Source organism: Rana temporaria, chromosome 9, assembly GCF_905171775.1.
Source record: "Rana temporaria chromosome 9, aRanTem1.1, whole genome shotgun sequence".
Lineage (NCBI taxonomy): Eukaryota > Metazoa > Chordata > Amphibia > Anura > Ranidae > Rana > Rana temporaria.
Window position 1 is genome coordinate 79,611,761 of NC_053497.1, and position 144,179 is coordinate 79,755,939.

At 44.1% G+C, this 144,179-nt stretch overlaps 1 protein-coding gene across 2 annotated transcripts; it reads left to right on the forward strand.

Annotated features, from left to right (window-relative positions):
* Positions 1–22,786: 22,786 nt before the first annotated feature.
* On the forward strand, positions 22,787–101,066 carry FMR1 (FMRP translational regulator 1). 2 transcript variants are annotated; one of them, XM_040323792.1, is made up of 16 exons: positions 22,788–23,065; positions 36,704–36,756; positions 40,715–40,808; positions 40,938–40,970; positions 52,127–52,198; positions 54,069–54,217; positions 66,083–66,176; positions 70,109–70,225; positions 71,904–72,074; positions 72,223–72,301; positions 75,163–75,272; positions 88,608–88,694; positions 88,861–89,056; positions 93,337–93,513; positions 95,045–95,127; positions 100,089–101,066. In XM_040323792.1, exons 1-16 carry the CDS (start codon positions 23,015–23,017, stop codon positions 100,248–100,250), a joined length of 1,728 nt encoding a protein of 575 aa, XP_040179726.1. In that variant the 5' UTR covers positions 22,788–23,014; the 3' UTR covers positions 100,251–101,066. The 2 variants fall into 2 exon arrangements, with proteins under 2 accessions (XP_040179728.1, XP_040179726.1); XM_040323794.1 differs by lacking the exon at positions 40,938–40,970 and having other exon boundaries at positions 22,787–23,065.
* The last annotated feature ends 43,113 nt before the right edge of the window (positions 101,067–144,179 follow it).

Consider the following 144,179-nt stretch of genomic DNA (forward strand, 5'->3'; position numbering starts at 1 on the left):
TGAAAAAGCACAAAGAAATGTGCAACGATTAAAACTATAGATCGCAGTGGTTGGCCAAAGAAACCTAATGCAGTAGGTGAAAGACACATCATGCTTACTTCCCTTAGACATCAGAAGTTTCCAGCAGTCCATCAGTACAGAATTTGCAGAAACCATTGGGACCCAGGTACACCCATCTACTGTCAGGAGAATTCTGGCCAGAAGTGGTCTTCATGGAAGAGTTGAAGCCAAAAAGGCATACCTCCAATGTGTAAACAAGGCTAAGCGACTTAAATATGCACAAAAACATAGGAACGGCAAAAAAATGGCAGCAAGTGCTCTGGACTGATGAGTTAAAATTGTATATATTTGGCTGTAGCAGGAAGCAGTTTGTTTGTGGAAGGGATGGACAGCGGACAACAGTGAAGCATGGTGTATGTTCCTTGCAAGTTTGGGGCTTTATTTCTGCAAACGGAGTTGGAAATTTGATCAGGATCAATGGTGTCCTCAATGTTGAGAAATACAGGTAGATACTTCTCCATCGTGCCATACCATCAGGGAGGAATGTGATTGGCCCCAACTTTATTCTGCGACAGGACAATGACCCCAAACATACAGCCAATTTCACTTAGATTTATTTTCAGCATAAAAAAAAAGAAAAACTTAGTCCTGGAAGTGATGGTTTGGCCCCCACAGAGCCCTGATCTCAACTTCATTGAGTCTGTCAGGGATTACATGAAGAGACAGAAGGATTTGGGGCAGCCTACATCCACAGAAGATCTGCGGTTAGTTCTACAAGATATTTGTAAAAACCTACCTGCCGAGTTCCTTCAAAAACTGTGTGCACAAGTGTTCCTAGAAGAATTGATGCTACTTTAAAGGCAATGGGTGTTCACACTAAATATTGATTAGATTTGGATTTCTCTTCTGTTCATGTACTTTCCATTTTGTTATAAGATACAAAAATAAACTATTATCTCTTGTATTTTGGAAAGCATTCTTAACTTACAGCACTTCCATTCCTTACACCTGCCTAAAACTTTTGCACAGAACTTTGTGTGTGTATGTATATATATATATATATATATATATATATATATATATATATATATATTGTACATACAAGCACACAAGACTCATTTTCATAGATTGCATTGAATTATACTGGCATACAGTGCCCTCTGCTGGCAAATGTTACAATTTTTGTTTGTTTTTTCATTATGGTTATATGTAAAGTATACTGTATACATAGGTAGGAAAATGTATGTGAACCCCTTGGGATTAACTGTTTTTCTGCAGTAATTTGCCATAAAATATGATCTGATCCTCATTTAAAAAAAATGTCTTTCTCAGTTTAGGCCAATATATATTCTTCTGCATATTTTTGGTAAAAAAAAAAAAAATGCAAAAAGCGTATATTAATTGGTTTGAGCAAAAGTTATAGGGCCAGATTCATGTAGCTCTGCGGCGGCGTAACGTATCGCATTTACGTTATGCCGCCGCAAGTTTTATGGGCAAGTGCTTGATTCACAAAGCACTTGCCTGTAAAGTTGCGGCGGCGTAGCGTAAATTCCCCGGCGCAAGCCCGCCTAATTCAAATGATCCCGGTAGGGGGCGTGGATCATTTAAATTAGGCACGTTCCCGCGCCGAACGTACTGCGCATGTGCCGTTCCTTAAATTTCCCGACGTGCATTGCGCTAAATGACGTCGCAAGGACGTCATTGGTTTCGACCTGAACGTAATTGACGTCCAGCCCTATTTATGGACAAGTTACGCAAACGACGTTAAATTTCAAAATGTCAACGCGGGAACGATGGCCATACTTAACATAGGATACGCCACCTAGGGGGCGTGTTTATCTTTACGCCGCGTATCTATTACGGAAACGGCGTAAATTTACTGTGACGGGCAATCGTACGTTCGTGAATCGGCGTAACGACTCATTTGCATATTCTACGCCGACCGCAATGGAAGCGCCACCTAGCGGCCAGCGTAAATATTGCATCCTAAGATACGACGGCGCAGGCCGTCGTATCTTAGGCATGTTTAAGTGTATCTCAGTTTGAGAATACATTTAAACATACGACGGGCTTAGATTCGGAGTTACGTCGGCGTATCTACTGATACGCCGGTGTAACTCTTTGTGAATCTGGCCCATAGCATCTACAAAATAGGGGATAAATTTATGCCATTTTTATTACAAATTCGTTTTTTACTAGTAATGGCGGACATCTGCGATATTTATCAGGACTGAGACATTGTGGCAGACAGATCGGACACTTTTGTCACTTTTTGTGGACCATTGACATTTATACAGCGATCAGAGCTAAAAATAGCCACTGATTACTGTATAAATGTCACTGGCAGGGAAGAGGTTAACACTAGGGTGTGATCAATGACAGATCTCCATTCTGTCCTTTTCAGGAGAAATTGTGGGTAGCCTCCTTTGCCAGCAATGATTTCAAGCAAGCACTTTCGGTAGCTCTAGATCAGACCTACACAAAACGTTCAGGAGAATTTTTTTACCATTCCTCTTTATTAAACTACTTCAGCTCAGACACATTTTTAGGATGTCTGGTGTGATCGACTCTCTTGAGGTCATTCCACAGCATCTTTATGTGATTAAGGTCTGGATTCTGACTGTACACTCCAAAAGGCGCATTTTCTTTTTCTGAAGCCAGTCTGTGGTGGATTTACTTTGATGCTTATGGTCATTGTCCTGCCTAATCAGACAATTTCTACTAAGCTTCAGCTGGCGGACAGACTCCCTGACATTATCCTTTAGGCTGGGTTCACACTACTACACTACTTTCATCCTACTTTGCTCTGCTACATTGGTCCTACATTTATCCTACATTGGTCCTACATCCATCCTACTTTCATGAACAGGATACTACTTTGGTCCGACTTCAATGATATTCAATGGGCCTGAAGTAGGATCAATGTAGGACCAAAAGTAGTACAGGGAGCATTTTCAAAGTCGGACCGACTTGTGTAGGACGCTACAAGACGCTCTTATAGGGAAACATTGAACACAGAGCAAAGTAGGATGAAAGTAGTGTAGTAGTGTGAACCCAGCCTTAGGATATTTTGGTAAACTTGGGAATTTGTTTTCCCCTCGATTATGGCAAGCAGGCCAGGCCCTGAGGCAGCAAAGCAAGTCCAATCCAAATCATGACATTCTCTCCACTATACCTTACCATTAGTTTGATGTTTTTATGTTGGTAAATTGTGACTTTTGACGCCATACATAGTGCTGAGTAGTCTTCTCGAGCAATCCCACTTCTGTTATATCAGTTCACAAAAAAATTCTCAATAGTATTTTGGTTTGCCAAAGTGTTCTTTGGCAAATTTTAGGCACGCAACAATGTTTTTTTTTTTAGAGCAGTGGCTTCCTCCATGGTATTTTGCCATGGACACCCTGGATGACGTACGTATGGTAGACACAGGGATGTTTGTCAGTTCCAGTGATGTTTTCAAGTCTTTAGCTTTTAATTATGGGTTTTGTTTTACCTGATTGAGGAGCCTGAGTTGTGCCTTAGGAGTCATCTTGGCTGGGCGCCCACTTCTAGGAAGAGTAGCCACTGTCAAATGATGGATGCCTTAACATTTTGAGATTGCTTTGTATCCCTTTTCCAGCCTTATGCAGATCAACTATTCTTGATCGTATGTCTTCAGAGAGCTCTTTTTTGTGAGGCATGGCTCACATCAGCTAATGCTTCTTATGAACACCATTCCTAAAACTTTTGAGTGTCTTTTATCAATCAAAGTAGCTTTCAACCACACCTCCAAATTCACTTCATTAATTGGGCCCCAGATGTTCAAACTAATGACTCCAGTTAGCCTTCTCAGTTAGGTAACAATTAAGGTCACCCAGTAACGATTAAGGTCACACAGTGCTAGACACAAATGTCAAAGTGTAAAACCAATGGCTAGGACACACACACACACACACTTGTCGGCCAGCCGCCATATTGGATATTGTAATGTATATATTAGCGCTACCCCCGGAGGAGCCGCTAAATGATTTGGGACCGGCCTACTAAGTTACCCTGGCAGTGTCTAAGGGTGTAACTGTGAGAATAGCAACAGTGAGTGCAGGTCCAGACATCCAATAAAAGAGTTTAATGCTTTATTGTCCAGGCCAAACACGGCCAACATCAACATACATTAGGAAGGTCAAGGTTGATGAAGGAAGAAATAGAACCATGCGGTATCAGGCCTAGATATAGAACTGAGCAATACACTGCTCTGCATTAAACCGAATGTATACACGTCGCCACTCTGCTCGGAGTGGGTAAAGTGCCCCCGGACAGACCCCTATAACAGGTCTGGGAGCCGAAGCGTCACTCTGAATAGTACTGGAATGAACAGGTCTCTCACACAGACCTGTCTCTAGGGCCCCCGCCACAGGCCAATTTCAATAGAGGACTTAAGTAAATAAGGACAGAGAATCCTCCCAGTAAACTTCTTTTGCAAATGGTCCCCGGATGACAGCAAGCATACCTGTCAGTGGTCCGGACACCCGATCCCAAACTAGGATCCTTTCAATAGGCCTCGGAACCCAATGGAGCACTGGGGTCCATTCTCTCATCAGGAAGAGGTTCGCTGCAAAGTTCAGCTCTGGCCAGGTGGGCCACGCCGGAGGGGTCCATGGATGCGTGTACCCTGAAGGTGGGTACCGCACCTGGAACGGGTACCCCGCGGAAGGTTTTTGACACATGAGCTCTCTCACAGATATACCCTCCACCAGCATGCCCCGCGAGGGAAAACATCCTCTAATTGGCTGCTGGGAGAAGATCTGTTCTGCCAGAACCCCTCTAGCGCCAGCTGCCGGCCAGGGGTGGCACTGCACTCCCTGACCACAGTCTGACCCAGTGGAACTTCCAGAATGACAGAGATCATCAAATTTAGACAAACATTGAATGGGAGCAAGGTAACTCTCCCGTTCCCCACTAAATTAAAGCGTAGTGCCCATGCTGAAAGCAAGGGGGCGCTACATATACTTATGCGTACACACTATGGGAAATTCTGACAAGAAAAGTCTGGTGTGGGCTTTTGGTCGGAAATTCCACCAAGAAAAATTTGAGAGCTGGTTCTCAAATTTTCCGACGGGAAAAGTTCTTGTCGGAAATTCCAATCGTCTGTATGTAATTCCGACTGAGAAAAATCCTACGCATGCTCGGAATCAAGTCGACGAATGCTCGGAAGAATTGAACTTAATTTTTCTTGGCTCGTCATAGTGTTGTACATCACTGCGTTCTTGATGGTCGGAATTTGGTGTGACCGTGGTGTATGCACGACAAGTTTGAGCCAAAATTCCATCTGGAAAAAAATCCACGGTTTTCTTGTCAGAATTTAGTAATAACAGTGCTGTTATTCATTGAACTTTCATGTGAGTGTTCTACTGTGCTTTTTTAATAAAGTGACCTAAAGGTTTTACACAGTTGGGTGTGTTTCTTTTTTTTATTCTTTGCCCACATGTTGCTTTTGAGCTACCAGTGAGAGGAGCTTTGGGAGCTGTTCTGGTATACATCTGACTCTGTTCTGTGGGTTCGCTTTGGGTTCAAAGCAGCTGGGTTTTTAAAGCACAGTACATCCCTTTGGGTTGAAGTTTTTATTGGAGGTACCTCACACTATTTCATGGATACATCTGAATCTGATATACAATAATACATGCATGACCACTCTAATAAAGGGTGTCTTTTTTTTTTCGATAAGGGGCTTTGCAATCACAGCAGTGTGGTGGGCAGCGAATGGTCAATTACATCTGGAGTGGATGCACCTTATGAGCACTTCACAGATGATCTATGGAGTATAATTTTAGCTATTGAATATACACTTTGACAATTGTGTCTAGCACCATGTGTACTTCTAAATTTAGAATAAGCAGTTTGATTGGCACAAGGTGAAGGAAGGGACACTTTGTGTGTTAAAGAAGATTACCTGGCGCTCTTTTAATATATTGTAACATAGCGTGCACCTTGGGATTATTAATGAATGGTGTACATGGCTTATTTTGGACATTAGCTTTATTTTGCTTGAAGGATAATAGATTTTCCAGCATGTTATAAATATTATTGTAAAATATTGTATTGTTGATTTATATTTTTAAATGCACCTTGCACATTATTATACAAAGGACTGACTGACACTATATTGTTTTTTTCTATAGATAGAATTGTGATTTCAGTCAGTGGGTTAGAAGTATTAGGATTTGCATAAGGAGTGCATATTATTAGAGATAGCACTGCACTTTTTCCAGACTTCATGTTAACATGAATTGGTTACCCCTTACAAACTTCAGGTGTGAAACTTTGTAGGCAATGGTACCAAGGGCGGATCCAGAGTCTAGTCTCGGGAGGGGCACTGCCAGAAAATAAGGTGTTGCTTACAGAAATCAATTAGGTGTCCGGTGTGTCCTCTGCAATGTTGCAGTACCGCTAAAAAATCAATGATCGCCGCCATTACTAGTAAAAAAATTTTAAATATAAATGCCATAAATCTATCCCATAGTTTGTAGACGATTGTCAGGGACTGCAGACATGGTACAAGAGATGGTCAGAGACTGCAGACATGGTACAAGAGATGGTCAGAGACTGCAGACATGGTACAAGAGATGGTCAGAGACTGCAGACGTGGTACAAGAGATGGTCAGAGACTGCAGACGTGGTACAAGAGATGGTCAGAGAATGCAGACATGATAAAGGAGATGGTCAGAGACTGCAGACGTGGTAGAAGGGATGGTCAGAGACTGCAGACATGGTACAAGAGATGGTCAGAGACTGCAGACATGGTACAAGAGATGGTCAGAGACTGCAGACATGGTACAAGAGATGGTCAGAGACTGCAGACATGGTACAATAGATGGTCAGAGACTGCAGACATGGTACAAGAGATGGTCAGAGACTGCAGACATGGTACAAGAGATGGTCAGAGACTGCAGACGTGGTACAAGAGATGGTCAGAGACTGCAGATGTGGTACAAGAGATGGTCAGAGACTGCAGACGTGGTACAAGAGATGGTCAGAGACTGCAGACGTGGTACAAGAGATGGTCAGAGAATGCAGACATGATAAAGGAGATGGTCAGAGACTGCAGACGTGGTAGAAGGGATGGTCAGAGACTGCAGACATGGTACAAGAGATGGTCAGAGACTGCAGACATGGTACAAGAGATGGTCAGAGACTGCAGACATGGTACAAGAGATGGTCAGAGACTGCAGACATGGTACAAGAGATGGTCAGAGACTGCAGACATGGTACAAGAGATGGTCAGAGACTGCAGACATGGTACAAGAGATGGTCAGAGACTGCAGACATGGTACAAGAGATGGTCAGAGACTGCAGATATGGTACACAAGATGGTCAGAGACTGCAGACATGGTACAAGAGATGGTCAGAGACTGCAGACATTGTACAAGAGATGGTCAGAGACTGCAGACATGGTACAAGGGATGGTCAGAGACTGCAGACATGGTACAAGAGATGGTCAGAGAATGCAGACATGGTACCAGAGATGGTCAGAGACTGCAGACATGGTACAAGGGATGGTCAGAGACTGCAGACGTGGTACAAGGGATGGTCAGAGACTGCAGACATGGTACAAGAGATGGTCAGAGACTGCAGACATGGTACAAGAGATGGTCAGAGACTGCATACATGGTACAAGGGATCGTCAGACACTGCAGACATGGTACAAGGGATGGTCAGAGACTGCAGATGTAGTACAAGGGATGGTCATGGTACAAGGGATGGTCAGAGACTGGAGACATGGTACAAGAGATGGTCAGAGACTGAAGACATGGTACAAGAGATGGTCAGAGACTGCAGACATGGTACAAGAGATGGTCAGAGACTGCAGACATGGTACAAGAGATGGTCAGAGACTACAGACATGGTACAAGAGATGGTCAGAGACTGCAGACATGGTACAAGGGATGGTCAGAGACTGCAGACGTGGTACAAGGGATGGTCAGAGACTGCGACATGGTACAAGAGATGGTCAGAGACTGCAGACATGGTACAAGAGATGGTCAGAGACTGCAGACATGGTACAGGGGATCGTCAGAGACTGCAGACATGGTACAAGGGATGGTCAGAGACTGCAGATGTGGTACAAGGGATGGTCATGGTACAAGGGATGGTCAGAGACTGGAGACATGGTACAAGAGATGGCCAGAGACTGAAGACATGGTACAAGAGATGGTCAGAGACTGTAGACATGGTACAAGAGATGGTCAGAGACTGCAGACATGGTACAAGAGATGGTCAGAGACTGCAGACATGGTACAAGGGATGGTCAGAGACTGCAGACATGGTACAAGGGATCTTCAGAGACTGCAGACATGGTACAAGGGATGGTCAGAGACTGCAGACGTGGTACAAGGAAAGGTCATGGTACAAGGGATGGTCAGAGACTGGAGACATGGTACAAGAGATGGTCAGAGACTGAAGACATGGTACAAGAGATCAATGCAGCCTCATCAGTGCCCATCATTGCAGCCTCACTGTACATATGAACACAGTCCCACTTTTGTATATAAATGCAGCCCCACTTTTGTATATAAATACAGTCCCACTTTTGTATATTAATTCAGTCCCACTTTTGTATATGAATGCAGCCCCACTTTTGTATATAAATGCAGTCCCACTTTTGTATATAAATTCAGTCCCACTTTTGTATATAAATTCAGTCCCACTTTTGTATATAAAAGCAGTCCCACTTTTGTATATAAAAGCAGTCCCACTTTTGTATATAAATGCAGTCCCACTTTTGTATATAAATTCAGTCCCACTTTTGTATATGAATGCAGCCCCACTTTTGTAAATGAATGCAGTCCCACTTTTGTATATAAATTCAGTCCCACTTTTTTATATAAATTCAGTCCCACTTTTGTAAATAAATTCAGTCCCACTTTTGTAAATAAATTCAGTCCCACTTTTGTATATAAATGCAGTCCCACTTTTGTATATAAATGCAGTCCCAATTTTGTATATATAAATGCAAACCCCACTGTATATATAAATGCAGTCCCACTTTTGTATATAAATGCAGCCCCACTTTTGTATATAAATGCAGCCCCACTTTTGTATATTAATGCAGCCCCATTTTTGTATATTAATGCAGCCCCACTTTGTATATGAATGCAGCCCCACTGTTGTATATTAATGCAGCCCCACTTGTGTATATTAATGCAGCCCCACTTGTGTATATTAATGCAGCCCCACTTTTATATATTAATGCAGCCCCACTCTGTCTATGAATGCAGTCCCACTTTGTCTATGAATGCAGTCCCACTTTGTCTATGAATGCAGTCCCACTTTTGTCTATGAATGCAGTCCCACTTTTGTCTATGAATGCAGTCTCACTTTTGTATATTAATGCAGCCCCACTTTGTATATGAATACAGCCCCACTTTGTATATGAATGCAGCCCCATTTTGTATATGAATGCAGCCCCACTTTGTATATTAATGCAGCCCCACTTTTGTATATGAATGAAGCCTCACTGTGCATGGCACTCACCATGGCATTGCCTCGATCACACACAGCAGGTATCTTCTCTCCCGACGTGTGTCATGGAACAAACAGGAGCTTTAGGTCTGTGTTTGGCAGGGCAGTGTGCTCTAGCAAGGTCCCCCCCTAGACGGGCTTGTGTGATAGACAAAACACTGATTCAATCAGTGTTCCATCTCCATCTACTATCACACAAGCAGGTCTAGCACAGGCAGCACAGCCGAACACAGACCTAGCTCTCACACACAGCGAGAAATGCCCGGTGTCATACACGCAGGAGAGAGGGGGAGCGCTGCAGTCAGCTACAGCTCAAAGCAGCCTCAAGACAGGCAGCCTACTGGGCTGCGCCAGATCGGCCCTGGTGATGACAGAGAGAGAGTGAGACTTTTTTTTTTTAAAGCCAATGTCACATGATTGTCTCGGGGATCCGCCGTTGAATGGTACAAACAAACTTTGAAAATGTGGTCGGGATGTATTCATTTGACAGGGCAAGCGTTACAAAAACCCTTAACCATCTTTGTGAATGGCTGCCCTGCCATAAAAACTGCTGCTCAAGTCTTCCTAAATCTTTCCTAAATGACCAGCCAATACATGAGAATGGGCCAGATACAACATTATCTTTGTGTGAGACTGAGGTACACCAGATGCTCCACAACTTGCTCCTGTTCTACCTTTACATAATATGGTAGGTAGGCCGTAACTGCGCGGTCCGAAAATCATTCCTGACAACTGGTTTGTTAAAGCGGGAGTTCACCCAATTCTTTTTTTTTTTCTCTTCTCCCCTTAGATTCCTGCTCGTTTTGTCTAGGGGAATCGGCTATTTTTTTTAAAATATGATCCGTACTTACCCGTTTTCGAGATGCATCGTCTCCGTCGCTTCCGGGTATGGGTCTTCGGGAGCGGGCGTTCCTTCTTGATTGACAGTCTTCCGAGAGGCTTCCGACGGTCGCATCCATCGCGTCACTCGTAGCCGAACGTCGGTGCGGCTCTATACTGCGCCTGCGCACCGACGTTAGGCTTCTTTCGGAAAATCGTGACGCGATGGATGCGACCGTCGGAAGCCTCTCGGAAGACTGTCAATCAAGAAGGAACGCCCAGTCCCGCAGCCCATACCCGGAAGCGGCGGAGAAGATGCATCTCGAAAACGGGTAAGTACGGATCATATTTTAAAACAAATTGCCGATTCCCCTAGACAAAACGAGCATGAAGCTAAGGGGAAAAGGTGTTGGCTATGGGTGAACCTCCGCTTTAAGTTTGACACTGATGCAGTTTCCCATAACTCCCCAACCATGATCGCTAATGTGAAAATGTCAGGTACCTTTGACCTAGCGTTGCGAACATCCTCCCCAAGTATAGGCAAAATAATAACATAATTTACTTTAGACACACTTTCTGCACTAGCTGCCTGTTTTTCCCCCACAGTTCCAAAAACAAACGAAAACATACCCCAAAATTAAACTGTGTAGAAGGTTTTTAACCATACCAATGAAATGATTTACAGTTCGACTAACTGTCTGCATGGAGAGCAATGTGGTGGGGTAGTCTTTAGTATTGCTAGGGCAGAGTATGCAAACAGTGACACTTGCCCCCTCAGGTCACATTCTGCAGGCTCATAACATATGAAGCAATTGTCTCAGAGTCCTTGGAGCCATCAGCACCTAATATTCCTTGTGTCTCTCAAAGAAGAGGCTTTTCATATCTGGCAGCCATGAATGCCTCACGTTTCATCCTTAGGAGTCTTTTTACCCCTTCAAAAAAGAGAATATTCCTACCTGAGATTGATGGTTTCCTCTTTTCTCTGGGAAAAGCACAAAAAAATGAGTGCTGGTTGATGATATCTTGTGATCTGTGAGGAGAGGGATGACTGTGCCAATATCCAGGAAGCCCATACGGTACCTATTTGGCATCCTGACAACTATTTTTATTTGAGGGAAAATTGGGCTGTGGCTTGCACCTGAGGACTAGGGCAAATTTGGACTTGCCATCCTTCTTCTCCCATCTGCTCTGACCCTAGCGTGTTCAAGTCAGTGCTCTGCCATTTCCAACCCATCTCTATCCATAAAGATATACTGTATATATATAAAAACGGAACGCTACATACATATACAATGTTTACCTAGCAATATAAACCCAGAGGGTGGGGGCTTTTGTGGAGGAGCTCCTCTCCCTCTTCACTCACACGTAGCATTAGAAAAATGTTGAAATGCTTTATTTTTGTATTAGCCAATGGACTCCAGACACCGACGAATTATTAGTAGGGTTGAGCGAACCCGAACTGTAAAGTTCGGGTTCGGTACGGACTTTGGGTTTTTCCCGAACCCGGACCCGAATAATTGGAAAAAGTTCGGGTCCGGGATCAGGGTTCGGGAAAAAAAATGCGCGAAGGTCCCCGCAAATTCAATAACCAGTCCCTTCAGGTCTGGTATGGATATTAAGACCCGTTATCCGAGCATGTTGACCTGGCCGGCCGCAGAAAAGAGGGGGGGACAGAGTGCGGCCCCCCCCTCTCCTGAACCGCACCAGGCCACATGCCCTCAACATGGGGAGAATGTCCCCATGTTGATGGGGACAAGGGTCTCATCCCCACAACCCTTGCCCGGTGGTTGTGGGGGTATGCGGGCGGGAGGCTTATCAGAATCTGGATGACCCCTTTAACAAAGGGGACCCCCAGATCCTGACCCCCTGTGTGAAATGGTAATGGGGTACACTACTGTACCCCTACAATTTCACAAAGGAAGTGTAAAGTCTTGTAAAAAAAAACACACACACACACCGTAGAATAAAGTCCTTTATTAATAAAAAAAAAAAAAGAAAAAAACTCCAGCGGTGATAATCCACTCGTTCCCGGCTTCCCCGCGCCCTCTGACGTACCCTCTGCTACGTCACTGGGGAAGCCCAGGAAGAGGGAAGCCGGGGCTTACCCAGTGACGTAGCAGAGGGTACGTCAGAGGATGCGGGGTCACGTGGCGGGTGGGCCTGCCTCCCCTATATAAGGCTGCATTCACACCTGAGCGTAGGGCGTTCGGTCGTTTTTTCGGGCGTTTTTTTTCGCGCGTATTCATGCTTATTTGCGCGTTTGCATACAGCGTCGTGCGACGTTTTTGTACTTCGGCGTTTCTTATTTTAGCCAATAGGAAAAATTATCATCTTTTCATCACTTGTTGCTATGTTGGTAGATTTTGTTTAATCTTCTGCCTGGGCGACAAGTTCTATTGATTAAAGCGACGAAACGCCCATAGCAAACGCCCGTTGTCGCGCGATACGCTCAATACGCGCGTTTCCCATTACTTTCTATGGGGAAAAAAAAACGCTCAAACGCCGGTGTCGCGCGATTCGCGCGACAAAAAAAGGTCCGGGACTTGTTTGAGCTTCGCGCGACAGGCGTTTGGGCGTTCAGGTGTGAACAGTCACCATAGGGAATAATGTTAATTCTCCCCTCTGGCGTTTGTGAGCAGTGCGCTTCAGGCGTAAAAACGCCTAGGTGTGAATGGGGCCTAAGTAATGTCACAGCTTCAGCGCGTCATTCTCTGGGCTGTGTCCAGCGATGAGAGGAGGTCGGCGATGCTGCGCTCCGGATGAATGGATCTTCTCATCGCTGGAGCGGAGATCACCCGTCGCTGGATCTTCTCATCGCTGGAGATCACCCGCAGCAGTCGCTGGATCAGGACAACGTTGAAGCAGGAAGCCGGGAACGAGTGGATTATCACCGCTGGAGTTTTTTTTCTTGTTATTAATAAAGGACTTTATTCTACGGTGTGTGTGTGTGTGTTTTTTTTTACAAGACTTTACACTTCCTTCGTGAAATGGTAGGGGTAGTGTACCCCATTACCATTTCACACAGGGGGGGGTCAGGATCTGGGGGTCCCTTTTATTAAAGGGGTCTTCCAGATTCTGATAAGCCTCCCGCCCGCATACCCCCACACAAGGCCGGTGCTACCACTAGGCAAACTAGGCAGCCGCCTAGGGTGTACTGCTCCCTAGGGTGCCCGGCCACTGATGTTTCTACTCTCTTCTCTCTGCAGCAAGCAACTAAGTCTCATCAGCAGCAGGCAGTCGCCAATCCATTCGCACATAGTGTTAGAGGTGCATGGGTGGGGAAGGACTGTGTCTGTTGCCCACTCCCAAATGAATAGAAGCAAGCAAACATTCATTAATGGACGCTAGTAAAGCTGCATTTGATGGGCGCTGGTGAGGCTTCGTTGATGGGTGCTGGTGAGGCTGCATTTGATGGGCACTTTATTAAAAAGGTGGGGTATACAGAACAGGGCAAAGGGAGTGGAGTCAATAGGGGGGGCGGCAAAATTTGGTTTCGCCTAGGGTGTAAAAAAAACTTGCACCGGCCCTGCCCCCACAACCACTGGGCAAGGGTTGTGGGGATGAGACCCTTGTCCCCATCAACATGGGGACATCCTCCCCATGTTGAGGGCATGTGGCCTGGTGCGGTTCAGGAGAGGGGGGGGCCGCACTCTGTCCCCCCCTCTTTTCTGCGGCCGGCCAGGTCAACGTGCTCGGATAACGGGTCTGGTTATGGATATTTAGGGGGAACCGCACAATTTTTTTTTTTTTAAATTGACGGCGGGGTTCCCCTTAATATCCATACCAGACCTAAAGGGTCTAGTTATTGAATTTGAGGGGACCTCTGCGCATTTTCTTTTTCTAAAAGTCCGTGTCCCATTGACTACAATGGGGTTCGGAGTTCGGGTTCGGGTTCCCGAAATGTTTTTTTAAAGTACGGGTTCGGACCCGAACCCGAACATCCAGGTGTCCGCTCAACTCTAATTATTAGCCACTGATCACAGAATTAATGAGAATAATCGTTCGTCATTGTGGCCACTCTTCTGTTAAAAGTGAGGTTCACGTCTTTTTGGTCCGGGGTGTCCATTGACCCTTACTGTCAGCATCATATTACCTCATGGCTCCTCCGCCATCTTAGGGGTGTATGGTGCATATAGCAGTAGTAAAGGAATGTCCACGACAGGTGTCTTTTGCTGTGCTCTTTATTACCCAGCCGGGTAAAAACAATAAAACTTGTAGTGAAGAAGGTAGAATTGAAAGGAGAAGAATAGCAAATTCAGGCGTAGCAATAGGGAAACAGTCCTGCTCCCACGTGTAACACTTCTTGCGCCACTCCTGCTTGATGTCACAAACTACGGTGAACAAGAGTGAACCACAACTGTGGTTAGGGAAAGATTTCAATGCACCTATCTATGCTATGTGAAATTTCAGTACTGGACCCCAGGCGTCACTCCAATCAGAGAAAATTAGTTAGGGGGTTCACTACATCATCTCTCTCACATATAGGAATGCGTTGAGCTACTAAGGGTGGAGGTATTACAACATGCGTCCAACCCCTAGCGTTGAAAGATTACAATAAGCGTGAATGAGGCACAACTACATTGAGGATTTCAATGCACTACTCTATGTATAGTGATTATCAGTACCGGACCCCAGGCGTCAGGGCCCGTGCTAGACTATTTTGCGCCCTAGGCGAGACAAGCTACTTGCGCCCCCCCCCAAAAAAAAATCAAAATGAATTCAATTTTAGCACCAGAACTGGTCCAGGTGGAGAATGGGTTCAGCCAGGTGAAGGGATAGAGCCAGGTGGACAGGAGGGGGGGTGCAGGTAGGTGGAGGGATAGAGCCAGGTGGAGAGGAGAGGTGCAGCCAGGTGGAGTGGAGAGGAGAGGTGCAGCCAGGTGGAGTGGAGAGGTGCAGTGGAGAGGAGAGGAGAGGTGCAGCCAGGTGGGGTGGAGTGGAGAGGTGCAGCCAGGTGGAGTGGAGAGGAGAGGTGCAGCCAGGTGGACAGCAGAGGGGAAGTGCGGCCAGGTGGACAGCAGAGGGGAAGTGCGGCCAGGTGGACAGCAGAGGAGGGGGTGCAGCCAGGTGGACAGCAGAGGAGGGGGTGCAGCCAGGTGGACAGCAGAGGAGGGGGTGCAGCCAGGTGGACAGCAGAGGAGGGGGTGCAGCCAGGTGGACAGCAGAGGAGGGGGTGCAGCCAGGTGGACAGCAGAGGGGAAGGGCAGCCAGGTGGACAGCAGAGGGGAAGGGCAGCCAGGTGGCCAGAAGAGGGGAAGGGCAACCAGGTGGACAGCAGAGGGGAAGGGCAGCCAGGTGGACAGCAGAGGGGAAGGGCAGCCAGGTGGACAGCAGAGGGGAAGGGCAGCCAGGTGGACAGCAGAGGAGGGGAAGTGCAGCCAGGTGGACAGAAGAGGGAAAGTGCAGCCAGGTGGACAGAAGAGGGAAAGTGCAGCCAGGTGGAGAGCAGAGGGGGGGGGTGCAGCGTGGTGGAGGGAGAATATAGCAAAGTGGACAGCTAGGTGGATGGATGCAGCCAAGTGGAGGGGGTCACACACCAGTGATAAGATCATCCCCAGCGCTTCCCCAACCACCTGACAAGTTCCTACCTTGGAGCACTTCTTTCCATCTCCCTCCACATGTCACAGGCTGGGTAAGCTGCAGGATCAGCTTTGCTTTGGGCTCCACACTCCTCCAGGACAAGTGGCTTCGGCCCAGCGTGTGGCCAGTCTAGGCCTGGGTGGATCCATTCTGGGTGTCTATGCCCTGCTCCTCCAATGGTTGCACATCACCCAGAGAGGGAGGCGGGGCGGGCAGAGAGCTGACACCCACGGCTGCTGCTGCCTGCTGGACATCAGCATGGTCACCTCTGGCTTAGTGCAGCGAAGGGGACGATCTGTCTGCTTCTTCTCCCTGCCTAGTCACTCTGCTTCCATTATCCATCCCCCTGCTTCCATTATCCATCCCCCCTGCTTCCATTATCCATCCCCCCTGCTTCCATTATCCATCCCCCCTGCTTCCATTATCCATCCCCCCTGCTTCCATTATCCATCCCCCCTGCTTCCATTATCCATCCCCCCTGCTTCCATTATCCATCCCCCTGCTTCCATTATCCATCCCCCCTGCTTCCATTATCCATCCCCCCTGCTTCCATTATCCATCCCCCCTGCTTCCATTATCCATCCCCCCTGCTTCCATTATCCATCCCCCCTGCTTCCATTATCCATCCCCCTGCTTTCATTATCCATCCCCCTGCTTCCATTATCCATCCCCCCTGCTTCCATTATCCATCCCCCTGCTTCCATTATCCATCCCCCCTGCATCCATTATCCACCCCCGTTTCCATTACCCCCCTGCTACCATTATCCATCCCCCCCCCCTGCTCCTTCTTCCATTATCCCCCACTGCTTCCATTAACCCCCCCCCCACTCCTTCTTCCATTATGCCCTCCTGCTTTCATTATCAACCCAGTCTCCATTAACCCCCCTTGCTCCTTCTTCCATCATCCATCCCCCCTGGGCCCTGCTCTGCTTCCACCATTCCTCCCCCCCACTCCTTCTTCCAATTCCATTATGCCCTCCTGCTTTATTAATTATCCACCCGACCCAGTCTCCATTAACCCCCCCTTGCTCCTTCTTCCATCATCCATCCCCCCTGGGCCCTGCTCTGCTTCCGCCATTCCTCTACACAGAGAGAGAGAGAGAGAGAGGGTATACAGAGAGAGGGGGTATACAGAGAGAGAGAGAGAGAGAGAGCGAGAGAGGGGGTATACAGAGAGAGAGAGAGGGGGGGTATACAGAGAGAGGGGGGTATACAGAGAGAGAGAGAGTATACAGAGAGAGAGAGTATACAGAGAGAGAGAGTATACAGAGAGAGAGGGAGGGTATACATAGAGAGAGAGAGAGAGGGGGTATACAGAGAGAGGGAGGGTATACAGAGAGAGAGAGAGAGAGAGAGGGGGGTATACAGAGAGAGAGGGAGGGTATACAGAGAGAGAGAGAGGGGGTATACAGAGAGAGAGGGGGTATACAGAGAGAGAGGGGGGTATACAGAGAGAGAGAGAGGGTATACAGAGAGAGAGGGGGTATACAGAGAGAGAGAGGGGGGTATACAGAGAGAGAGAGGGTATACAGAGAGAGAGAGAGAGAGAGGGGGTATACAGAGAGAGAGAGAGAGAGAGAGGGGTATACAGAGAGAGAGAGAGAGGGGGGGTATACAGAGAGAGAGAGAGGGGGGGTATACAGAGAGAGAGAGAGAGGGGGGTATACAGAGAGAGAGAGAGAGGGGGGGTATACAGAGAGAGAGAGAGAGGCGGTATACAGAGAGAGAGAGGGGGGGGTATACAGAGAGAAAGAGAGAGGGGGTTTACACAGAGAGAGAGAGAGAGAGAGAGAGAGAGGTATACAGAGAGAGAGAGGGGGGCATACAGAGAGAGAGAGAGAGAGAGAGGGTATACAGAGAGAGAGAGAGAGAGAGAGAGAGAGAGGGTATACAGAGAGAGAGAGAGGGGGGTATACAGAGAGAGAGAGAGGGGGGGCATACAGAGAGAGAGAGAGGGGGGGCATACAGAGAGAGAGAGAGAGAGAGGGGGGCATACAGAGAGAGAGAGAGAGAGAGGGGGGGCATACAGAGAGAGAGAGAGGGGGGGCATACAGAGAGAGAGAGAGGCATACAGAGAGAGAGAGAGGGGGGGCATACAGAGAGAGAGAGAGAGAGAGAGAGAGGGGGTTATACAGAGAGAGAGAGGGGGGGTTATACAGAGAGAGAGAGAGGGGGTTATACAGAGAGAGAGAGAGGGGGTATACAGAGAGAGAGGGGGGGTATACAGAGAGAGAGAGAGAGAGGGGGTATACAGAGAGAGAGAGAGGGTATACAGAGAGAGAGGGGGGGTATACAGAGAGAGAGGGGGGTATACAGAGAGAGAAAGGGTAGAGAGAGAGGGTATACAGAGAGAGAGAGGGTATACAGAGAGAGAGATTGAGGTATACAGAGAGGATATAATATAAAAGATGGAGGGAGAAACCTTCAGGGTGAAGACGTGTGCTCTGCTCTGTAGCCTCCTATTCACCACCCCCCCCCACCCATATACAGCTACAGACAGTCCTACTCCTTGGCAGAGATTCCAAAATTGAAGCAGAGAAAAGCCCGTGCACACACATGTTTAGCAGAGCAGCCGCATGGCTTGTGATCACTTCCTGTATTTCTCTGTACCATGTGACCAAACAGTCACATGGTCTGTGACATCACCAGGGTCCTTCTACTGGCCAGTAACTAGCCGCTACCCTTAGGTAAGGGAGTCGGGACTGGCTGCGCCCGGCCCGGGCCACATCCAGTGACAGCAGCTAACAGGCGCTGCGGCGCATTAGCACACCGGAGCGGGACACCGGACAAAAAAGTATTAAAAAAAAAAAGTAATTTTTCCGCCCCATCCCAGGCTGCGGACCTGCCCGCCCCAAGCGGCCGCTTGGTCCGCCTGGTGGTTGCGCCGGCCCTGCCAGGCGTCACTCTAATCAGAGAAAAAAAGAGTTTGGGGGTTCTCTACATCATATCACTCTTATAGGGGAATTCATTCAGCTACTAAGGGAGCGGGTATAACATACCTTCAACCCTTAGCCTAAAAAGATTAAGCGAACATGTTCAATATTTTAGGCCGCAAGCCCATATACTTTTAACAACAAATGTCAAGCACATAGCATATGAGAATACAGTATGCAATTAGCATATACCTGAGAGAGGCAACTACAGTTCAGATGGTTTCAGAGTGTATGTCCCTTTAAGATATTGCACAGCTGTCAGCTGGAAGCAAACTAAGTAATCCCAAACAGTACTGTAGTATAACGTAGAGGCAGAACCAAATACAGTACTTAGTAAATGCTATATGTGAACCGGTTAATTCTAAAGTAGTACTAGTATATGCAAAGTAATGGTACTTATCCGTTTGCAGAGGATGAGAGTACTTCAGTAAGCAAGGTAGTGTGGCAGCAATGGGTTTCTGTCATGGAGGAACTTCTGGTGCAAAATCTCTTAGGGTGTCCCCAGCAACAGCGATATGCTTGGCAGCGTAGATGCAGATAATGGGTGACACAGAGGTAGCATGGATCCGGGTTATGCTGCTGGTTAGTTGAGGGGATATTGCCAGTAGAATGTATGTAGCGTGGTCCGGCTACGGCTGACAATAATAGAACAGCGTGTACTCTGCACGCTGTTCTGTTTATAGCAGAGAGGCATGTGTGCCGAAGAGCGTTGATTAATCTCGGCACTTCCGCGTTCCACACTGGAACGCACGCGGTGCCGGGCGATGATGTCAGTGCACGGTCGCCGTATGCGTTCCAGCATGGAACGCAATAGGGCGACAAGCACCGTTCACACTTGAGTGGGAATAGCGTACCTGGACAGGCCTCTCTCACTGGCCTGGCAGCCAGAGTATCGCTCGAACTTTTAAGGAAAAGTCTCTGCCACAGACACTCCTGGAATGAACTGGAACCTTTTGGGAGAAGTCTCTGCCACAGACACTCCTGGAATGAACTGGAACCTTTTGGGAGAAGTCTCTGCCACAGACACTCCTGGAATGAACTGGAACCTTTTGGGAGAAGTCTCTGCCACAGACCCTCCTGGAATGGATTCAGTGAGAAACCTCTGCCACAGGCCCTCCTGATTGTGGTTACGGAGATGAACCTCCTTGGTTGAATTACGCCTGGATCTCCTTCAAGTTACTTTCAGGTACCGACTGACAGGTGACCAGCCTCCCAGTGTCCGGATACCTCGATCCCCGGTGGTTTGTCGAGACCCTATTGGATCGCCAGCCTCTCATTGGCTCTCCTCAGATGGACTCCCCACCGAACAGCTTTGTTCAGGATTGGAAACCCAGTCGACCACTGGGCTCCCTACCACAGCTCATTTGTTCCGGACCAACTTGGTCCCGGAACTCCGCGTGGTACGTGCGCCCCAACCCGATAGGCCATAACGCCTGGGGCGCAGGCACCCTAAAGGTGGATGCCGCACTTGAAGACCCAGAACTAATGGCGTCTGCCCCATAAATACCCTCCCCCAGCATGCACAGCAAGGCCCAACCATCCTGATTGGTTGCTGGGGAAGAGCACCTAAGTCTTGACTCTACTGCTGCCACCTACTGTTCCGGGGTTGGAATAACACCCCAGCAACAAAAGAATAAGCCCACAGCACAGCCAAGCTGAGACAGAGACCCAAATTTGAACACATTAACCAGATCAGAGTTTAACTAACACTCTGATCTCCCTGGTACTTTGAAGTACCGTATTTTCCGGCGTATAAGACGACTTTTTGGATGCAAAAAAATGCATCCAAAGTCGGGGGTCGTCTTATACGCCGGGTACGGTCTCCGTGCAGCTGCGATCGTCATAATTTCAAAGCTGCGCGCCGTCTTCTCAGCGCGTCCTCGCTGTCCTGTGATAGGCGGAACAGAAATCTTCCCAGCAGCGCCTCTGTTCTGTTTTCCGCCTATCACGGATGCCTTCTCATCCTTGGACGAGATGAGAAGGCATCCGTGATTGGCGGAACATAGAACAGAGGCGCTACTGGGAAAATTTGTGTTCTGCCAATCACAGGACACGCTGAGAAGACGGCGCGCGGCTTTGAAATCATGGACGCTCGCAGCAGACAGAGACTGTCACCGGCCTGCAAAACGTGAGTGATGGCACAGTGGGGGGGAAAGTGGGGGCATGTAATGTGATGGCACTGTGGGGGCATGCAATGTGATGGCACTGTGGGGGCATGCAATGTGATGGCACTGTGGGGGAAAGTAATGTGATGGCACTGTGGTGGCATTTAATGTGATGGCACTGTGGGGGCATGTAATGTGATGGCACTGTGGGGGCATGTAATGTGATGGCACTGTGGGGGCATGTAATGTGATGGCACTGTGGGGGCATGTAATGGCACAGTGGGGCTTGGAAAAAAGGGGGTAGTCTTATACAGTGAGTATATCCCAAAACCAAAATTTTGGGGTCGTCTTATACGCCGGAAAATACGGTAACCAGGCGCTACATATCTATATATATAAAACTCAACGTGTGTGTGTGTGTGTATGTATGTATGTTCCAGCATCACGTCCAAACGGCTAAAGATATTAACATGAAACTTGGCACACATGTTACTTATATGTCAGCAACAAACATAGGATAGGTGGTTTAACCCTTACCCACCCCCATTTGCCATGGTCGGGGTTTTTCTTTAAAGTCCCATTCAACTCTATGGGAAATACATGTTACTTCATAACTTCCAAACGGCTGTACATATTTCGATAACACTTGGTCACATGTTACTTATATGTCCACTTAAACTATAGGATAGTTAATTTATCCCTTAACTACCCCCATTTGTGAGGGTCTGGGTTTTTGTTTAAAGTCCCATTCAACTCTATGGGAAATACATTTTTGTGTCAGAAGTCTCCGATAGGTCCGCCGCAATATCGCAGTCCCAATAAAAATCGCAGATCGCCGCCATTACTAGTAAAAAAAAAAATAATAAAAAAAAAACATAATTCTGTTCCCCATTTTGTAGGCGCTATAACGTTTGCGCTTATTGCGATTTTTTTTTTTTTTTACAAAAATACGTCGAAAAATTGGGATATTTATTATAGCAACAAGTAAAAAATATATATATTTTTTTTTAAATTGTCGCTCTTTTTTTGTTTATAGCGCAAAAAATAAAAACCGCAGAGGTGATCAAATACCACCAAAATAAAGCTCTATTTGTGGGGAAAAAAGGACGTCAATTTTGTTTGGGAGCCACGTCGCACGACCGCGCAATTGTCAGTTAAAGCGACGCAGTGCCGGAAGCTGAAATTTCGCCCTGGGCACGAAGGGGGTTTATGTGCCCAGTAAGCAAGTGGTTAACTAATTCTATCTGAGGCCATACTCACATTTTGTTCTTTACCTTCTGTTAATAAAGATTATTTTCGTTTATTTCCTGTCATGTGGCCAGCAATGGTGTCAAATGTCTTATATGAACACTGAACCAGCACTTACAGCTGGTCATGGGGTGAAGATAAAAGGCACCAAAATGGAGATATTGCCCTCAGAGGTCCAAGTCACCTGAAGCCCAATGTGTTTCCCCAGACAAGTACCCCCGCCCCCTAGGCTGAGCTCTCTAATCACTTAGCAGGCTTCTCTGGTGTGAGCTCTGCTCCCTGAAGCCACATGGGTGACACCAGAGGGGCCCTCTCCTCCCAGCTCAGGCCCCATCCCTCGCGTTCCTCTCCCGCCGACAGACGCGCTCTTCAGCCACACCCCTGTCTGCTCCCTCACCTCCATGGCAACCCCAACCCCTCCCTGACGTCAGCACACAAGTCTTCGCCAACTACATAAGAAATGTATACCGGCGTAAAGAGCGATTGCTGATTGGCCATATTTCCGCCCAGTCCGCGCACTATTGGCTCTCGGCTTTGTCAGTCACCCGGGACGTCACGGTCGGAGCAAGGCAAGCATGTTAGGTTGCGCCTGCTGTATGTGTGAATGGGCGTGATCGAAGCCGCGGCCTCCGTCACGTGATCGCGGTTTAATGTTTACATTCGAGACGGGTGAGGGGGGAATCCTGTGCCAGGCAGGGGCCCGTTTCGCTTTCATTTCCCGGGAGGAGGTGGAGGAGGGGGCGGCCGGCGGGCCTCATGCTGCGCTCAAGCCGCTGACGAGGGAGACAGAGGCCTGCAGAGACCGCCTTAGCCGCTGCCATCGTGCCGAGCAACATGGAGGAGCTGGTGGTGGAAGTGCGGGGCTCCAATGGAGCCTTCTACAAGGTGAGGCCTCATGCGTCCACCTCGGCCCAACATAGAGCTGTAGGTAAGCCGCAGCATCGCTGGGGGTACTACAAGTGCCAGCATGAGTCTGTGTGGGAAGCCTTGATGGCATTTGTAGTTCCCCAGCGGCTGGAGAGTCCCAGGTCCACCTAGCCTAGACCTAGGGTGAATGAGAGTGAGGCCGGGCCTACATCTACACATAATGACTTGCAAACTTCCCCTCCCTCCATTCATACTTCATTCCTCCCCTGTCTGCACACGGCATCAGTACCACTGCCATCCTCTTCACCTGTCCTGACTGACAGGGACACCGACCTGGGTATCCTCCTCCTCCCCATCCTCATCTACCCCCATCTCTGATCCTCATCTACCCCCATCTCTGATCCTCCCCATCCTCATCTACCCCCATCTCTGATCCTCCCCATCCTCATCTACCCCCATCTCTGATCCTCCCCATCCTCATCTACCCCCATCTCTGATCCTCCCCATCATCATCATCTACCCCATCTCTGATCCTCCCCATCATCATCATCTACCCCATCTCTGATCCTCCCCATCCTCATCTACCCCCATCTCTGATCCTCCCCATCTACCCCATCTCTGATCCTCCCCATCCTCATCTACCCCATCTCTGATCATTCCCATCCTCATCTACCCCATCTCTGATCCTCGCCTACCCCATCTCTGATCCTCCTCATCTACCCCATCTCTGATCCTCATCTACCCCATCTCTGATCCTCCCCTTCCTCGCCTACCCCATCTCTGATCCTCCCCATCCTCATCTACCCCATCTCTGATCCTCCCCATCCTCATCTACCCCATCTCTGATCCTCCCCTTCCTCGCCTACCCCATCTCTGATCCTCCCCATCCTCATCTACCCCATCTCTGATCCTCCCCATCCTCATCTACCCCATCTCTGATCCTTCCCATCCTCATCTACCCCATCTCTGATCCTTCCCATCCTCATCTACCCCATCTCTGATCCTTCCCATCCTCATCTACCCCATCTCTGATCCTTCCCATCCTCATCTACCCCATCTCTGATCCTTCCCATCCTCATCTACCCCATCTCTGATCCTTCCCATCCTCATCTACCCAATCTCTGATCCTTCCCATCCTCATCTACCCCATCTCTGATCCTTCCCATCCTCATCTACCCCATCTCTGATCCTTCCCATCCTCATCTACCCCATCTCTGATCCTCCTCATCTACCCCATCTCTGATCCTCCTCATCTACCCCATCTCTGATCCTCCTCATCTACCCCATCTCTGATCCTCCTCATCTACCCCATCTCTGATCCTCCTCATCTACCCCATCTCTGATCCTCCTCATCTACCCCATCTCTGATCCTCCTCATCTACCCCATCTCTGATCCTCCTCATCTACCCCATCTCTGATCCTCCTCATCTACCCCATCTCTGATCCTCCTCATCTACCCCATCTCTGATCCTCCTCATCTACCCCATCTCTGATCCTCCTCATCTACCCCATCTCTGATCCTCCTCATCTACCCCATCTCTGATCCTCCCCTTCCTCGCCTACCCCATCTCTGATTCTCCCCATCCTCATCTACCCCATCTCTGATCCTCCCCATCTTCATCTACCCCTCCCCTTCCTCCTCTACCCCATCTCTGATCCTTCCCATCCTCATCTACCCCATCTCTGATCCTCCCCATCCTCATCTACCCCTTCCCATCCTCATCTACCCCATCTCTGATCCTCCCCTTCCTCGCCTACCCCATCTCTGATCCTCCTCTTCCTCGCCTACCCCATCTCTGATCCTCCCCTTCCTCGCCTACCCCATCTCTGATCCTCCCCTTCCTCGCCTACCCCATCTCTGATCCTCCCCTTCCTCGCCCTCCCCATCTCTGATCCTCCCCTTCCTCGCCTACCCCATCTCTGATCCTCCCCTTCCTCGCCTACCCCATCTCTGATCCTCCTCGCCTACCCCCATCTCTGATCCTCCTCATCTACCCCCATTTCTGATCCTCCTCATCTACCCCCATTTCTGATCCTCCTCATCTACCCCCATCTCTGGTCCTCCTTTTCCTCATCTCTGGTCCTCCTTTTCCTCATCTCTGGTCCTCCTTTTCCTCCTCTCTCTGGTCCTCCTTTTCCTCCTCTCTCTGGTCTTCCTTTTCCTCCTCTCTCTGGTCCTCCTTTTCCTCCTCTCTCTGGTCCTCCTTTTCCTCCTCTCTCTGGTCCTCCTTTTCCTCCTCTCTCTGGTCCTCATCTTTTCCATCCCCAATCCTCATTATCTCTGACCCTCATCCTTTCTATTCCCGATCCTCATCATCTCTGATACTCCTTCCCCTGTCTCTGATCCTCATCTCTGGTCCTCAGTGCCTCACCCTCCTCATCTCTGGTCCTCATTCCCGATCCTCATCCCCGTTTCCCATCCCCGTTTCCCATCCTCCTCATCTCACAGCATCATCATCGGTGCCATTTCTGACCCCATTCACCTCAGCAGTGCCATCTTCCATCTATCCTGGCAGGTAGATAAACTTGGATGTCATCTTAATCTCTTGTCCTTACCCTCCACATCCACCTTCCAGAGGTCTTGCCAGCCATTGATACAGACTTGGGCATCCTCTTTTCCTATTTGCAGCAGCAGGGTCATTATCCATCTGTTCCACCTGATGGGGCGTTCATCTCTAATCCCCTTTTAACAGTAGCAGTGCCAACATTTACCTGTTCTGCCAGGCAGAGAGACAGGCCTGGGCTTCATTCCAATCCTCCTATCAAAAGCAGCAGTGCAATCTTCACCTGTTCTGGTGAAGATTTTCTCCATCTTTAATCCCCTACCTTGTGGTCCTGCTGTGTCTAGTTTCACTACCTCAATCATCGCTTAAATATGAAACCCCCCTTTTCAGGATGGACACATAAATGATGTTGGGCAGGGCATGATTGTCTTGGGTTATGAAAACACAGAATACTCATTTCTGCATTACATTTGGAGAACCAACATGAGTATTAGAATATATCATTTACATTACATGTAAAGATACAAAGTAAATGTGGTGAAATGGGAAAAGATATGTTTGGGTGTATGATACACTTTTTATTTTATTTATGTACATTTTTAAAATGCATAAAAGGTAGGCATTCATAAGATAACAAATTGCATTTGGTAAAATGCCTTTTTAGAAAGAAATATTCAGGCTTTTACAGTAAAGTATGCAAGAGTAATAATGTGCAAGGTGTATGCTTCAATAGCAGGCAATCAGATTTCATCCCACTGTTTTATAATTAATTAAAGATTCATTCTTCTTAAGTGCTTTGTTTTTATTTTTGTGCTTTGCACACCTGGGACCCCGGTTTTAAAGTATATGTAAACCCAATTACAAAAAAAATCTTGCAACCTTCTAAATTTGTTTTTCATATTTTTAAATTCTCTGCTTTTATTTAAAGAATATCTGACAATCCTGCCAATAAGGTCAATGTTCAGTCATTTCCTTTAATGGTGGTGACAACACGTAGAGCCTGCCTTTTACCTCAATTGCTTTCCTGCATCTTCACCCAGTCGATCAAAGACTAAAAGCAGTTGCGCTGGCATCTATTTCAGAGACATGTTCCACCATTGGCTCCACCAGGAAGTTTGACATGAGCAGAGACCCGTAGCTAAAGCCCCCTGTAAATGGACAGGAGGTGGCTGAAATGAGGCTGGAGGAAATCGGCATCATTAAAGTGCAACCTGTCAAGTTTTTATGATCGATTTTATGAAAACTGTGGCCTAAAGCACGCTGTATGCTCTTGACAGTTTTTTTTCTTCTACAGGAAAAGCCGCATTTTACATAGGTGTTAGTTCACGTTCTGGCCTTAATACATTCTATTGGCCAGAAATCTGGTCATTAGAATGCATTACCGTGGGAACGTCCCTAGCGTCAATGTACATTTAAAGAGATTTTGAGCGTTTTTATACTCAAAGGCTCCTCTCCAAAACACGTCATGTATTTTTTCCTGCCGGTAAACTCCCCTACCCCTGAATATGCCTATAGTGTTCATGACCACATAGGCTAGCATGGAAAAGTAAAAAGCTCAAAAAAGCAGCTTCTTGGAGCTGCAGGGTGCATGAGGCCTAAAGTGGAGCTTTTTGGCTATAGCAAATAATTAGGGGGTTGTAAACCCTTATGTGTGTGTTTTTTAAATAACAAACATGTCATACTTTCCTCCTGTGCAGTTCGTTTTGCACAGAGTGGCCCTGATTCTCCTCCTGGGGTCCCTCAGCGGCGCTGGTGGCTCCTCCCTGCATCGAGTGTCTTAGTTGGAGAAGTGCACTCCTTGGTGGACACTCGTGTGGGCGCTTTCCCAAGTCCCGCATCTGTGTCCATTCACACAGAATGCAGGACTCGGCCCCGACCCCCAGCGCCGTGTCATTGGATTTGATTGACAGCAGCGGGAGCCAATGGCTGCACTGCTATTAATCTATCCAATTCGGACACAAAACGCCAGCTAGATATGGTGTGTGCTCGTTCCCGGACAGAGGATGACAGTGTTCAGGTAGGTAGAACTGGGGAAGCTGCAGCACTACAGGAGGTGTGTGTGTGTGTGTGTGTGTGTGTGTGTGTGTGTGTGTGTGTGTGTGTGTGTGTGTGTGCGCGCGCGCTCTCATTCCCGGACAGAGGATGACAGTGTCTCGGGTCCCGATGCGCACGCCTGGCGGCTACGATGTCCACCAGGCACCTGCAATCGCCAGTTACACAGCCAAGGACGTGGATCTGTGTGTGTGTAAACACACACACAGATCCACGTCCTGTCAGAGAGAGGAGACCAATGGTGTGTTCCTTGTACATAGGGACACTGATCGGTCCCCTCCCCCCACAGTTAGAATCACTCCCTAGGACACACATTTAACCCCTTGATTGCCCCCTAGTGTTAACCCCTTCCCTGCCAGTCACATTTACACAGTAATCAGTGCATTCAGATACCAAAGCATCGACCTGGGTCTCTAGCAATCTGTCACTCCCCGAGAAGCCCTCTTGTTTGGAACACAGCACAGTGACCGCTTGAGATCCAGGACATTGCTTGTGAGTATGAGAACATGTCTTTGAGCAGCATGTGTAATACAGTATTAAATATCAAAGCTTTAATTGCAACCGTCTGGAGCACATCACAGGTCCCAGAGGGCTGTAGGGCCATTCACAAAGTGCAGCACGGCTCGCGCAAGGGACATCTGGCTGTGACACCACAAAAAATTACAGCCAGCTGCCCATAGTAAACAACATGCCGGCACTGGGAGCCTGATGCCTCGTACACACGATCGGTTTTCCCGGCGGTCAAAAGTCTGCCGGGAAAACCGAGAACCTGCTCTGTTGCTTTTCCCCATGTACACGCGGACGGTTTTTCCGACAGGAAAACTGCCATGACAGCTTTGGTCGGGAAAACCGCCCATGTGTATGCTCCACTGCACTTTTCTGTAGGAAAAACTGCTGTGGAGCGTATTATACACACGGCCGGTTTTCCCGACCAAAAGTAAACATGGCAGTTTTCCCGTCGGGAAAACCGGTCGTGTGTACGAGGCATAAGACTGATGAAGAAGCAGTTCAGTTGAGCACGGTGAAGGACCCCTGAACAGGTAAGTATCCTTTTATTAAAAACTAAAAATGCTAGATGCTTGGCTGTTAAGCTGATCCAGTGGCTTCAACCCTCTGAATTTCTGATTCCGAAGTATGTATATAAAGAGTTAGAGCCCAGTTTCAGCTTATCCCACCTATCTTTAAAGCACTCATGCATCCTGTTTGGTTTAAAAAAAAAATCTGTATATTTACCTTTTTATATTGTAGGTCTTTGGTCCAGCTGCATGACATGACAGGTTCTCTTCGTCTGGCACTAAGGGGGTCCTTGAATAATTTTATTTATTTTTTCTCCTGGTGATCTGGTCATAAATGCACTTCCTGTCTTGGGAGTGTCTATACTCTGGATGGAGCAGCAAAGGAGACTCCCTTGCACAGCTGTGTTGTCAAACTGTGGAGAGGATAGTGTTGGAGCTTCTGACAACACTTTTTAAGCAGTTACAACTTCTTTCTTTCTTTCCTTCTTTTTTTTTATTTTTTTTTCTTCATTTAGGCTACTTTCACACTGAGCTGGTTTACAGGCACTAAAGTGCTAAAAATAGCGCCTGTAAAGCGCCTCTCCTGTCACTCTAGTGTGAAAGCCTGAGTGCTTTCACACTGGAGCGATGTGCTTGCAGAACTTTAAAAAAAAGTCCTGCAAGCAGCATCGTTGGGGTGCTTTAGGAGCGGTGTATAAACCACTCCTAAAGTGCCCCTGCCCATTGAAATCAATGGGCAGCAGCGCTTTGTGGAAGCCTTTAACCCTTTATTCGGCCGCTAGTGTGGGTTAAAAGTGCCCCGCTAGTGACTGAAAAGTGCCGCTAAAACGACGGTAAAACTAGCGTCACTTTACCGCCGACGCCCCCTGCGCCTCAGTGTGAAAGTGCCCTTAGGGATGATGGTTTTACATACATAAAGAAAAGCTGATTACTGTAAGCATTCCTCCATATTAAACAAGTGTGTTTTAATCTTCTGACACCTTTGCTGGACAGCTTGGTCTGTTAAAGGAAATTGAAAAATAACAGGCTTAAAGTGGATGTAAACCCTCACATATACCTAGAAGTGAAGTGAACAACCTCAGATGATACACAGAGATGAAACAAATCCTCCTACATAAGTTTTACATTTAATATGCTGTCTTCAGCTTTATATATACATTTTAGAAAATTCAGAACATGTTGAGATTTTCTCTTCCTGGTTAGCACTGCAGTGAAGCCTGGGCATACAGCCAAGACAGCTGATTGGAGGAAAGACACACACCCACTCTCCTCATAGGTAGAGACTTTCAGATATGTTTGTCGACTAGTTCAGCAATCTTATAATCTATAGCATCCTCCCCAACACAAAACTCTGGCTGCTTTTATCTCGGTTGAAGGATAACTTGTCAGAAGTAATTAGGCTGATAACAGAAGAAAGCCCCCCCCCCCCACACACACACACACACACAGAAAGAGAGAGACTCACACACACGCAGGCAGAGAGAGAGAGAGACACACACCCAGGCAGAGAGAGAGACACACGTACACACAGGCAGAGAGAGAGACACACGTACACACAGGCAGAGAGAGAGAGACACACACGGGCAGAGAGAGAGAGACACACGCGTACACACAGGCAGAGAGAGAGAGAGAGAGACACACGCGTACACACAGGCAGAGAGAGAGAGACACACGTACACACAGAGAGAGAGAGACACACGTACACACAGGCAGAGAGAGAGAGAGACACGCAGACACACGGGCAGAGAGAGAGAGACACACACACGTACACATGGGCAGAGAGAGAGACACACACGGGCAGAGAGAGAGACACACGCACACAGGCAGAGAGAGACACACAGGCAGAGAGAAAGCAAGACAGACACACACACAGGCAGAGAGCGCGAGACACACACACACAGGCAGAGAGAGACACACACACACACCCGCCCCTCAGCGTGCCGCGTCATTGGATGTGATTGACAGCAGTGCCAGCCAATGGCTGTGCTGCTTTCAATCCATCCGCTCTAGCCAATCAACGGCCAGGCTGAGCAGCGAAGTGGATGTCGGGGCCGAGCGCGGGACTTTCGAGGGGTCAGGTAAGTTTAACGGGGGGCCAGTAGACGTGGACGTTTTTTCACCTTAATGCATTAAGGTGAAAAAACGTTTTATTTTACAACCCCTTTAAAGTGGAGGTTCACCCTATAAATAATTTCTAACACTGCATCCAGCCCAGTTGTGCATATAAAATGACACTGACCTTTTTTTTCTTTCGTAGATATCGTTTAGCCGTGCAATTCACCATGGCTTTCGGGTAGGGAATCCCGCGGGAGTGGGCGTTCCTATCGACATGCCAATTGATTGACATGCTAAACGACGGCGCACACAGCGCGTCACGACTTCCCGAAGGAAGCTCGGGTCGGCTCTATTCGGCGCCGAATAGAGCCGACCCGAGCTTCCTTCGGGAAGTCGTGACGCACTGTGTGCGCCGTCGTTTAGCATGTCAATCAATTGGCATGTCGATAGGAACGCCCACTCCCGCGGGATTACCTACCCGGAAGCCGCGGTGAATTCCACGGCTAAACGGTATCTACGAAAAAAAAAAAGGTCAGTGTCATTTTATATGCACAACTGGGCTGGATGCAGTGTTATAAACTTTTTATAGGGTGAACATCCACTTTAAAGCACACTGCTCTCTCTTCTCACAGAATGGCTGAAATAGTTAAAAGGGTTGTAAAGGAAAACATTTTTTTCCCTAAATAGCTTCCTTTACCTTAGTGCAGTCCTCCTTCACTTACCTCATCCTTCGATTTTGCTTTTAAATGTCCTTATTTCTTCTGAGAAATGCTCACTTCCTGTTCTTCTGTCTGTAACTCACCACCGTAATGCGAGACTTTCTTCCTGTTGTGGAGAAAGCCTCTTGAGGGGGGATCAGTCGAGCAGGAATGTCAGGACGCACAGCTCCTTTCTTTATCTGCAAAGTAGAGCGTGTTCTGACTTGCCTGCTCGCCCCCTCAAGAAGCTTTCTCCACACCAGGAAGAAAGCCTCACATTACGGTGGTTAGTTACAGACAGAAGAACAGGAAGTGAGGATTTCTCAGAAGAAATAAGGACATTTTAAAAGCAAAATTGAAGGATGAGGTAAGTGAAGGAGGACTGCACTAGGGTAAAGGAAGCTATTTAGGGGGAACAAAAAAAATTATTTTACAAGTTTACAAATTTCCCTGCATTGTGGACATTTGGGAGGGTCTCCTGTGGTTATCTTCAAAAAAGCTTCTAACTGCTTCTAAACTCAGTATGTAAAAGCTGTTAAATGGAGGTTTTTCACTGTCGTTTATCAGCTGTCAGTTTCCAACGTTCAGAAGAGGTTTTCAACTGCCCCGTGTACATGAGGCCTAATACTTCAGTTGCATACCTGTCCTTGATCAGTGCTCCATAATGCACTGAATCTGACATTCCATAAGGATGTTAACAGTGGTACCTCACCTATTTCGGTCAGGACAGCGTTCCTCTAACTTGAGCGCAAAGAGCATTCGCATTGGAAGCTTGATCAAATTTTTTTACCGTGATTTATGATGCATTTACACTTTGTTTATCCTCTAGAATTGCCCCGAAAATGTGTATCTTATTGCAAATAAAAGTTTCATGGACAGTACTCAATTGTTCCTCTAGCTTTCTGAAATAGTCATAATTGCTTTTTGCTTTGTTATTAAAAAATATCCAAAGAAAGAAATATTTTCTCGCATAAGTATTGAGGAGCCTTTCCTTGTGTGCATTTGTGGGTGAGCGAGAGGGTCTTGGATGTGATACAATCCTTTATAGTTAGCCAATGTAGGGTCCTCAGGGATGGGGTGATTGGTTCCCAGGGTTTTTCCCCCGTTATCAATCTGGCTGCCGTGTTCTGGATGACTTGAAGGTGCGAAATCTGGTGTTTTAGGTAGTCCTAAGTAGAGAAAGTTTGCGTAGTCGATTTGAGAATTGATGATTGTTCCAACTACTACCGCTGTATCCTCTTCCGGGATGAAGCGGATGCGTCTACGCAGTAGCCGGAGAAGATAGTGGGATCCGCTGACTACTGATCCTATTTGTGCATCCATCGACATCTCTGAGTCAAAGTTAAACTCGACAGCACTCAAAATCGACACAACAGTTGAATCAAATTATTGTGTCTTTTTTGTCTTTGAGTAGATCCAGTGGCAGGATGTCCTCAACACAAGTTTTATTTCCACCAAACTGCCACATATATTGCAAAACTGTGCCATTGGGATCCACAATGGATTTTCAGTAATCAAGAATTGAGATAATCAAGTACGGTATATACTCGAGTATAAGCCAAGGCACCTAATTGTACCACAAAAAAAATGGGAAAACGTATTGACTCGAGTATAAGCCTAGAGTGAGAATGCAGCAGCTACTGTAAGCGGAAAAGAGGGTCATTGCCCAGTTGCAGCCTGACCTCACTGTGCCCATTTGCAGCCTGACCTCACTGTGCCCATTTGCAGCCTGACCTCACTGTGCCCATTTGCAGCCTGACCTCACTGTGCCCATTTGCAGAATCCGATCTGTGTACCCGAGTCTGACATATTCAGACGGCGGCCGTGCAGTTTTAAAAACTCGCGCTCCTCCTTGTGCTGTTCCGTGATAGGCGGAACACTCTGTTTCCCAGCAAACACTGTTCAGTGTTCCACCTATCACGATCGTCCATTTGTCTATCACAAATGAGAGGGCGATCATGATAGGCGGAACACTATACACAGTGTTTGCTGGGAAACCGAGTGTTCCACCTATCACAATCGCTCTCTCGTTCGTGATAGACGAGAGGGCGATTGTGATAGGCGGAACACTAAACACAGTGTTTGCTGGAAAACCGAGTGTTTCGCATATCACGGAACAGCACAAGGAGGAGCGCAAGTTTTTAAAACTGCACGGCCACCGTCTGAATATGTCACAGACTCGGGTACACAGATCGGATTCTGCAATGGGCACGGTGAGGTCAGGCGGCAATGGACTTGGGTACGCTGACTCGAGTATAAGCCGAGTGGGTCATTTTGAGACCAAAAAAAGGGCTGAAAAACTTGGCTTATACTCGAGTATATACTGCCTAAAGGTAACACATTTTTAAGTTTTAGGCCCCGTACACACGACTGAACATGTTTGCTGAAACTGGTCCGCCGAAAGCCCTTGCATGTGTCGAAGTGATTCGACGCATGCGTGGAAGCATTGACCTTCCAGGGTCGCCGCGTCATCGTCGCGACACGTCACCGCGTTTGTTTTCCGCTGGGATTTTGGTCTGATGGTGTGTACAGCCATTAGACCAAAATCCGGCAGCGGACATGTCCGATGAAAACGGTCCGCGGACCGTTTTAATCGGACAGATCCGCTGGTGTGTACGAGGCCTTAGGCTCACCTAAACCAGCCACGTATCGCACAGCAACACTGTGCATCCCTGTTTTCCGTTTCAGGGATGAATCGGGGCAGAATCTTGAATTCGCCTTGAAACAGAGCCAAAGATGCACAATCCTGCAGATGCCCTGGAGATATGTGAACCGGATACATAGAGAGCCAGTCACATTCTCCTGCTATGTGAATTGGATGCAGGGGAGACCCAAATCCAATTTGCATAGGTGTGAATCCAGCCTTATAAGGGTCCAGCCTTAGGCTCCATTCACAACATGGCATTCAGGAACGCGGGCGTAATCGCCGCAGGATGCGCTTGTGATCCCCGTTCCTTTCAATGGCACCCAAATTGTGGCACAATTGTCGCCCGAGAAATCGTGGTAAAATCACGTAATCACCACAGAATAGTGGGACGCCTGTCACCCAAAAGAAGTCCTGAAACTTCTTTTGGGCAACAGACATCTCGAGATTCTGTTTGCGTGATTTTATCGCCATTTTTTCGGGCGGCAAAATCGTGCCGTGATTTGGGTGCCAATGAAAGTAACGGGGATCACATCATATCCCGCGTTTTGCAGCGATTACACCCGCGGTCTGGAATGCCATGGCTTGATTGGGGCCTTACATTTAAAAGGCAGTCACCAGGGGATCAAACATAGTCCACATCGATCTGTGATTGAATCTACACTACTGATAGTAGGCAGCATCTAGTGTTACCGATTGCTATTTCACAATTGCCAGGGAGTTGTGATCCCTTGAAAGCAACTTCCAGATTTTTACTAGATACCGCATCTTAAAATGCAATGAGTTGCAACAAACCTTTCAGTCAAATTCACAGTTAAGCTTTAAAGCAAAAGTGCTTTGGATGCCTGTTACGTTTTTATTTATTCTTCTGCTCCATTCTCTGATTTGGTTCACTAATTTGGTTTGTTTTGATGTCGTGGTTCAGGTTCTGCCAACTTTATCCACCAGGACTTGTGCAGTAATTCCCTCCCACGTACACACTGTCTTCCCTTTTGCCTCTTGGGATATGCATGTCACATAAAGGAGAAAGGGGGCGGGCCTAGCGCCACATCATCAGGAGGCATGCCAGCTAAACCAGGAAGAAAACTTGGCGGACCTCTCGATAATGTAATCTATATGTTGGCGTGGGACCGAGGTGACAGAATTGAATTGAGCAAGGTTCATTTAAAGTGGAACTAAACCCATCGATTTAACTTTTTCTCAAAACAATTGTATTGAAAGCATGCAATGAATGATGACTGTCTCATTTTTTGATTGCTCTGTCAAACCATTAAATGGTTGGTGTCGTTACTGATCACATGTGCAACACCATGGCAAGTACAGATCAAGCAGCAGCTAACATGGCAGCTTCCTTGACTGTAAAGAATAGGAGGGTTTATTTCTGCTTTAAAGTATACGTTTACCTATTCTAACATGTTACACATGTATTAAGGGTGTAACATGTTAGTGCTGCAGCTACCCCCATGCCCCTAATCCCTGCTGTGACAGCAGACCCGGGATCTCTTCCCCATGTCTGCTGCCACAATTTAAAAAAGGCGTGGCCATGCGGAGCTCTGCCCACCTGGCAGAGTCACTATTAACACTCGTGGGAATAGGAAACTACAACTACCAACAGCCTTTGCGGCTGTCAGGTTATAGTTCTCTATTAACTACTGTTAATTAACTAGCTGTTGAGCGCCGTGGTAGTTCATTGAAATTTCCTGTCAGTGTGTAACTGAATGCCCGTATGAGGCACAAGCACAACGAGACTGCAAGAGCCCTGCATTGCACTCTAGACCTGCTGATTATGGGTGCAATGCTTTGTTTTGCAGTTTTCCAATAATAAAATAATAAATGCACTTTTTTCTTTTTCTGTAAAAAATATCTGGCAGCAGCAGAAAGCAGGGGGAGGGGATCTGAATTCACACACTGCACAGCTCAGAGACAAGAAGTCTAGGGGCCAGATTCAGAAAGATCAGCGGATCACTTACACCTGTCGGATCTTAGGGATATCTATGCGTAACTGATTCTCTGAATCAGGCGCATAGATACGACCGACCCCACTCAAAGATACGACGGCGTATCAGGAGATACGCCGTCGTATCTCTTTTCTGAATCCGGCCCTAGGTCTGATTGGAAGAAAGGGACACACCCCCCTCCTCACTTTACATGGAGAACTAGCACAGCTGTGAATATCAGTCACAGGCTGTGTACTTGAGCTCTCCCCTCCAGGAAAAGCTGTAAGAAGTGACTTGTGCTGTTAACTGAGGAACTAGGCAGCAGAAGTGACACTCTGCAGAAATGTAAGTACACAGTGCAAAAGGATGTGCTTTGTTCCTATTTTGTGTATGGTTTTACAACCACTTTAAATTTGCTCCATTATAAACCTAAACTAAAGGGTTTGAATCTTTGCTACTATTTTATAGTTACCCCTTGTCAACGTATTCTTCCAGAATCTCCACAATTTTCAAATTTACTTTTCCGTTAGGAACGAGTTTTAATCATTCTGGAACAAACGTTTCTTCATCAGCCAATGCTATCTGTTTGTGTTTGGTACATATGTAAATGTAAACGTATATTTTGTATTACCTGTCCTTTTTTTTGCATTTTTTTTTTATATATATATATATAGTGTTTAAACTAATACTTCTAAATGCTGCAAACCAATCAATTAATGTTTGCTTCATCAAGTTTTCTTTCTCTTGCAGGCCTTTGTGAAAGATGTACATGAGGATTCCATTACGGTTACTTTTGAGAATAAGTAAGTACCTGGTTTCATGGTAATTAAAGCAAGGCGTACTGAGAGGTTTTCTGTGATTTTCTTTTAGAATGAAGTGAGTTGCTTCCTTTTTTTTTTGCAGCAGCATTTTAGATTTTTTTTTTTTCTTGGTGGAGCTCCGCTTTCATGCATAAGATGCATTAAAGAGGAGTTCCACCCAAATTTGGAACTTCCGCTTATCCCACTCCTCACCCCCTTACATGCCACATTTGGCATGTAATTTTTTTTTGGGGGGGAAAGGGGGCTTCAGGAAGAGTGGGACTTCCTGTCCCACTTCCTCCTTCCTGTAGGCGATTAAGCTTAATCGCCTACAGGAAGGGGCTGATGTAGGCGATCGCCTAGGACACGTCACAGGTCCTAGGCGATCTCCTGGCCAATTACATGGCGCAGCGCCAGGCCGCGCGCATGCGCAGTGCCACTCGCGCATGCGCAGTGGGTGCCCGGCCGTGAAGCCGAAAGCTGTCACGGCCGGGTGCCCACAGTGACAATGAAGACGCCGGCCGGGGAGGGGGGGAGAGGAGCGGAAACCCCGGCTGGCACGTCGCTGGAACGCTGGAGCAGGTAAGTGTCTGTTTATTAAAAGCCAGCAGCTACACTTTGTAGCTGCTGACTTTTAATAAACATACAAATTAGCTGGAACTCCCCTTTAAGGTGAAAAAACATGAAGCTTTACAACCACTTTAAGGAGAAAAAAACACAAGGGTTTTGGCCCTAGAAGCTATTGTCAATGGATAGTCATTGCATCCTCAGCCAACTATATAGACTGCTTTCAGGTCCACCATCTCTTCCCTGTTTACTGGTTTTCAAAGTCTTCTAGCCAAATCATCTTTTTTTTTTTTTTTTTTTTTACAAAGTGAGCTCTCCTGTAAAGTTTTTAATATAGTCTCTCAGAAATCCTTTCTTCAGAATACCTGAACAGTGACTGCAGCTGATTGGCTTTTTTCTAAAGTAAAATATGTTGACTCAGGTGCTGTCGGCAGGGCCACAACTCAAATTTTTACTAGTTTACATGAGTCAAACAAAATTTGAGTGGCTCTACACTCGGTAATGGAAAATTGTATCTTTCTTTATTGTACATCGCGGGACACAGTCACCATATTATTCTTTACTCATAGGCATTGTGTGCCACCTACAGGTGACTGGACACTGGCAAAAAAAGACTGTAAGTCCTCCCCTATATAACCCCTCTCATATAGGAAGTACCTCAGTTTTTTCACCAGTGTCTGAAGGTGATGGTCAGTCACTGCTGCGCATCTCTCAGTGCGAATTTACCACAGTCTCATGGGTTCCAGTATGGATCAAGAGATTGGTATTACCAGAGCTATTCCTATAGCATGACATTTAGAAGAATGGTAACTGGGCCCCACTTTAGTTGAAATGCGGGATTTTTGCATGTAATGCGACCCTTTGGCGTGTTCATTACGCTGGGCAGCAAATCCTGAAAAGGTCTTTTCGGCAGGGTGCTATACAGGCAGTGGATCCCAGTACAGGGGGATTAAGTCCTTAAAAGGTCTTGCATGACAGTGTCTATGATGGGTGAAGGTTGGATCCTTAACCTTTTTGTTTGTGGGATCCTGCAGAGAGGATTGGTGAGTGCCCTGGAAGCTTTTTGGTGTCTGTCTATGCCTAGCTGCCTTTATTAGAGTGTCCTTTCCTCTGTGGCTACTAGATGGCAGTAGTGTAAATGAGACATTATTCACCTGTGTAGGTAATGCCACTGGTGCTTTTTTTTTTTTTTTTTTTTTACTTTTAATATGGAAGTGTTGGTGTAGTACTGAATGAGCATATGTATTTCCACCCACCCTATAATACTATGAACATTCTTTTTTTCCACCTGTCATAAAGCCGTGTCTCATGGACTAGGTAGCATGTTTTTCCCACCTTCTCAGCAGGTTAGAGCAGCTTGCACAGCGTGGTTTTCTGGGGCTCACAGAGCAGTAAATGTGCGGGCCTGCACATGAGCGAAAGTGTTGCAAAAAATGGTGTCAGAGGAGGGGCAGGGCCTGTGTCTGGGGGCCATGGTTTTGGTAGAAATAGCCAGCCGATACAGTGTGAAAACTACACAGCGTGCATAGTACAATGCAGTGCACATGCACATAGTGCAAGCTATACCGTAGTACAGGGGTGTCAAACTCAATTTCATCAGCATTATGATTTCCCTCAAAAAGGCCGGTTGTATCTGTAAGATTAGATGTCCAGAGCATCCCCTCCACCTTACATTAGATGTCAAGAGCCACCCCACCATCAGAAATTGAGTCCCCCACTCTCCCTTACAGAGGTCAGTGGTAGGTAGGGCGGCGTACAGGGGTCAGTGGTAGGTAGGGCGGCGTACAGGTGTCAGTGGTAGGTAGGGCGGCGTACAGGGGTCAGTGGTAGGTAGGGCGGCGTACAGGGGTCAGTGGTAGGTAGGGCGGCGAACAGGGGTCAGTGCTAGGTAGGGGGGCGTACAGGGGTCAGTAGGATGTAGGGCAGCGTACAGGGGTCAGTAGGATGTAGGCAAGTGTACAGGGGTCAGTAAGATGTAGTTCTGGGCTCAGGAAGGCAAGGTATAGGGGTCATGGGGCACAGTACTGGGGGTCAGAGTATGTTACTGGGAGATTAGGAGGGCGCACAATACAAGTCCCTCCCAAGGATGCTAAATGCAGGGAAAGATCATGTGAACACATGAGTACTGCAGGAATAAGATGCTTAACCACTTCCATACCAGGCACTTACGCACCTTCCTGCCCAAGCCAATTTTCAGCGCTGTCGCACTTTGAATGACAATTGCGCGGTCATGCTACACTGTACCCAAACAATTTTTTTTTTATCATTTTGTTCCCACAAATAGAGCTTTCTTTTGGTGGTATTTGATCACCTCTGCAATTTTTATTTTTTTGCGCAACAACTACAAAAAGACAGAAAATTTTGAAAAAAATAAAGTTTATTTTTTTTCTGTTAATATTTTTGTAAATAACTACGTTTTCTTTTTCAATTCCGGGCACCGATGAGGCAGCACTGATAGGCGGCACTCATATGGTGGGCACATATGGGTGGCACTGATGGGCACTGATAGGTGGGCACTGAGGGGTGGCACTTGTTTATTTACTATTTTGCCATTTTTACTATTTACTATTTTGTCAGTGCCCATGTTGCCAATCATTTTGCCCCCTTCCCTGGTGGTCCTGGTGGCTTCCCTATGGTCTAGTGCATCCGAGGGGGGATGCGCTGATAAACAATCAGAGCAAACCCCCCTGTCAGGAGAGCCGCCGATCGGCTCTCCTCTACTCGCGTCTATCAGACCTGAGTGAGGAAGAGCCGATCAACGGCTCTTCCTGTTTACATTGTGATCAGCCGTGATTGGACACGGCTGATCACATGGTAAAGGGCCTCCGCCGGAGGCTCTTTACCGAGATCGGAGATGCAGGTTGTCAGATTGACACCCAGCATCACCGATCGCCGCGATGCGCGCCCCCACAGACGCACGCTGGCATGTTATCAACCACTTCCCGGACGTCAATTGTCTATTGACCGGGCGGGAAGTGGTTAAAGGAGTAAAAAAAAAAAAAAACTGAAATGCCAGGACATGATGGATATGATTTATGTGAATGAATTATGGCAATTAACACTTCTTTCTTTTAGTATTACTCTAATACAGCACACTTCCAGATAAGAAGCCCTTGGTAACCACATCAAAGGTTAGCGGAGAGTCATGTGACGTTGGAATTGCTGGTTAGGGCTACGGAATTAATGCATTTTTAATAATTTTAAATGATTTTTCTTCCAGACTTTAGCACTGAGCTCAGACAATTTGCTTTTGAAATGATGATGGCTGGGTATTCATCTGCTAAGGCTAAGCCTTGTGCTATTCATCATTTATTTTAAAGGTCACCTGTTTTGAACAAGTCTGTGATATTGTTATGAATTACATTGCATAATTGTGATGGGTTTGTGCTTACAGCTGGCAACCAGAAAGACAGATACCATTCCACGATGTAAGGTTCCCACCTCCTTCAGGGTATAATAAGGACATCAATGAAAGCGATGAGGTTGAGGTAAGTACTACATTCTTTGTAGAAATCCTGTGTTGATAACCTTTTTCTCATTTTGTATCTCTTCATTTCATTCATGCAGAATTCAGTAATAGATTATCAACTGTTCTCTTATTCATGTATTCTCTTTAGTTTTTGAGGGTGAAAGGAGAAGATGATTTCATGGTAGGTTGTGTGGCATGTAACCCTGAGATTACTGTATTAACAAAAAGCTTTCTCTAGATTACCCATTATGTTTGATGTTTTTGATTTTGGTTCTGATAATTTTAATGCAAACTTTTAGACGGAGGAGGGAGTAATAACTGAAAGCAGGATAACACAGCTGACAGACTGACAGTCTAAAAATGCTACTTGCCTGGCCATGCATGCCTTTAAGATGACCGGGAACAATCGTGCAGATCATGAAAGTCAGAATGAAGCCGAATGTCTCATCCACTGACTTTTTCCAAGTTATTGAATAAGATGGTGCTGAAGCTGATGAATTAACATGACAACCAGTGAGCCCATTTCTAAAAGGAAAATGATTATCTGTAGCACACTCCACTCTTTCTCACTACTGTTTCTTCAGTGGCCATATAGAGAGAGAGAGATAACTAAAGAGTAACTAAAGGGATAAGTTTTACTGAAGAGAATACTACCCCAGAATGCAGTTAGTGTTGAAGGCCTAGGCCAGGAATAAGCAATTAGCGGACCTCCAGCTGTTGCAAAACTACAAGTCCCATCATGCCTCTGCTTCTGGGTGTCATGCTTATGGCTGTCAGTCGTGCTATGCTTCATGGGACTTGTAGTTCTGCAACTGCTGTAGGTCCGCTAATTGCATATCCCTGGCCTAGGCAATCGGTCACATAATCTCTGCCCATTATTTTCACCCCACCTGAACTCTTATGCCGCATACACACCATCACTTTATGTGATGAAAAAAAACGTCATTTTCTGTGAAGTAAAAAAACGAAGTTTTTGAAAGTTAAATTTTCAAAGACGAAGTTGCCTACACACCATCGTTTTTTTCACAATGTTCTAGCAAAGCGAGGTTACGTTCACCACGTTTTTCCATTGAAGCTCGCTTCATAACTAGCTTCTGGGCATGCGCGGGTGTAAAAACGTAGTTTTAAACTTCTTTTTTTGCTACACGCGGTCAATTTCTGTGAAGTAAAAAACGACGTTTTGAAAAACGACACGTAAAATTGAAGCATGCTTCAATTTTTTTTTGTCGTTTTTCACAAGACATAAAACAACGTTTTCCCCCACACACGGTCATTTAAAGTGACGTTTTTAAAAACGTAGTTTTTCTTCATCACATAAAGTGATGGTGTGTACGCTGCATTATGCTCTTAAGCAGAGATCACATGACTCTACCCTTTCTGCAGCACTGTAGGGAGCTTGGGGCAGCTTATTCTCCACAAACAGTATTTCAAACTTTTTATTTATTTTATTTAATTTTTTTTAGTCTTTTGTCGAAAACTCTTATCACAGCTTTATAGTAACATATGAGTGTAGATGGGTCTTAAACAGACGAGTATGGGTTGGTGGATCATACCAACTGATTTAAACAGGGACCTTTGTTCTGACGGGCTACGCTTCATTGTTCACTGCACCTGCCAATTAAACCACTATGTTGTGCTTCTTTGTAAAGGGTAAACTATTTTCTTTTAATTTTGTTATTTGAAGCCAAAACCTTTTTTATTTCAGATAGATTAGGGAATGGTTTAACACCCATATTCTCACCTGTGTCCCATTTAAAGCGGCTGTATACCCGCAAAAACGGGCAAACTGGTCAAGTGTATGAGGCATCGGAACAGTTTCATCGACACTCTCCCCTAACCCGCTCACCATCCTGGTAACCCATTCCCCCTTGCACTCGCAGTGGAGCGAGGAGAAGCCGACATTAGCTTTGGAAGTGCTGATTAACCTCTTGACCACCGCCCCATGTCAAAAAGACGTCCTCTTTTTAAAGTTGAATATCTCGATAACGGCAGCAGCTGCTGCCACAACCGAGATATTCATCTTTTCAGGGGGCGGTGGTGTACACGATAACGGCGGTCTCCGCGGCGGATTTGCCGCGAGATCGCCGTTATCGGTGGCGGGAGAGGGGCTCCCGCCGCTCTCCCGCGCCCTCCGCCGCTTACCGGAGCCGTCGGTAGCGGCGGAGGGGATCGGATGTGTCCGGCAGCTGAGCGGGGACGGGACTGAAGGAGAAATCTCCTTCACCCGTCCTCATAGCTCTGCTGGGCGGAAGTGACGTCAAAACGTCAGTCCCGCCCAGCCTCTTAAAGAAACATTTTTTTCTCAAGTCGTCTTCCAGGACAGCCTCTGAGACCTTGGGCTCCTCCCTCCGGGACAGGAAACACACACACCCCCATTTCTTTAAAGGCGGTCCTCCAGGCCTCCATCTTCTGCAGTTATTTGTGTTTCCTACCGGACGGGAAGGAGCACGCACGCAAGGAACATGGGAGCTCCAGGTCTCAGGACTGTCCTGTGAAGGAGCACCTGGCTATGACCTCCTCTGCCTGGGCACCCCTCTGACCTGTTGGGGTAGAGTATGGTGCCGTATCTAATGCTGCCCTTAGCTCGGGGAGAGTGGGACCATCGATGGCGCTTTTACCCTAAAAGACCCCTGTTTACCTTTAAGGTTCGGCGGACTGGCGGAGGCGGGAGACGCTTACCAGCCAGGATCATTCCTCCGTGCTGCGAAGCGAGTGAGGGCGGAAGCTCCGTGTTTCCGGAAGCCGAGGGGCGGGTTTGCGTTCCAAGGGGCGGAAGTGACTCACCTCCGCCGGAACGACGTCATCGGAGGGCGCCGCGGAGATGCGTTCCGATCTCCTGGTTTAAAGGAACGGCGCGGCACAAGAGACAGGCCCGGAGCAGGGTGATCCTCGGCCAGGCCGTGAAAAAATACCCAGCGACATGGAAGAGGCGATTCAGGCCACAGAGCCATGCGCAGCAAGCTCCGGTACCTCCCAGGTAAGGTGGTGAGGGTAGACTACTCTTACACTGGGAGGGTGGCACTCTATTATTATTCACTCTCCTAAGGTGGGGAACCTGTGGTGGAGGGTTTTTTAACGCACACTCATTCCTTACTGCACAGAGGTGTTAGTTAAAGGGATGTTCTAATAGCTTCCTGTCTGTCTTTCTCAGGTTAAGGTGCCTCCTGTTCAGACTCCCAGGAAGAAGTGTGCTGTGTGTGGGGCTAAAATGAGCGTTAATTGGAAGAAGCCAGTATGCCCAGAATGTGTCAATGACCTAGTTAAGGACGATTCAGCAGCAGAGTGCAGAAAGATCCTGTCTTCTGTTAAGGATGAATTAGCGTCCACCTTTTCATCATTTAGAGGAATGATGGATAGAGTACAAGTACCAGTCCCTCTACACAGGGCAGCCAGTACCCCTTCTTTATCGGTTCCAGTACAAGAAGAGGAACTAGAGAGAGAAGGCAGATCAAGTGGGTGGTCTCTTTCAGGTCCGACCTCTTCCCAAGCAGATTCCGCTTCGGGGTCCGAGGACGGGGAAGATGTCCCCACGGGATCTAGGTATAGACTGACACTAGAAGACGTGGGAGATCTGCTAAAAGCGGTCTACGACACGTTAGAAATTCAGGAGGAGCAAGTCATTCTTTCTAAGCATGACCAGATGTATCTAGGCTCTAATGCACAGAAAGCCAGGGTTTTCCCAGTACATAAATCTCTTGTTGAATTGATTTTGCTGGAGTGGGAACATCCAGAAAGGAGACCATTTTTTTCGGGAAGTCTTAAAAGGAGATTTCCGTTTGAATCCGATGTCTCTCAACCATGGAATAAAATTCCAAAATTGGATGCACCATTGGCCAAGATATCAAAAAATACAGATTTGGCCTTTGATGATCTAGGCGCACTGAAGGATCCCATGGATAAGAGGGGAGATGTGCTGCTCAAGAGGGCATGGGATGCTTCGTCCATTGGTTTAAAACCAGCCCTAGCGGCTACCTGTGTAGCCAGGAATCTTGAATGCTGGCTTACACAGTTACAGTCACATATATCAGCAGGTACCTCTAGACAACAACTGCTAGGCTCATTTCCCTTATTGTTTAAAGCTGTGGGATTTTTAGCAGATGCCTCGGCTGAGTCTGTCAGACTGGCAGCCAGATCGGCGGCCTTAGTCAACGCCGCCAGGCGGGCTGTATGGCTTAAAACTTGGCCGGGGGACTCTGGTTCCAAATTAAAACTTTGTGGGCTGCCTTTCTCAGGCGATCATTTGTTTGGGCCTGGTCTGCAGGAAGCCCTAGAAAGAACCCAGGATAAAAAGAAATCTTTTCCTGAGAAAAAGAAAAAAGGCGACAATAAACAGTTTTTTCGTGGCTTCAGGCAACAGAGGTCAGGGCCAGAGCGTGGTCACCCCAAGAAGCACTGGACAGGGAATAAAGGGCGTGGTAGAGGAAACATCTTATTCAATCCTCCTCAAGCCACCCCAAAACCCCAGTGACGCCTTAGTCCCTGTGGGAGGAAGATTGGGGGAGTTCCTCCCACAGTGGATTCAGTGTACGCCAAGCCCGTTCGTTCTAGATATCATCAGGAACGGGTACAGGCTGGAATTCGATGTAACTCCTCCTCCTATGTTTTTGCTAACCAGGTTATCAAGAGACCGAGAGAAGGCGGAAGCTCTAAACCTGTTATTGGGAGATCTTCAAGACCAAAAGGTTTTGGTGAGAGTTCCTCGAGAGGAGGAAGGGCAGGGGAATTACTCACACGTGTTTGTAGTAAAAAAACCATCTGGGAAGTTCAGGTTGATCCTGAATCTCCGCCCCCTGAACAGATTCCTGAGATACAAAAGATTCCGGATGGAATCGATATTTTCAGTAACAAATTTTTTGTTCCCGGGTTGCTTCCTAGCAACAATAGACCTCAGAAATGCGTATCTCCATATCCCCATACATCGGGAATACCAAAGATTTTTGAGGTTGGCAGTACAGAGAGGCTCGGAAGTGGTCCATTACCAATTCAGGGCACTTCCCTTCGGCCTAGCCTCCTCTCCGAGGATCTTCACAAAAGTACTAGCAGAAGCCCTAGCACCCTTAAGGAACAAGGCGATCACTGTAATACCGTACCTGGACGATCTGCTTTTCGTTTCCTCCTCCGGTCCCCAGTTGGAAAAGGACCTAGAGGAATCCCAGAGGTTACTCCGCTCCCTGGGTTGGCTGGTGAACAGAGAAAAGTCCCAGCTTATTCCGTCCCAGGAAGTCCTGTACTTAGGGTACAGGATTTCCTCGGTGGAAAGGAAAGTATTTCTTCCGGTAGAGAAGATTCAGAAAGTGGGGCAGGCAGTGGCTCAGATACAAACCAATCAGATCACTCCAATCAGGGAAGCTATGAGAGTGTTGGGACTGATGTCGGCCTGCTTTCCAGCAGTGCCGTGGGCCAGGCATCACCAGCGTTTTTTACAGAATGCGATGCTAGGACAGTGGGATGGAAGAAGAGAAAGCCTAGACCTCCCTATGCACATTCCGACCAAGTTAAAAAGAACCCTGTGGTGGTGGCGGAACCACCACAATTTGGAGATCGGATTGTCTTGGAATCCGCCCACGGCCATAGTGATGACTACGGATGCCAGCGCGCTGGGGTGGGGAGCCCACCTAGGGAGCAGCTTGGCTCAAGGCTCCTGGTCTCCAAGAGAGGCTCAACGGTCTTCAAACCAGAGAGAACTTCTCGCAGTCCTAAGGGCAATAGAGTCCTTCCAGCCCTTGATATCAGGGAGGCATCTGCAGGTCAGGACAGACAACGCGGCGACCGTCGCTTATTTAAACAAGCAGGGAGGTACGAGGAGTCCTCCCCTGCAGGCTATCGCAGACAAGATTATGAACTGGGCAGAAGTGAACTTGTCTTTCCTTTCGGCAGTTCACCTAAAAGGCTCTCACAACACTCTGGCGGATTTTCTGAGCCGCCAGCCAGTCAGCCAGGACGAATGGTCCTTAAATACGGAGGTATTCAATCAGATAGTGTCCCACTGGGGGGAACCAGAGGTGGACCTTTTTGCATCTCAAAAAAACAGGAAAGTAATGAGATTCTTTTCTATTCATCCTCAGGATCTAGCCATAGGGGTAGACGCCTTTGCCAATCCTTGGAACTTCAGACTAGCGTACGCCTTTCCACCAATAAGGCTGATAGCCAGAGTCCTCCAGAAGTTTCTGACAGAACCCACGGACCTGATCATAATAACACCATTCTGGCCCAAGCGACCATGGTTTGCCAACCTGAGGAGGCTAGCTGTGGACCCTCCTTGGACTCTTCCATGGAAGGAAGACCTAATTTCCCTGGGTCCAGTTCTCAACCCAGAAATAGAGAAATTGAATCTCACAGCTTGGTATCTGAGGAACAGCTGTTGAGATCTCATGGGTTCTCAGAGAAGGTGGTTAAAACTAGAGGTCGACCGATATATCGGTTGGCCGATATATCGGCTGATATTTGGCGTTTTTAAATTAATCGGCATCGGCCGATTTGTGCTTTAAAAAAGCCGATTGATAAGTTCAGCACCGCGACTTGGAAAAGCTTCTGCAATACAAGTCAATGCAAGTGCTTCCCGTAGAAGACCTTCTCTCTCTCTCTGCTGGGCAGCCTGCCAAGTTTTAGAAAACATATACAATGTTGCTACTTATCAATTAACTGAACTCCGTGTAGGAGAATTCTCAGTTTAACCATTTAAAGGCTAAATCTTTTTTTACATTTGTTGCTTACAAGTAAAAATCCTGTATTTTCTGCTAGAAAATTACTTGGAACCCCCAAACATTATATATTTTTTTTTAGCAGAGACCCTAGGAAATAAAATAGCGATTGCTGCAATATTTAATGTTACACGGTATTTGCGCAGCGGTCTTTCAAACACATTTTTTGGGGAAAAAATATACTTTAACAAATAAAAAAAAAAAAAAAACTAAACAGTTAAGTTAGCCCATATTTATTTATTTTCGACCAAAAGTTTTCATTACCTGTTTTTGTATATATATATATATATATATATATATATATATATATATATATATATATATATATATATATATATATATAAATAATACACAAAAACAGGTAATGAAAACTTTTGGTTGAAAAAAAAAAAATATGGGCTAACTTTACTGTTTAGCCCAAAAGCGCCTGAAAAAAAATCGGCTTAACATATCGGCCCAAAAAAATCGGCATCATAAATCGGCTATCGGCCGCCGTGATTTCTAAATATCGGCATCGGTATCGGCCAGAGAAAAACCCATATCGGTCTACCTCTAGTTAAAACACTCCTAGAATGCCGCAAACCGGTTACCCGGGCCATTTATGGCAAGGTCTGGAAAAAGTTCTGTTCTTGGCAGGCAGAACGAGGGGTTGTCCAGCCTGGTGTTTCGGAAATATTGGATTTTCTGCAGGCAGGGGTCGAGTTAGGCCTATCTACCAGTACGTTAAAAGTTCAGACAGCGGCCCTGAGTGTGTTCCTTGAATTTTCCCTCCAGAAAAATCAATTCATTAAGAATTTTTTCAAAGCTTTAGTAAGGTCCAAGCCAGTTAGATCCCAAGAAGGACAAGCTCTTACTCTATCTCTAGTCCTTAGGGCTCTTACCAGATCCCCCTTTGAACCTTTGGAGAAAGCTTCTCTAAAGAATTTAAGTTTAAAAACTATTTTTTTGATAGCGATCACGTCGGCCAGGAGGGTCAGTGATCTGCAGGCCCTGTCAATCCAGGAGCCTTTTCTGTTAGTTCTAGAGGATAAGATAGTGCTTAAAACAGACCCTTCTTTTTTGCCCAAGGTGTCGTCCAACTTTCATAGGACACAGGACATTATCTTACCCACTTTTCGCTCCACTTCAGAAGCTAATGAAGAGGAGTCGATAAGTTTACTAGACGTCAAAAGATGTCTTTTAGTTTATTTAGAGGCCACTAAAAATTTTAGGCACTCTGAATCCCTTTTCATTAATTTTGCGGGAGTCCGCAAAGGATATAAGGCTTCAAAATCGTCCATGGCAAGGTGGCTCAAGTCAGCGATCACAGAAGCTTACCAGTCAGAGGGCAGGCTCCCACCTTTGGTTAAAGCACACTCGACCCGGGCAGTCTCGGCATCATGGGCGGAGAAAGCCGGAGCATCAATGGAAGACATTTGCAAGGCAGCGGCATGGTCATCCTCCTCCACGTTCGCCAGACACTACAGGCTAGACCTGTTATCAGACAAGGATCAGGCGTTTGGACGCAAGGTCCTCCAGGCAGTTGCCCCCCCCTAACAAGTAAGTGTTTTCTTGCTTATCATCTCAGAGGCTGTCCTGGAAGACGACTTGAGAAAACCGGAGTTAGGCTTACCGGTAACTCTATTTCTAGGAGTCTTCCAGGACAGCCGGGGTTTTCCCACCCGGGGTCTTTACCTAGGTATCTGAGGTATGAACTAACATTGTGTTAGTGTATTATGTCTTTCAGAGCCTTCCGGTGGTTTTCTTGTATGAACTGAAGATGGAGGCCTGGAGGACCGCCTTTAAAGAAATGGGGGTGTGTGTGTTTCCTGTCCCGGAGGGAGGAGCCCAAGGTCTCAGAGGCTGTCCTGGAAGACTCCTAGAAATAGAGTTACCGGTAAGCCTAACTCCGGTTTTTTTTGTCATTTGAAAAAATGACATTTTTTATTTTTTATTTATTTTTTTGCATTTAAGTCTAATTATGAGATCTGAGGTCTTTTTGACCCCAGATCTCATATTTAAGAGGACCTGTCATGCTTTTTTCTATTACAAGGGATGTTTACATTCCTTGTAATAGAAATAAAAGTGATCAATTTTTTTTTTTTTTTTATTTCAGTGTAAAAAATTATAAAACTAAATAAAAATAAATAAGAAAACCAAAAAATTTTTTTTTAAAGCGCCCCGTCCCGACGAGCTCGCGCGCAGAAGCAAACGCATACGCGAGTAGCGCCCGCATATGAAAACGGTATTCAAACCACACAAGTGAGGTATCGCCGCGATCGTTAGAGCAATAATTCTAGCCCTAGACCTACTCTGCAACTCAAAAAATGCAACCTGTAGAATTTTTTAAACGTCGCCTATCGAGATTTTTAAGGGTAAAAGTTTGACGCCATGCCACGAGCGGGCGCAATTTTTAAGCGTGACATGTTGGGTATCATTTTACTCGGCGTAACATTATCTTTCACAATATATAAAAAAATTGGGCAAAATGTATTGTTGTCTTATTTTTTAATTCAAAAAAGTGATTTTTATCCAAAAAAAGTGCGCTTGTAAGACCGCTGCGCAAATACGTTGTGTGACAAAAAGTATTGCAATGACTGCCATTTTATTCCCTAGGATGTCTGCTAAAAAAAAATATATAATGTTTGGGGGTTCTGATTAATTTTCTAGCAAAAAATTTTTGATTTTCACATGAAGGAGAGAAGTGCCAGAATTACCCCGGTGGGCAAGTGGTTAATCAGAATTAGGGGGAGGGGTTGGCGAAGGACATAGGGGGAGGTCACAGCCCAGGGAGGATCAGAGGAGGTGGAGGAAAGTTGCAGAGGACACAAACTGAAGCTGAACACAGAAGCAGATGCAGCTTGTCACGCTGCATCTGCTTCCTGGTGTTAGTGTGATGACACGTATACATGGAAACAGAGGCACGTGAAACACACGCCTGCTCAAGTTGGCAGCTCGGGTGTGCGCACTTCGCCAAGTGCAGCCACATGTACTGTATAAACAGAGAGCGGACCATTAATTGCTAATTTCTGACAGTTGAAGTGCCTGTACTATGCAAATTTAAGGACTTAGGAAAGAAAGCAAAGCTATGGAAGCATAGGGTAATGTGTACATTGTTATTTTTGACCCCCCCCCCCCACACTGCTCTTTTCACTGTCTGTCCCATAGCCAAAACTGGAGGTGAGAGGAATTCCCTGCAAATTAAAGGGGTTGTAAAGGTAAAAAAAAAAAATCCCTAAATAGCTTTCTTTACCTTGGTGCAGTCCTCCTTCACTTACCTCATCCTCTCATTTTGCTTTTAAATGTCCTTATTTCTTCTGAGAAATCCTCACTTCCTGTTCTTCTGTCTGTAACTCCACACAGTAATGCAAGGCTTTCTCCCTGGTGTGGAGAAAGTCTCTTGAGGGGGAGGGGGCGAGCAGGAGTGTCAGGATGCTCTCTACTTTGCAGATAGAGAAAGGAGCTGTGTGTTAGTGGGCGTCCTGACTCTCCTGCTCGCCCCCTCAAGAGGCTTTCTCCACACCAGGGAGAAAGCCTCACATCACTGTGTGGAGTTACAGACAGAAGAACAGGAAGTGATGATTTCTCACATTTAAAAGCAAAATGGAAGGATGAGGTATGTGAAGGAGGACTGCACTAAGGTAAAGGAAGCTATTTAGGGATTATTTTTTTTTTCTTTACAACCCCTTTAATGAAATCCCCTGCAGCCCCCCAGATCACCATAACTAGTGTCCCCATTGGAAGATTTCCCCTTTAATACTGTTTTGGGGACAACCCAAAATGTGATTTTTTTTCTTTTTACTTTCAATGATAATAGTAAACAGGACATAGAGGGTGAATCTCCTTGCACAGGGAGCAATAAAAGCTGACAGGTGTTCTAATCCCTCTCCAATCTATCCAAAACGAAAAATGGTTTTACCTTTAATGTCAAACTTTATTTGCTGATTATTGGACAAAGGGGGTGGGGTTCACTATTTGGGATTGTATGCAGGAAGCATAGCACACGCAGAACTGCACAAATCGTTCTTAAAAATGAAAAGTTTGCCTTAAAATTACCAGAAAATAAAAAATAAAAATCTTGTAAACTGTTTTGTGTCTAAATTCTTGTAATTGTCTATTATGTTTTCACAGTTGAAGTGCTGCCTGGTGAAATAGGAGAGAAGGCAGAGAGCTGCTGTGAGTGACTCCTGCAGTCTCTCTGCTCATCTACAGTGGATGTTTCTAGAATAAAGTTCAAACATTTATAGCAATGTAGTTTTGTGTTTTCAAGTACTATTATATGGGGGTGGGAAGGCAGTACATGACATTCAGGCATAAGTCAGGAGGCAGGTCTGGCACCACATCCATCTTTGTAAATACTGAATTTCTGTAGGCACTCGTACTCTTCACTATGAAGCAAGTACCAAAGATAGACAGAAACATGGATTGCTTGCACACGATAAGAACAGATCTTTAGGCAACGGATGCTAAAACCACTTTTATTTTTTATTTAAATTACAATTGTCTTAAACAATTAATTTTGGGTTATGTTGAGTGTAAAAAGACTTTTGGCTTAAATGCAGTCTTTTTTTTTTTTTTTGTAATACTTAATAATGGCTAAGTTGCTTTACAGTCTTTATATTGTAACAGCCTCCCATGCGTTTACTCTGTTTTCTAGGTTTATTCCAGGGCAAATGAAAAAGAGCCATGCTGCTGGTGGCTAGCTAAAGTTAGAATGATAAAGGGTGAGGTAGGAATATGTCTCTCTTTCATTTGATATCAATTAAATCAGATTGCTGTCTTTTAGGTCCCAGTTACACTTGTGCATTTTTGGTGCAGGTAAATGCATGTGAAACTCCATGCTTGCAAAGGTCTGTACCTTTAGTTGTCGGCTCTTTTCAAGTCGGTATGGTCTTCACGCCCTTCCAACGTCATTGACCATACTGGCACAGATCCTATTATCTCATCATATATGATCAATGGCTTGTGTCTTATCATGCAACTAGGGGGTGATAAAAAATAGGAAGTTGAACTGCAGGTATATCACCTCTCCAACCTCCCACCTGAAGCTACAACAGCAGCTGGACAGGGTGGCACACCCTGCGAAACAATTGGTATCCCATGCTGTGTTTGGCAGGCAAAACTGCTGCCAAATGTGATCCATTTAAGTAAGTGGTGAGTGGATCCATTCAACCCTCCTGCATCCCAGTGTAGTACTCTCGCTTGTAGTGCAATAGTGCAGACTTTTTAGGGTTAAAACAGGTGGTGAGGAGGTGCCTTGTAAAAGAAAAGTTCCACTACGATTGCTTTTCAGATGGGCAGCAAAGTCTGCTGCAGGTTTGAACAAGCCCTTAATTGGAACTATTGGCAAAATATCAAATGTCATATATACTGTAATGTAGGCTGTCAATAGCATTATCACAACAATCTTTCCCCCCCAAACACAGTTTATCCTGCCTGTAAGTCTGTTATTTTTCAACTTACTTTAACCACTTAAGCCCCGGACCTTTTTGCAATTCAGGACTGCGTCGCTTTAACTGACAATTGCGCGGTTGTGCGAAGTGGCTCCAAAACAAAATTGACGTTGTTTCCACCCCCCCCCCCCCACAAATAGAGCTTTCTTTTGGTGGTATTTGATCACCTCTACTGTTTTTTTTTTATTTTAGACAGAGGTGTCCAGCAAGAGTGGCAGTTAGATGGTGGTTGAGGTTACACACTGGGGTTGATTACTGAAGGCAAATACACTGCATTTGCACTCCAAAGCTTAGTGAATGTGGTGAAGATCTGCTGATTTTTTTTATCATCAAATAATGTGCAGTTAAAAACTGTTGTGTTTTTTTTTCTTCTAATTGGGTAATTGGGTATTCTTGTCAAAGTGGGGCTTCACCACATTCACTAAGCACTGGGGAAATAAGTGCAACTGCACTTGCAAAGTGGCACAGTCTATTTGCCTTTTAGTAAGTCACTGAATCACCAGGTGAAAATAAAGGAAGAGAATCCTAAAAAGAAAAATCTAGCTACCACATCTGAGTAATTTGTAAGCTGCAATATATCACATTTTTGATTTAGGGAAGTGGTCTCCAAACTGTGGCCCGGGGGCCAGATGCGGCCCTTTGCTTGCTTTTATCCAGCCCTTGGGCACTATTTCATCCACTGATACCAACAATGGGGCATTGTTTCTCCTACTGATACCAACAATAGGGCCCAATGACTTCAACATTGGGTCACAATTCTTCCCAATGAAACCGACGATGGGACACAATTCATCACAGTGACACCAAGGATGCAGCACAATTCCTTACAATGACACCAATGATGGGGGACAATTCCTCACAATGATGGGGCACAATTACTCCCACTGAAACAAGCAATGGGGTGTTAATTTTCAACTCCCACTGTCCGGCCCTCGTAAACTGGCCCTTTGCTTAGAAAGTTTGGAGACCCCTGATTTAGGGTATATAGTAGACATATAAAACACAGATCTTCTCATGCATTTTATTAGGCCACAAATGCACAAGTATAAATAATGAGGCTTTTTTGTTTCCTTTTTTTTTTTTTACTTATTCACACTTGAGAATGTTAATGTAAAGTTATTTTATTGTGTTTATTTTTCATCCCAGTTTTATGTAATAGAATATGCAGCTTGCGACGCTACATACAATGAGATTGTCACAATAGAACGACTGAGGTCTGTAAACCCTAACAAGCCAGCAACAAAAAACACATTTCACAAAGTAAAGTTGGATGTACCTGAAGATCTGCGGCAAATGTAAGTACATTTGGTAGATTTTAAGCGTACTGTGTAGCATGACTGCTGCTTTTCCCCAGCATAGGTTACAACTTACTTTATTCAGTTTTAAATGCCATTGGTGCCAACCTGTATTCTGCTAGGCTGGCTCTATGTTTGACCTTCCTTTTGGTGCCTGGGTGAAGGAGAACAGCCACACAGTATGTTTAGACCCATACTCTCACTCCCTGACCCAAGAATGTATATTCCAGGGGTGTCCAACCTGTGGCCAAAGACGGCTATGATTGGGGCCCAACAAGAAATTGGAAATTTATGTAACCACGTGTGTTGTGTTGTGTGTGTGTGTGTGTGTGTGTGTGTGTGTGTGGTTTATTTATTTTTTTGTAAAAATGCATTCTGATTCCAAGCTGCTCCTGTCCTTGCCCTTAATAATTCTCAGTCCTCTGTTATTTGCCCCTAATTCATGAAAAATATTTTGGCTCTAGATTCAGTGCGGATTGGAGGACCAGTCTGCTGATTCTGCTTGTTCTGTTTCCAGCCCTGAGTTGTTTAAAATTCCCACTAAGACTGTCCCTTTACACTTGCTTTTCAAACTTTCTTTCTAGAGGTTGGGAACATCTTGACAAGCCCCCCCCAAGAAAAAAGATCACATATCCTTTTAGGGGTTTAGTGAGGATTTTGTGCGGAAGTGGTCTATTCCCAATATAGATTCAGCAGTGTCCCACCTTAAAGTGGAGTTCCACCCATAAATATAACATTACATCAGTAGTTTTAAAAAAATGTCATTAGTCCTTTACGAAAACATTTTTTTTTTTTAGATGCCTTCAAAGTGTTGTTGCTAGGCAGAATAGTTAATCTTCCCACTTCCTGCACCTAGGTGCTTACGCTTCCTAACCTACACCGCACAGACTCCTGGGAATGTAGTGGGTGTAACTTTCCAGGAGTCTGTGCACTCCCCAGTCTCAAAGAATCATGTGACTTGGACAGCACAGGTGCTGAAACCTGATCTGACACTGCTTGTGCAGCACTGAGCATGTGCGAGATCTGCAAGGCTGAAATCCAGGAAGTCATACAGTCTGGCTTCATGATGCCCACACTTAAGATGGCCCCAGTCAATTTCTATTTTATAAAGTGTCTAAATGCTGTAACAACCTAACAAAACAGACCTTAGTTTACAGACTAACTTTACTAGAATACATTAAGCTTGTGTATTACAGGGGTATTTATATTTAAAAAGTGAAATTGTGGCCGGAACTCCGCTTTAACAGGCGCGTATTTCGGTAGAGGACTCTATAAAGACCCAACTGATAACCGACCCAACCGGTTGAAAGCCCCTTTTGGAGTTCTGTTCTCAGTACCAGGCCATGCTTTTCATTAGGGCCGAAACAACTAATCGATTAATTGTCAACTAACCGATTATGAAATTAATCGATTATCATTTTCATAATCGATTAATCGGCCAGTAACATAATGGGGTTAAAAAAAACTAAAATTGGCCCTTTATAGTACAAAAAGAGCAAATCGCTACTGTAAATATTACTTTCACTGTCCAACAGTAAAAAATGAACCCCTTGAAGTAGCGATTATTTGCCCTTTTTGTACTAATTTTAGTTTTTTTTAACCCCCATTATGTTACTCAACATCTCAGGTCATGGTCACACCTCTTATTTCAGAAACACACTACAGTTCATTTACATGGTTTCCTATGGGACACGTTCGCATCCATGATTTTTTTCAGCTGCTGCCTATTTGGAAAGGGCAAGGACTTTTTTTTTTTAACGCAAAATGGTGCTATTTTGTTCTTTTGGTTCAATATACTTCAACGGAGAAGCTGCAGAAAAGCATGTAATGTGTTTTTGTGGCAATTTGTGTTTTTTAATCTGCCCAACAACAAGTTGGCCAAAAAAAAATCGATTATGAAAATAATCGTTAGTTGCAGCCATACTTTTCATCAAATTCTGTCTGTGACTATACTTTGTCAAACTATGATCGTTCTAAATCCCCTAAAGTAATTGTAAACCTTTTTTTGAAATTCAAGTAAACAAAGCATATATCCTCATATATAATGTGTACCTCTGCAACCTTCATGTGTCACGAAAGGCATTTTCTTCAACACCAGACATTTCACAGTGACGTTCTGTATATGCTTGTACATCTTGCAGCTCAGATGTTTAATGAGCAGGTTGTGGTATCCCAGAGCTACAAACGGTAGTTTTTTGCCCTGTACACACGATAGGTTAGTCTGATGAAAACGGTCTGATGGATTTTCCATCAGTTATCCGATGAAGCTGACTGATGATCAGTCGTGCCTACACACCATCAGAACGCGGTGATGTAAAACACAACGACGTGCTGAAAAAAATGAAGTTCAATGCTTCGACTTGATTCTGAGAATGCATGGATTTTTAACTGATGGACGTGCCTACAGACGATCGTTTTTTTACTATCGGTTAGGTATCCATCAGATAATTTTAAAACAAGTTCCATTTTTTTAACCTATGGATAAATAACCGATGGGGCCCTCACACGATCGGTTTAGTGTGATCAAAACGGTCCATCAGACCGTTTTCATCAGACTAACCTATCGTGTGTACACAGCATAACTCCCTGATCTTTCCTCGTTTTCACCTCCAGGCTTCCAGTGTCACTGCACAAAATATACAGACCTTCATTGAACCCACTCAGGTCTACTAGATTCAGGTGTCATTGCCCAAGTTTTTATTCCAGGGGTTTAACTTCAACCTATTCAACATTTTTTAAGCCTTTTTCTTGATCTTGAAGCTCTGAGTATTTTGGGTTGAGTTAAAAAAAAATCTGCATGGAATCTACAAAATCTTTCATTGCTTCCCTTTATCAAGGAGACTTTTTGGACATCAAAGATTCTTAATTACATGGTCCCATCTTTTTAGCACTTCTTCAGAGATTTCTAGGCTTTGCTTTGGGGACCCCGGCCTCGCCAGTTTGTGGCCCTGCCATTCAGCTTCTCATCTGATCCTCTGGCAGAAGTGGATGTTCTAATAGCTTTGTGGGATCAGTACTCCCTGATTTATGTCTTTCTGTCTTTAAAGCGCTTTCCTTCATTTGCAGGGTTAAGGAGGGTCTCACAATGAACCTAGTAGCTCCATATTGGCCCAATAGGTTGTGCTGCGCCAACCTGGTAAAGACTTATTGTGGAGTACTGAATCATCAGGAGCTTCTGTCCCAAGGACCAATTCGCCAGCCTACCACAGTCACTGATTTCTGTGATGCTAAAAGCTAGGATGTCTATTTCTTGCTAGGTCTATCATTGGACACGAAAGGCTTACTCTACTTGGTGCAAGTTTTGGGAAAGAAATGAAAAAAAATAATCGCATGGGCAACTACATGACAAATGAGGTTTAATGTAGAGAAATGTAAAGTAATGCACTTGGGGGGCAAAAAACATAAATGCAAACTACTCACTGGGGGGAAAACCACTGGGAGAATTAAGGATGGAGAAAGATCTGGGGGTCCTAATACACGACAGACTGAGCAATAAATAATATGCAATGTCAACCTTCAGCTAACAAAGACGGCAGATTTTTAGCACGCATAAAAAAGGGCGTATACTGTAGAGATAAGACTAATCCTGACACTTTTTAAAACTCTGGAGTACTCCGTCCAGTTTTGGTCACCAGTCCTCAGAAGGAATCTGCTGGAACTGGAGAGATAAGGGCAACAAAATTAATAAAGGGCCTAATGACCAAAACTACGAGGAGCGACTACAAGCACTATATTTATTCTCGCTGGAGAAGCGACACTTGAGAGGGAACAGAATAGCGATTTACAAATATCTCGATGGTGATCCCAACATAGGAAAAAAACCTATTCAGAATGAGATTGAAGGAGAAGCGGTTTAACCTTAAAAAGGATACTAAAGGTTTGCAGATTACTTTAAAAAACAAACATGTCATACTTCCCTCCACTGTGCAGTTTTTGCACAGAGTGGCCCCGATCCTCATCTTCTGGGGTCCCACGGCGGCTCCTCCCCTCAAGACCTAACCCCCTCTGGGAAGCGCTCGCCCAAGGGGGTTAGCTTGCGGGAGCCAATCAATCATCCAAGCAATAGCCGACAAGACCAGGGGGAAAGCAACGCAGGATTATGCCCATGGAGATTCGGGGCTCAGGTAAGTAAAACAGGGGGGGGTTGACTGCAAGGTATTTTTTCACCTCAATGCATAGGATACATTAGGGTGAAAAAACACGAAGCTTTACAACCACTTTAAACTGTGCTGGGGTTTTTTTTTTTACAAAGAGTTCTATTATTTCATAGCAGCTATACAATTCAACAGCATAATGTATATAATATGAATAAATATAACAGAGAAACAAAAAAAAAAGCATTTTAGAAAAGAGATAAGTATGCTAGTAATAAGAAAATAATAAAAGACAACACAGTAAAAAGCAAATGAAAGTTAGGTACATAAAGGCACATAAATAAGTATAGGTCCCAGAAATGTCACAAGGGCATTGTCCATTATTCAACAGATACTTATAGAGTCCAACTGAACGGGGGCCTAATTATAAACAGTACTAAGCAACTATCCATGTACCCAACTCTTCGAGGCCTGTGCCCAGTGGCCTGACGAGTGTGAGGATGAGAATAAGAAATGGGAATACTGGAAGAGGGAAAAAAAAGCAGGGTCAAAGAAGGGCAGAGATGGGTAGGGTTAAAGAGGGGGGGGGGGGCAGGGAGGCAGATTACTTCAGATCTGTGGTAGAGTGGTGAGGGTTTAGAGTAATCAACCCAAGGCTGCCAGACCCCAAGGAACTTATCATGGGTGTCTGAGAGAATAGCCGTCAGTTTTTTTATTAACCATTATATCGTCCAATGCAATTTTTAACTGCCTCAAAACTGAGTATTGGAGTCTTCCATGCCCTTGCTATGATTAGTTTAGTTGCAGTAAAGAGGTGCATAGCCAACTGGCGTTCTGGACGGAGCAATTCCGCTATAGGATGCACTGGGGTTTTTCACTGTCATGGCAATAAGGCTGGCAGTGGCAGTGGGGAGTATGGATATTTTTTAAAGACTCTTGGATGTGCATCTTAAAGAACACAACATACAGGGATATGGGAAATAATTATAGACCCTGACACATGTACACCTACACAAGTTGAACTGGATGGACTATTGTCTTTATTCAACCTTACCTACTATGTAATATGTGCATTTAATAGTTTACTATCAAAAGTTCTCTCTACCATCATGCTGCCACAGTCACCATACACTATTATGTCTTCAGCACCTTCACACTGTTTTATTGACATCTCTGACAATGTGAAGGTGGTTTGATCTGCCGCTCTATGGTACCTACTTTATTCTAATGCCACAGATATCAATTGGCAAAACCGGCAGTGCAGGACCATAGGAGACTCTTATCTCGGAGGTAAGAAACCGGTGATCTCTCTAGCTACCTGTAAGGGGACAGTCTTCTACTACCCAGCAGTCTAACAAGGCACCTCTCAAATTACCATCAGTGTAAGGGAGCACTTTAAACAATACCAAATGGTTATCGCTTATTAACCAACAGAAATACGATCACAGAACTTTACATATTTATTTATTTTTAGGCAGCAATAAAAATATATTTATCAAATAATAGTTTGTTACAACATGCATGTACATTTTTGTATTTATTATCTTAGAAGCTATTTTAAGTTGTTATTTTCTTTCTCGTACATCACGGGACACAGAGCGGCATATTCATTACTAGTGGGTTATATGGAGTACCTTCAGGTGATGGACACTGGCAATCTCAAACAGGAAGTGCCCCTCCCTATATAACCCCCTCCCATAGGAGGAGTACCTCAGTTTTTTCGCCAGTGTCTTAGGTGTTGGTGCACGTTGAGGCTGTGCCTGTAGTAGTCCTTGGGACCAGGGCCAGCTGACCGGATCTGTCCAAGGTGCTTCATAGCCAAAGTGGACGGTACCCGGGCCCCAATTCGTGGATGGGGTTTTGCCTATAATGCCTCTCCTTGGAGGGCTGGACCCTGGGTTCCAGGTCTGGTTTCTAACCTAGAGAATACCTGTTGCCAGTGGTGCTGTATAGGTCCAGGTTGTGGTGTTCTTTTAAGACCCCAGTCCCTGAAGGTCTATGACCATACCCACGGTGAAGGGTGAAGATTGGGCCTCTTGCAGAGCAATACCCTGCGGCGTGGAAAGGTAAGCAGGGGGCCTACGGAACTTGGTTTGTCAGTAGGCTTCCTACAGGGGATTCTTGGGCAGCCTATTTATGCCTCTGTGCATGGGCAAAGGAGAACCACAAAGTTTTCAAACGGGATGGCTCAAAACACCCAGGTATGGTTCCCCTGGCTGGGCTAGTAGGCTGCTGCTGCTTCTGTCACAAGGAGGGCCTTTTTTTTGGGCAGGGTGTTCCACAGATAAGGAACCATACCATTAGGGAGACAGTTTAAAGCTTCCCTTTTACCTGTGTCTGCTGCTCCAGCGTCTAGGGTCCTGGTGTCTCCTCTCCACATGGCTTCCTGCTTCCCCTAGCGGCGTTTGACGCGCGCGCGTGCGCACGCTTTTACTTATCTGTGCGCGCGCGGCGACGCCGCGGGGAGGGGGCGGTTGACGCCGGGCGGCTCCTCCCCCCTACACACAGGGAGGATAAATCCTGGAGGGCTGTTCAGTCTGTAAAGGCTGTGAGGGGACACGGAGCAGCGATGCTGGCTACAGCATAGGAAGGTTTGACAGAGCTTTCTGGCACAGTGACACCCGGTGGCAGTTGTGGGAAGTACACCTTACTAAGGAGCCTCTGGCTTAAAAGTTTGCATTCAAGCCTGTGTACTAAGCAGCGCCTTTGAACACTTAGGGTGCTCACCTAGCCCAGCATTAGGGGGTCAATACCAGATAAAAAAGATTTTTTCTGGTTGAAGCCCTTGGGGCTCAGTATTGATTTTCCCTTTTTATAGGTTATGGGAGGTTTGGAGTCCCTCTAACATTACCCTATCCTATTGTTTCACATTTATTTGATTATATGTGTATTTTCTCCAGCTATTACAGTCAGTTGTATACTAGCGGAGTGCCTCAGAATTTGTATATTATGGCTCCTAAGGGTGCAGGTAGCGCTAAGAACGCTAAAACGGTTAAAAAACCAAAAGGTTCTCCATCGGGCTCTGAGGATATCCAAAATCTAGTGGCCCCTACTACTCCGGAATGCCCGGAAGTTGTTGTCCTAGGTGAGCCATCAGGGTTGCTAGGTGCTATGGCTGGCCCTACTCAACCAGCTCCTTCCTATGTAACGGAAGAGATGTTAGCCTCCACCTTGGGTGGATTGGAAAGGAGGATGGCCGATCTAATTACGGCATCTTTGGCAGGGAAGAAGCGGGTTAGATCCCCGTCTCCCAGGTCTGAGTCTCTGGAGGAGGATATCCTCTCCGACTGACGAATTGGAGGATCACCTTGACCATTTAGGTTCTGAGGATTCTACAATAGAGGAACCTTTTTTTTCAGCTTCTCTCGCAGAAAGACTGTGGGTTCAGTCCCTAACGGATATGGTGCGGTTGGCTTTTAAGATACCTGTGCCTCAGCCTCTGGCCTCCGCGGTATCCTCATTGGGCTCCCTGAAAGCGCCCCAAGCCAATTTGGTATTCCCGGTACATCCTTTGTTAAAGGACCTGATTTTTCAGGACTGGGCTAAGCCAGACAGGTAACCCTTAGAGGAAGAGTTTTCAAAGAGATGGGCTGTCCCTACTGTGGACGCAGCCATCTCATGTGTGAACAGATCTTTAGCTTGTCCTGTAGAAAACTTGCAAGTGTTTAAGGATCCGGTTGATAAACGCTTGGAAACATTACTTAAGGCCTCCTTTACTTCAGCAGGGGCGATAGTTCAGCCCGCTGTGGCTGCTATTGGAGTGGCCCAAGCATTATCAGATAAGACTAAGCAAATGCTTAAACTTATCCCTGCCCAGCAGGCAGAGGAATTTTGGATATACCCAGGGCTATACGCTTTACGGTGGATGCTATCAAGGACTCCATCCAGCAGGCGTCACGTTTATCCTTATTTCTAATCCATATGAGAAGGCTCTTATGGTTGAAGAATTGGGAGGCTGAGCCCCCGTGCAAAAAAAAAAAAAAAAAAAAACTCCTGGTAGGGTTCCCTTCCATGGAGGACGTCTCTTCAGAGAAGACTTGGATAGATATATTCAGACTATATCAAGCGGCAAAAGCACTCTCTTGCCAGTCAAGAAGAAGGCCTGAGGGCCCGCATTTAGGCGCCAGCCCTCCCCGGTGCAGGGGCCCTCTAATACCAAACAGTATCGACGGCCTCCTGCAAGATCAGGCATTAACAATAAGCCGCAGGGCCAAGCCACTGGGGGCAAGAAGCAGTGGTACCACAAGCCTGCGAAGCCAGCCCCCAAGTCGGCCCTATGAAGGGGCGCCACCACCCACGATGGTGGGGGGAGGGCTGCGTCTCTTTGCAGAGGTTTGGGAGGCCACCATTCCCGACTGCTGGGTACGGTCTTCCGTGACCACGGGCTACAAGCTAGAATTTCTAAAATTCTCCTCCTCCTCATTACCAGGAGTCAAGAGTACCAGGCGACCCTGTGAAAGGAGCCGCATTGATGGCGGCATTGAATCATCTGCCATGCCAGAAAGTGATAGTAGAAGTACCAGTCCGGGAACAGGGATTGGGGTTCTACTCCAACCTGTTTATCATCCCAAAGCCCAACGGCGATGTCAGGCCAATTTTGGACTTAAAGGGAGTAAATGCGTATCTAAAGGTCCGCTCATTCCGGATGGAAACTATTCGGTCAGCTGTCGCCGTGCTCCAGAAGGACGACTTCATGGCGTCCATAGACATAAAGGATGCTTACCTTCATGTGCCAATTTTTCAGCCACATCAAGTATTTCTATGCTTCTCGGTGGCTCAGCGTCATTTCCAATTTGTGGCGCTCCCCTTCGGGTTGGCTACGGCCCCCCGGGTATTCACGAAGGTCCTAGCCCCAATCCTAGCCAATCTAAGGATCCAGGGGGTCACGGTCCTGGCTTACCTGGACGACCTCTTGGTCGTAGACCATTCGTCTCCTGGCCTGGAAAGAGCAGTGGCCCTCACGGTTCAGTACCTCGAGAGGTTCGGCTGGGTCCTAAATCGAGACAAGTCAGCATTCCTGCCCACAAGGCAGCTGGATTATCTCGGCATGAGATTGATACAGAAGAACAGAGGGTGTTTCTACCCCTATTAAAGGCCATCAAAGAGCTAATACAAATGGTTCTAAGCAAGAGAAGGCCAACCGTTCGCCTATGTATGCGGCTACTAGGCAAGATGGTGGCCACATTCGAGGCGGTTCCGTACGCTCAGAGCCACACTCGCATCCTGCAGGCAGCCATCCTGTCAGCCTGGAGCAAGAGGCCTCAGGCCTTAGAAATTCCTTGGCCACTCTCACCAAGAGTGCGGCAAAGTCTAAAGCGGTGGTTAAACCCTCAGAATCTCCTGAAGGGAAAGACTTTCAGTCCTGTGACCTGGAAGATAGTAACCACAGACGCCAGCCTGATGGGCTGGGGAGCAATTTTGGATGGTTGCACTCGCCAGGGCTCGTGGGCAGCGGCAGAGAAGCAGTTGCCCATCAATATCTTGGAGCTCAGAGCTGCTCGACTAGCCCTCAGGGCTTGGACGTCCAAACTACAAGGGTTCCCGGTGAAAATACAATCGGACAATGCCACGTCGGTGGCATATATATATAAATCACCAAGGGGGAACCAAGAGTCAAGCCGCTCAGAAAGAAGTGAGCTTGATTTTCTTGTGGGCAGAAGCCCATGTGCCCTGCATATCGGCTATATTCATTCCTGGAGTCGACAACCTACAGGCGGACTTCTTAAGTCGCCAGACTCTGTTGCCGGGGGAGTGGTCTCTGCATCCACAGGTCTTTCAGACACTCTGCCAGAAATGGGGAGTGCCGGACGTGGATATCATGGCATCAAGACTGAACAAGAAGCTAGACAGGTTCATGTCCCGCACAAGGGATCCCAGGGCCTGCGGAACCGATGCGTTAGTTTGCCCTTGGCATCAGTTCAAACTTCTTTTTGCATTTTCCCCGCTCCAGTTACTACCCCGCCTGCTGCGCAGGATCAGGGTGGAGCACATACCAGTCTTCCTGGTAGCTCCAGCATGGCCCAGAAGGGCATGGTATTCACTAATCCTAAGGATGGTAGTGGGAGACCCTTGGACTCTTCCTCTACGGCCAGTACTGCTATCGCAAGGTCCGATCCTCCACCCTGCCTTACGGCATCTAAATTTGACAGCCTGGAAGCTGAATCCCTGATTCTCAGGGGTAGAGGTCTGTCTCAGAAAGTAATCTCTACCCTAATCCGAGCCAGGAAACCGGTCTCTAGGGTGATTTATTACAGGGTCTGGAAGGCCTATGTAGGCTGGTGTGAGTCCAAGTTATGGTTTTCTCGTAAGTTTACCATCGATAGAGTATTAAGTTTTCTCCAGCTAGGAGTGGGTAGAGGACTGGCATTAAGCACAATCAAAGGACAGATTTCAGCTTTGTCAGTATGGTTTCAGCGGCCGCTGGCCACCCACTCGCTGGTTAAGACCTTCATTCAAGGGGTCTTACGTATTAATCCTCCAGTTAAATCCCCGCTTTGTCCGTGGGATTTAAATCTTGTTCTGTCAAGTTTACAGAAACAACCTTTTGAGCCGTTGGCTGAAATTCCTTTGGTTTTACTGACAAGGAAGTTAGTATTTTTGGTCGCCATAGTTTCCGCCAGAAGAGTATCGGAACTGGCAGCCTTATCCTGTAAGGAACCATATCTTATTTTACATAAGGACAAGGTCGTTCTCCGCCCTCATCCTTCCTTCCTACCAAAGGTTATATCCAGTTTTCATCTAAACCAGGATTTGGTATTACCATCCTTCTTTCCTAAACCTACTTCCAGAAAGGAAGGGTTGCTGCATACCTTGGATATTGTCAGGGCCATGAAGGCCTATCTTAAAGCTACAGAGAAGATCCGGAAAACAGATGTGTTGTTCATTTTACCGGATGGGCCCAAGAAGGGGCAGGCAACTGCAAAATCCACCATCTCGAGGTGGATTAAACAGTTAATCACTCAGGCCTACGGCTTGAAGGGGTTGCCTCCTCCGTTATCATTAAAGGCTCATTCTACTAAGGCCATGGGCGCCTCCTGGGCAGCACACCACCAGATCTCTATGGCTCAAGTTTGCAAGGCGGCAACCTGGTCTTCTGTCCACACGTTTACAAGGTTCTACCAGTTGGACGTAAGAAGGAATACTGATGCAGCCTTTGGGCAGGCAGTGCTGCGGGCTGCAGTTTGAGACCCTCGGACTCCGGGGGCTCCCTTTTGAGTAAAATTTAAAATTTAAATTTATTTTTCTCAACTAAGTTGGATTTATTATGATTTGAGTATATCTCTAAATTAAATCCTTTTGTCTTGGGAAGATGTCTCCCTCCCCTCATTGTAAGCATTGCTTTGGGACATCCCACTAGTAATGAATATGCCGCTCTGTGTCCCGTGATGTACGAGAAAGAAAAAGGGATTTTTAATACAGCTTACCTGTAAAATCCTTTTCTTGGAGTACATCACGGGACACAGAGCTCCCACCCCTCTTATGGGGACCATTTTGGGAGGCATACTGCTTGCTACAAAACTGAGGTACTCCTCCTATGGGAGGGGGTTATATAGGGAGGGGCACTTCCTGTTTGAGATTGCCAGTGTCCATCACCTGAAGGTACTCCATATAACCCACTAGTAATGAATATGCCGCTCTGTGTCCCGTGATGTACTCCAAGAAAAGGATTTTACAGGTAAGCTGTATTAAAAATCCCTTTTTTAATACATATTTGATTCGAATTTCTGAAACTTTATTTTTGTACCTGTTGTTGTTTTTGTTTTTTTTTCAGGTGCGCAAAAGAATCTGCCCATAAAGATTTCAAAAAAGCCGCCGGAGCATTTTCAGTAACGTATGACTCTGAAAACTGCCAGCTAGTCATCCTTGTAAGCTTTTCTTCATTTACTGAATGTAGATAATCATTTTAAAATGATTAGTGATTTTAGCAAGCGCGATTGTGTAGTAAACCATAAGATAGGTCGAAATTAGTAATCAACATTATAACTACATTAAAAAAGTAATCACTTATTTTAAAAAGAGAAGTCCAAAGTTACCCCCACAAATAAATATGCTCCCTCCAGACCTTCTCTATCCTATAAGGGTCAAAAATAACCACCTTCTGATATAGTGTCTGCTGCCTATCCAGTCAGCATTTGAGTTTCTGTAGAAATTAAAGCATTTGATTTGTACTTCACTTGGACCATGAACTCTGCAGCTCCATAGGCTGTACTTGATTGTTGTGTCCCTGAAAGTGACAAGAGACAGTCATTTTAAAGCCTTTAGGAGCTTTAGTACACATTCTCCTAATTGAAAAAGGATGTCTAAGTGCAAACCCAATTGCTGACTTACTGGGCAACTTACAATGGCTTCTGCATTGGAATGTAAATATATTCGGCTCTTAAAGAATAGATCGGGGCTGGAGAAATCATATTTATTTTTAAGGGGGCAATCCTCAAATGGTTGTAAATCCCTCTGGGCATTCTATGCATTGAGGTGAAAACCTCATATAATCGTGCAGCTCCCCCAAGCACCCGTTTTACTTACCTGTATCCTCTCTTTCTCGCGCCGGGGACGAGCACACCAGCATTGCCCTCCCTTAATATGCAGTGCTTAAAGGAGTTGTAAATGCAAAAAAAAAATTCACCTTAATGCAATCTATGCATTAAGGTGAAAAAACATTATGTGTTGAGCCCCGTTATACTTACCTGACCCGTCGAAAGTCCCGCGCGGTCACGAGATCCTCTTTGCCGCTCAGCCTGGCCGCTGATTGGCTAGAGCGGATGGATTGAGAGCAGCACAGCCATTAGCTGGCGCTGCTGTCAATCACATCCAGTGACTTGGCGCCGAGGGACGGGGCCGAATGATACAGTGAGCGGCTATGGCCGCTCGCTGTATCACGGGAGCGTGCCCGCAATTACTGACCACCATGCGAGCTCACGCTTTGACTCTGGTGAGTAATTGCGGGGAGGACCAGAGACAACCGCCGAGGGACCCCAGAAGTTGTGGATCGGGGCCATTCTGTGCAAAACGAACTGCACAGTGGAGGTAAGTATGACATGTTTGTTATTTTAAAGCAAACATTTTTTTTCCTTTACAAACGCTTTAAAGTGGATGCAAACCCGCCATACACCCAGTGAAGTGAACAGCCTCAAATGATACACTGAGATGAAACAAATCTCCCTACATATGTTTTAAATCCATGTTGGCTGTCTTCACATTTATATACTGTTTGGAAAAGTCAGATCGCGTTAGGAAATTTTCTGTGTGAGTGTGATGTCTGGGCACATAGCGTTGCTGATTGGAGGAACGGTGCACATACCCTCTCCACATAGGCAGAGACTCTCAGAGGTGTTTTGTAACAGGGACAGCTCCCTGCTAATCTATTTATAGAAACCTCCCCTGACAGAAATTTCAGGCTGCTTTTATGTGATGTGTCCGAGAATTTGTTAGGAGTTATCAGGCTGATTACAGAGGAACTGGTCAGGAGAGAGCAACGGGACTTAGCTCTTTGAAGAGAGATAACGAAACACTGCAGATATGTGCCCAGCTCAGATTTCATGAATTGGGTTTACATCCACTTTAAGGACATCCCTATCGTAATGGAGATGAAGATACCCTGTGTCCAGGAATGAGCGATATTAAAGAAATTCATATTTTTGGTTTTCTTGGAGTACATCACAGGATTCCCACCCATTTTGTCTTTGTGGTTTATTGCTTGCTACAAAAACTGAAGCCTTGGCTAACAGGGAGGGGTTATGCCTAAGTGGGGACTTCCTGTCTTTTTTGCCAGTGTCCTGTCACCTTAAAGTGGCAGCATAACCCTGTCATAATAAAGGTGAAGGTACCTATGATGTACAAGAAAATGATTTTACAAGTAAATCAAAAATCCCATTATTCACTACATTTTTAACAAAATGTTTAAAGTGGAACTAAACCTGAAACCACTACATTCATTGCATCCCGCGAATGATAACTGCCACAAGTGCTTGTGCTTTTAACCAAACGGTCAAGCCATCAAATGGCTGGTGTTCTAACTGCTCACATGTGCAGTTCCATGGTAACTGCAGATCAAACGGAGGCTAAGATGTTTGTAAAGGATAGGAGGGTTTAGTTCCCCTTTAATGTATTAGTTATTTATTAGGTAATGAAACCAGGAGGTGGATGATTGCCGCAGGGCCTGCATCTTTGAAAGCACATCAACAATGACTGCACTCATATTTCCATCCTTCAATATTAAAGGCTAAGTTAACCTTTTCCAGAAAGTAGCCTTTGCTGTCGAGAGGCCCCAAAAGATTGCAAAAATCTGTGCAGCTTTGTAAAATGATCTTTATTGTGGCCTTACCATTTTGAATAACCAAATCGCGATAGCCTAGAAAGATGATTTCTTTGTTTCTTTAACCACTTGGTGCCCACGCTATAGCCGAATGACGGCTACAGTGTGGACCCCAAATATCAAGTCGCTGAGATCCCGGCCCCTTACCACGTGATCAGCTGTCAGCCAATGACAGCTGATCACGTGAAGTAAACAAAAGCTAGTAATTGATTTTTCATTCTCACGCTGACAGCGTGAGGAGATAAAAAAGCCGATCACTGGCTTATGTGTAAGGGACATCGGTCCCAAAGAGGAAGGAGGCACATCTGCCTCCTCTGTGCAGCCAGTACCGCCTGTCAGTGCCCACGAGTGCCACCTATTAATGCCCACAAGTGCCACCTATCAATGCCCACCAGTGTTGCCAATCAGTGCCACCTAGCAGTGCTGCCCATCAGTGCCCATTACTGTCACCCATCAATGCCACCTATTAGTGCCACCTATTAATGCCCCTCAGTGCCGCCTATCAGTGCCCACCAGTGCTGCCTTATGGGTGCCCATCAGTGCAACCCATTGGTGCCCATCTGTGCAGCCTCATCAGCGTACATCAATGAAGGAGACATTTTACCCTTTTTTTTTATTTGGTATTTATTTTATTTTTTTACAAAAAATAAAAAACGCAGAGATGCTCAAATACCACCAAAAAAAAGCTCTATTTGCGGGATTTTTTTTTAATAAAAATGTCATTTGGGTAGTGTTGTATGACCACGCATTTGTCATTCAAATTGTGTCAGCGCTGAAAATTGGTCTGGGCAGGAGGAGGGTTAAAGTGCCCAGTAAGCAAGAGATGGTGTGAGTACTGTGTACTGATGCACGCTGTGGTTCCTCCTGCCAATGGCTATGTCACTACAGAATACAGTAATGGCATGATTGGCAAGAGGAACCAAAGTCTGCATTGTATACAGCATTACCTTCAACATATTTTACACAACTTAAAGGGGTTGTAAAGGTTTGTTTTTTTATTTTCTAAATAGGTTCCTTTAAGCTAGTGCATTGTTGGTTCACATATCTTTTCCTTCGATTTTTCCTTCTAAATGTTTTTTTTTCTTTTTCTGAATTTCTCACTTCCTGTTCCTCCTCAGTAAGCTGTTCTGACTGACTAACCCCCAGCCAGAATGGCTCGGATGATAGTGGCAAGCTTACTGAGGAGAAACAGGAAGTGAGAAATTCAGAAAACAGAAAAAAATCATTTAGAAGGAAAAATCGAAGGAAAAGGTAAGTGAGCCAACAATGCACTAGCTTAAAGGGAACCCATTTAGAAAATAAAAAAACAAACCTTTACAACCCCTTTAAAAGTAAAACCACGACTGCTAATAAGATCGATAGATGTATGTGTGTGTGTGTGTGTGTGTGTGTGATATATATAATAAAAAAAATATATTATTATTTTAAATGTGCATCCCTTCATTTTCTAATAAACCCTTTATCTTCTCCTGTTGCTTGTTACAGTCTGTTAATGAAGTTACAATAAAAAGGGCAAATATGTTGAGTGACATGCATTTCCGGAGTCTCCGCACCAAACTGTCTCTGATGCTGCGAAATGAAGAAGCCAGCAAGCAACTTGAAGTATGTGGATTATGTTTTATCATCATAACTTATTTATTTTTTGCACAAAACCATATGGTCCCTTTCACACGGGGCAGTGGAGGTGCGGTGGCTGTATCGCGCCACTATACCATCGTATTTGCCGCAATATTCGGATGCTAGCGGTGCGGTTTTAACTCTCGCTAGCGGCCGAAAAAGGGTTAATACCACCCGCTGCGCATTGCCGACAGTATTACCGCGGTTTCCCATTGATTTCAATGGGAAGGAGCTGTAAACACCCTGCTCCAAAGATGCTGCTTGCAGGAGATTTTTTCTCCTGCCAGCGCATCGCCTCAGTGTGAATGCTCTCTGGCTTTCACATTGAGAATGCTGGGGCAGGATTATTTCAGGCGTTATTTATGCGCTATTTTTAGTGCTCAGTGTGAAAGGGGCCTAAGACTTGTAAAGGTGTTCATTTGTTAATGCATATTTAAAAAACTGTTGGTATTGATCTACAGAAATTAGACATATTCAACCTTTGTATAGATGCAAATATTTGCAGAATGAAAGAATTTTATGTGTGGTACCTGTGATCCAGCACAACTATTTTTTTATAAAAGAATCTTAGATAAATGAGATCCATTGTGTTATTGTAATACTTTTTTTTTCTTTACTACTGCTACTACAGAACCAACAAAGGGTATTGTTCATGTTTGTTTCACATTTAGTTGCACAACTTCCCAAATTCACTTATGTCAAGACATTTCTCCCATATGTAAATCAAACTTTGGCAGATTGTGTGCCCACTAGCAAATCCTTATGGGGATGCGTGCAATTTTGTCTTTTATTTGATTTGTTTACAGCTTTATGATAACTATGTAACTGTAATTAAAGACAACATTTATTTTTTAATAAAATGGAGAGGGATTAGAACATCTGTCAGGTCAGGTTTTCATTGCCCCACCAATAAATGGGGTATTGTGCCTCTGACTGACACCAATAATGGGGTATTGTGCCTCTCACTGGCACCAATGACGGGCTGCTATTCCTCCCCACTGACACTAATGATGGGGTAGTATTCCTCCCCACTGACACTAATGATGGGGTAGTATTCCTCCCCACTGACACTAATGATGGGGTAGTATTCCTCCCCACTGACACTAATGATGGGGTAGTATTCCTCCCCACTGAAACCAATCATGGGGTAGTATTCCTCCCCACTGAAACCAATCATGGGGCACTATTCCTATAACTCATGCTCGTTATGGGTCACTATTCCAGCTCCTACTTACCACAGGCAAAATCTGAAGGACAGTAAACCGGCTCATTGTTTAATACGTTTGGAGACCCCTGGTTTAGTAGATAGTAAGGCAAATGGGTTGATTTTCAAAATTAACCGTCTTTTTTTCTTTATATAGTAAAGAAAGTAATAAAATAAAACAAACCCCAGTGGTTATTAAATACTACCAAAATAAATTCTCTTATCTGTCCCAAAAAATGAATTTAAATCATTTTTAGGTACAGTGTTGCATGTCTGAGTAATTGTCAAACTATCACAGTACTGAAGGCTCAAAAATAAAGTGATTATGTAATATTCTGGTACCAACGCAAAAGTTAGTTTGTTAAATAAAACTTTATGGCCTTTTCTCCTAATAACTTCTTGTCTTGAACATTTGTGTATTATATTATCACAAAAGTGTTTCTCATGTTGCTTTTGCAGAGCTCAAGGCAGCTAGCATCCAGGTTTCATGAGCAGTTTGTTGTACGAGAAGACCTGATGGGCCTCGCTATTGGCACTCATGGTGCAAATATTCAGCAGGCTAGGAAGGTTCCTGGGGTGACTGCCATCGATTTGGATGAAGATACATGCACATTTCATATTTATGGGGAGGTATGTGCTACTTCTTTTCAACAATCATTTACTGAACTAATGGAACCTCTAAAAGGATAATAAACAGTAAATAAAAGTAATAATTTAAACAAAGCATGGGAAGGATTTTAAATGCTATATAAGTAGTCTATCTAATTTATTGTTTTAGGACCAAGATGCTGTAAAGAAGGCCAGAACCTACCTTGAATTTGCAGAAGATGTCATACAAGTTCCTCGAAATTTAGTCGGTATGTCAGTATGATCCTTTTTTGTCTTTTATTAATGGTTTTTCCTTCACCGGTTTGTCATTCTAATAAAGTTTCTACTGTGCCGTTGTCTACATCTATACAAAGTCTAGTCTACACTTTGAATGAATAGAGCACTTTCTCTGATTGGTTGAGGCATAGAGGCAGGCTGATGACATCACAATCTCTGACAATCAGAGTAAGCTTTGTAATCCTGTATAGAATACAAAGCTGCCTATGAATGGCTGAGTGCCTCTCAGACCGACTCTTATTTTTTTTCCGGGTGTGAGATGGGAAGTCTCTGTCTCACAGGCAGAACCCAGCACAGTGTATACTGTATGTAGCTGAAGCTACATACAGTCCTTAGAGTCAGTGCAGCATTTAGCGAAGGAAATATATTGGACAGAAAACATGGAACTCAGCTTTAAAAATAATGCTTGCAAAAATAGTGTGTGCTCTAAATTGCTTCCAGCATCGCTCGTGTTTCTTGCTGGAAGCCGTAATTTTGTTGAAGCCCCCAGAGTGGTCACTTCCTTATTGGAAACGCTACTCCTCTACTTGGTCTCAAAAACGAAATGTCACGTTCTTCATTTTTAATTCTATACATTGACTGTATGTCTTGGCCCAGTTAAGCCAGCCATAAATGTATCGAATTTCAGCAGGGTCTAATTTTGGTCCATGTTTGGGCACCCTGATTATACAGAAGTCGATCTACGCATTTGATTTCTCTACAACCAGCCTGTTGGGTTTTTCCTGATTGATCAGTGCCGCCAGCTATAGCCGGCAGGGAGGACTCCCCTCCATTAAAACACAATAGCACAGTGGTAAAACCGTTTTTTTTTATAAGTCTCATTTCTGATCATTTTTGAACATATAAAACTGTTGAAAAAACACAAATTTCACCACATGCTTTTTCCTGCATCAATGGATGAGTCCAGTAGTGACAAACTGTGGCCTCCCCGCCGGAAGAAGACAATTGCCGATTCCTCTGTCAACACTGTCTGCATTGATGTGGGGAATCGTGGTTGCCAGAAAGAAATTTGCACAGTGTATGGCCTGCTTAGCTCTTTTGTGTCTCCCTGGCAGGAGAATTTGTCCTGTCGCCTCTACTGCTTTCCCTTTCTCCCTCCCCTCCATGTAGGCTGTGTCATTCCTGTTGCTTTATTCTCTCCTCGGCAACAGTAAATCTTATGCCGCGTACACACGATCTGAATTTCCGTCAAAAGTTCGATGTGAGCTTTTGGTCGGACATTCCGACCGTGTGTAGGCCCCATGGGACTTTTTCGGACCGATTCTCAAATTAGTGGCTCCGATTTTTAGGCACAGCTGAGCATGTGCAGAGCTCAGTGCATTATTTTATTTTAACAAGTACCGTATTTTTCGGCGTATAAGATGACCCCCTAATTTCCCCCTTCTTACTAGTCTTTCTGGAAGCTGAGGGGTAGCCAGAACCGCTGACAGAAACAGGCTTTTTCAAATCTCACTGTGCCATTACATTCCTCACTGTGCCATGCCATCACTTGCCCCCCACTGTGCCATCACTTGCCCCCCACTGTGCCATCACTTGCCCCTCACTGTACCATCACTTGCCCCTCACTGTACCATCACTTGCCCCCACTGTACCTGAACTTGCCCCCCAGTGCAATAACTGCAATCGCTCACTTTTTTTCTGAATAGACTTGCAGGCGGTGACAGTCTCTGTGCTGCGAGCATCAATGATTTGAAAGCCGCGCCTTGTCTTCAGAGTGTTCTGTGATAGGCGGAAAACAAATTTTCCCAGCAGCGCCTCTGTTCTGTGTTCCGCCTATCACGGACGTCTTCTCATCTCGTCCGAGGATGAGAAGGCATCTGTGATAGGAGGAACACAGAACAGAGGCGCTGCTGGGAAGATTTGTGTTCCGCCTATCACAGAACACTCTGAGGAGAAGGAGCGTCTTTTAAATCATTGACGCTGGCAGCACGGAGACCGTCCCCGGCGTATAAGACGACCCCCGACTTTGGATGCATTTTTTTGCATCCAGAAAGTCGTCTTATACGCCGGAAAATAGGGTATATGCACTTTGTTTTAATATTTTACAATGGCTATACCTGCAAAAGGGGCCAGCCTGACATGATCTATCAGGACTTGATATTTAATCTAAAGTTCCACTTTAAAGGGTAACAGAATTTGGCTCTTACACCCTGCACATACCTTCAAAGCAGGCTGTAGCACTTTAGTTTCTTAAATATCAGTTCACTTTTAAATAATACTTTTACTGTTTTAGCTATTCTGATTAATTTTGTAACTATAAATTTTCCGTTGCCTTGCCTTAGTTTGTCATACTGAATAGGGGCAGGTGCAAGCCATGGAGATGGTCATGACCACATGATCTACGAGAATGTGGATCTTAGGTCTGCAGTTGTATTTAAAGAACTAATCTGGACCGCATGAAATGTCGTATGGTGGTCTTATTTTACAATAAATATAGCTATTAAAGCAGAATTTCAGAAAAATATAAATATCCTGAATATGGGGTGAAAAAGTACCTCTCATTTATTTGGGCTTCCTGTAATTCCCTGCGCATAAAACCCTTGAGACATGGATGGGAAGCATATTCGCATATTCTTGTGAGACTCCTTAGCATTATGCAGTGCTGTCAGTCTGATATGGTTAACATGACAGGTAGAGCAACGGATAAGCTTATGGGTGTGGTGTTTATTCTTTACTACTGTATTAACCATTGGTGGCAACAATGTATTTCTCGGCAGTAAAACAAATCCCCCACCACGATTACGTGTGTGTGTGATTTTTTTTTTTTTTTTTTTTTAATATACCTGCTTGATTATCCAACATATAGTAATGCTTCACGTTTTATTGTTTTTAGGAAAAGTTATTGGGAAAAATGGGAAACTCATCCAGGAAATAGTCGATAAATCGGGGGTTGTTCGAGTTAGGATTGAGGCAGAAAATGATAAAAATATCTCACAAGAAGAGGTACATCTAATATTTGGGTATTTGTTTTTTGTTTTAGATTTTAGTTGAAGAATTTAGTTATCTTTTTTAATGTATTGTCTCTTACATTTCAAATACTGTATATTGTGCTTTTATAGCTATTGTGTACCACATCAGCTTTAAAGAGACACTGCCACCTTGCTCATGTAGGGCCAAGTGAAAGTATCTTTTGAAAGGACACTCCTTAACATTCGGGAGTGAGGGGTAGTGTCACTGTCTGTGACTGAGGAAGTTGCTATGACGGAAGACTGATAGCATGAGTAGAAGGCCCCTTCCAGACGAGGCGGATCCGTTGCAGCGGAGTCTGCCAGCTCAGCAGGAGATCTTTTCATTGATCTCTGCTGAGCCGGCGAATGACAGGTCCATCTCTGCTCATTGAGTGGGGAGGGGCCTGTCGTGCACTGCCGATTCCTATGGAGAAATCTGACATGCTGTCCGATCTCATTCAATCCAATAGGACAGATGGCGAACGTATTGCCATGCGTCTGAATTTAGCGGATCGGATGTCATTGGACATGTCACCGCTGACATCCGTCGCTTTATAGACCTGCAAAAAATGGACAGGCGGACCTGAACGGTCCACCTGTGTAAAAGAGGCCTAAGGGGTTGTGGGATGCCCTTTAAACAACATGTTTATTTTGCTGTGAATGGGCAAGGTGACGGGGTCTTTTTAAACGACCATAAAATCAAAACCTGTATTTTTTTTTTTTTTTAAGTGTATGAATGGGTGGGTGGAATTGGCGCTGCTAGTATGAAATGTGTGATCTCATGTGTCAAAGTCATACTTGCAAAAAAACAACAAAAATAAAACCGCCATATACAACACCCTAATGCAAAAAGTGCTCAGTGCAAGTGCAAATTGCATCTGTAACTATGCCCTAAAATAAAGTGCAAATGTGCAATAATACAATATAATAAAAGTATCTGTGTAAACATGATAACAAAGTAGTCCACCAATTCATATAAGCAAAAGTTCAGTTGTAAATGAGAGTGACGTAGGTGCTGCCAAAAGCGTGCATGCAATCAGGCAATAATGTAAGGGAAAAAGTACTTGATCCCCTGCTGATTTTGTATGTTTACCCACTGACAAAAAAATGCTCAGTCTATAATTTTAGTGGTAGGTTTATTTTGAACAGTGAGAGACAAAATAACAAAAATATCCAGAAAAACGCATTTCAAAAAAGTTATAAATTGATTGATTTGCATTTTAATGAGTAAAATAAATAAGTAAGTATTTGATCCCCTATCAAATGGCAATATTTCTGGCTCCCAGGTGTCTTCTATACAGGTAACAAGCTGAGATTAGGAGCCCTCTCTCTTAAAAGGAGTGCTCCTAATCTCAGCTTGTTACCTGTATAAAAGATTCCAATCTCCACCATGGCCAAGACCAAAGAGCTGTCCGAGGATGTCAGGGACAAGATTGTAGACCTACACAAGGCTAACATGGGCTACAAGACAATCGACAAGCAGCTTGGTGAGAGGGTGACAACAGTTGGTGCGATTAATCGCAAATGGAAGAAGCACAAAATAACTGGCAATCTCCCTCGGTCTGGGGCTCCATGCAAGATCTTACCTCATGGAGTTTTAATGAACTACACAGGAGAATCCTGTCAATGATCTCAAAGCAGCTGGGACCATAGTCACCAAGAAAACAATTGGTAACACACTATGCCGTGAAGGAATGAAATCCTTCAGCGCCCGCAAGGTCCCCCTTTTCAAGAAAGCACATGTACAGGCCCGTCTGAAGTTTGCTAATGAACATCTGAATGATTCAGAGGAGTGTGTGAAAGTGTTATGGTCAGAAGAGACCAAAAAAACGAAGGAATGCTACCTATGACTCTCAAGAACACCATCCCCACCATCAGGGTTCAACAAAATCCGGGCGCCCGGTCGCAATTGTGACAAGAAATTGTGACCTGGCGCCCGGGGAAGCTTAGGCCTGCAGAAGGCCGCAAAGCCGCGGCCTGAATTATCGGCCGGCGCGGGCCCACCGCGATCGCGCGGTGGGGGCGCACAGAGACACAGGATGCTGTGTCTCTGTGCGCCCACGCCCGCCGGTAATTGAGGCTGCGGCCTTCACAGAAGAAAGCTTAGGCCTGCAGAAGGCCGCAAAGCCGCGGCCTCAATTACCGGCCAGCACGGGCCCACCGCGATCGCTCGGCGGGGGAGGTGGGGGCGCACGGAGACATAGGATCCTGTGTCTCCATGCGCCCCCACCTCTGGATCTTGTGTTTAGCACTCCATTGACATGTGGTGCAACACGTGTAGTTAACCTCCGGGTGCTATACTGGTGTCGAGAGTATGTCCACTATGACGGGCAAAGCCTGGACACTAAACTGGCCCAGCATTGTGAAAATGGTAAGACAAGGTTTTCCTTTAGCTTTGTCTACATTGGTTCCTAGTTATATTTGTCTTGAGGGATCTGTAGTGAACTCTACATTGCATCCTTATCCAATGCTACACACTTTAAAATAAGGGCTGTGGAAAGTAACTATTAATTCATCGATTTTAATCTTATCCAATGCTACACACTTTAAAATAAGGGCTGTGGAAAGTAACTATTAATTCATCGATTTTAATCTTTAATTTTTTTGATCGATCAAAATTCTTTTGATTGGTACTCGCCTCTCTGCCGGCTTCCGGGCCTTCAGGGAGTTCCGTCGGAGATCCGGTGACCTCGCGGACACCGGCGGGGCTTGCCGTGTCCATCTGAAGGGCTCCTTTGCTGTGCCTTTATATCTGCATGCCGGTGGGACCTTACTATCTGACACACACACTTCCCTATATCAACCTGGAATACTACAGCCATCCACTGGGAGTTGTGATAGTTTCCTTCACGGGACATCTACATGCCGACGGACTGATGTTAACCTCTCCCCATCTGGATTCAGCAGTGGTATCATCCTACACATTTTTATGCCAGTATTATGCTTAAGTACATGTTTTTATGACTGCTTTTGCTACCGTTTGGTATTACTCGCACCATTTTTACAGTTTATGTAGTTACATCGATTTTATCTCCAGTGTAATATTTATTTTGTTACCTACTTGAAGACTATAACAGTTTTAATGCTATTCCCAATCATGCTCTGCCTTTGTGTGTTTTTTGTATCCTTTTATCCATTTTTCCAGTGGTTGGTAGCTGCACTGGGAATGAGCCTGCAAGGAGATCAGCTAAAAGTAGTTGGATCTGTATGTGCGTTATAATTAATCGAAATTAGTCGATTAATCGATTTAAAAAAACAAACGATTAATCGAACGCAAACATTTTAATCAGTAACAGCCCTATTTAAAATTGCTGTTTTTTTTCTTCCAATTTGCTACCAGAAGTTTCCCTCTAGCCACTGATGTAGTACTTATGAGTCCTAACTTCACACTTCTAGCCCCCATTTTCTGCTGATGACAAAGTGATAATTTGCCATCTCACCTGTTGCCTGATACTTCAAAAAAACAGTCATAGGAACTCTGTTAGAGCCTGGGTTATTGCAAGTTCTTTATACTGGACACGTTGCATCCTCCTCAGTTCGCATATCTTTTGTGAGTAGAATATTCTCACTTGGCAATGGCGGATTACAGGGGCTCGGGAGCAGGAACACATGGGACAGAAAGTGGTGATTCTGCTGCAGGCCCTGAGGAAAAAAATGCAAGTTTCTCTCAGATTGCTAGCTGTTCACTTGTTCCCGGAGCAAAATCACACGTTGACAAAACTTTTAATTAAAAAATATGACACCAGTAAAGTTAGCCCAATTTTCTTTATATTGTGAAAGATAATGTTACCCCGAGTAAATTGATACGCAACATGTCACGCTTCAAAATTGCCTCCGCTCGTGGAATGGCGACAAACTTTTACCCTTTAAAATCTCCATAGGCGACGTTTAAAAAAATTCTACAGGTTGCATGTTTTGAGGTCTAGGTCTAGAATTATTGCTCTCGCTCTACCAATCGCGGCGATACCTCACATGTGTGGTTTGAACACCGCTTTCATATGCGGGAGCTACTCATGTATGCGTTCGCTTCTGCGCGCAATCTCGGCGGGACAGGGCGCGTTCCTGGCTCCTAACTTTTTTAGCTGGCTCCTAGATTCCAAGCAAATTTGTCAAGCCCTGCCCACCGTCAAACATGGAGGTGGAAACATTATGCTTTGGGGGTGTTTTTCTGCTATGGGGACAGGACAACTTCACTGCATTAAAGGGACGATGGATGCGGCCATGTACCATCAAATCTTGGATGAGAACCTCTTTCCCTCAGCCAAGGCACTGAAAATGGGTTGTGGATGGGTATTCCAGCATGACAATGACCCAAAACACGTGGCCAAGGCAACAAAGGAGTAACTCAAGAAGAAGCACATTAAGGTCCTGGAGTGGCCTAGCCAGTCTCCAAGTCTAATGCCGCGTACACGCAATCATTTTTCGGCATGAAAAAAACGTTTTTCAAAAAGGTAATTTAAAATGATCATGTGTGGGCTTCACATCATTTTTCGGGTTGTAAAAAATGATCGTGTGGGCTAAAACGACGTAAAAAACCTGCGCATGCTCAGAAGCAAGTTATGAGATGGGAGTGCTCATTCTGGTAAAACTACCGTTCATAATGGAGTAAGCACATTCATCACGCTGTAACAGACAACAAAAGCGCAAATCGTCTTTTACTAACACTAAATCAGCTAAAGCAGCCCAAAGGTGAATGGAACTTCCCCTTTATAGTGCCATCGTACGTGTTGTACGTCATCGCGCTTTGCTAGATAGTTTTTTAAAAACGATGGTGTGTAGGCAACATCGTTTTAATGATTAAGTTGGGAAAACTTTTTTTTTTCGACATGCTGAAAAACCTACGTTTTTTTTTTTCATGCTAAAAAATTATCGTGTGTACGCGGCATTAGGCCTCGTACACACGACCGGTTTTATCGGCAAAAAACAGCAAGAAAACTGCTTCTTGCAGAGAAAGCCGTTCGTGTGTACAAGGCGTTCAGGTTTCTCACCTGAAAATCAGGCAAGATTCTTGACGAGAAAAAAAGAGAACCTGCTCTCTTTATTTTTTTTCTCATCGAGATTCTCGTTTGCCTGTTTCCAGACGAGAAACCTGAGAGTGTGTATACTTACTGTACCTGTCGCTGTGGAAACCCGCGCATGCTCAAAATGACTTTGATGCATGTGCGGTAGCTTCCACGGCATAGGTTGGGTGAAGCAAGATGGCGGCGACTGCATCGAATGTGACGAGCGCATGCTCATCGTACGTGATGACGTCACTGCGTTCTTTCCTTTCAAGGGAACCGCGGTTCTTTTGAAATGAAAGTCAGTACACTCGGGCAGCAAGAGTTTCTTGCCAAGAATCTCGTCAGGGAAAACGACGGGTTTTTTCGTGACGAGATTCTCGGTCGTGTGTAGAAAAAAATGTGGAGGGAAGGTTCAAGTTACCAAACGTCAGCCTTGAAACATTAATGACTTGGAGAGGATCTGAAAATAAGAGTGGGACAAAATCCCTCTTGAGATGTGTGCAAACCTAGTGGCCATCTATAAGAAACGTCTGACCTCTGTGATTGCCAACAAGGGTTTTGCCACCAAGTACTAAGTCATGTTTTGCGAAGGGGTCAAATGCTTATTTCACTCATTAACCACTTGATATATAGCTCACGACTATATACGTCCTGTTTTTAAAGATGGATATCTCGGTAACCGCAGCAGCTGCTGCCACAACCGAGATATCCATCTTTTCCTTGAGCGGTCCTGTAAACGATAACGGTGGTCTCTACGGCGGATTCACCGCGAGATCACCATTATCGGCGGCGGGAGAGGGGCTCCCGCGCCCTCCGCCGCTTACCGGAGCCGTCGGTAGCGGCGGAGGCGATCTGGTTCTGTCCCCTGCTCGGCTGAGATACGAGTGAGGGCAAGATGTTCCCCATAGCATAGCAGGGCGGAAGTGACGTCAAAACGTCACTTCTGCCCATGCTTCTTAAAGCAATATTTTCTTGTCATTTTTTCAAATGACTAATTATTATTTTTTTTTTTTTTTTTTTGCATTTAAGTCTAAATATGAGATCTGAGGTCTATTTGACCCCTGATCTCATATTTAAGAGGACATGTCATGCCTTTTTTCTATTACAAGGGATGTTTACATTCCTTGTAATAGGAGTAAAATTGATCCATTTTTTTTCAGTGTAAAAATTAATAAAATAAATAAAACAAATTATTTTATTTTTTTTAAAGCGCCCCATCCCGACGAGCTTGCGCGCAGAAGCAAACGCATACGTGAGTAGCGCCCGCATATGAAAACGGTGTTCAAACTACACAAGTGAGGTATCACCGCGATCGTTAGAGCGAGAGCAATGATTCTAGCCCTAGACCTCCTCTGTAGCTCAAAAGATGCAACCTAAAGAATTTTTTAAACGTCGCCTATGGAGATTTTTAAGGGTAAAAGTTTGACGCCATTCCACGAGCGGGCGCAATTTTGAAGCGTGACATGTTGGGTATCATTTTACTCGGCGTAACATTATCTTTCACAATATATAAAAAAATCGGGCTAACTTTACTGTTGTCTTAATTTTTTAATTAAAAAAAGTGAGATTTTTCCAAAAAAAGTGCGCTTGTAAGACCGCTGCACAAATATGGTGTGACAAAAAGTATTGCAATGACCGCCATTTTATTCTCTAGGGTGTTAGAACCCCCAAACATTATATATACATTTTTTTTTTCTAAGTAATTTTCTAGCAAAAAAAAATGTTTTAGTCTTGTAAACGTCAAATCTGAAAAACAGCCAAGGTCCTTAAAGCGGAGGTTCACCCAAAAATTCACTTTTTGACATTAGCTCCAGGATACTGCTAACATCTGCAGTATGCTGGGTTTTTTTTTTGTACTTATCGTTATATGAGCCCTTGTTATCCGACTCCGAGTGGGGAATCCTGCGGGGAATGGGCCTTTCTAAGCGAAGAGGATTTGATTGACGGGTGCTAAGGCGCGCCTTCCGAAAATACCCGAAGTGACAGTCGGGCGTTTACGGCACCTGCACCCGACTGTGACTTCGGGTATTTTCGGAAGGCGTGACGTGCTTTAGCAGCCCGTCAATCAACTCCTCTTCGCTTAGGAACGCCTATACCCGGAAGTAATCCCCCGCTCGGAGCCGGATAACAATGGCTCGTATAACGATAAGTACAAAAAAAAAAAAACAGCATACTGCAGATGTTAGCACTGCAGTATGCTGGAGGGATGTAGCTAATGTCAGAAAGTTTATTTTTGGGTGAACCCCCGCTTTAAAGCGGAGTTCCAACCACAATTAGCATTTTTTAAATGTATGTCCTTTCATCCTGCATTTTTATAATATAAATCCGGTCACTTACTATTTTACAATCCGCCACCGATCCGCATAGATATTCAAAAAAGATAGTTTATAAAACTATGTCTACACGGTTGTCATTTTGCTTGTGGGCATTGTGAATCCTATAAGCACTTACTTCCTGGAAGTCTTGGATGGGGAGTGATAATTGGGTAGCACACTGCATCCTGGGAAATGACACACATTTCCCAGGAGCATTAGAGGGAGATGATGTTAGAATCCTGGGTGGTTTCAAATGCAGATTTCGTGGGACTGCATAGCAACAGGCATTTCCAGATGAGTAAAAAAAAAATGGTTTTATTTTTTTTTTTTTTACTTTTTTAGGTCTAATGAGCACAATAATGAAAAAAAACATTTTGGGATGGAAATTCCACTTTTTTAATTGCAATAACTTTTTTGAAATGTGTTTTTCTGGATATTTTTGTTATTCTGTCTCTCACTGTTAAAATAAACCTACCATTAAAATTATAGACTAATTGTCTTTGTCGGGCAAACTTACAAAATAAGCAGGGGATCAAATACCTTTTCCCCTTGCTGTATTGCATGCATGTTTTTGGCAGCATCTACTTCACTCTAATTTATCACTGAACTTTTGCTTATATGAATTTTGTGGACTTTTATTTGAATTGATGGACTATTTTTCCCCTCCCTGTATCTTTGTGTCACACTTGTGCCCCTCTCTATTGTGCTGCATTCACCAGATGACACTACCCAAGGGTAACTAGCCTCCATAGTCTCAAATTACTCACAGCTACCTCCTTAGTCTCGTGCTTCAACAGTGAGCTCATGAAAAGACAATAATGGTAGTACCCATAGTGTGACTCTGTACAGCTATTTTATTGCGCAAGATAATCAGTAAATTTACAGGAATCCTAAACGAATACAGATGTTGTATACAAAAACTAGGAAGTCTTGGTCACGGTGCATTCCATGGACCAAAACTGAATGTGACGTAGTGACACAATAGCGCTGCCCTTCGACTTATGCATTTCATTACAGGGACGTCATCGGAAGTGGCCGCTTCCAATGACGCCATCGGCGAAACACGTAAATAAGCCTCGCTAGGGCGGTATGGAGCCGATGAAGGGGGCGGGAGTAGGTGTCCTATCTGCCTCTCTCTGGGGTTATCAGTCAGGGAGGAGGGATTGGGGGCTCCAGCTTCAGGGAGAGACACAGCACGGCTACCATACCACAATGCCTTTCTGCAGCCAGTAACCACCAGCATGAGAGAGAGCCAGGCCCCCCCCCCCCCATCCCTGCCACATCCACTGGTTTTTATATCCACCCCTGCCCCCCCCCCCTACTCTCTTTCTATGATTGACAGCCCCTGACCCCTCCCTCCACCCTGCCCTTACCCCCACCTATGCAGGGCTCCACTGCACAGTCAGGAGGTCTCAGCCCAGTGCAGTGCCAGCACGGAAATGGAGATCGCTGGCACCGGCACAGCTGGAGAGCTCTGGCACCGGCATGGAGAGTGCTGGCGCGGAGATGGAGAGCACCGGCGCTGAGATGGAGGAAATGACCACCAACACTTTTTAAAGCTTTTAATATATGTAATATATGCAGTAATTTTATTTGTATTTTTTTTTGCTTGAGATATTTTTCCCATAATGAGTGTGAGTGGGGCTCCATGTCTAGGTTTGGCCTAACAAAGCCTAGAGCCGCCTCTGATTGTATTATTGCACATTTGCACTATATTTTAGGGCATAGTTGCATATGCAATTTGCACTTGCACTCAGCACTTTAGGTGGTTGTTGTATTTGCCTGTTTTTGTTTTTTCATGTATGACTATTTGACACATGAGATCGCACATTTCATATTCACAGCGCCAATTCCACCCACCCATTCATACACTTCATCTTGATCACCTAGCTTTTTGTGGGTGGTATATGTTGAGGCAGCAGCTATTAGCACTTCTTTCTTTCAGTCCATAGTACGGAACTATTTTTATTACATATTTTTATTTATTTTTTTGTTTCAGAACTGATGAACATAAACCCAGTTGAACCGGTTTTTAAAAAACAATTAGAGAGCAGTTAACCTTTAAAGCTGAAGCTAGAACAAGAAAAATAGCACTGCAAGGTTCAAATGCTTGTTATGTCTGTAGGTGCAGAAATAAGCATAAACCTTATTCCGCACTCCAGCAGGCTTTCTCTATCCTTACCACTGGTCACCCCACAGATTCAGAGGGACCACCCCCATGCTGAAGCTTTGGGTATTTTTGGATTTCAGCTTAAAAATGCATAGTTGATAACATCTTAAGGTTAAAGATGGAGTTTAGACTGTCTGAACTGATTTGTGAAGTTCTGGCTTTAAAGCTAAACGCCAGCTTTTATTCAAATTTAGTTTGTTTTCAACCAAACTGGTTCATACAAACTATTACCTTCACTGAGAAATGCAGAAGCTGGGAGCTCTGTTTAATCTGTATGTAGCCTCAGATACCTATAGCACACAGCGCTGTATTCCAGCACAAGGATGGAAACTTCTGGTTTCGCACCGGACCTGCGCTCAGCTTTTCACAGGGAACTTTGTATTTTATGAATGAATACAAAGCTTCCTCTGAATGGTAGAGAGGCAGAAGGATAACCTTAGTGAATCATTCGGAGGAAGCTTTGTATTCATTCATGACTCGATTTTGTAACAGGTGTGGGGCAGGAGTTCCCATCACACTGCTGGAACATGGTGCTGTATACTGAATGTAGCTGAGGCTACATACAGTTCATACAGCATTGACAACCATTGCATCTGTTAGTGAAGGTATTGTTTTTTTGGTTGGACCAGCTTGGCCCAATCAAACTATTGTAAGTGGTTGTAAACCCAGCTTTGTTATTTTTACCTACAGGTACGCCTATAATGAGGGTTACCTGTAGGTAAAATAAATATCTCCTAAACTTGCATGCAGCAAGAGATATTCACCCTTCATGCAGCTGCTGGCATCAGCGTGGCATGCGCTCTAAAGGTCCGGCATATCATACAGGATCTTCAGAGCTTCTTTTTAACCAAGAGCTCCCATGCGCATGCATTGGACTGATGTCATTGCTGTCTCTACCACTCGCGAACCCGGAAGAAGGGCTGGAGGAACATGTCAGCCCCCTCAGCGGTGACTGGGCGCCTTTGGGAGGGCTTTGTTTTAGCCGCTGGGAGGGCTTTGTTCTAAGGTAAGTATTTCATAATGGGCAAGTATGCAATGCATACTAGCCCATTATGAGATTGTCCTGCATGTTTTTTTTTTTTTTTCAGTGGTTTTACAACCGCTTTAAACTTCACTAAAAACTGGAAATCAACTTCAAGCTATTGGTGGACACATTATTGAACAAATTTAGGGCCAACCTAACATTAATAGATGGTAAACACTTTAACAAGAAACTACAAAAAGAAGATAATAAAGAATGCTGAGAAATTTGGACACCAGCCTATTCCTTCTATTTGTTGACCATCCACTGTGCTGGTGATCTGACCAATTTGAGCCTTGTGGTCTAGTTGCTGTATTGGGAATGAAAAAATTATTGTAACGTTGCACCCAGCCGAATCTGCAGCAGAACTGGTATTGTCACGACATATGTCCATTGTTTTTCACCGTAGATTCGCCAGGATGATTTCTCTTTTGTTCACTGACAGACAAAGCACTTCACATTCTTGATACTAGGGGTGTAGCGCTACCTTCAGGAGTAGGACACTAGGCAGAAAAAGTTAGAACTGCTTTTGAGCAGTCCTAATTGGTAGTGAACACCCTCTCTGCAATAGGCAGCTACTGAGCCGATTTTTCTCAGGAGAGTTGCCCAAAACACCTGCTTGATCAGTAAGTAGATGCTTGCCCAGGTCCTGCAGGGTGTGATGGCCCGGTTCAGGAGTCAGTAAGGCATGGGGGCTTCTTTGCCAACCCGTTTATGGTTCTGAAGGAGGAATGTGTCTGTCCGATACTGGACCTCAAGGCCCTGAATTGCTTTGTGAAATAGGTTTAAGATGTAATCCATTCGTTCTGTGGGGGGCCTCCCTTCATCAGGGGGATTGCCTGGCCTCCATAGACATCAAGGATGTGTATTTGCACATTGCCATCTGTATCGGGTACCAGCACTTCCTGTGCTTTGTGGTCCAGGATGTACATTATACAACAAGGGAAGAGGCGCCTCTGGGTGCAATAGTTTAACACAATTTTATTAAAAGCATAGGTAAAAACCACTCACATTTTGGTGGTGAAATGTAGGCATGTAAAAGAAAATCCAAGTAGGAAGAGGTGGATGTCATCCGGTCCGTCAGGTCCTTGGTCCTTGCTGGGACACTGTGGAGGGAGGGGAGATCGATGTCTTCTCACCCCTTGTTGTTAGGGCCGGCTGCGATGGAGGGATCTCGTGTAGCACTCGAAGCGCGGATGGACTAGCGGGCGAGGGGTGATGACGTCACCGGGCATGCTACGCGTTTCTGAGTGGTCAGGCAGCGAATGACGCGGCTGCCGCACTCCTTTCTCAAGCTAGTAAGGGGAGGATGGAGCTAGAGTTGTATTGCAAGAGTGGGGAGGGGACAAGACAGGGCAGGCAGGGGATTGGTGGAAAACGGATTGGAGACACTGGATAGGGCGGGGAGCAGGATGTACATTATCAATTTGTAGCGCTCCCTTTTGGTCTGACCTCTGCCCCCCCAGGTGTCCATTAAAGTGCTGGCTCCAGTCCTGGCATTGCTGAGACCTTGGGGGATTGCCATGATAGCCTATCTAGATGACCTCCTCCTGTGAGTGGATTTTCATTTTCTGCTGATGGACAGCCTGGCAACCACCATGCGCACTGTGCAGAAGTTGGGCTCATTATTGAAACCTCCAGAAGTCCTCTCTGACTCAGACGTCTGGAATATTTGGCACTAATCTTCAACATGCACAGACCAAGTTGTTCCTCACGCTGGAAAAGCTTCGGAAACCCTGGACCGCCGATCAGTTGCCGCTGTCTTTGCAGGTGGTCTTCTCTACACGTTTTGCATGTAGGTTCTAGGTCTCGTGGTGTCCACCTTTTTGAGGCAGTTCCATATGCACAGTTCCACACAAGGGTCCTGCAGAAGATGTCCCTGTCCAGGTGGTGATAGGTCTCCTCTGTCATGGACAACCATATCCGCATGGCACACTTGACCAGGGCCTCCCTTCTCTGGTGGCTTCAGTCTCACTCTTTGGGCTGGAAAGTCGTTTATCTCTCTCCATTGAACAGTGGTCGTGATGGACACCAGCCTGTCCAGCTGAGGGGAAGTTCTGAGCAAAATGTCGACCCAGCTTCTTCGCAATCGCCTATTTAAATCACCAAGGCATAAAGCTGGGTTCGGCAGCGGCGCTGGAGGCCTCACACATTCTTCAGTGGGTAGAACGTCACTTGCAAGCTCTTTCTGCCATTTAGAATCCAGACATGAACAATTGGCAGGAGTACTACCTCAATCGTCAGATGCTGGATCAATGGAAGAGGTCGAGACTCGTTGCAAAAATGCGGGATCCCCTGGCGGATGCGATGGCTTCTCTAGTGTGACTGTGGAACCATTATCAACTTTATTTTATGCCTCCCCTACCTTCAGGCAAACAGTCCAGTCTTATGCCATTAAGGGTCATGCTCTTTCCTTCCTCCGATACAGCAAACTCCACCAAGGCGATTAGTGCCTCCTGGGTGTTCCGACATCAGGTGCCAAGTTTTGCAAAATTGTTGTTTTTTGGTTATCGTGAAATCCCTTTCTCCGAATTCTATTGACGGACACAGATACGCACCCCTCTTTTTGGGTTATTTTCTTGTACTGCTTTGTGATGACCTGAGCTGCCTACTGCAGAGAGGGGCTTTACTATTTTTTTTTTCTGCCTTCTTTTTTTTTTCTGCCTTCTGAAGGTGGCGTTATAACCTTACGGTCAAGAATATGATGTGCTCTGTCTGTCAGTGAAGCCAGAAAAATTCATTTTTAGGGGAGCTACAAAGATTCCCATTTTCTGTACATATTTATCATATATCTTTGTGAATTGTGCCAATGTTTTTTCAGGGAATGGTTCCATTTGTTTTTGTGGGTACAAAGGACAGTATCACCAATGCAACAGTTCTACTGGACTATCACCTGAACTATTTAAAGGTAATTTCTATAACTTTACATCCGAATGCATTTCAAGAAAGGTTTATATGATCTTTTAAAATTATTGTATTTCATGCACAGATATGAGGTCAGTAATGCCACTGAATGTTGTCTTTTCTTTATTTTACTTGGATACAAAGATCTAATATGTTTTCAATGATGCTAGGAAGTAGACCAACTTCGTTTGGAGCGGATTCAGATTGATGAACAGCTTCGACAGATCGGAGCTAGCTCAAGGCCTCCACAGAATCGTCCTGATAAAGAGAAGGGTTATCTGAGTGAGGACTGCAGTGGTATTGGAAGGGGAGGACGTCCCTACAACAACAGAGGGCGCAGCAGGCGGGGTACGGGATATGCCTCAGGTGGGTCTTTTGAACTTGACAACCTAGTCCAAAGAGACACTTATTCTGATTCTTTAAAACATTCAGTCAAAACAAATCTTTTGTGAACATAAAGTGAGTCTATTAATGATTTTTACAGGATATAAGAAAGAATGCTACTCATGAAAAAACCCTGAAAATCTAAGCAGAGTACCACCTACAATTTAGGGCCTTTTTAGACACTCAGGTTCTTGTTTTTGAGGTTAACGCTTGATGTGTTGTGTTAAGACAATCCATTTTAAAAGAAACTAGGACAGACCGAGCAACAGACATTCAGCATTTTTCGTGCTGGTCCGCAACACTCGGTAGTGCTCTGCAACACAAGTGCATCGGTGCTGAGTTGCCTTGTTGCATTAACGTGTGTTGTGGTAGTGCCCATGATACTGCGGTTCACCACATTGCAAAGATGTATACTCATAGAGGTCCATCAGTGATACCACTCGCATACACAGGGCACAGTGCAGGTTATAAATCATGACTTGTGAAAGAAAATTGGTAGATAGGGGGCGCTGAAATTAATGAATAATCCAATAAGAAGTGGCAGTAAAGTGCCTGTGCAAACAATGCAAAAAATTTGGGAAACCTTAAATTAGCAATAAGTAAAATTCCTAATAAGGATATTAATACCTATCATATGTGTACCAAACAACAAGTGAATAAAGTGCATGTGCAATTTGTAAACAAGTGAAATGAGTACATAAACCTTAAATGTAAATCACACAAAAAACCTTGAACATATGTGCGCTATACAATAAATATGTTAAATTAACATATATGTGCACTGAGTACCCCAAAAAAGGGGGGAAATCAGCAAAAAGATGAAAATAAATATAAAAATAAAAACAAAACAAAAAAACACCAAACAATGTTTGTAAATGTGAAAATTTCACAAAAATGTAAACCAGTGAAGAGTCACAAAGAAAAGTCCATAATCATAAATGGTATGTGTCCATAAATTCCTTAATCTTTACTATTTGTGTGGTAAGTTGCAGAGGAGCAGGAATTACACCTTCACCAATCCTATCACCCAAACGTGCATAAAGGATGGCCCCTTACCGCATGGAGTTGACCTTTTTAACTAAAAAAAGATCAAATAAGGCTTTGCTGTCACCCTGGACAGATTGTGGATGGTCTGAGGTTCCTATGGGTCAGCTTAGTAGGACATCATAAAAAATATATAAAAAACAGAGAGATGCCGCCATAGCATATTATCATTTATTAAAATGGTTTAAAACAAAGCAGGTGACGAGTGGAGGCTTACTTTGCAAGTGCCCAAATCCCGGCACTGAGGCTTTGGGCTTTGATCAGAAAGGTAACGATCCTGAGGACCTGTTCCGTGGAGAGTGATGTCCGCGCTGGGGTGTTCTACGGCGTGCGTTCCACCTTGCAGAAGCCGAGAACCAGCTGGACAGGAAGCTGTGCGTGGTCTGCGTGTCGCCTCAACGTACGTTTCAGTAATCCGTCATCAGGAAGCGCCCCTGATGACGGATTACTGAAACGTACGTCGAGGCGACACGCAGACCACGCACAGCTTCCTGTCCAGCTGGTTCTCGGCTTCTGCAAGGTGGAACGCACGCCGTAGAACACCCCAGCGCGGACATCACTCTCCACGGAACAGGTCCTCAGGATCGTTACCTTTCTGATCAAAGCCCAAAGCCTCAGTGCCGGGATGTGGGCACTTGCAAAGTAAGCCTCCACTAGTCACCTGCTTTGTTTTAAACCATTTTAATAAATGATAATATGCTATGGCGGCATCTCTCTGTTTTTTATATATTTTTTATGATGTCCTACTAAGCTGACCCATAGGAACCTCAGACCATCCACAATCTGTCCAGGGTGACAGCAAAGCCTTATTTGATCTTTTTTTAGTTAAAAAGGTCAACTCCATGCGGTAAGGGGCCATCCTTTATGCACGTTTGGGTGATAGGATTGGTGAAGGTGTAATTCCTGCTCCTCTGCAACTTACCACACAAATAGTAAAGATTAAGGAATTTATGGACAAATACCATTTATGATTATGGACTTTTCTTTGTGACTCTTCACTGGTTTACATTTTTGTGAAATTTTCACATTTACAAACATTGTTTGGTGTTTTTTTGTTTTGTTTTTATTTTTATATTTATTTTCATCTTTTTGCTGATTTCCCCCCTTTTTTGGGGTACTCAGTGCACATATATGTTAATTTAACATATTTATTGTATAGCGCACATATGTTCAAGGTTTTTTGTGTGATTTACATTTAAGGTTTATGTACTCATTTCACTTGTTTACAAATTGCACATGCACTTTATTCACTTGTTGTTTGGTACACATATGATAGGTATTAATATCCTTATTAGGAATTTTACTTATTGCTAATTTAAGGTTTCACAGGTTTCCCAAATTTTTTGCATTGTTTGCACAGGCACTTTACTGCCACTTCTTATTGGATTATTCATTAATTTCAGTGCCCCCTATCTACCAATTTTCTTTCACATGTCCATTCTTATTTGAATTTATTCTTATTTGAATTGTTTGGGGAGCAGCTATTCTATATACACCCTTCTTGTTTTAGTTATATAATTTTTTTGGCACGAGATTTTTTATTTCATTATAAATCATGACTACCTGGTTTTAATGCGCCTTCTATAGGTGCATGGACACTGGCAGACCAAATGGACAGAGTCCTACCCTATATAACTCCTCCTATACAATAAGTACCTCCATTTTGTTAGTCGGGGTCTAAAGGCAATGGTCACTGATGTACAGCTCTCTGCACAAAATACTACCAGGTTCCTAAACCGTTCCAGTAGGAATCAGAAGATTTTTTTTTTTTTTTTAACCATTCCTACAACCGTGACCCTAGGGGCCCCGTACACACGGTCGGACAAAACTGATGAGAATGGTCCGACGGACCATTTTCATCGGTTCACCGCTGAAGTGGCCTGATGGTCTGATGTGTGTACACACCACCAGTTCAAAATGCGATCGGGTCAGAACGCGGTGACGTAAAACACACAACGTGCTGAAAAAACGAAGTTCAATGCTACCAAGCATGCGTCGACTTGATTCTGAGCATGCGCGGGTTTTGAACCAATGCTTTTCTGTACTAACCATCGTATTGGTCCGATCGGGCAGTGGTCCATCGGTTCGGTTTTGAAGCATGTTTTAAAATTTTGGACCGAAGGAAAGCAGACCGATGGCCTATACACACGATCGGTTTGGTCCGATGAAACTGAACTTCGGTTCATTCTCATCGGGTTTTGTCCGACCGTGTGTACGTGGCCTAAGGTGGATGGAACCCGGGCCCTGCTATGATGAAAATGAATGATCGTGGGGAATGTCTGTAATGCAACCTTTTGCCACTGGACCCTGCGTGTATGGAGCCCTGTGTACGATGAATGACCAAGGCATTTTTTTTGGCAGGGTACTGTACAGGTCCACCGTGGTGCAGACAGTGTATTATTATTATGATGTGTGTGTGTCATGTTTTATATTATTAGCATATAACATATTTATTTTTATATGCATATATTATACCATGATGACGTGTCAAAGTGGAAAGTAAGGCATCCACTAACCTCGGCAGGAGTGGGACAGGGGCACAATTTCTCAAAGGGGTTTTAACCCGGTTTGACCTAGCCCTTATTGAATAAGCAATAGATTCAGTGTTTGCTATAGGGGGAAGACTTCAGCATTCAGTCAAGGTGGAAACCCTGGGTTTCCCGGGGGGGGGGGGGGGGGGGGGGGGTCATCGGGCTAGGGCAGTGATGGTGAACCTTGGCACCCAGATGTTTTGGAACTACATTTCTCATGATGCACAATTACACTACACTACAGAGTTACTTTTGCATTTATTGAAGTGGAAGTGTTAGAAATAAGTGTTGTGTTAGAATTTTACATTTCAGGCTTCTTGAAGTGGACATGTTAGAAATAAATGTTGTATCATAATTTTTAATTCCCAAAACTTTTCAAAAATTCTTATAGGAGAATGATAGTCTGTTGGTTATAAGGCAACATAGACCGCTCCTATTTCAAACATTTGAGATTATTCTTTAGTGTTTGGGAACTAGGCTTTAGTAGTTTTAGCAGTGTGTACCAGTTGTTTTCTGTGCTACAATCTCAACTTGGGTGAGGACCGAAGAACAAAAGTTTTTGCATGAAATATTAAAAACGTAGGCTCGGTTTTTTTGTTATGGTTTCTTATAGAATCTATTATTTTGCCAATCTTAACTACTTTGTGTTTTCAATTCAGAAATATATGGTTAATTATTTTCGAACAGGTACAAATTCTGAAGCATCAAATGCATCAGAAACTGAATCTGACCACCGAGATGAGCTTAGTGATTGGTCCTTGGCACCAGCAGAGGAAGATCGGGATAGCTACATTCGGAGAGGAGATGGAAGAAGACGTGGTGGAGCACGAGGCCAGGGGCTGAGGGGGCGTGGTGGCTTCAAAGGTAATTGAGGTCAATGTTGATAATTTAAACAGTAGACATCCATTGTATTGATTTTAGGAAAACAGAAAAGTGAACACTGGAAACAAAAAAAAAAAACGTTAAAATCGACATGTTCAGTCTAATAAGCTGTTCTCATGGGCGTCAATCTTTTCCGCTCCTTACCATTATTTTTTTTCTCTGACCACTTCCCTCCTTTTCTGATCCTTGATTGGTGGACAGTGTTCTGGGAGGAGACATGGTGCCATATTCTTTCCATTTATTAAATAATGGATTTAACTGTGCCCTAAATTAGTTCAGACTTTGGGGATATGTGTTTGTAAACCAACCTTAAGTGGTTCTTATTCATGAACATGTTGGTAGCTGCTAGTCATCCTATTACTTTTTGTTCACATATCCTCCCTGGGACCTTCCAGAAATAGTTGTATTTATTTTACAGGATAGATTAATGTTTCAGAACATGTTACATGCTACCCATATCCAGGATGTAACATCCTGGATATCGGGGTCGAGGATTACTAGGTTGCCTGTTTTACCACCTGAGAAGTCTTTCTACGCTCACCTCCTCAAGACAATTGCCCTTTCCACCAGTTGACTTTGCTTGCTTAGTTCTGGAAAAAGTTGTATTGACCTGTACTCTAATCACCCCCCCCAACCCTGTGAGTTTGTTTTCCCTAAACATGCAGTGTGTAGGTGCCCCGCCAAATGTCTGCCTATCTCACCAAACATCTTCAATTATTTGACTGCTCAACCGACTCGCACACATAGATCTAGAAGAATTTCCAATGCCCTGGTATTCACCAGTAAGTCATATTCCAGCCCATAGTTTCTTTGGGGCATTCAGATTGCTCTTTCCATACTCTGTAATCTTATCATGTGAGGTACCGTATTTATCGGGGTATAGCGTGCACCCCTAATGTGGCCTTGAAATTCCTGATTTTTTATTTATTTTTTATTACCGTTTTGGTGTCTTGCCCGGCGTCCGTCTGCGGTCTTCGTGGTGTCCTCCTCGCTTCTCCCGCGCTGGTCTCTGAGCCGATCGACGCTTCCCGCGCTGTGTTAGAACGCGACATATACCGAGCGCAGTACACTCGGGCACGCTAAGCCACCCTCGGCTTCTCTCGCATAACCGCGAGGGGAGCCGAGCATGGCCGAGTGTACCCGAGTGTACTGTGCTCGGTATATGTCGGAGGCCGCGTTCAAACACAGCGCGGGAAGCGAGTATCAGCGTATATCGCGCACCCATGATTTTGCCCTGATTTTAAGGGCAAAAAAGTGCGCGGTATACGCCGATAAATACGGTAGTTCTCACCTAGTTTGATGGGGAAACCCCATCCTAGACATTGATCTAATTCCACATTGAGCATCTTCTGTTTGGAAGGGCAAAACCCTTAACCCTTGGTACCCAGCAGGCTCACCTATCTAACTTTTTGACTGCCTGCTCAGGGGGAGAGGGGATGTGTGACAGGCAGCACAAACTCCCATAATATTGTTGCTTTATGTTTTTTTTTTTTTTTTTTTTTTTTTTTTTTAGCAAATGATGACCAATCTCGGACAGACAACAGACAGCGCACTTCAAGAGATCCTAAAGCACGGACAGCAGATGGCTCTCTGCAGGTTGGTCACCGTTGTGCTCTTTGTTGCTTTAAATATCGCGTGATAACTAGGACTTTGTTGGCTGTGTACATTTCCAAAATCCATTTTATTTGTGTCTGCAAACAATAATAAAGATCTGTGTGAGAAATATTAGTAAACTCTGGCGCCAACCAGAAATTACAATATTCTGAGGAAGAAATTTAGTTTTTTTTGTATAGCTGCACCATTAAGTGAATATACCACCTCTTAAAAGCAAGACGCTAACGTAAATATGTGATGATTGCATGTTAACAAAAGATAAAAAAGCAATCCAAAGTTGCAAAAATACAATATTTGTAAGAATAATAAATATTGCACAGTCCAAAAAAATTATTTCAGAACAAATCTCCAATCACCCATGCTCCTGGTCTTTAAGGTGCCTCAGATACTCCTTATATAAGTGATGGTCAACAGCCATTACCAAATCGCTAATGATGCCATTCAAACAGTGTGAGAAATATTAGTAAGCCCTGGCACCAACCAAAAATATGCTGAAAAATTTGAAGCTGCCCCTTTTAAGTAACTATACTATTGTGCATCAAAAGGTGAAAAAAAAATGTTCTTTATAAGCATTATTAATACATATTGCACAGTCTAAATTTGTTTTCCTAAATCTTGCTGAACAAAGCTCAAATCACTGTTCTCTTGGTCTTAAAGGTGCCTCAAATACTCCTCATATAAGTGCTTCACCGCAAAGTGTACAAAATGCACGCTTACCAACAGCATCTATGATATGTGCCTTTGGTGTCATAGGATACCACCCTTTTTGCACAATGAGCCACCTTAAGAATGGTATATGGGAAACCACCACCAGCTGATCTCCTCAAACATCAATAACCGAGACCCAGGGAGAGATAATAATCCAGGATATTGTGATACCGTTTTATTAAAAGTCAAAACAAGTATTAAAAATATAAATCTACCACTTACATTTAAAGGTGCTATAGTCAGCACCGAAACAACCAGCCTGTTTGATTGTCCTGCACACTGCTTGGTCTGAGCCGGCGTGCATTTCAAATGGCCGAATGTTAAAACCAAAACATTACCGGAAATTACGTCACGTATGGCGGACGTGCAGCCTCAATACATTTCGCTTGTCCACATTCTCAGGAAGCTCACTATCCACCATTTTACTGAAGCCTAATAATACCCCAATCATGGATTCTATTGGTCAAAACAGCGTCTTGATGTAACATCCCACCCCACACCGATTGGCCTAATTGCAATTAGTCAGGGAACAGGCTGTGTGTGTGTTAGAGATAAAATGATCAATCCACATTTAAAAAAAAAAATATTTAAAAATTCACAACATTAAAACAAGACAGTAAAAATAATCAAGGAACACGTATAGAAATATTAAAAACACGTGTGTGTGTGTATATGTATGTATGTATGTATGTATGTATGTATATATATATATATATATATATATATATGTATGTATATATATATATAAGTATGTGTATATATATATATATATATATATATATATATATATATATATATATATATATATATATATATATATATATATATATACACAGGGCTCAAAATTTCAAGTCCTGAGCTACTAGCCAGGCCTCAAGAGTTACTCGCCACCAGTTGCCCCATCTAATTCATACACTGCCCTGCGCCTAATTGCACCCGTAAACACGCCCTCGTAGATTATCTCATGGAATGACAATGTTTTATGCAGAATCAAGTTACAAAATTAAATATTACCAACAACAACTTTAACAAAATGGGACAGGGCACTGGGGGCAGACCAGAGGGACAGGGCACTGGGGGCAGATCAGAGGGACAGGGCACGGCACTGGGGGCAGATCAGAGGTACAGGGCACGGCACTGGGGACAGACCAGAGGCACAGGGCACTGGGGGCAGACCAGAGGGACAGGGCACTGGGGGCAGACCAGAGGGACAGGGCACTGGAGGCAGACCAGAGGGACAGGGCACTGGAGGCAGACCAGAGGGACAGGGCACTGGGGGCAGACCAGAGGGACAGGGCACTGGGGGCAGATCAGAGGGACAGGGCACGGCACTGGGGGCAGACCAGAGGGACTGGGGGCAGACCAGAGGGACAGGGCACTGGGGGCAGACCAGAGGGACAGGGCACTGGGGGCAGACCAGAGGGACAGGGCACTGGGGGCAGACCAGAGGGACAGGGCACTGGGGGCAGACCAGAGGGACAGGGCACTGGGGGCAGACAAGAGGGACAGGGCACTGGGGGCAGACCAGAGGGACAGGGCACTAGAACTGAGTCTCTTCCCCATTCTCTTGCTGTCTCCTCTGCAACTCCCATCCATCCATCCTCTCCCATTCACCTCATCATCAGGAGCCTGTGTGTGCGGCTCCACGCTTGCATGTCCCCACTTCCCCCTTTTATTCAGGCTGGCAGAGAGGAGAGGAGCTGCAGCACAGCGGGAGGGAGTACAATCCAGCGCTGAGATCCACACAACTGCACAGCCATTGACACCATAGCACAGCGCACACTGACAGCGCACGGCACACATTGAGACCAGTCTGTTCACAGTGCTCAGGCTAAACTTACATAGAGCACAAGGAGAAGAAAACGGCACAAACTAGAAGGCTGCCGCTCTCATGTCAGGGAAACTTTCAGTGAGCGCTGCACTGGAGTGGTAATTTTTGCAATCCTCCACCTCACTCATTACTTTCTGCTCTCCAGCTACATTGGTCGGGGCCCGGGGGAGGGGGGCAGGCTCAGAGAGGTCATACTGTTAGGTACCATGGCTTAATGAGGATTGTAAGGAGACCACCTGTGTACTGCTCTGCCTGTGCGCGGCTCACCAGACTACTTTTCCCGAGCATGCACCTTTCCTCTTCAGGCCGCCAATCTCATCGGGACTCTAAGTGTAGGCACAGATTGGAGGGAGATTGGTCATGCAGCCCTGTCATCACTCGCCCCCAGCTTAAATCCACTCGCCAAATGCTAGTAGGCGAGTGGAAATTTTGAGGGCTGTATATATATATATATATATATATATATATAATGACACATAGTTCCAAAAAGTGTAGCTATATACCATGAACTAGTATACCAAAAGTTCCCTTTAATCCTTTAGGAACTAATAATAAAGATCTGTCTATTGAGATAGAAGTGTGAATGTCAAAAACTTGTATAGGCCCTGCACATGAAATGCATGATACAGCCACTCAAACCTCTTGGTTCACACTTGTCTGTGGTGTATGTGAAGATCTCCTATGTTAGAGTTATGCGTTTTAGAATAATAAAGCCTCACGGAACTTCAAAGACAGCATGTAATCAGTTGCAGGTTAGTCTTTCCAAACCTAAATATACTATAGCCCCTCTACGACCACATGACATAAATACTTTGTGGTGTCAAAAAAGTGTGCTTTAATCCTGGATGTCGCATATGTGTTTCAGTGTTTGTGCTAAAAGTATGCCTCAATCGCGCCTGGCACTGAGAACAAGCTGTCAAGGATAGCTCTGGACCTCTACTAACAATTGGAAACTAGAAGAACCAGCTCTCGATCACATGGTCGCTGTAATAGGCTGTGATTGGTTATCACAGTGATCATTTACTCAAGCTCATCCCTATGTTGTTTCTATTCTGTAAAGAGGAGAAACAGATTTCTCTTCATGCAATGTATCTTTTCCACCTGCTAAGATAAGACTGTCCAAAAAAATATCTGTTGAGGGGAAAACCGTGTTTAGTGTAAGTGTCATTGTTGGAGTCGGTTTCAGTGTTAGCAGCAGGTCACTGTTTTTGGTAAGAAAAAAAGTTTTATATTTAGTGTCGGTGTGTTCAGGTAGCCCAAAAAAAAAATACTAGTTTCTTGGCCCTAATATGGGGACAAAGAACAAATAATGCACACATGTGGTATTGCCACAATCGTCAGGTGTAGGAGAATTTTTGTTCTGCAGGTTTTTAAAAAACAAAACCGGGCATGGTTACAGCACAGGGCCAATCTGCACTCTCCAGACAGAGTCAGGGGTCCTGCAGCCTCATAGGACAGTCAGAGTAGAATGAAAACTACTCTGCTATATACTGCTGAGGAGAAGTTATTTTAGCAGTTTATATATACTAAAATAATTGCATTACCATGTTCTGTGAGAGCAGATATAGTGACTGCAAGGTCCTGGGTTTAGTACCAATTTAAAGAGCCCATGAAGGGGTTAAAGAATGCCTTGCAGTAAAGTAACAGTGTATTCTAATTTTTTCTCTTACAACTGTTGGCACTCCTGGCAGGAAAATGCTGCTTTAAAAAAGGGCCATGTTATTGCACATGCCTTTTAGGAGCATCTAGCATTTGAGCGTTCATGCATTCTATCGGCCAGAATATTCTTTTATTCTGGTCATTGGAATGCAATAGCACTCAAACTCTAGACACATTTAGCATTTTTCTGCTTCTCGGCTCCTCTCCTGAACATTTCTTTGGGGTTTTTTCAGCCTGTTAAAGCTCCTCTTCTAATTGTAACGTCTATGTATGCTTGAACACAAAGGATTATATAAAGGTGCTTTTACAGACTGAACATGAAAATCCGAAATGCCTGTAAAAGTGTATTTATTTTTTAAGTACTGTGTGCAGGAGCCCCAAAAGTAAATTTGTATGGACATAAGAAAGCTGCCAATGATAACTTTTAAAGGTGCCAGATCTGACCTGGTTAAAGCTCGCAGTCAATGAGATTTAAAAGGACTAAACTCCTGTCCCATTACTTTTCCCAGGTCAGATGAAATGTTAATAAATTCAATAAACAATACACGCTTAAATACTTTGGGTATTAAAATCTATTCTGTAGTCCAGTCTATCACATGGATGCCAGAGAACTATAAGAAAGCGGCAGATATAGATGTTCAGACAAATTTAATTGGTCAGTGAGTTTTGAGTTCATTTTTGGAACAAAACATTGTAATCACAGGAAAGTTCATTTCAAGGTTCTTATTTCTATCTGTATTTTCAGATCCGAATCGACTGCAATAACGAGAGAAGTGTTCACACTAAAAGCTTGCAGAACACAACCGTCGAGGGCACCCGACTTCGCACGGGCAAAGACCGCATTCAAAAGAAAGAGAAACCTGAGGCCGTGGATGGCCAGCAAATTGTGGTCAATGGTGTACCATAACTTTTACATGTCTACCGTCAACCCTATACAGTCTAAACAAAGTCTAAAAAAGATGCATCATATTTCACATTCTAGAAGCCTGGTAGGCCAAAGACAAATAGGCAAGAAGACATGGAGCATGACACAAGCGTTCCTGTTGGCCTTATTTTGTTAGAATTGGCAAAGTCAGGCATTGGAAACGTATTTGCATTAATTATCAAAACCTCCGAGGCTTTCAATACATATTGCACTTGACTTTAAGAAAAAAATATTTTTTGTTTAAAAGAGAAAATAAATGAAAAAATACTAAACTGTGTGTTGGTATAATTGTGTTCAGTTGCACTATTTTTCGGGCAGCTGATTAGTAAGAAAGAAAACTGACAGCTATAATTCAAATTTCAGTGCGAGTAGACAGTTCATAAGCCGGGCTTGTTTTTCCAATTATACAGTATGCCTTAAAGTAAGGCTTTCCTAAAATAAATATGTATGTGCTGTTGCTGACCTGAAAATTTGAGTTGGTTGGCTGTTCTAAATCCCAGATAAGTATGCAGATCAGGAAAGTCAGAGGAAAAAGGAGTCTGACTTGTTCTGTGTTAGTGACTCAAAGTATTGAAGCAAAGGGGGTAAGCATGATAGTCGGGTAACTAGCATTTTCAGAATAAGCCTCCAAAGGCAACTTCCATTGTTCTCTTTGGAAAGGTTTACTTTAAGTCATTCCATCATTTCTAACTCTTTCAGCAGTATCTTAGTGGGACCTAATAAATGTGCAGCATAATGTAATTTTTCACATAGCAAAAAAATAAATAAAAAATTGTATGATCTGTGCCTTTTTTCTAACTTGGCAGGTATGATTATTGTGTGGATGAATCAGGGGAAATTAACCTATTAGCTGTAAAATATATGTAGCAATCCATAAGACTCAGTAAAGCATTATAGAAGAGTGCATGCATTCCATAATATTTTATCAGTTATATGTAAACATAAGCCTTGGCGACGGAAATGGAAAAGTAGAAATTTTTGGTTTTGCACCGAGTTAGCAATTAATAGACATACCAGGGACACAATGTCTTTGTAGAAATAATAGGTATTGTTTTCTTAATTATCATGTTGTGAGAGATTTACAGTCATCTGTTGGGAATCTTTTTAATATGAGAGCTGAATGAGTAAACTGGTCAGTTTATTTAAATGTTATATTTTTTTTGTTCAGGTGTCCTTTTTGTTAACGGGGATTTTCAGTTAAAAATGCAGATCGGCATCTTTATTTAATGCTCCCAGGACAGACTTTTATAAAGTAGTAAAATATGACATTTACCAAGCGTTCACTGCCAATAAATATATGTGATGCGTATGTTTTAATAACGGTAATTCACCACCAGTGAATATTTGATAAAGGTCCCATTTACTGCTTTGTAAATGGGCCCCTGGTTGTGTTTGCAGTGTTGAAAGGCCTGAAGACAACTAGTCACCAGTAGGCATTTGTGATCATTCTAAATCAATTTTTGAGTTGTTAGAACTGTGCAGTCTTATCTGTCAGGGATTGCAGAGTGTACAAATTAATAACAGAATGCATAGGGATCCTCGAGGGGTAAGGCTGCATATTCTTAACAGTGCAGAAGTGAATATTCCGATTATTACAAACGCAGTGCGGCTATTTAAAAAATATTATATTCAATTCATGGAAATTTGATACCAAATCGGTAACTTTCATTCTGTGCAAGTAGAGAAAATGAAAATACATGGGAAATTTACATACAATCTGGAAATATCCTTCAAGTACCAACACCCCCACCCCATATGTTGTGTGAGAATTTCTTTTTGCCATTATCAAGGGTCACGAGACAGGCTTCTCAACCCCATCAAATACCTGCCCTTTTCCTGCCCCTTCCAAAATTTATGTACCTGCCAGGAAGGGGCCAGGCAGACTAGGAACAGGCCATGGCAGCAGTGAAGGGAAGAACTGCTAGCATGGAAAGATTATATTAATTTCAGGATCCAGATCAAATTCCTAACCCTCATATAATGTATGATTAGTTTAACATGGTACTGTAAGGAGGATAGTGATTATAGCATCTTTTGGTTTTCCTGTTTTATATGAAACTTTTAGCTTAGAATGGTGAAACGGCTCCTGAGATTTCTCTGCTACCACTTCTATAAAGGGATGTCCTATTTCTATGGAGATGTAACTGATCTACAGAATAGTTTATGGAGAATACTAGAGGCCAGTATTGTCCATGGACCGTTCTCATTTGTTACCTATTGCTCTTGAATTTCCAATGCATACATGTGAATATATTAAATGACAACATGCTGCACACAGTATAACATATAAAAAATGTCTTAAAAGTATTGCCAAACACTAATGTTGGTTTCTAGTTATTTATTTTGGGAATGTATAGTATTTGGGGGGGGACAAAAGCAAAAATAAATGAATTGGTACCGTGCACACATCATCTGTATGCTGTTTGGTTCAAAATACTGTAGATACTAAACAAAAGGTAAACTAACATTGTTGTGCCCATGAGGGCATTATCTTCTGTAAATACTAGCTAAAACAGATTGGACTTTTATGTTGACATTTGTTTGGTTATAGTGCAATATATTTTGTATGCAAGCAGTTTCAATAAAGTTTGATCTTCCTCTGCTACCTGAATTGGGTTAAATATATACATGTTAAGAATTGGAACATTTGTGTTTCCTCTTCAAGTGCACCTGTTCCTAACAGACTCCTTTAGACCGCACACACCAGTTGGTCATCTAGTGCTCATGGGAAACCCTCTAACCCACTTCTTGGCATTGCATACCCAGACTCTAGTCTCACTGCTGCTTTCCATGGATACCCCATCTTGTACTACCTCCCATAGACATGTGTGTCAGTCTCATTCCCTTCTGGTGGATTATTTTCTGGAGCCTTCTTCCATCCTCTTCTACAACTTTCACACTTAAGCCATCTCATGCATCATACACACGGCCAGGTTTCCCAATGGGAAAATTGTGAGGAGAGCTTTTGGCCGGGAATCCCGGCCGTGTATATGTTCCTCACAGTTTTTCAGACGGGAAAACTCCCCTAAAAACTGCCAGACCATAAAGAGAACCTGCTCTCTTTTTTCCGGGTGGACTTTTTCCAGGCAGTTTTTGGGAAAAACTGCGATGGAGCATACACACAGTCGGGATTCCCGACCAAAGCTCTTATCAGTTTTCCCGATGGGAAAACCTCTCGTGTGTATGGGGGAAAAGTTAACAAGCAAGTTGTCGGTTTTCCCTCAGGGATTTCTGATGGATCTTTTCCCGTCGGGAATCCCGGTCGTGTGTATGAGGCATCACAGATGGTCATGCATATGCCCTAGTTACATGGCTAAAAGACAGAACCGTTTTTATTATTGCATCTACTCTACAATGGATATAAAAAGTCTACACGCCCCTGTGAAAATGTCAGGTATCTATAATCTAAAAAAATGAGACGCAGAAATAATTTCAAAACTTTTTTCACCCTTTTTAATGTGTACAATTCAGTAGAACAACAAACTGAAATCTTTAAGGGAGGGGGAAGAAAAATAAAATAATGTGGTTGCATAAGTGTGCACACCCTCTTATAACTAGGGATGTAGCGGTGTTCAGAATTAAGCAATCACATTCAAGCTCATGTTAAATAGAAGTCGGTACACACCTGCCATCATTTAAAGTTTCTCTGATTTACCCCAAATAAAGTTCAGCTGTTCTAGTAGGTCTTTCCTGAACATCAGAGGGATTTCATTGTTAAAAGGTATTAGTCAGGAGAATGGTACAATATTTCCAAGCCATTAGATATACCTTGGAACACAGTGAAGGCAGTCCTGATCATGTGGAGAAAATATGGCATAACAGTGACATTACTAAAAACTGGACGTCCCTCAAAAATTGATAAAAAAAGATGAGACGAAAACTGGTCAGGGAGGCTACCAAGAGGCCTACAGCAACATTGAGGCTGGGTTCACGCCTAAGATGGATCTGTCGCACAACAGGGGTCCAGTGCGTCCTGGTTCATTGTTTGTTTCAGGTCTGATTTCAGCCTGAAATTTAGGCTCAATTCAGACATGAAACGGACTGAAAGGCACAGATTTTTCCCGCAAAACGCACTGGACCTACTGTGGAGAGCCCCACATCCAATTTGCATAGGTGTGAACCTAGCCTAAAAGAGCTGCAGAAATATCTGGCAAGTACTGGCTGTGTGGTACTTGTGACAACAATCTGTCACAGATCTGTCTGGGCTATGGGGGTAGAGTGGCAAAACAGAAGCTATTTTTTACGAAGAAACGCATCCAAACCTGGCCAAATTTTGCAAAGACACATCTGAAGTCTCCTAAAAGCATGTGGGAAATGTGTTCTGGTCTGATGAAACCAAGGTTGAGCTTTTTGGCCATAATTCCAAAAGATATGTTTGGCTCAAAAACACTACACATCACCAAAAGAACACCATACTCACAGTGAAGCATTGTGGTGGCAGCATCATGTGTTGGGACTGTTTTTCTTTAGCTGGAACAGGGGCCTTAGTGAAGATAGAGGGAATTATGAACAATTCCAAATACCAGTCAATATTGGAACAACAACTTCAGGCTTCTGCTAGAAAGTTGAACAAGAAGAGGAAAGTCATCTTTCATCATGACAATGACCCAAAGCATACATCCACATCAACAAAGGAATTGCTTCACCAGAACATGATTAAAGTTTTGTAAAAGCCCAGACCTGAATCCAATTGAAAATCTGTGGGGTGATGTGAAGATGGCTGTGCACAAGAGATGCCTTCGCAATCTGACATATTTGGAGTGATTTTGCAAAGAAGAGTGGGCAAATATTGGCAAGTCGATATGCACCATGCTGATAGACTCAAAACGACAGAGTGCTGTAATGTAATCAAAAGGTGCTTCAACAAAGTATTAGTTTAAGGGTGTGTACACTTATGCAACCATATTATTTTTGTTTCTTATTTTTACTTCCCTCCACCTAAAAAATTGTAGTTTATTGTTCAACTGAGTTGTACAGTTTATAGGTCACATTAACCACTTCAAGCCCAAGCTAATTCCGGCATTTTGCTCCTACACGTACAAAATTAATTTTTTCTAAAAAATTACTCATAACCCCCAAATATATATATTTTTTAGCAGAGACCCTAGGGAATAAAATGGGGGGTGTTGCAACTTTTTATGTCACACGATATTTGTGCAGCGATTTTTTTTAAACACTTTTTTTTCTTTAAAGAAACAGTTTCATAAATTAAATAAAACCGTAGCGTTAGCCCAATTTTTTTGTATAATGTGTCATGCTTTAAATTTGCGCACACTCGTGTAATGTCACTAAACTTTGGAACTTAAAAATATCCATGGGCGACTCTCATTTTTTTTTACAGGTGGTATTGAGCTTGAATTGTTGCTCTTGCTCCAACGCACGCAATGATACTTCACGTGTGATAAACTTTCTTGACCTTTCCAGCTGAGTCCCTGCCTCGGTTTACATCTGCCAGCCCAGACATGACTCCGAGGGTCATAGAGATGACCAGAAATCTCTATGATCAACTTCAGGTGGCGACTGATTCATTCTCTAGCTCGCCAATCGCAGGGGCAAGCCTGGAGAAGCACCAGAGGGTGGCGGGAAACGTCCCCTCCCACCGCCTGTAAGAACGATCAAGCGGCTGAACTGCCGATATGATTGTTCTTATGGTGCAGAGAATCGCCAGTGGAAAAAAAAACATTCTGGATGATGCCTGTAGCTGCAGGCATCATTCAGATATCCCCACTGAAAGACAAGGATGTCATGTTGTACTCCCGGCACAAAGTGGTTAAAAGTGGAAAAAGTTCTGAAATTATTTATCTTTGTCTCATTTTTTTTACATCACAGAAACCGGAATTTTTAACGGGGGGGGGGTTGACTTTTTTTATATCCACTTGTTTTAAGACCATACAAAAATGTGCATGCTAGATGCATGTATCGGTAGATTTAAATTTGGCATTTTCTAGATTCACTTGTCATATTTTTCCTGATTGTACAGTTCAGGACGCAGGTGTCTTTAAATCCATTAAGATGGGTTATGTGCAGCTGCTTTCCAGAGAATGAAAAGAAGAGTTAAAACAGGCGCCTCCGAGAGTAGACTGTTATACTTTGACTCATATTAAACGCTAATAAAAATTCACATTGAGGTAATGGTAAAAATAGGCACATGTAGTCCAGTGTTAAATGCTGCATCACTCTGGGCTTGCAGAGGATGGGCCAGATCCACGTAGCGTGGCGCATTGTCGCGTCCGGCATAGCGTATCTCTGATACACTACGCCGCTGTAACTTACAGCGTATTTTCCTTATCCTGAAAGAATTTGCGCTGTAAGTTATGGCGGCGTAGTGTAACTTTGGTGGCGTAAGGGCGCGCAATTCAAATGGATGTGATGGGGGCGTGTTTTATGTTAATACGTCTTGACCCGACGTAAATTACGTTTTTTTTAACAGGGCATGCGCCGTCCGTGGGGGTATCCCAGTGCACATGCTCGAAATTAACCCGCAACAAGCCAATGCTTACAATGTGAACATCATTCTACGCAAAGCCCTATTCGCAAACGACGTAAAATTTTCAAAATTTGACGCGGGAACGACGTCCATACTTAACATAGGATACGCCTCATATAGCAGGGGTAACTATACACCGAAAAAAGCCTTACGGAAACTACGTACAAAAATGCGCCGGCCGGACGTACGTTCGTGGATCGCCGTATCTAGCTAATTTACATACTCAGCGCGGAAATCAATGGAAACGCCACCTAGCGGCCAGCGTAAATATGCACCTTAGATCCGACGGCGTACTAAGACGTACGCCAGTCGGATCTAGCCCAGCTTCAGGCAAATCTTGTTTTGTGGATACAAAACAAAGATACGCCGGAGCAAACTAGAAGTTACACGGCGTATCAATAGATACGCCATCGTAACTTCTTTGAGGATCTGGGCCGATGTTGCTACAATGGAGTGGAGCTGGAGTACAAGGGTTGGAACACAGCTGAAGCTGGACAGTAGGCAGCTGGGACGCTGCAATGGCATCACTGGCATGCTCATGATGCGTTACGGAGCATTCACACTAGAGAGATGTACACCGTGTGCGCTCCTTTGTCAAGGTAGCTCCAAAATGCGTTGCGAGCACGCCAGTGACGCCATCTCTGCGTCTACACTCGGAGGTGCCTGTTTTATCTCTTTTCACATTTTTGGAGATCGCTTCCACTTCCCTTACAAGATTGGCCCTGATATGGTGGACTGTGTTTTACCTGTATACAGAGCTGCAAGCTCAGAAGACTATCTTGATGGACTTTTGTTTTATGTATCTACTACTCTGGCTGCGCCACTATCTATTTGTTTGTTTCTGAAGATAGAACACTGTCAAAAAAAGGATATACCCCCTCCAAATGTAACCTAAATGCAGGGAGGCCTGTAATGTTGCTTTTTGTGCCCTACCTCTGCCTCTTTTGGATTCAGGACACCTACTGAGCAACATCTGATTTTCATTCTTGTGAACACACAAATGGCAATTTACTCTCACTGATCCTGGGTTACAGCAGCCTACAGGCACTAAAGCATTCTCAACCTACCCCCTGTACCACTGCATCGAGGGACTCTTCTTCAGTCACGTGGTAGACTTTAAACCGGAGGTCCAGCGTTAAAAAAAAAAAAAAATTCAAAGTCAGCAGCTACAACACTGTAGCTGCTGACTTTTAATAAGGACACTTACCTGTCCAGGATGCCCGCGATGTCTGCAGCCGAGCAATCGCTCGAGTCTTGGCTGCCCATGCCGTCATCCTTGGAGAGGAAATCAGGAAGTGAAGTGTTGCGGCTTTACTTCCCGGTTCCCTACTGCGCATGCGAATAGGCGGATGACTCCTAGGACACAAGGTCCCAGAAGACACCGCTCCCCATTTCCCAGGAGGCAGTGCGAGGAGGAGAAGAAAGATGACCACCACAGACGACGAAGTGGCAGATTAGGACAATCTGCCTCGTAACAGCCATTTCTGGTAAGTATAATTTGTTTTTCCTATTTTTTTGTAGCCCTTTTGGCAATTTTTTTTTTTTATTTAGGGTGGACCTCCGCTTGATAGCTCAGGCTTAACCTTTAGCTCTGTTTGTTGGAATTTATAGTACATCACCCAGGGAATGGCTGTTTTGGTCCTTCCTTGAATAAGTACATCAAGGGGGTAAGAATACTCTCCTTACCTAGAAGAAAAAGGATATCGCCTCTGCCAGTAGATCTACTACCTCTGAGGTTAGGAAGGGGAAACAGAATAATTCAATGTTTTTTTTTTTTAACAATCACAGATATTCCAACACTTGCATGGAGGTAAGGAGTGATGAACAATGACAAAGGAATTTCCCCGGGATTGGCCACAACTCCTGTGTGAGCTGTGAACTAGCCGCGAGAAACGTGGTGAACCAATTAGAGAAGCCGGCTGATCCTGTGTTTTCAACCCCTTCTTTAAACGGCTGTAAAGTGGCGCTAAAATAAATGGCTCTTTCAGTGTGAAAGCAGCCTTAGTGATTCTACTCATCTCTACTAGGGATGAGCCGAACACCCCCCCGTTCGGTTCGCACCAGAACCTTCGAACCGACCGAACGTTCGTGCGAACATTTAGAACCCCATTGACGTCAATGGGACTCGAACGTTCAAATTCAAAAGTGCTAATTTTTCCCAAAAAAATGGGAGATTTATTATAGCAACAAGTAAAAAAAATATATTGTTTATAGCGCAAAAAATAAAAACCGCAGAGGTGATCAAATACCACCAAAATAAAGCTCTATTTGTGGGGAAAAAAGGACGTCAATTTTGTTTGGAAGCCACGTCGCACGACCGCGCAAATGTCAGTTAAAGCGACGCAGTGACGGAAGCTGAAATTTCGCCTGGGAACGAAGGGGGTTTATGTGCCCAGTAAGCAAGTGGTTAACATGGTGTAAAATTACTCCACCATGTTAAAGTATGCCCGTTGTTCCTGCGTCGCTTTTGAATTTTTTTTTTTTCGCCGTAAGTACGTTACGCACGTCGCGATTCACAAACACGTCGCGCCGCCGTAATTTCCCGCAAAGCATGTCGGGAAAATTGCGAACGGAGCATGCGCAGTGCATCCGGCGCCAGAGCGCGCCTAATTTAAATGGTACCCGCCCCATTTGAATTGGGCGGGCTTGCGCCGGATGTGTTTACGATACACCGCCGCAAGTTTACAGGTAAGTGCTTTGTGGATCGGGCACTAACACTGAAAACTTGCGGCGGTGTAACGTAAACGGGTTACGTTACACGGCCTGCAATTCTATGTGAATCTGGCCCTAAATTCATGGACAGGACACAAACATTTAAATAACTATTTCTTTATTAAATTAACAACTATTTCCCAACATGAAAATATAAAAATATTAATAAAATATGAATAACTTTTCTGTAAATTTAAGACAACATAAAATATACGAACAATCAAGTACTTTTCAACGTCCATTGAAAGTGCACATTTTTTAATACAAAATTGTAAACAACAAAATGAAAAAAGTGCGAAATATTGGACCAACTTGCAAACATCCTATTAAATTTTTTATAAATTCTGATAGGTCAGAAAGGAGTCGTTCGATAGGTCATCAAAGGATGAGGGATTCGGCATCCTTTGCTGAAGGGGGGGAGGCTGAGCCATCACCTGTTGGGGAAAGGGGGAGGGAACTGGTGATGGTCTCGAAAATTGCCCTTGTGCTCTATGTGTTTGAAACATAGATTGTGCAGGAGCTTAAGATAATGATGGACAAGCTTGTCCCGGTTGGTCTTAGACGGGTGTCTGGATATTTCCTCGATGGCGAGTTTGGTGATGGTCGAGAATGCATTTGATCATTTCTGCAAGAAGCTATATAGGAATGTATATTATCCCAGCACTGCCGCTCATGTTCGAAATTTAATGTTTCTAGGAGGAAATATAGACCCCGCATGAAGCTTGTCCGTGGATTGTTTAAGTCCAGGAAGACATCACTTTTATTTCTTTCCTGGCGTAGATCTTCAACCAATTTGAGCAGATTTTGTTCCACCCTAGATGGAACTTGCTCTGTTTCTCTTTGTCGCCAAACCCTCTGTCGGCTACGAGGTGGTGATCCAGTGCGATCAGACTAAAAAATAAATAAAAATACTGTTAAAATTGAGATATACATCATGAATTGATATGACTAAATAGATTATTCTTTTATAAGTCAAAGATCATCGTTAACGTTATACCTGTGGTGCGGCAACACTTGTTGCTTCTTTGTGTATTATGGGGACTGTTGATATTGTCCCTGAACATTCCGGATTGGTTGGGACATCCTCCATCTCATTTATTAGTGCTTGATGGAGACTGCCCTCATCCTCTGAAATATTCGATGTTGTCCTTAAAAATTATTTATTAATTTATAGTTAGCCATGTGCACAGGTAATACATTTTTTGTAAAGCATAATAGTAACACAATCCCCTTACAATAAACTCCTGCCCACCAACCATAACCATAAACCCTAAACATAACAGAAATCCTAAACCATAACCCTAAGCCTAACCGCCAACCCCAACTCTAACCACAAATCATAACCATAACCCAAACAGATAGCACTGTTAATTCTAAAAACTGACTAGCGGCTAATGTTAGCGATTTTGGGTTAGCGGGTTAGAGGTTAGTGTTAAACTAAAGAATAAACATACCTAAAGCTTTTAATTCAGAATAGTTTACCTTTATCACTAATCACTAAGCATAATTAGTACGGTTTAGGGTTAGGGTTTTTCTAGGGTTAGGGTTATTCTATACATAACTAAAGCTTTTAATTCAGCATAATATAGCTTTACCAATAGTCAGTAAGCATAATTAATAAGGTTTGTGGTTAGTGTTAGTGTTAGTGTTAAGCCAGGGTTAGGGTTAGGCTTAAACTAAAGACTAAACATAACTAAAGCTTTTAATTTAGAATAGTTTACCTTTATCACTAATCACTAAGTATAATTACTAGGGATTAGGTTTTGGGTTAGCGTTTTTCTAGGGTTAGGGTTATTGTAACCATAACTAAAGCTTTTAATTCAGCATAATATAGCTTTACCAATAGTCAATAAGCATAATTAATAAGGTTTGTGGTTAGTGTTAGGGTTAAGCTAGGGTTAGGGTTAAGCCGGGGTTAGGGTTTGGCTAAAACTAAAGACTAGACATAACTAAAACTTTTAATTTAGAATAGTTTACCTTTATCACTAAGCATACTTAGTAGGGATTAGGGTTAGGGTTGGGGTTATTCTAAACATAACTAAAGCTTTTAATTCAGCATAATAAAGCTTTACCAATAGTCATTAATCATAATTAATAAGGTTTGTGGTTAGGGTTAGTGTTAAGTTAGGGTTAGGGTTAAGAAAAAATATAATAAATAAATGGGAGATGTGGAGAGAGATGGTGTAAGAGGAGGAGAGGTGAGGGAGAAAGAGGGGAGGTAGAGGGAGAGAGGAATTGAGAAGTGGGGAGGGGGTTAAAAGAATGGATGGAAATGGAGAGGTATGGATGTGTCAGAGCCTGTACTCACCGAGACCGAGATGCTGAGGGCGGCTCACCTTTGCGACCCTGTGCAGACCACTCCCTGGAGTTGGGACAGAGGAGGGACGGCACAAGGAGGCACCGGTGCCGGGAGCTGGCAGGCAGACTTGGTGCAGCTGACAGAAGCAGGGCAGGTGCAGAAGACTGGAGACAAGCGTTGGTCAGGCAGGAACTGGTAGGTAAGTCTGGTAGGGTCCACAGGAGATGAAGGCAAATCCGAGTCACAGGCCGAGGGTCAAGGGCAGGAGAGTTCAGAGGGAGTCCATGAGAGCAAGCCAAGGTCAAGGGGCAGGAGACAACAGCAATCCAGGTAACATTAGCCAAAGGGTCAGAGGTTCCAGGTGAGAGGAGAGTCGTCAGGAATTCCGGGTCAAAACAGGCAGGTACGGCAACAGGTAAACACATAGGAGCTGAAGACAAACCAGCAACCTGTTCAGGGAAGGCTGCTGGTTTAAATAGGAGTGTCCGGCCTCTGATTGGCCCCAGGGTTGCCGCATACCTGCACGTGCGCGCTTCCACGCACACGGCGCGCTGCCGTACCGCGCATGCGCGGGAGCTCAATGGAGCCGGGAATGGAGCCCTGACAGTGCCCCCTCCCAAGGGGCGGACTCCGGACGCCCAAACTGTCCATCACCTCAGGGTGCTCCGCATGAAAGGCCCGAATCAGACGAGGGGCATGGAGATTTCGGGAAGGCTCCCAGGAGTTGTCTTCAGGGGGATACCCCTTCCATTTGATGAGGTATTGTAATTGTCTTCCTCTCTTCCTACAATTCAAGATGGCCTCCACCTCAAATTCCTTTTCCCCCTCAATCTCCACTGGTGGTGGCGGCAGTTCTTCTCTACCGTTGAAGGGGTCAGACACAACGGGCTTAAGCAGGGAGGCGTGAAACACAGGGTGGATCTTGTAGGACCTGGGTAAAGCCAACTCAAAAGCTACTGGGTTGATTTCTCGCCTGATCTCAAATGGCCCGATGAACCTTGGACCCAGCTTCCGAGAGGGAATAGGTAACTTGAGGTTGGTGGCGGATAGCCAGACCTTCTCACCCACTTTGAAGACAGGGCAATCCTTCCTCCCCTTGTCATGGAACCTCTTATAGTCCTGCTGAGCTTGCTGCATGCTTTCCTGTAACTTCTGAAAGTTTTGCTGGATGCAGGTCACACGTTCCTGGACCGCTGGCACAGATGTTTCCGGGATGGAGTCCGGCAAAAAGGAAGGGTGGAAACCGAAGTTAGCCCAGAACGGGGTTTGGTTTGTGGAAGAATGTATGGAATTATTGTAAGCGAACTCGGCTGTAGATAACAAGGAGGACCAATCGTCTTGGGAGACTGAGCAAAAGCATCGTAGATACTGTTCTAGCGTTTGATTAGTGCGCTCTGTCTGGCCATTACTTTGAGGGTGATAGGCCGAGGACAGACAGATCTTCACTTCCAAAGCTCTGCAAAGTTCCTTCCAAAATTTGGATGTGAATTGAGTACCTCTGTCAGATACTATGCTTTTGGGCACTCCATGGAGCTTGATAATCTCTTTAAAAAAGATTTTGGCTGTGTCTGCCGCGGAGGGCGTACCCACCATGGGCAAGAAATGCGCCATCTTGGACAGACGGTCCACCACGACTAGGATCGTGGTAAACCCGGCTGAAGGAGGCAAATCGACAATAAAGTCCATGGAGATGTCAATCCAGGGCCGTTCTGGGATAGGAAGGGGTTTCAGCAGCCCCCAGGTCTTCGTGTTTGGCCCCTTACTCCGCTGGCAGCGAATGCAGGAAGAGACATAATCCTTGCAGTCGGACCTCCATTTAGGCCACCAGAAGGAGCGAGAGACCAGTTCGTAAATTGGCTGGCCATTTTGGTACCCGTAAAACTTCCGATCATGGAAGGTGCTGAGGATTAACTGTCTTGCCTCTGTTGGAACAAAAATCTTCCCACGAGACCACAGCAGGTCGTCCTTTTTCTCCAAGGAGGAAACCTCATGATCAGGGCACCGTTGGCATGCGGTCTTTAGAGCAGTCAACAAATCTGTTTGAGGGAGAAGCAAAAAAATTTTAGGTGACAGGATCGTGCTGGGCTCGGAAGTATCGGGCGTCTCTGGAAACATCCTGGAGAGGGCATCAGCTTTTCCATTTTTTGCGCCAGGACGATAGGTAATATGGAAATTGAAGCGAGCAAAAAAAAAAGGCCCAGACAAGCCCGTTGGGCTCAAGGCGTTTTGCAGACCGTAAGTATTCCAGGTTCCTGTGGTCAGTGAAAATGATAATGGGATGCGCTGCCCCCTCCAGCAGGTACCTCCACTCCTCCAGTGCAAATTTTATGGCCAGTAGTTCTCTATCGCCTACGTCGTAATTGCGCTCAGGAGGACTTAGTTTCCGAGAGGCGTAGGCTACTGGGTGAAGAAGCGACTTCGGTCCCTGTCTCTGGGAAAGAATAGCGCCTGTAGCAGATTCCGAGGCGTCCACTTCTAGAACAAAAGGTAACGTAGAATCCGGATGACAAAGTACAGGTGCCGAGGTAAAGGCCGCTTTGAGTTTGATAAAGGCCTCCTGAGCCTCTTGTGGCCACTGGAAGCGGTGCCCCTGGCGGGTCAACTTGGTGATGGGAGAAACAATTGATGAAAAACCGATGATGAATCGTCTATAAAAATTGGCGAAGCCAATGAAGCGCTGAACGCCCTTCTTGTCTGTTGGAGGTGCCCACTCCTGGATAGCACTGATTTTCTGGGGATCCATGGCTACCCCATTCACAGAAATGATGAATCCTAAAAATTGCACTGATGTCTTTTCGAACTCGCATTTTTCTGATTTGAGATAAAGCCGGTGTTGTCTCAAGATGGTGAGAACCTGCCTGACATGTTGCCGATGTAATTCTTTTGTGGCTGAAAAGATGAGAATATCGTCCAAGTAGACTACGAGGAAGTCATCTAAAAATTGTCGAAAAATGTCATTGACTAGATGCTGGAAAGTGGCGGGCGCATTACAAAGCCCAAAGGGCATGACCAGATACTCGAAGTGCCCGAATCTGGACCTGAACGCAGTCTTCCACTCATCTCCTGCCCTTATTCGGACCAAATTGTAGGCGCCCCGGAGGTCCAATTTAGAAAAAACCTGAGCTGATCGGAACCCTGAAAGAGCTCGGGGATTAGAGGCAGCGGGTACCGATTCTTGATGGTAATTTTGTTTAACTCCCTATAATCAATGCAGGGTCTAAGCGATCCATCTTTTTTCTCGACAAAGAAGATCCCCGCCCCCGCTGGCGAGGAGGAGGGACGGATGAACTTCTTACTTAAATTTTCTTCAATATAGGCCTTGAGGGTCTTCAACTCAGTCTCTGACAAGGGGAATATGCGCCCAAAGGGAATTTCAGATCCGGGCAAGAGGTCAATGGGGCAGTCATATGAACGATGTGGTGGGAGACAATCGGCTTGTTTTTTGTCAAAGACATCCTTGAAGTCTAGGTAGGCTGGAGGAACATGCTGTAGGTCTTCAGGTGGAGTAGCTAACGTGGAGCAGGAGACTGGAACGGGTGCGAGACAGTGCTGGGAACAGTAGGTGGAAGGGAAGCTGACTTCTTTCTTGAGCCAATCAATGCAGGGCAGATGAACTTGTAGCCAAGGGAGACCCAGAATGATAGGGAACATGGGGGACGGGATCAAGTCCAAACAGAGGAACTCCCGGTGCCCAGAATCTGAGATGGCACAAAGAGGAAGGGTTTCCTGGGTAATCAATCCGGAACGGGGAAGAGAGCCGTCAGCCAGATGACCTTGCAGCTGAAAATCCTTGGTACGGCAGGGGATACGCAGCTTTTGGGCCAAGCATGAGTCCAAGAAGCAGCTGCAGGCCCCGGAATCAATTATCGCCGGCAGACGTGTTGCCCCTTCCGGGAGCTGTAGGGAAAGAAAGAGGATAACATAAGTCTGAGGCAAACTGGTAACAGGGAAATTGATAGCAGATGGAGGTTTCGACTTACAAGGCCTTACTGGGCAAGTGCGCAAAAAGTGTCCGGCGGCTCCGCAGTACAGACAGAGGTTAGATTGACGCCTCCGGAGTCTCTCTTCTGGAGTCAGAGGGGCCCGTACTATACCAAGCTGCATCGGCTCTGGGTCGGGTAATGAGGTGTTTGGTGGAGCTGGGTGAGGCGGAGGTACTGGAGCATATCTTGGTGGAACCCCGTTAGGCCGGTTGGACTGGAACCTCTCCGAACGACGTTCTCGAAGGCGCCTATCCAGCTGAGTGGCGGTTTGGATTAAATCCTCCAGAGAGGCAGGGGGTGCCGACCTTGCAAGCTCATCCTTTAGGTTCTCAGAGAGGCCCTGGCGGTATTGGTACCTGAGGGCCAGCTCATTCCAGCCTGTGTCAGCAGACCACTTTCTAAATTCGGCGGTGTAGTCTTCCACCGGCCGTCTCCCTTGATTTAAGCTGTGCAGAGTACCCTCCGCTGTGGCTGCACGTAGAGGATCGTCGTATAATTTCCCCATGTGGGTGAAGAAGGTGTCCATAGAGTCAAGTATTGGACTGCGTTGTTCCATTAAGGAGTGTGCCCATGCTTGAGGCTCCTCAGAAAGGAGAGAGATTACGAATCCAACCTTAACAGCTTCGGTCGCAAAAGTTCTAGGTTGCAAGGCCAGGTAAAGGGAACAGGCATTCTTGAAAGCCCGGTATTTCCGGCGGTCGCCTGAGAATCGCTCGGGCATGGAGACCCGGGGTTCGGGATTACTCCCCATCATGGCAGGGCTTTCAGGAGCTTGGGCAGCAGAAGGTCCGGGTGAAGAGGCTAGGGCTGCAGCGGATGGACCTGGGGAACTGGCCAGTTGTTGGAGGCGGCCATCAATCTGGAGGTAGCCTTCCTGAAGCTTCTGGACTGCCTCTGTTAAGGCGGAGACCTGTTGGCACAGCGTCTCAAAGGGTGAGCGCACCCTGTCGGTCTCAGACATCTGGCTGGTTTGTACTGTCAGAGCCTGTACTCACCGAGACCGAGATGCTGAGGGCGGCTCACCTTTGCGACCCTGTGCAGACCACTCCCTGGAGTTGGGACAGAGGAGGGACGGCACAAGGAGGCACCGGTGCCGGGAGCTGGCAGGCAGACTTGGTGCAGCTGACAGAAGCAGGGCAGGTGCAGAAGACTGGAGACAAGCGTTGGTCAGGCAGGAACTGGTAGGTAAGTCTGGTAGGGTCCACAGGAGATGAAGGCAAATCCGAGTCACAGGCCGAGGGTCAAGGGCAGGAGAGTTCAGAGGGAGTCCATGAGAGCAAGCCAAGGTCAAGGGGCAGGAGACAACAGCAATCCAGGTAACATTAGCCAAAGGGTCAGAGGTTCCAGGTGAGAGGAGAGTCGTCAGGAATTCCGGGTCAAAACAGGCAGGTACGGCAACAGGTAAACACATAGGAGCTGAAGACAAACCAGCAACCTGTTCAGGGAAGGCTGCTGGTTTAAATAGGAGTGTCCGGCCTCTGATTGGCCCCAGGGTTGCCGCATACCTGCACGTGCGCGCTTCCACGCACACGGCGCGCTGCCGTACCGCGCATGCGCGGGAGCTCAATGGAGCCGGGAATGGAGCCCTGACAGGATGGGGTGAGAGAGGACTGTGTTTAATTCAATTGATCAATACATACCTACCTAAACAAAATATTAGTAGGATTAGAATTTATAATAATTATAACATTTTAATCTTAAAGAAAAAAGTTTTAAAAAAAGTATTAAAATTATAAAATAAAAAATGTATTATTTAATTCAATTAAAAAAATAAAAAATTATTTAAAAAAAATACTATTAAACTATCGAATAGCATATTATAAGTTAATAAAACAATAACATTAAAATATTTGATAAACATATATATATAAAAAAAAAACATGATGGCATAAAAATAATAATAAAAAAAAAATTAACAATAAAAAGAAAAAAATACATGCAGAGAAATATATTTACGTTAACTTACAGTCTGTAGTGCAGACTATTCCTCAGAAAAGATAATTGGTTTATTAAGGGATGCTGTTTGTGGACTGCTTGAGACCCACTCCTTTGGGATTCAATATCCTTTCTTAAGCCTCTCTTCACTCGATCAGATAGGGACTTCTACCTTTTTTGAAAAGATGTCACTGTGCAATGAAAATTAAGAAATTGTGAAAAATTTGAACAAAATTTACATCCCCAAACAAGCCCAAAGTTGTATTTACCTTACCTCTAATTTCTCGCCTTGATGAATTCAACTGGTCCCAGTTAGAAGTCAGTTCCTCAGCAATTTTTTCCCAAGTACGGTGCTTGGCTACCCTATCTGAGTAAAGTTGATGGGACTTGTCCCATATTTGTGGATTTCCTTGGATTATTTCAATCAATTGTGATTCAGTCACATCAGTAGTCATTGTATAGATGTGTCTGCTTCAATTTCTATCCAAGAATAAAAATGGAAACTAAACTTTCTTGGGAGGTGGCTTGTGGACAATAGATTTTCTTAAAGGTCAGGAAAAGAACATGTGGTGTGGGTGCTGACTAGACAGTATGCTAGGCATTAGTATGCAAACTAATCACTGATTAGATTAGAATAGAAGGTTTGGGCAGAATGAAATGCAGGTAGAGACAGATTGTTCAAAGTAGAACATATAGGTAAAATTAAAAGGAACATTTTGGAAAGAGCAATGCTGGTGGTATTGCATAAATGAATAATTATATATGATCTCTAAAAATATGTCATTCATTTATTCAATTCAAACAATTTTATATTATTTTTTAACCTATTTAAATTATATTTCCTTGTTTTCTGCTGTTAAAAAAAAGGGTACCTTTAAAACCGCTTATAAACGCGAACACGGCTAAACGCGGGTGCTGCGTTTAGCTGTGTTTTGCGTCTGAAACATGAAAACTTTTGCGTCTGAACCCATTTTTTTGCTTCTGAAAAACGAGCATAAACGCAACTGCCGAAAAAACGCAGAAAAACTTGACTGTGTGCATGGACACATAGGATAACATTGAATGTGTTCAGGGGCAGTTGAAAAAGCTGTCCAACTACCTCTGAACACGCGTTTACAAGCATTTACCAGCGTCTCGTGTACATGGGACCTTACTGTACCTACAAGTAAACAAGGGGGACTTTATTACCACTTTAAAGAGGCATGTGCTGTACTGCAGAAAACCGGTTTTAATAGAACGTCAAAAATGATATTAATCTTTTTTTTTGTTTACAAAAGTTTTTTATTGGATAGTACAAAAAAAAAGTAAAGTACAAGCATAGGTATATAAAGGCATAGAATTTTTTTAAAAGGCATATCAGGAGGACGGTAATACATGAGGTATTATAACAATAATTGACAATATTTAAGTGGTATACAATGTTGTGCAGCACAAGAGCTAAGAATGTACATAGTTGTCAAAAAAAACTATTAATTGTGATCTACCAGTATGACCATTTCGTTTCGAAGATGTGTAGGCTATCATTGATTGTGTGAAATATTCGCTCTGAGATCTTCAAAAGCTCCATCCTATCAAGCACTTGTGACCATATTACTACATTAGACCTCCAGTTAAGTGCTATCATCCACTGAACCGAGCTGCACAGTGAGTGAAGGAGTCTAGAGCATGGAAGGGGAATATCCGGGATGTTATTGTATAGAAGGCAGATTAAGGGGGTTGGGGATATTTTTTGTTTGGAGGAGCGCTCAAATCTTTGAGCAACCTCCAACCATATCTGTGAGAGGTAAGGGCAGCTCCAGAATAGGTGGAGTAGGGTACCCTCTGATCCGCAGCCTCTAAAGCAAGCCGAAGAGGCCGAGGGGTAGAAGGAATGAATTTTCGAAGGTGTGAGATACCATCTTGTAAACAATTTGATAGGGGATTCTCTGAAGGAGACTGCCTTATTGCTCTTCTTGAGATTTTCTATCATAGAGTTCCATGTCTCCAGTGGGAGTTCTACATTGAGATCTGACTCCCAGTGAAGCATGGGTTGGGTTTTTTCCGGGGTAGAAAAATCATTGAGGTATGTGTATAGTGTGGAGATCATGCCCCTATCTCGGGATGAGGATTTGCAGATTCTCTCAAATGATGTTATTTGGGTGTTCGTGGAGATAGAGTAGTATGTTTGGAAGAAGGATTTGATCAGTTGGAATCTTTCCAATTCTGATGGGGGGAGGTTAAAGTCTCTTTGAAGGGAATCGAAAGATCTAAAAGTCCACTTGGATTGCAGTGAGCCCAAGGAGGTCAGGCCATGGTGAATCCAAAGTGAGAATAGGTGTTTATTTTTAAATGCAAGGGGGAGTCTAGGGTCACCTAAGAATGATGCGTGTGGCGAGATATCAGAGGATAGTGCAAAAATGTCTCTAGAACCTTGCCAAAGCTTGAATGCATGGGCGACTATAATATTTCTTTTGATAAGGTCTTTGTAAAGGACATATTTGGACCAGAGAATTCCCTGTAAGTGGAGTGGGTGTATGGATGAGGTTTCAAAGCTCAACCAGGGGATATTTTTATTTGGGGAGAACCATTGGGAAATTTGTGACAGGCGCGCAGATAGGAAGTATTTCCATAAGTTCGGGAGACCAAGTCCACCTGCAGATTGAGATCTAAATTGTAGAGCATAGCTATATCTTGGTCTTTTATCCGCCCAAATGAATTTGTTGATGAGTCTCTGTAGGGCTTCAATTTTAGATTTGGGGACATTGATTGGTAGTGTACGGAAATGGTACAAGAGTTTGGGGAGAATATTCATTTTAATTGCGCAGACTCTGCCTAAGAAGGAGATATGGTAAGTGGACCAGTGTTTCAAGAGGGAGGCGATGCGTGTGAATAAGGGGATGTAATTAGTTTTGAATAGGTCACTATGAAGTGGAGTGATGTTAATGCCCAAATACTTGAATGAGGATGTGATCCAAGTAAAAGGGAAGTTGGATTGTAGTAGGCCAAGGTTAGTTGGGGGGATGTTGATTGACAATGCTGAGCTTTTGCTTAAATTGATTTTAAGTCCTGAGATTTTATGGAAGAGGTCTAGTTGTTGAAGAAGTATAGGTAAGGAGAGATGGGGGTTAGTGATGTATATCAGTGCGTCATCCGCATATAAGCTAATTTTGTATTCTTTTTGATCCTTGGTGTAGCCTTTGATATCTGGGTTAGTTCTGATCGCTTGGGCCAAAGGTTCCATGGCCAAAGCAAAGAGGAGTGGGGACAGGGGACAACCCTGTCTGGTGCCTCTACCAAGAGGAAAGAAGTCAGAGTTTATGCCAGGTAAACGGATACGGGTTTTTGGGGAGCTATAGAGAGCATTGAATCCCTGCAAAAATGCTCCAGAGATACCGAATTTGGGTAGTAGGTTATTCAGGTATGACCAGCTGACGCTGTCGAACGCCTTGTGAATGTCAAGACTAAGAAGACATGTCTGACGTGAGTGTAGGTTAGCATCTTGAATAATATTGGTAACAAGCCTGATGTTATCTGTGATCTGTCTATTGGGAATAAAGCCCGATTGGTCTATGTGTACTAATGGGGAAATTACTTGGGCAAGCCTGTCAGCTAGGATCCTACCGAAAATTTTAATATCATTATTTAGGACAGAGATGGGACGGAAGTTTTGGGGGAGTGAATGATCTTTGTCCGGCTTGGGGATGAGGGATAGGTTGGCTAATAGCATCTCATCTGGGAAGGCGTTGCCTCCCAAGACTTGATTAAATAGATTTTTAAGATGGGGGGCAAGGAGGGTAGCAAATTTTTTGTAGTATGCGGAAGTATATCCGTCAGGGCCTGGTGCTGTGGAGGATTTAAGTGACTTAATGGTGTGTGTGATTTCTTCTGTTGTACATGGTGCATTAAGAGAATCCAATTGCTCCTGATTCAGGGAAGGGAGGTTAAGGTTATTTAGCCATGACTTAGCGGCGTTACCTGGGGGAGTGTTAGGGTCTGACATGAGATCTCTGTAGAAGGAAGTAAAAATTTCCATTACTTTCTGTGGGTGGGAGACTATGTTGCCACTGTTATTTCTAAGTTTGTAGATGTGAGTGGGGTTACTATCCTGTTTAAGCTTCCTTGCAAACATCGCCGATTGGGAGTTGCAGTGACAAAAATGATATTAATCTTAAGGTCCATAAGAGTGATTTGGCTATTGGGCATTGTAATGAAATGTGTGCCACTGACAGATGGTGATTCCTGCAGTCACTGAAATCAATTCCATTTTAAAACAGTACTGGAGTCTTTTTAAAATGACTCCTAAGTATCAAGTGACTGAGGCACAATTGATACATAACAATTAAAGCTAAATTTAAATTACCCCTGGAGTGGGGCTCCCCTGAACTGAAAAGGTAAATGTGCTTTTTTCCTTGGGTACTATTGAAAAGCACTTTTACTTACCTTATCACTCACTCCCACAGACTTCTGGTTATGTAACTAGTCCCATGAAGCCAGTTTTCTGCTGTGCTAGAGTCCTGGCTGATCCTTTGCCCTATACATGGAGGATTTCACTGTAGTCCATGCTTAAGTTTATAGGCCTCAATCATGCTTCCCTGCAGAATCTCTATCTGACCTTCCTTTATCATTCCAGCCAGCAGCCATTGAGATAAAGAACTAGACATAGTCTGAAATGTTTCTGTGATGGGAAATGGGAGTGTGACTGTTTTGTACTTCCATGCTTTTGCAATAAAGTGAAAGAGCTTTTAATATGAACAAAGACTTATGTGCAGATGTACAGTTTTTTTTCCAGTGTAAACAGAGTGGACTCTTTTTGATTAGTGTTGGGTTGCTTGCTCTGTACAACTATCAAGGGAGAGTGCCCCTTCATGTCTGCCCTGAATATCCCTATTAAGGATGCTCTAGATGGCAAAAGTACTTCTCTTTTTCAATAAGAGAAGCCTAGGGCTCAGTCTGGGAAGACACTCTTGGAGGGAGACCAACAAAAGGGCTTGTCGTTACTCTAGCCTCAGACTCAGTCCACAATAGCCTCAGATAAATCATCTCCAGCTTAATGGGGGAGGGAATACTTGCCTTTTTAGAGATGAGTGTAGACAACACCTTTAACCACTTAAGGACCGCCTCCTGCACATATACGTCGGCAGAATGGCACGGCTGGGCACATGCATGTACAGGTATGTGCTGTGCTATTGTCCTGACGTGGGTCGCGGTTGCGCGCCCGCGACCTGGTCCGAAGCTCCGTGACCGCTGGAGTCCCGCGATCGGTCCCCGGAGCTGAATAACGGGGAGAGCTGTGTGTAAACACAGCTTCCCCGTTCTTCACTGTGGCGGCGGCTTTGATCGTGTGATCCCTTTTATAGGGGGACACAATCGATGATGTCACACCTACAGCCACACCCCCCTACAGTTGTAAACACACTTCAGGTCACACATAACCCCATCAGCGCCCCCTGTGGTTAACTCGCAAACTGCAATTGTCATTTTCACAATAAACAATGCATTTTAAATGCATTTTTTGCTGTGATAATGACATTGGTCCCAAAAATGTGTCAAAATTGTCCGAAAAGTCCACCATAATGTCGCAGTCATGAAAAAAATCGCTGATCGTCACCATTAGTAGTAAAAAATAATAATAATAAAAATGCAATAAAACTATCCCCTATTTTGTAAACGCTATAAATGTTGCGCAAACCAACCGATAAACGCTTATTGCGATTTTTTTACCAAAAATAGGTAGAAGAATACGTATCGGCCTAAACTGAGGAAAAAAACGTTTTTTTATATATTTTTGGGGGATATTTATTATAGCAAAAAGTAAAAAATATTGCCTTTTTTCAAAATTGGCGCTCTATTTATGTTAACAACTAAAAACCGCAGAGGTGATCAAATACCACCAAAAGAAAGCTCTATTTGTGGGAAAAAAAGGACGCCAATTTTGTTTGGAAGCCACGTCGCACGACCACGCGATTGTCAGTTAAGGCGACACAGTGCTGAATTCGCAAAAAGGGGCAAGGTCCTTTAGCTGAATTTTGGTCCGGGTCTTAAGTGGTTAAAGGGTCAGGTGTCTGCAGTTACAATCTTGTTTCAGAGATCTCTGGCTTCCCAATCTGCAAAGCATTTACTATGTGTCTCCCCTTGTTTACTTACCTGTGACTCACTGAGATATAAATGTGGTTCTCTTTGAACTTTTTGAAGTGAAAAACATCTTTTGAAGCTATCATAGCTATTATAGATCTTCACCTTTTCACTCACATTCACAAGGTTGCATTTCACGTTGCCATTTTCTCTGTTAGCCAAGTGTCTGAGCGGAAGCTTAATCCTGTACAGAACACTTTCTGGTCTTTCACAGGGTGGTGCTGAGACCCAGAACTTCAGTCTGTCTAACATATAGTTTGGGCCCTTCACCTTAAAGGATAAGTTCACCTTTCATAACATGTTATGAACAGACATATTCAGGGTGTAACATGTTACGAATGGACTGGTACAGAGCCACACTGAGAGGTAGGTCTGCAGGAGACCTGCTATCTGCTGATCACTGGTGCAATGCTTTAGAGGCTCCAGAAGCAAAAAATAATAAATACACAACTTTTTATTTGCAAAAAAAATTGCATTTATTATTTTTTGTAAACTTGTCCCTTAACCAGTACATTGTTCTACTGTCCCTCTGTGCAGCTCCAGCTCATCATAACAAGATCTCAATCCATTGACTGAAAGTAGTTAGAGCTGTGAGACTTTATCTCGCAGCCAATGTTTCCCTTAGAGAAAGGGGGAATTTGGAACTTTGAGTGAGATATGTGTTTGGACCAAAATGAATATAAATAGATAAATTGCACAATATAGATGAAGTTTATTCATATAAATGCACATGGGACATGGTTCCTAAGCTGATGGGCACATAATAGACATAAAATAAAAATTACATTATTGCACATGATACATACAATCAAAAAACAGAGTATGATTTAAATTCATGATTGAATAAAATAACTCCATTTAAAAGCTTGATGCAATTTGTGGATGAGGTTCCACTTCTTCAGCAGCAGGTGCAGAGTGCATATCTTTAAAAAATATTCCAAATTACTCAAATTAAATTAAATAGTGATGTGTCAGAAACCGTGAATCAGACTGAGACAGAAGTACAGTTTTATCATACTTGTTTAATAATAAAAGTAAATAGAACAAACATAGTCAAAACATAGCCACATTTTTGTAACCAAAACAGATAGTCAGACAAGCCAGAAAGTCAAGAAGCCAGGGATCAGCGTAGTGAAACAGCAAGCAGGATCTGGAGAATGTCAGCTAAGAAAAGTCTTTAACAGGAATGCAGAAGATAGTCTCTGTGATGTTGACCAAGGTAAAGGCAGAGATCATCTGGGCTGGACGGCTTAAGTAGGCAGGACTGACGAGCAGGATATCAACAGGTGAGTCACTGTGGAGAGATAGGAGCTGGCAATTAGCTGACAGCTCAGTGGTCAGCTCAGAGAAGGAAGGGCTGAGACCAGCCATGACAGAACCCCCTCCTCAACGACCCCTCCCCCTTGGAGGACCACCAGGCTTGAGGGGAAAACATTTATGGAAATCATGGAAGAGGACAGGGGCTTGTACGTCTGAGGATGAGACCCAAGAGTGTTCGTCCGGACCGCACCTATTAAAATGCAAGAGGTACTGTATGCGCCAACAGTCAACAATGAACTATACTTCATACTCCTCGTGGTTCTCAAACTGTACAGGTTGAGGATGTGGCACGGAGGTGGTAAAGCGCTTGCATACCAAAGGTTTTAAAAAGGAGACATGAAATACATTTGAGATATGCATATTAGAAGGAAAGTCTAACGAGTAAGCCACTGGTTTAATCCTGCGTAGAATACGGAAAGGCCTCATAAACTGATTTGCGAACTTCAGAGAACGTTTTTTTAGCCCTATTCACAAATATACATTAGTTCTATCGGAATTATTTTTTGATTCCATATCATTTCTTCTGTAGTTTTTATTGGTCTCCTTTTTGCCCTCTACAGCCACACTACAGTAGTGCTGGCTTGCCATCCTTGGAATATGCACCGCAAGGACCCTGCCCCGTGGGAGCAGTAGGGTAGGTTGGGTGATTGCTTTGGGATGGTGGGAGGTGTACTCCCACTATATGGTGTATGGGGGGATGGTTGGTGGAACTAAGTGTACCTTATCGTCCAATTATTCAGTACTGCGCGCCACGTCTGACATTATGCTTATGTTTATTTAATGTTGTGTTTTCTAAAAAAAAAACTTTTTGTAGAGCTATACCTATTTTGGTCACGTCTTATATCCCTGATGAAGACAATGTCTTGGGGAAACTAGTATTGAAGACTTGACCCACCTTTATAACAAGCCAACACCATCTTGGCCAACAGTATATTGTTTATGTTCCTTTATATACTCATGTGAATCACTTTTTAAAATATGTGTTTTAAATCATTATAATAACATTTGTTATTTTATGATATTGTGTACTAAGTTGTTTTGGCACCGCAATAATCCCCTTCCCTCCTTTCCCTTTTGATACTACCTGTGGAGTTTAAACTTTTATGGACAAGGACCTTTATATTGCTTGAAAGTTAATTTTACAAAAATGCCTTTCACTCTCCACCCCACCCCTTCCATTTTATAGAGGGACGCTGATACAATTTAAAAAGGGAATAGTTGATGTATAAGCACAGGGAATGTCCTAATTTATTTTTTAGAAAATTGAGAACCGTATTTACCGTCCACGGAATCATCTTTTGTTTTTTAATCAGATGACTTGCTGGATTAGGGCATGTGATATCTCACTGCTAGTCTTGTGTTTCCTGATAACTCATCCCATGATATATTACCTCTGGGTCCTGTAAAGTGTGTTCCTGATAGCCCCTGCGGCAGGTGGAGTGCTCATGCTTTTTGATGTATCTAAAGTAATAACTCCTAAGTACTTATTACCTACTTGAAAAGTGCAATGTCAAATATGTGACCAAGAAGCTTTGTTTGTACACTTTTCATCCACTGGGCGTAGTTATTCTTTCTTGTTTTTTTTTGTGAAACTGAAAAAAAAATTCCCAATAAAAATGATCTGATATAAAAAAAGGTGGCTACACAAGGTACCATTTGTTTGCATTTACCCCCCTAGATTTTGTTAAAACTGTAATGTAGAGCAGTGGTCATCAACCCTGTCCTCAGGGCCCACTAACAGGCCAGGTTTGCAAGATAACTGAAATACATCACAGGTGATATAATATGCTGCTCAGTGATTGCAGTATTCTAGTCTGCATCTCCCCATGGTAATACATAAAACTTTGTGAATTCACTTGTTGCTAAACTGAAGAAGATTGGAAGATGGTTTTAATATACAGATGGGCTGCAAGAAATATATGCCTAGTAAGACTTTTTAGTTTAACTTAGGCTAGTAAGATTTTTAAGTGATTTCATTAAAGTTTTAATCCAAGTAAAAACCTATATCAAGATTATGTGTATCCCATGTGTATGTCCTACCTAATACCAAAATTGTGGTGATGTTACCCATCTTTCTCATGAGTAATTGCTGAAAGACTGACTCCTGATCGGTCCTTGTCTCTTGAGGGCCAAACTGTTTACTGGGGATTTTAAGAAGCCAATAAAAGCATGTGTAGTAATATTTCAAAAACATGATTTTGGACGAATACATCTTTGGATTAGGGTTTGAAGGTTTCCAGTGTCTTGGTTTAAAATAAAGCAGTAAAATCAAAAGAAGTCTACTAAGGCCCCGTACACACGACCGGATCTATCCGCTGAAACTGGTCTGACGGACCAGTTCCAGCGGACAGATCCGGTCGTGTGTAGGCCCGAGCGGACAATTGTCCGGCGGATCAGACAGTTTCCAGCGGACAAAAATTGCTGAGCCTGCTAACAAATCTGTCCGCTGGAAACCTGTCCGTCAGACGTGTTCGGTCGTCTGTACAGACTCACCGGACACGTCCGACCGACCGCCATCCCTCGCATGCGTCATACTGATTCGATGCATGCGTGGAAGCTTTGAACTTCCAGGGCCGCCCACGTCGCTGCGTCATCGTCGCGGCCACGTCCCCGCGTATTGTTTACACGCGGATTTCTGTCTGATGGTGTGTACAACCATCAGACAGAAATCTCCGGGCAGACATGTCCGCTGAAAACAGTCCGGCGGACCGTTTTCAGCGGACTGTCCGTCCGTGTGTACGAGGCCTAAGACATGTTTAGTCTACTAGTCAATTTTAATGAACTTTGAAGACAGAAAATAATTCTATAATATATTTTGGATTGCACAATGCAGGTAAATTGTAATTTGCAATTATCTGTGTTTTAATTATAGTGCAGCAATGGTTGTTTTAATTGAAGGGAATCTGGGTTACTGACTACCTTTTGCAGAAAAGAAAATACATATTAGTGTGAAATACTGGAAGGCTAAATTATTACAGACTCTATTCTACATTGTGCTTTGCCACTGTGTTCATTAGTTGCTGTGGCAACTAGGTGAGAATATAGTGAATTGCTTAGCAACTTAAAACAGAAAAATATAATTTAAAGAAAGTAGGAATGGACGTTGCATTAGCATTAGATATTTTTTTCTGATTTTTTTTTATATTCAAATGAAACATGTTTTATAAAAATTGCCATCAATTTATCAAGGTATGTCATTGACATTGTTTTCTGGAGGAAAAAAAAAGCTGTTTTCATTTGCGTGCATAGAAAAAATAAAATATTTTCCAAGCTTAATAGTTTGTAGGTCAATAATTTTTGGGGGATTGTTTATGTGCATCTGTTAAAGGAGAAGTATGGGAATAATTTTTTTTTGTAGAATCATGGATGCAACATCGGCCCCCCACTGGCTCTGAGAACACTGAGAGCTGAGCGATCAAAAACTGCTGATTGATTGGTTCTCAGGGCTTCCAGAGCAGAGAGATGGTTACTGTCAGTTGCCGTCTCTCTGCTCTGCCCCCTCCTTGCTCACCGGAGCACTGGGCTGTGGAGGGGGTGGAGCTGCTGGCTCAGGTTCTTGGCGGCTTGCTGAGAGGCTGAGCTGGGTGTCGGTCCAGGCATGTGGAACAGGTCCTGAACATATGTCACGATTTTGCCCGAGCCTATGCTGGCTCTGTGATGTCAGCAGAGCTTTAGCCTGCTGTCTGCTGAAAACGGATCACAGGAGTGCAGAACAAACTGCACTCCTATGATCCACAGTAGATGTAGAGCCAAACAAGCTTTTGTTGTACTTATCCTTTAAATAAAAATCAGTATTCTGTGACATAGCTATAAAAGTATGTATAGGCATTCACTGACAGTTAAAGGAATTCAGTGAATTCAAGTAATCTTTATTTTCTGATCTACATTTCAGTGACATGGATTTACATGCGTTTGGGTATGTTTATGTGTGAAAAATGCAACATGTTGTACTTTCTTTTATCGTCCAATAGATTTTTATTGGATCTTTGGAACAAATACAGGTTATTCCGCTATGTGCGAACATATATGCAAGATTATTCTTAAAGCAGCAAAAAGGGGGAGTTTGGGACTTATGATATTTATACTCTTCAATTCCATGCTGATACCTTTTTATTTGATATGTTCCGCTATATGTACTTTTCTTAATAAATATATATTTCTGTCTCTTTTCATGTGTCTCACTCAAAGTCCCAAACTCCCCCTTTTTGCTGCAATTGATAGAGATGGAGGCACCTATTCCCAGGTGCTTCAAAGTCCCAACTGCTCCTTTTAAAATTATTCTTAACAAATTTAGAAAATAGAGAATGGAAGAACATAACAAATCATACACCACAGTTGGTGCACTTATAATCTGGTATACATTACGACCTAGTTGAGGGAGTCATAAAACTGAGTACAAATTATATAACATAGTAACAAACTTGAGTGGACCATGGATGTTGAACTTTTCCTAAATGCACATGAGTGCACTGCAATGGTGTAAACTAGGTTTATTCAAATACATCTCTTTTTCTTGCATGTGTTCGTACTATGTTTAAGGCCTCGTACACACCATCAGTCCATCCGATGAGAACGGTCCAGAAGCTGACTGATGGTCCGTCGCGCCTACACACCATCGGTTAAAAAAACGATTGTGTCAGAACGTGGTGACGTAAAACACAACGACGTGCTGCAAAAAAACGAAGTTCAATGCTTCCAAGCATGCGTCGACTTGATTCTGAGCATGCGCGGGTTTTTAACTGATGCTTTTGCATACTAACGATCGGTTTTGACCTATCGGTTAGGCGTCCATCGGTTCAATTTTAAAGCAAGTTCTCATTTTTTTGACCGAAGGTTAAAGAACCTATGCCCCATAGGTTCTTTAACCTTCGGTCAAAAAAATGAAAACTTTCTTTAAAATTTAACCGATGGACGCCTAACCGATAGGTCAAAACCGATCGTTAGTATTTAAAAGCATCAGTTAAAAACCCGCGCATTCTCATAATCAAGTCAACGTTTTGGACTACACACGATCGGTTTGGACTGATGAAAGCGGTCCTTCAGACCGTTATCCTCTGGCAATCCTATCGTGTGTACGCGGCCTAACACATGTTCTACTATACAGCATCTAATGTAAACAAGCCCCTAGAGTTTACACAGGAATGATAGCATTGCTCTTTTCACAACAATATTCCAGGTTGGCAATTTGCCTCTTAAGCCCAAGCACTACATCATGTAAGGTGGTCACATGCTCCCCCATTCCCAGAATCATTGTTGTGTCACATTTTTCTTTTGTATGATTAATACACTATCTTAATCCTATAGAACAGGACGCAGGATGGCTATTCATAGACCCAGGGTTATAGGCTTATACCTTCAGGCTAATGGCAACTGGGAAAGCTTTTGAGGACACAACCCCTGGGCACCTCCCCTACTAATCTACCACACTACATGAGTCCTCAGTTTTTTGCTAGTGCTAGAAATGATGTACTGTACTCCCTTCTCCCTTACAGGGAAATCACTCTTAGCTTCAAGTGTAACTCCACTTTTGTTTAGAAGAAATATATATTACCCTCTGGGTGATCTATGTACATTGCAAGGATTTTAACAAACTTTGTTGCAGATTCCTACCTTTTGTTATTCTGAAGAAATCACTGTTTGTTCCTCTGTGCATCTCTACTGAGTGAGCGTAATGAGAGCGGTTTCATAATTATCAACCAGCTGGTGCAAAATCAGGGCTCTAATGAGGAAAACTGCTGGGTCTGCATCAATTTAGACGTTATTTCCTATTGGGAGTATCTTACTAAAAATTTTTATTTTTGTAGCAGGGGATGACAAAAATCTGACTTGTATCTTAGTGTAGACTTCTTGGAAAATCAGTAAGCCAATCGCACAAGCAGGAAATGAGTGGAAATGTGTACAGAACACCTCCAGGTAGCCATATTGCATTTCACTTTACAGAAAATTACAGCGCTGCAGATTGAAAAATTTAAAAGGAAAGGTAAGTTTTGTTAACATTAAATTACAATATGACTTGTGTCGCAATTGTATATGCTACAGTTGTGCTCAAAAGTTTTCATACCCTGGTAGGAATTGTGACATTTAGGCATTAATATTGAAAATATGACCGATCATGCCAAAAAACTGTCTTTTATTTAAAGGGTCACTAAAGGATTTTTTTTTTAGCTAAATAGCTTCCTTTACCTTACTGCAGTACAGGTTTCATGTCCTCATTGTTCGTTTTTGCTTTGAAGTAGCTGTAATTCTGCTGTGATCTCCACACTTCCTGGTTGCCTGTTTCCTTATAACCATCATACTGGGAGATTTTCACGGTGGTCTAAGCTGTCATTACTGTGTGTCTAAAACTCCTCAGAACCAATCAGATTCATTTTAAAAACAAAACACTGCCCTGGATTTGTTGTTTTTGTTCTGTGAGTCTTCCCGACTCACCTCTCACCCGGAACTTCATGTATGTACCTTTAAAACCGAATGTGAAACTAGAGGCACATTATATGATAGATTAAATTCAATTTTTAATCATTTTTAAAAGGAATCAGTTAACTTTTATGTCTCTATACCCTGTAAACAGTAATTTCAGCAAAACTTTTTTTTTTCCTTTAGTGACCCTTTAAGGATAGCAACCACATGAAGCCATTTATCACATACTTTTTTTTTGGATCCCTTTTAAATCATAATGATAAAAGAAATCACCCAAATGGGCCAGATATGTGGCTTTTTAAATCACAAATAGTCAATGAGTTTGTTAGCTCTTAGTGGATGCACTAAGCAGACTAGACAATGAGCCATGAGGCGGTAGAGAAGAACAAAGGACATGAGTAACAAGGTAATAAAACTTTAGAAAGATGGAAAAGGATATAAAAATATATCAAAAGCCTTAAATATGCCAAACAGTACTGTTCAATCACTTATTAAGAAGTGGAAAATTAGGGGCTCTTTTGATACCAAGCCAAGGTATCAAATCTAGAAGGTTAAATAGTGAACACAGGTAAGACAGTCATGCCCTGTACACACGCTCGGTTCGTCTGATGATCAACGGACAAACCGATCGTGTGTGGGCCCCATCAGTTTTTTTCCCATCGGTGAAAAAACATATAACCTGTTTTAAAATTTTTGTATGGTTAAAAAAACGATAGAAAAAAACGATCGTCTGTGGGGAAATCCATTGGTCAAAAATACACGCATGCTCAGAATCAAGTCGACGCATGCTCGGAAGCATTGAACTTAATTTTTCTCAGCACGTCGTGTTTTACATCACCGCGTTAGACACGATCGGATTTTTAACCGATGGTGTGTAGGCAAGACTGATGAAAGTCAGCTTCATCGGATATCTGATAAAAAAATCCATCAGTTCTTTTTCATCAGACGAACCGATCGTGTGTACAGGGCATCACTCTATATCTGACTGTTACTGTTAAAGCCGTGTATAGAAAAAAAGTGTTGTGCTGTCCATATGTGCATACTCAAATAAAGCATGCTAAAAAAAATAATTAAAGGGATATACAGTATCTCACAAAAGTGAGTACACTCCTCACATTTTTTAAAAAATATTTTATTATATCTGTTCATGTGACAACACTGAAGAAATTATTATTTTCTATAATGTAAGTAGTGAGTGTACAGCTTGTATAACACTGTACATTTTCTGTCCCCTCAAAATGACTCAACAAACAGCCATTAATGTCTAAACCACTGGCAACGAAAGTGAGTATGCCACTAAGTGAAAATGTCCAAATTGGGCCCAATTAGCCAATCTCCCTCCCCGGTGTCATGTGACTTGTTAGTGTCACAATGTCCCAGGTGTGAATTGGGAGCAGGTGTGTTAAATTTGGTGTTATTAAACTAGACAGGGATGCCCCCTTTCCCCTTCACTTTCTGCCCTGACCATTAAATCCCTCGCTTGTGCCATTCAAATTTTTTTTTTTTTTAAATTAAAGGCTATACCAAAGGCCTAATAGACTTCAAATTGAGTCTATACGCCAATGACATTTTGTTGTTCCTTTCAGACCCCTTATGCCGCGTACACACAAACAGAAATTTCGACAAGAAAACTGTGGATTTTTTTCCGACGTAATGTTGGCTCAAACTTGTGTTGCATACGCACGGTCACACAAAATTCCGACCGTCAAGAATGCGGTGACGTACAACACTACAACGAGCCGAGCAAAATGAAGTTCAATGATTCCGAGCATGCATTGAATTGATTCTGAGCATGCATGTTTTTTTGCACGTCGGAATTGCATACAGATGATCAGAATTCCGACAAGAACTTTTCTTGTCGGAAAAATTGAGAACCAGCTCTCCAATTTTTGCTGTCAGAAATTCCGACAGAAAAAGTCAGATGGAGCCTACACACGGTCGGAATTTCTGACCAAAACCTCACAACAAACTTTTCTTGTTGAAATTTCCGATCGCGTGTACGCAGCATTAACCACTAGCCGACCAGCCGCCGCTCGGCTGTGCGAAATCACGTAGGTGAGTGAGTGAGAAACTTAAATAGCGCAACACATGTGAACTGAATCGCCCAAATTTCGCATTTCAGCCAATAGGGGCGCGTACACGCTGCCGGACACGTATGCCCCCCTGGTGCCGACACGTATGCCTGGCAGGCGTGATTACCGCCGGGCACCCACGATCGCTCGTTACAGAGCGAGAACAGGGAGCTGTGTGTTTACAATTTTGTTTGGGAGCCACGTCGCACGACCGCGCAATTGTCAGTTAAAGCGACACAGTGCCGAATCGCAAAAAGTGGCCCGGTCATTGACCAGCAAAATGGTTTGGGGCTGAAGTGGTTAATATCCCTTCCAAACCTTATCAAGGGCCTAGATATCAAAGCCTATAACTATCCCACCATTGTTAATGACATCCTTGCAGGAGAGATTTGCTTTCTCATGGACTTAATACTCTTTTAAATACAACTCTCTTACTGGACAGGGTGGTATATAGACAGGGTGGTATAAAGACGGGTTGTTCTATGGACAGGCCAGGGTGGTATATGGACAGGCTAGGCCCTAGCCTAATGGGGGAGAAAATGAAAGAGAGGGGAGAGAGGAGGGTCAGGAGGAGGAAGAGAAGAAAAGAGGGGGGAGGTAGAGAGAGAAACAAAGAAAGAGTGAGGGGGGAAGAAGGTGCAGAGCACACAGTAGTGGGAACCAGTAGTGGTGCATCCATAAAAACGCACGGGCGCCGCCCCTTCTCTCCTCGCCACCCCCTCTATGACCAATGGATAGATTCATGCATAGCATGAATCTATCCATGGCCGCCGCTGCCACCCCCTATTCAGTCGCCCAATCGCCTATAGGAGAGGATGGGAGAAGACACGGAGGACATGAAGGAGCATGTCCATGTAGGACACCACTCGCCGCCGTCACCTGCTGCCCCATCGAGACAGGGTAAGTGCGGGGCGAACAGAAAGTGTGTGGCGGGGTCACAGTGGCAGCATTTGATGGGCACAGTGGCAGCATTCGATGGGCACAATGGCTGCATTTGATGGCACAGTGGGAACATTTAATGACACAGTGGCAGCATTTTATGGGCTTAGTGGAAGCATTTAATGGCCCAGTGGGAGTATTTGATGGGCACAGTTGCTGCGTTTGATGGGCACAGTGGCTGCGTTTTATGGGCACAGTGGCGGAAATTGATGGGCACAGTGGCAGCATTTGATGGGCACGGTGGGAGCTTTTGATGGCACAGTGGCAGCATTTGATGGGCACAGTGGCAGTATTTGATGGGCACAGTGGCATCGTTTGGGCACAGTGGTGGCAATTCATGGGCACAGTGGCAGCATTTGATGGGCACAGTGGCTGTGTTTGATGGCACTGTGGCTGCATTTGATGGGCACAGTAGCGGCAATTGATGGGCAGGGTAGTGGCATTTGATGGGCACAGCAGCTGAGTCTGATGGGCACAGTGAGGCTGCAATTGATTGTTTTTTTTTTTCAGAATTTTTCAGTTTGCGCCCCCCCAAAAACTTTGAGCACCAGTTGCCACTGGTGGGAACAGAGAGGGGGGTTGTTCTTGGCATGGAAGTCACACTCGCCAATTATGTCTCCCCCTTTCAGTCTGGTGTCCCTCAGGGCTGTAGCAGCTATTGTTTGAAAAGTACTGCTCAGCTGTTTAGAATTCAGAATTCCTCTTGCAGCACAGAGCAAGTGCATGGCATGCATGTGGATGGAGTGTGGGCGGGGTTGGGCGGGCACAAATGGGAAGCGGAGTATCGGATTGGACAAGCAGCAGAGTGAGGGCGGGGGTAGGGGGATAGTGGAGACAGGATACAGCCAACTCCTGTGTAAGCTGGCTTTCCCCGCTCTCACTCTGTGACTATGTCAGAATGCCAGAGGCTGTGGAGTGTCTGAGATAGAGGTATAGCTGCTCTTCATCTCTACAATACAAGTCATGGTGCCTAGGGAGAGGACGCTCCTCCCACAGCTGCCCACACAGACTCCTGCTCCGCCTGCACTTGTTTATCCTTATCACTGCCCGGCTCATCCTCTGGCTTGTCACCCTGCATCCTACAATAGAGCCTTAATCTGCTTGGTGCAGTGGGGTGTGTAATAGCAGGGAGTAGTGTAGAGTCACTTAGTCAGCAAGGATTTTACCGCCCCTCCTATCCTGTCGCTTGTCCCACCTAATGGTTATGCCGGCCCTACTTGCATCACCTGGTGCTTCCTTGGGGCCTCAACGTATTTCTCACTGCACTACAGTAACCACCTTTAACCCTATCTTCTTAGGTAACCTCCTTGCAAAGTGGCCTTTTTGATTGTTATCACATCTGTTAAAATTGTTTCTAAGTTGGCAAATCTCTCTGTAAAGAATGAGGAACAGCTCCTTACAAATGACAAGATACTGTATAAGTAAATCATTCCCAAGGTGCTATAAGTCTTTCATCTCAGTGAAGACCTAGTCATGCCATCCTTATGCCCTGATCCAAAGCACTCAAAGTAAATTGCTCTTCATTGCCTGAACATAGTCAAAGTCAACTTCTATCAGGAAGACCAAATTACCTATTTGTCCTGTCCTTTGAACCTGTCAGGCCTCGTACACACGACCGAACATGTCTGCTGAAACTGGTCCATGGACCAGTTTCCGCGGACATGTCCGACCGTGTGTAGGGCCGACCGGACCGGATTCCCGGCCTAGCGGACATGTTTCCAGCGGACAAATGTTTCTTAGCATGCTAAGAAACATGTCCGCTGGAACCATGTCCGTCGGACATGTCCGATGGTCAGTACGACTCATCAGACATGTCCGCTCGGCCGAAATCAATCGCATGCGTCAAAGTGATTCGAAGCATGCGTAGGAAGCATTGAACTTCCGGGGTCGCGTACGTCGCCGATTCATCGTCGCCGCCACGTCACCGCGTATCCTGTCCGCGGGGAATTTGGTCTGATGGTGTGTACAGCCATCAGACCAAATGATCCCATCGGACAGGTCCGGTCGTCTGTACAAGGCCTCAAGGGACACCCTGCTTCCAAGTCCACCGTTGCTCGATGGATAATCGATAACACAACTGATCACTGCAGCTCACACAATCTGTGCTTAGATTGCACTTGAAAGTGCACTTGCAGTGCACTTGTAGTGCAAAGGGGATTTGACTTTCGTAAATAACCCCCATAGTATTTTGTTTTTGTATCCCACCCCCTTAGTCAATATTTTGTAGAACCAACTTTCACTGCAATTACAGCAGTCTTTTTGGGTATGTCTCTACCAGCTTTGCACATCTTGAGAGTGACATTTTTGCCCATTATTCTTTCATTGTCCTAATTTCAAAGCTCTGAAATTAGGGGAAGCTCTTCTGATTTTATTATCCAATCATGTGCAAGCAAAAATGCTGTTTTTTATTTTCCTTGCATATCCCTCTCAGATCTACAGTGACTGCAATTGCAAGTACACTTGTATTGCAAAGGGGATTTGCCTTTCGTAAATAACCCCCATAGTATTTCGTTTTTAGGCCAAAAAGTTAAATGGTGTGTTGAGGATAATGTGTAGTGTTAATTTTCTGCCACATATAGCATTCTGTTTTTGGCCCAAAAAGTTAAATTTTGGTCTCATCTGACCAGAGCACCTTCTTCCACATGCGTGCTGTGTCCCCCACACGGCTTCTCGTAAACTGCAAACGGAACTTCCTATGGCTTTCTTCCAACAATGCCTTTCTTCTTGCCACTCTCTTATAAAGACCAAGGGCCAGATTCAGAGAATGGCGTAAGTTTAGGCGGGCGTAACGCATCTCATATACTGTACGCTACGCCGCCATAACATAGAGAGGCGAGTACCGTATTCACAAAGAACTTGCACCCTAAGTTACGGCGGCGTAGCGTAAATGGGCCGGCGTAAGCCCACCTAATTCAAAGTAGGCTGGTAGGGGGCGTGTTGTATGGTAATGAATCGTGACCTCAAGTAAATAACGCGCCTTACGAACGGCGCATGCGCGCGCATGCTCAGTATCACGTCGAATTTTCTCCCTAAATTACGCTGGCTCAATGCTTAGTCGACGTGAACGTAAACCTATGCCCACCCCCGCAAACAACGTAAAATACATTTTTGGCAATACGGCACTGTGTCGCTTTAACTGAAAATTGTGCGGTCGTGCAACGTTGTGAAAAAACATAATTTACATTCTTTTTTTCCCCACAAATATAGGGCTAGATTCAGAGAGAATTTACGCCAGCGTATCTATTGATACGCCGCGAAAATTCAAATCTGCGCCGGCGTATCTTCTTTCTGTATTCAGAAAGCAAGATACGCCAAAATTTGCCCAAGATCCGACTGGCATAAGTCTCTTACGCCATCGTATCTTAGTTGCATATTTACGCTGGCCGCTAGGTGGCGCTTCCGTCGCTTTCAGCGTAGAATATGCAAATGCGCTGGATACGCCGATTCAGAAACGTACGTGTGCCCGGCGGATATTTTTATGTCGTTTGCATAAGGCTTTTTCCGGCGTAACGTTACTCCTGCTTCTATGAGGCGTACGCAATTTTAAGTATGGACGTCGTTCCCGCATCGAATTTTGAATTTTTAACGTCGTTTGCATAAGTCATTCGCGAATAGGGCTTTGCGTAAATTATGTCCACGTCGAAAGCATTGACGATTTGCGGCGGAATTTCAAGCATGCGCACTGGGATTCTTTAACGAATGGCGCATGCGCCGTTCGTTAAAGACGTCATTTACATGGGGTCATGTTTTATTTACATAAAACACGCCCACCTCTTCTCAATTTGAATTTGGCGCGCTTACGCTGGCTGATTTACACTGCGCCGCTGCAACTTACGGAGCAAGTGCTTTGTGAATACTGCACTTGCCCGTCTAAGTTGCGGAGGCGTAGCGTAAATAGGATACGCTACGCCCGCACAAAATTATGTCTCCCTACCCGAATCTAGCCCAGAGCTTTTTTTTGGTGGCATTTAATCACCTCTGTAATTTTTTTGCACTATAAACAAAAAAACAATATTTTTTACTTTTTGCTATAATAAATATCCCCCAAATAAAAACAAAACAAAAAAACAAATGTCTTCCTCAGTTTAGGCCGATATGTATTCTTCTACATATTTTTGGTAAAAAAAATTGCAATAAGCGTATATTGATTTGTTTGCGCAAAAGTTATATTGTCTACAAAATAGGGGATAAATTCATTATTTAATGTATTTTATACTAGTAATGGCAGTGATCTGCAATTTTTATCGGGACTGCGACATTGTGGCGGACAGATTGGGCACTTTTGACACTATTTTGGGACCATTGACATTCATTCATACAGCGATCAGAGCTAAAAATAGCAACTGATTACTGGCAGGGAAGGGATTAACAATATGGGTTAAATGTGTGTCTAACTGTTTCTAACTGTTGGGGGATGGAACTGTCTGGGGGAGGAGACCGATTGTTGTTCCTAAGCATTAGGAACAACAGATCAGTCTCCTCACCTGTGACATAACGGAGATTTGTCTAATTACATTGACAGACCTCCGTTCTGTCTGTGTGTGGAGTGATCGCGGGTGCCCGGTGGTCATCGTGACCTTCAGGCATGGGCACTGGTTCAGTCATCGCGCCGTGGGCGTGCGCGCCCCCTACTGGTCTTAGAGACACCAACGTACAGCTACCGCAGCTCGCCCAGGGGAGCCAACCTGCCACAGTGTAACTGCGGTGGCTGGTCAGGAAGCAGTTAAATAAATGATAACTGCAACTTCGTCTTCCTTTATTAACAGACACCTTGTACACTGTCAGTTAGAGGAAGTATAAAGGGTAGCTCCACTTCTTTGGGAAAAAAAAGAGAAAATAAATAAATAATAATAATAATATAACCTATACAATTATGAAACGTCATATTATAATTGAATGTTATTAAAAATTAATGTATTTTTCCTTTTCAATCTGCAGCATTGTAGTTTTCTGTAAAATGCTATTCTATACACAGATTGAATACAGAATGCCCCCCAGACATGTCAGTTCCTGTTTGTATGATTGGCTTACTGATATTCCCAGAAGTTTGCAAACATCTGATTTTGCACACCCCCTGCAAAAAAAAAAAAAAAAAAAAAAAATTGTGATACACTCCCATGTATCATGTCTAAAGGGAAGCAGTCTCTGCCACTTTCCACATTATAACCATGCAAGACAAGTGCAGCAGCTGATTCATAATTATGAAATCATCCCCATTCACATTCATTTTGAACATGGATACAGACAAACAAACAGCTATCTCTCTTCAGAATAACGAAAGGTAGGAATTTTCAGCAAGGTTTGTGAAAATCCCTGCAATGTACATAGATCACCCAGAGTGCAATGTTTTTTTTTCCCTCAACAAAAGTGGAATTACTCTTTAAAATAGTCTAACCAGAGGTTTGCCTGAGCATCGGATTAGAAAAATAATTTTGCAGGGGCTTGCTATGACCACCAGGTGGCAGTAGAAGACTTACAAATGTTTAGGATGACAATCAAAGTGGAATTCTGACTGTTTGTAGGATTAAATACAAACATTATCTTCCTTAAAATAATACTCGATTTAACAGCAATTTAAATCATCACAGTCTAGAAATTTATACAGCCATCCGGAAAATGTTGATAGTATTTTTAGAATATTCAGTGTTACGTAATAGTGATCATGTTGTACAGTAAATAGATTGACTGGCCTGCATGTAGTTAACTCTAAATATTTAAATCGCTAAAGTCTTTGTATTTGCATATGGCAAAGTTAATTCTAAAATCATTATATTTATTTCCACATTATTTCTTGCCTACTCTATTAATCTGGATGATTTTGAAGTTTGTAAACTTACTTTGTGAAGATTCCCACACATTTACATTTTTGAATTCTGTGACACTTTTCACATATTTATTTGTAAAAAAAAATTAAAACCATTTATAATTTTCCTTCCACTTCACAATTATGTGCAACTGTGTGTTGATCTATCACATAGAATTCCAATAAAATACATTTACGTTTTTGGTTGTAACATGACAAAATGTGGAAAATTGCAAGGGGTATGAATACTTTTTCAAGGCACTGTAAACAGAGCATTGACGTCAGCTTATAAATTGGAGACATCTTGTAAGGATGTTATTTAACTGCATAGCTTAGTGTCATCTGTAAACACTGAAATGGTACTTTTTTTTTATTTGTCAAAAATATTTTATTAAATACAAAGGTGTAATACACATTACTGGGAATACATTAAATACATTGAAAATAGAGAAGCTCAAATATTCTTATTCCAATATGTAAATATACAAAGTAAATATTTGTGGACAAAGTATGGTATACTATTTAGTCACTAATGACATTAAGATTATTAAGTTTAGAGGTTTTATGTAATTATCAGTAACTACTGACATATATATTGTCCTCTGTGAAGCAAAGAGTTATTAACAATACAAAGGGAGCTTCAAAATCATAATAGTAAAATAGCAAATAACAGAGAAAAACAAAAAGAGAAATTAATAACAATAACTATAATGAACATAAAATGGAGAAAAAAGAGAGTACTGGAACCATAAGGGGGTCCGCGTGGTCGAGCCAAGAGCCACCGCTCCAATCCAAGAGATGTTGAACAATGGCATATATAACACACTGATTCAGCTACCATGGCAGTAGTACTCTATTATCCAAGGTTCGCATAATATATGCAATCCAGGGCTGCCACATCCTCTCATACTTGGGGATCATGTCCAATTCAATAGCAGCCATCTTGGCTTGGGTCATGGTATAATTCATCTTAGCTATAGCTTCATGTAAGACCAATTTAGGTGATTTCCAAGATTTTACTAGTGTCTGTTTGGCTGCTGTGAAGAGTTGCACCCACCAGCAATTTGAATTGAGTATGTGAAATAGAGTCTGGTTTTAAGTTGAGTAGTGCCATTGCAGGATCAGGAAGGATTGTTTTCCCTAGTAATTTGGTTACAATTTTAAATATACCTTTCCAAAATGTTTGTGCTTTAGGACATGACCACCAAATATGAAGATATGTACCCAAATCTGTACACCTTCAAAAACATTGTGGCGAATAGTTCTGCACATATTTGGCTACCCTGGCTGCTACCAGGTGCCAGTCAGTACCTTATAGTTGGCTTCACTAGCCATTATGTTGGGGGAAGCTGTTTTAGTTGTTGACCATATTTGGTTCCATTCTGAAATCTCTAGTGTACGTTCCAAGTCCTCCTCCCACTTCCCAACATAAGATGGTTTATCTCTACAGGAATGGATCAGCATATGCAAATATATAGTGGATATTGCACCTCTGGCATGGGGGTCTTTTTGACATATGTCTTCGAAACTGGACAGTTGTGTCAGTGAAGTTGTAGTGTTCAATAGAGGTGTAAAACTGTTTTTAATTTACATATTTGTCACATAGGGATGGGAAGGTGATAAATGATGAGGCATGCAAACATTTGTACATATATAAGACACCCCTGGATGCCCATTCTTTAAAGGATTTGGGGGATATCCATGCAGGATAGAAAGCTGGGTTTTTATAAAATGACAGTAAAGGGTTGTGTAGGGATTGAAGTGAATTATTTGTCTTGAATCTATCCCAAAGGGAAATTAAATGTTTAGTTATAGGGTTTCTTAGTTTTTTACGGTCTTTTGGTGACATCCATAATAAGTTAGATATTGGGACAGGATTACACTCAATGGCTTCTATAGACACCCATAACAGGGTTTCTTGGTATGCCTGGTATTTAGTAAGACTAGCTACGTGTGCTGCTCTATAGTAATAGGCAAAATTAGGGCATCCTAAACCGCCTCTAATTTTGGGGAGATAGAGTGTATGCGTTTGTATCCGTAGTTTGGAGGATCCCCATATAAATGACAGTGATTTTCTTTGTATTATTCACAGATAATAAGCTGGAATGGAAATTGGTAAGACTCTAAATATATATAAAAGTTTCGGCAATAATGTCATTTTGACAGCATTTAATCGTCCAAACCACAATAGCGGGAGATGGGACCATGATTTCATCAGATTTGATAACTGTTTCAGAATTGGGGGATAATTAAGTGAGAATAAGTCTGATAAGGATGATGTGAGATGTATCGCTAATTATGGAATTGATTTGCTATTCCATGTGAAAGGGAGGCCAATTTTTGCAGATCTCAATTCCAATTCAGAAAGGGATATGTTTAGCGCTAAACATTTTTTAGGATTTATGGATAGACCAGTAAATTCTGCGAATTTACTGAGTATGGGGACGAGATTTGGGCCAGATACTTGGGGTGATGAATGAAATAAGAGGATATCATCCGGAATAGACAAAGTTTGTACTGATATCCACCAAGTTCAATACCAGTTATAGTGGGGTCAGATCTAATCTTTTGTGCCAATGGTTCAATGAGTAGGGCAAATAATAAGGGGGATAAAGGACATTGGGTGCCTCTCTCTATGATAAAGGGGTCTGATTTATATCCTGCATACTTAATGTGTGCTTTAGGTTTGTTGTATAACCCAGTTGGTGAAGTTAGGGCCGAAGCCCCATTTCTGCAGGGTATAATTCAGGTAGGGCCATGAAAGTCAAAGGCTTTTTTAATATCCAATGAGAGGAAGCAGGTTGGGATTCTGCACGTCTTAGCAATATGAGCCAAGAGGACTGCTCTGCGTACGTTGTCCCCCGCTTGGCATGAGGGCATGAAGCCGACCTGGTCCTTGTGTATGAGAGTGCCGATAATCTTATTAAGACGGGCTGCTAATATTTTGGCTAATATCTTAATATCTCTATTTAGCATGGAGATGGGGCGATAATTTGTGCTAAGGGTGTCATCAGATAACGGTTTTGGAATCATACAAATTGTAGCAAATAGTGATTCTTGTCTAAAAGATTTATTTTTGTAGTAAGTCATTAAAAGCTTTTGCTAATAGGGGGTAGATAGTGTCAATGAAGGTTCGATAGTACAGAGCTGAGAACCCATCTGGACCAGGCCTTTTATGTATTTTTAATGTTTTGATTGCTGCTATCACATCTTCACCAGTAATGGGTTCTTCTAGTGACTTTTTCTGAGATTCAGACATCTGGGGAAGATTAATATTTGAAAAGAAGGAGTCAGCCACATTTATATTAATTTTATTTGTCTCTGTATATAATGTTTTGAGGTGAGTACTGAATTTATTTACAATTTTGAGGGGGTTACTGGTGTATGCGTTGTTGGCCAATTTAAGTCTTATAGTTTTGAAAGATTTATTGATAGATTTCAGCGCTCGTGCTAAGAAAGTACCTGTTTTATTGGATTTCATATAAAATGCATGTTTGGTACTGTGTAATGATTTGTTGGTGGATTCTGAAAGGAATAGGTCGTATTCAAGACGAGCTTTATCTAGGCGCACTTTTGCTTTGGGAGTGGGGTTATTTTGAAAATCTATGTATGATGTATTAAACTCAGTTTATAAGTGTCGTGCAAGTGCTATGTGTTCTCTTTTGAGTACCCCTAGTTGTTGTTGGAATACTCCTCTTAGAACCGGTTTGTGAGCTTCACAGAGTGTGAGAAAAGGGATTTCAGTATTTGTATTATGTTCTAGGTATTCCATTAAAGCCTTCTTAATTGGCAAGCTAAATGAAGCATGTTTAAGTAGTACATCTGGCAGGTAC

What these genes read in the sequence shown, in the direction of transcription:
- FMR1 (XM_040323792.1), top strand. Translation starts at nt 23,015, where the DNA reads ATGGAGGAGCTGGTGGTGGAAGTGCGGGGCTCCAATGGAGCCTTCTAC. An exon ending in CCTGAAGATCTGCGGCAAAT is followed by an intron (nt 54,218 to 66,082) that starts GTAAGTACATTT and finishes TTTTTTTTTCAG; the next exon opens with GTGCGCAAAAGAATCTGCCC. An exon ending in GGGGCGTGGTGGCTTCAAAG is followed by an intron (nt 93,514 to 95,044) that starts GTAATTGAGGTC and finishes TTTTTTTTTTAG; the next exon opens with CAAATGATGACCAATCTCGG.